General features: G+C 30.9%; 14 protein-coding genes across 23 annotated transcripts; 7 read left to right on the forward strand and 7 right to left on the reverse strand.

Moving 5' to 3' along the window:
• The first annotated feature begins 4,682 nt into the window (after positions 1–4,682).
• On the forward strand, positions 4,683–22,139 carry LOC108322944 (galacturonokinase). The gene is made up of 14 exons (XM_017555257.2): positions 4,683–4,826; positions 5,459–5,572; positions 5,760–5,831; positions 6,050–6,093; positions 6,644–6,779; positions 10,996–11,061; positions 11,608–11,687; positions 12,147–12,246; positions 14,243–14,418; positions 16,443–16,483; positions 16,574–16,602; positions 20,057–20,126; positions 20,233–20,322; positions 21,830–22,139. The coding sequence occupies exons 1-14, from the start codon at positions 4,794–4,796 to the stop codon at positions 22,072–22,074; spliced, it is 1,296 nt and encodes a 431-aa protein (XP_017410746.1). The 5' UTR covers positions 4,683–4,793; the 3' UTR covers positions 22,075–22,139.
• A 2,724-nt stretch (positions 22,140–24,863) lies between these two features.
• Positions 24,864–26,906, forward strand: LOC108322900 (uncharacterized). The gene has a single exon (XM_017555186.2). The coding sequence runs from the start codon at positions 25,070–25,072 to the stop codon at positions 26,543–26,545; it is 1,476 nt and encodes a 491-aa protein (XP_017410675.1). The 5' UTR covers positions 24,864–25,069; the 3' UTR covers positions 26,546–26,906.
• Positions 26,907–33,465: 6,559 nt separating this feature from the next.
• LOC108322925 (cytidine deaminase 1) lies at positions 33,466–34,513 on the reverse strand. The gene has a single exon (XM_017555224.2). It carries the CDS (start codon positions 34,479–34,481, stop codon positions 33,582–33,584), a length of 900 nt encoding a protein of 299 aa, XP_017410713.1. The 5' UTR covers positions 34,482–34,513; the 3' UTR covers positions 33,466–33,581.
• Positions 34,514–38,960: 4,447 nt separating this feature from the next.
• Positions 38,961–41,576, reverse strand: LOC108322897 (tetraspanin-2). Its single transcript, XM_017555184.2, has 2 exons — positions 40,972–41,576; positions 38,961–39,531 (listed from the first exon to the last, which is right to left on the reverse strand). Exons 1-2 carry the CDS (start codon positions 41,467–41,469, stop codon positions 39,220–39,222), a joined length of 810 nt encoding a protein of 269 aa, XP_017410673.1. The 5' UTR covers positions 41,470–41,576; the 3' UTR covers positions 38,961–39,219.
• A 2,109-nt stretch (positions 41,577–43,685) lies between these two features.
• LOC108322886 (1-aminocyclopropane-1-carboxylate oxidase 1) lies at positions 43,686–45,094 on the reverse strand. Its single transcript, XM_052868063.1, has 3 exons — positions 44,853–45,094; positions 44,520–44,743; positions 43,686–44,435 (listed from the first exon to the last, which is right to left on the reverse strand). The coding sequence occupies exons 1-3, from the start codon at positions 44,952–44,954 to the stop codon at positions 43,841–43,843; spliced, it is 921 nt and encodes a 306-aa protein (XP_052724023.1). The 5' UTR covers positions 44,955–45,094; the 3' UTR covers positions 43,686–43,840.
• A 6,258-nt stretch (positions 45,095–51,352) lies between these two features.
• Positions 51,353–60,151, forward strand: LOC108322965 (K(+) efflux antiporter 4). 5 transcript variants are annotated; one of them, XM_017555285.2, is made up of 21 exons: positions 51,808–51,943; positions 52,060–52,190; positions 52,398–52,441; positions 53,207–53,265; positions 53,384–53,462; positions 53,614–53,675; positions 53,787–53,862; positions 53,950–54,024; positions 54,242–54,313; positions 54,466–54,549; positions 54,645–54,713; positions 56,031–56,108; positions 56,282–56,370; positions 57,168–57,264; positions 57,341–57,394; positions 57,756–57,851; positions 58,176–58,364; positions 58,458–58,535; positions 58,766–58,810; positions 59,368–59,457; positions 59,560–60,151. In XM_017555285.2, the coding sequence occupies exons 4-21, from the start codon at positions 53,234–53,236 to the stop codon at positions 59,638–59,640; spliced, it is 1,446 nt and encodes a 481-aa protein (XP_017410774.1). In that variant the 5' UTR covers positions 51,808–51,943; positions 52,060–52,190; positions 52,398–52,441; positions 53,207–53,233; the 3' UTR covers positions 59,641–60,151. The 5 variants fall into 5 exon arrangements, 4 of the variants coding, with proteins under 4 accessions (XP_052727416.1, XP_017410772.1, XP_052727417.1 ...); XM_017555283.2 differs by lacking the exon at positions 52,060–52,190 and having other exon boundaries at positions 51,356–51,943; XM_052871457.1 differs by lacking the exons at positions 51,808–51,943; positions 52,060–52,190 and adding an exon at positions 51,359–51,516.
• Positions 60,152–65,391: 5,240 nt separating this feature from the next.
• LOC108347231 (transcription factor MYBS3) lies at positions 65,392–66,710 on the reverse strand. Of its 2 annotated transcripts, none has more exons than XM_017586394.2 (3): positions 66,286–66,710; positions 65,913–66,109; positions 65,392–65,825 (listed from the first exon to the last, which is right to left on the reverse strand). In XM_017586394.2, the coding sequence occupies exons 1-3, from the start codon at positions 66,557–66,559 to the stop codon at positions 65,592–65,594; spliced, it is 705 nt and encodes a 234-aa protein (XP_017441883.1). In that variant the 5' UTR covers positions 66,560–66,710; the 3' UTR covers positions 65,392–65,591. The 2 variants fall into 2 exon arrangements, with proteins under 2 accessions (XP_017441883.1, XP_017441882.1); XM_017586393.2 differs by having other exon boundaries at positions 65,392–65,828; positions 66,286–66,709.
• Positions 66,711–76,693: 9,983 nt separating this feature from the next.
• Positions 76,694–80,825, reverse strand: LOC108346870 (inactive protein kinase SELMODRAFT_444075). The gene is made up of 9 exons (XM_017585928.2): positions 79,978–80,825; positions 79,500–79,654; positions 79,299–79,393; positions 78,174–79,198; positions 77,857–78,017; positions 77,674–77,750; positions 77,432–77,579; positions 77,120–77,269; positions 76,694–77,025 (listed from the first exon to the last, which is right to left on the reverse strand). Exons 1-9 carry the CDS (start codon positions 80,162–80,164, stop codon positions 76,990–76,992), a joined length of 2,034 nt encoding a protein of 677 aa, XP_017441417.1. The 5' UTR covers positions 80,165–80,825; the 3' UTR covers positions 76,694–76,989.
• A 7,539-nt stretch (positions 80,826–88,364) lies between these two features.
• LOC108347014 (thiamine phosphate phosphatase-like protein) lies at positions 88,365–89,913 on the reverse strand. The gene is made up of 5 exons (XM_017586106.2): positions 89,879–89,913; positions 89,602–89,770; positions 89,386–89,507; positions 89,104–89,305; positions 88,365–88,907 (listed from the first exon to the last, which is right to left on the reverse strand). Exons 1-5 carry the CDS (start codon positions 89,896–89,898, stop codon positions 88,647–88,649), a joined length of 774 nt encoding a protein of 257 aa, XP_017441595.1. The 5' UTR covers positions 89,899–89,913; the 3' UTR covers positions 88,365–88,646.
• A 2,598-nt stretch (positions 89,914–92,511) lies between these two features.
• Positions 92,512–97,034, forward strand: LOC108347548 (uncharacterized). The gene is made up of 3 exons (XM_017586863.2): positions 92,512–92,669; positions 93,725–93,935; positions 96,512–97,034. The coding sequence occupies exons 2-3, from the start codon at positions 93,754–93,756 to the stop codon at positions 96,696–96,698; spliced, it is 369 nt and encodes a 122-aa protein (XP_017442352.1). The 5' UTR covers positions 92,512–92,669; positions 93,725–93,753; the 3' UTR covers positions 96,699–97,034.
• A 5,923-nt stretch (positions 97,035–102,957) lies between these two features.
• LOC108346323 (protein NDL1) lies at positions 102,958–106,553 on the forward strand. Of its 4 annotated transcripts, XM_052871409.1 has the most exons (12): positions 102,958–103,177; positions 104,083–104,129; positions 104,286–104,385; positions 104,563–104,660; positions 104,764–104,852; positions 104,991–105,051; positions 105,183–105,269; positions 105,359–105,467; positions 105,550–105,584; positions 105,680–105,735; positions 105,830–105,965; positions 106,043–106,553. In XM_052871409.1, the coding sequence occupies exons 4-12, from the start codon at positions 104,565–104,567 to the stop codon at positions 106,262–106,264; spliced, it is 891 nt and encodes a 296-aa protein (XP_052727369.1). In that variant the 5' UTR covers positions 102,958–103,177; positions 104,083–104,129; positions 104,286–104,385; positions 104,563–104,564; the 3' UTR covers positions 106,265–106,553. The 4 variants fall into 4 exon arrangements, with proteins under 4 accessions (XP_052727369.1, XP_052727367.1, XP_052727370.1 ...); XM_052871407.1 differs by lacking the exon at positions 104,083–104,129; XM_052871408.1 differs by lacking the exon at positions 104,083–104,129 and having other exon boundaries at positions 102,960–103,177; positions 105,359–105,436; positions 105,528–105,584.
• Positions 106,554–108,755: 2,202 nt separating this feature from the next.
• On the reverse strand, positions 108,756–117,098 carry LOC108347692 (uncharacterized). Its single transcript, XM_017587091.2, has 16 exons — positions 116,878–117,098; positions 116,751–116,800; positions 116,589–116,649; positions 116,196–116,291; positions 115,961–116,110; positions 115,583–115,714; positions 114,941–115,068; positions 114,314–114,356; positions 113,711–113,794; positions 113,398–113,439; positions 112,978–113,048; positions 112,410–112,463; positions 112,205–112,310; positions 112,023–112,091; positions 110,189–110,332; positions 108,756–109,342 (listed from the first exon to the last, which is right to left on the reverse strand). Exons 1-16 carry the CDS (start codon positions 117,007–117,009, stop codon positions 109,208–109,210), a joined length of 1,497 nt encoding a protein of 498 aa, XP_017442580.1. The 5' UTR covers positions 117,010–117,098; the 3' UTR covers positions 108,756–109,207.
• Positions 117,099–128,130: 11,032 nt separating this feature from the next.
• LOC108346573 (1-aminocyclopropane-1-carboxylate synthase 7) lies at positions 128,131–130,035 on the forward strand. Its single transcript, XM_017585643.2, has 3 exons — positions 128,131–128,492; positions 128,585–128,865; positions 128,948–130,035. The coding sequence occupies exons 1-3, from the start codon at positions 128,322–128,324 to the stop codon at positions 129,801–129,803; spliced, it is 1,308 nt and encodes a 435-aa protein (XP_017441132.1). The 5' UTR covers positions 128,131–128,321; the 3' UTR covers positions 129,804–130,035.
• Positions 130,036–138,012: 7,977 nt separating this feature from the next.
• LOC108347681 (uncharacterized) lies at positions 138,013–141,967 on the forward strand. 2 transcript variants are annotated; one of them, XM_017587077.2, is made up of 4 exons: positions 138,013–138,085; positions 138,201–138,271; positions 138,700–138,910; positions 141,507–141,967. In XM_017587077.2, the coding sequence occupies exons 3-4, from the start codon at positions 138,729–138,731 to the stop codon at positions 141,691–141,693; spliced, it is 369 nt and encodes a 122-aa protein (XP_017442566.1). In that variant the 5' UTR covers positions 138,013–138,085; positions 138,201–138,271; positions 138,700–138,728; the 3' UTR covers positions 141,694–141,967. The 2 variants fall into 2 exon arrangements, with proteins under 2 accessions (XP_017442566.1, XP_017442565.1); XM_017587076.2 differs by lacking the exon at positions 138,201–138,271 and having other exon boundaries at positions 138,016–138,085.
• Positions 141,968–144,179: the final 2,212 nt, after the last annotated feature.

Below are 144,179 nucleotides of genomic sequence, written 5' to 3' on the forward strand. Positions count from 1 at the left end.
CTATGGAAGGAGAAAGAAAAAGATAGATCAAGGGAGGGAACATCATTACACACTCGTACTAGTGAAATTAAATGTTTTAAATGTCAAGGTAGAGGTCATATGGCATCACAATGCCCCACTAAAAGGACCATAATCTTGAGGGATGTTGACTCATATAGTAGTGAAGAGGAGGAGGAGAAAGACACAAGTAAGGATGAGAGTGAAGGAGAAGATTCCTACCCATGCGAGGGAGATCTCCTCATGATGAGAAGAGTTTTGAAGAATCAACCTAGTCCCCAAGTCCAAACCCAAAGAGAGAACATCTTTCATACAAGATGTCAAGTTTTAGAAAACACGTGTTCTCTTATTGTGGATAGTGGCTCATGTTGCAATTGTTGTAGCACTAGGTTGGTTGAAAAGTTAGCCTTAACTATATTGCCTCACCCCCAACCTTACAAACTTCAATGGCTTAATGATGGTGAAGACATGATAGTTAATCAACAAGTGAAGGTTAAGTTTTCCATAGGGAATTATGAAGATAGTGTGCTATGTGACATAGTACCTATGGAAGTTTGTCACATCTTGTTAGGAAGGCCTTGGCTTTTTGAAAAGGAAACCATACATCATGGTCGTACCAATGAGATAACCTTCAACCATAAAGATAGAAATTTTGTACTTCATCCTCTCACACCATCTCAAGTTGAAATAGACCAAGTACAAATGAAAAATAAGAGAGAAAAGGAAAGAGATGACATTAACATATACAAAATCAAATGTTCAGAGTGTCAAAGCAATACACACATGTCCAATGAGTGTCCAACAAAAGAGCCTTCATGTTAAGGGCCACAAGCTTGTGTGAAGATTCAAAAGGGGTATTCTTTCCATCTTCCTTTAGTAGATTGGAAAGACAAGACCAAATGAGACTTGGTGGTAAAAAAGGAAGTCACTCCAAATGCATATGCATTCAACACAAGATAAGCCGGGACTTAAAGGGAAAATACATAATTGGGTTGATTATTCTAATAACACTTACTTTATCTCTTGTTTTTTGCAGAAAGTTATTTGACCCCGGAGGGTTTTGTTGATACATAAGTTGATCAATATGAAGAAGAGGGTTTTTGAAGAAACTTAAAGATTTGAGGACAAATCCTTTTTAAGAGGGAGGGTATGATGGCATATGCCCTAGCCATGGTAAAATTGTGTGTATTTTAGACCTTGTATTAAGGGTCAAATAGTATAGTATTTAATTTTAGGCCTTGTATTAAGGGCTAAGTATTGTATGGTTTGTAATCTTATTTTTAAAGAGTGTGTCCCACCATGGGACATGATGGCCACATGGCAAGCTCTTAGTGAAGACACTTCTTAAAAAGGAAGTGGCCATGTGTCACTTTCCAAGTGGAGAAACTCTTCCTAAAGTGGATTGCCACATGTCACTCTAAGAGTGGAAAGCTCTTGCAAAAGTGGATTGTCACATGGCACTTTAAGAGTGGAGGAACTTTGCAAAAGTGGATTACCACATGAGTGGAGAAGACTTTACAAAAGTGGATTGCCACATGGCACTCTAAGAGTGGAGAAACTTTGTAAAAGAGGATTGCCACATGTCTCTTTAAGAGTGGATAGTTTTTAGGGTTTCTTGTCTACTTAGGAGACACCTTTCTCTATAAATAGAAGGGTCTCCTTCCTTGTAAAATCACTTGATGAATTTGAATGTTATTATGCCAAAATGTGTGTAAACATATCTTGTCTCAAGTCAAGGCTAGAGCATCCCATGAGATCCCTCTAACCACCCTTCTCTAGAGTTGGCCTAACCTCTCCGGAGATCCATCAAACACCTCCATCCTACCACAAATACTCACCAAAATTGTGAGCCCACCACCATATCCATCGCTTCCGCACAAATTCCACCTCCATAGCTTCATCTTCGTGCTTTGGCCCAACCTAGCTCGAGGAGGACGCTATCATGTTCTGTAGTAACTGTTGAGTAGCAAGTAAAAGTCCAAATACTATCACTAGTGTTCGGCTTATGATGAGTTTTTATCTAGAATGGACCGTTCGGTCCTGTTCGGTGTATAAGTGGAAGACCACTCGGTCTTGCACTAAGTATTCAGTTGTGTTAGTTTAGAAGGTATTCAAAACGTTCGGTCTTGTCTGTGGGAGAATGTTATTGTTCAGTTTTGATTTCAGATGAGAGCTGTTTGTATTAGTTTGGTTTGATTGTATTATAGAATATAAATGGAATGGTATGGAAATGAAAGAGTATTCCAGGGAGGAATATCTCATGAGTGGTTATTGAATGGTAGAGTATGAATGTGGTTATGCTTAACTGGCGGTTATCCTGATATTCTGTGATTACTCATTCTCAAGTAGAGAGGAGTAAGTCATATGTGAGAATGACAGGAGGTCCTAGTCCATAAGGTGAACTTGGACGGAACGGACGAACCTCGGGTGACAGCTGTTGAGGGCATCCCAGCTATTACATCACCCGAGTGCAAAAACGTCGTAGCTACACAGAATTCATATAGTCCAGACAGTCAAAGTAAAGTGGTCGGTCATTGCATGCTTTGACTTGAAATTTTGATTGGAAGTGCATGATTGGATGTTACATGGTTGTATATTGAATTATGTTAGATTTATGTGAAATATATGTTTTACTGAATTAATTAAATTACATAAGCTTACCCTATTTTTTTTCTGTCTTGTCTGTTTTGTCCGTTTGGTCGTTATTGTTGTTGCAATGATCATCCTATGGATGTGAGCAGAAGGAGAAGAGCTTCTGGAAGAAGCTCTGGAAGAAGTGGAAGTGAAAGCGGAACCTTAGGACCGTTCGGTCGTTAGGTTGGGTTTTATTTTGTAAAACTGTTCGGTATAAGCTTAGTTTTGAAACCGTTCGGTATAAATTGTAGTTTGGTAAAATTTAAATTCTACAGTATTTTCGTAAGGTCGTTCGACCATATCTGTACCTTTGCTTCTCATAACTAAACTGTAATATTATTAATTGTGATTATTCTATATATGGTTTTATACTGAATTTTGGAATGTTACAATAATAATAATAAAATAATTTAAGGTCGATTGATCGGTTTATGTTACTTAATCAATCGGTTTGTTAGGTGTTTTTATTGATGAGATCCGGTCCTAAGTTGACTGATTGTTATATCATACATAAATCGTTCAAGTCCGAACACATCTTGGTGTGTGAAAGGGTTTGCAGTTAGAGGATGGTGGAATTATTATGTGATTGATGGGTTATAAACGAATAATTGTATAGGAAGTTAAGGAACGTGTCAATTAAGGGAAGTTATAACCGATGGAAGTGACTTGTTGGGATTCGCGCATCCCTCTAAACGAAAGGTCTTGAGACCGTGTGATCTTCCTTGTTTTGATGGATAGATCTGTCCGTTGGAGTGCTCATTTCAACTATGAAAAGGGTGGAGCATAATGTAATTTTCACTATTACTCTTTATATTTTCACTATAAAAAGTTTGTTTCTTTTTTATTGGAGATATACATTCCTGGAGCCAATCATTATGATTTTTAGTACGTGACAACTCATTTCGTTTTTTTTACGTGAATTCTATGCGGTTAGCGATTTAAAGGCCCATCAAAAGACTAAATTAAACAAACTTTACAAAAAAAATACTATGTCAAAAAAATTCGAAAATCACTTTTAATAAATAAAAATGACAAATATAAAGATCAAAATCAATATTAAGTATTTTAAATACTTATTTTTTTAATGAAACTTAAATTTATTTAATTAATATAACAATCTTTATACAATAAATAAGAAATTAATGTCGGACTTAAAATAAAATAAAATATAAAATTAATATTTGTGTGACTTGAAAAGATTAAAACTAAAAATAATATAATTTAAAAAACAATTTTTACTATATAATTAAAAGTAAAAATAATTAATAACGTAATATATTAAAAAATCAATTTTAATATAATATTTATACAAATAATAAAGTTGATTTCAATTTAGAGATAATATTATTCTATTTTTAAAAATGTAAGACTAAATTAAATAAAAAACATGTATAAAAATTAAATTATAACATTTAATAATTACGTGAGACTGTATCATATATTACATCACACGAACTGATACGTGGAACATAAAAAGTTTTGAAAAAAAAATGAAAATGAAAATAAAATTAAAGAAAAAAATATAAAAAAAAAACTAAAAATCGATCCGTGATATTGATTTTAATTTACTTTAACTCTGTTTACAGTTTTATTTAGAAGGGGATCTTATTGCCTTAATTATAAAAAAACGTGACTCAACTGAAATAAAAAATTAAAATTAAGACTCAATTGAAAAAGTTTAAGTGCGGATGAATTTGAAAAATTTCAACTAAATTAATAATTAAACCTAAATTATATAAGGGTTTTCACATATTATAATATATTATAACAAACTTTTTTTCAAAATGGTTAGGCCAGAAAATGGGTTGTGAAAATATGATTATTATGAAGGAAAATAGATACTATTATTTTGAGTATTTTAATCATTATAAAAGTTAATTTTTTTATTTATAAAGAAAAGAGAAATTGAAGAGTATGCTAATAAATATAAAAATGTATATAAAGATTTGTTGAGTGTGAAAATAACGTAATTATTATGAAAATGACCTCTCGGACCCATGCCATTAAATTCAACCAATACACGCACCACCTCACGGGAGTATATATTATATAATCGTACATTCATACAGTGCACCACCTCACAGTGCTCATCCAAAGTGCAGTAGTTTGTGTTCGTTTTCTAAATCTCGGTGAATTTCTGAATCTACCCTGCAGTTGCAGAGATGGATGCGCAGGGTTGGCCTTCTTGTACCGAGGTACATTTTCGTTTTTATCTATATCCTGATATGCTCGTCAAATTCGTCGTCATTTTTGCATATCTTAATTTAATTGCTTCGGCGTTTCCTGACGTTGCCGTTTCGATATTATTCGTGGTGCTGTGTTCTACTCTCTAGAGCTCTGTTTTTGGCTGAACTATTGGAAGTTAACAATTGGTTTATTTAGCTGGAAGTTGATATTTGCGTTTTCAAATCAATCAATGAAAGGATACTTGTTTTTTTGCTTAAAAAATCAAGAAATGATCGGTATCTGCAAGTCATTTTTATAATTGCGTTGCTTTAGAAGGCAAAGTGTTTGAATCGGTTATGGATTGTATTCTAATAGTAAAATTGATTGATCGAGGGAGTTTCTGGTGAATCCTCTCCATGGTGGCTCAATCTAGAGGATGGTGTTCAGGATGACTATATTGTGCTAGCAACTTATTTAATTCATAACGAGACCTTCCCGATATTTGTCGTTGTTGAGATTTTTGAGTCATTTGGAAATCGACGAATGGAATGTTACAATGGAAATGGAAAATAACTGAAACATATCAAGAGGACCTTTCGATCAACTATTCCTATTTCCAATAACATTGCATATTTGCGACTGATCTACATGTAATCTGCAGCTAAATGAAATCAGAGAGAGAGTTTCCAAAATGGCGAATGTGAATACAGAGGAGGTTCGAGTTGTGGTATCTCCCTATCGAATATGTCCTTTGGGGGCACACATTGATCATCAGGTATTTAATAATCCTTCTATTATGTTACTGCAAAACACTTGAGTGAGCTATGTTATGTGATTGATCTTGAGCAGCGAGTACTAGAACAGTGGTGCTGGGCAGTTAAATCTCACCTATTCAGTTGCCAGACAATATTTTCTCAAATTGCATTTAAATTTGAGTGAGTTCTCTTTCAATATTTTTGCAGGGTGGGACCGTTTTAGCTATGACAATCAATAGGGGAATACTTCTGGGTTTTGCTCCTTCTGCTAATTACCAGGTACAAATTGATCTTGTTCTCAATCAATAATCTTAAAAATATATGGGAAAGCAACTGGATTTTTTTTGTCCAATTACCATCAGCTTAGCATGTGTATGGTTGTAAACCATAATTAACCTGTTTGACTGTTTTACTTGATATGTGCCCTATGCTCACAGACTTGTTATTCATGGTGCTTTCCTTTGTTTGATGAATGACCCCTGGGACTTTTATTTTAGGTTGTAATTCATTCTGGACAGTTTCAGGGAGAAATTAAGTTCAGGTCTGTGGTCAGTGTATAAAGCTTGCTGTTTATTAAATTTTTCATGAGTTATTTTCCATCTCTGAAAAAGTTATCTACGGTGAATGTATGCTAGATGCATTAAATTAAATATGTTCTATCTCTCACTAAATCATTAAGATTACAAGACATAACAATGGTTGGTGAAGATGAAATATAATTGCTTACTCTTAGTAATTGACAAATGATGTACGGCTTCAGTATCATCAGGTATATGGCTGACTGATGGGTCTTGTATGCCGTAATTGTTATATGATTTCAATTGCCATTCTTTATTCTTCTTTTAGTTAGAAAGGAGGTGCGGGCAACTGGGCAGGGGAGGGGATAGCCATCCTGGTGGACATCAAACCTCCTATATCATCATCACACCCAAATCTTCAAGATTTATGGCCAGTGTTGATTGAGCTATTGCATACATTTCTACTGTCATTCTCTCTCGGGCTATTCTTGTTTGTTATTGCATAGTTTTGTTATCTAGAACATTATATAATCTGCCCAATTTTTGAGATATGAAGTGATCGATATTTGATAGAGTTGATGAGACTCAGCAGCCAAAAGATAATTGTTTGGCCAAAGATTCTTCTGAGCTACATGAACAATGTGACTGGGGGCGTTATGCTAGAGGAGCAGTGTATGCACTACAGAGTAGAGGAAACAATCTCTCTAAGGTCAGATATAGGTTCTCTTTTCTGTTCATCACTTGGCTATGCTATCTTTTGGCTATATCAGATGGATAGCAGTTTCATATGATTTTGTATTTTACCCTGTCAATTTGATAATAAGAATGATGGTTCGGGACAACTTTTAAATTGAATACTTAAAGCTCTGCCGTATAGGTTACTTAGGGCTTACAAGTGGTTAACTAAAAGGCATAATTTCCCCTAAGCTCAATGTTCTGTACATTTTGGGCAAAGGGATCCATCCATTTTGATTCTGTATCAATATTTATTGTAAAATTCCCTACAGGTTCTTTTTTTTTTGGTGAAACACTAAATTAATTAGCAAATCAGATTGAAGCTATTTTTTTCCTGTGCTTATAATTTTAAGAACTCCTTGTTTTTTGTACTTACAATCAATCCAATGAAAAGCGGGATTAATGTCTCCAAGAGATAAAAAGAAAATTAGCATTAAAATTTGAGTACTTTGGTGTCTTCTTAAGTGTAAACATTGTGCAAATGTTCAGCTTAACTATTCATTTGGTTAATTACCTAAAAATCAGCCAACCATCCATTCGCAGAGTCAAGGCTCCCGTGTTTGAGCTTGCAACAGTGGAGGTTAAACCCATTAAAGAAGTAAGTGGTGTGAGAGGCATTCACTGATTTCTACTGAAGTCTAGTCAAGCATTCAGTAAATGGTATGACCACGTTGCTTATAGTGGTTGCAAAGTTTCTTTGCAAGTAATATGGCCAGACTGCTTGTAGGGGAAAAATTAAACCTGTCTCATTTTGTGACTTTCATCTGTTATGGGCAGAATAGCAACAGATAATGTTTGGGACAAAAATTGCAGTCCGATTTAGTAAACTCTCCTTCTCTGAAGCAGTTCTCCAAGACAAATCCAAAGGAGTAGAGTCTGATAAAGTAAATCATGCACTACAAATTCGAGTCAAAGTTTAATAAGAAATTTGTCTTGTTTACTGACTTCATAGACTCGTTGAACATCAAGAAGCCAGTCTTGGGACACATCCGCATGAAAAATAATGGAATGTTCAACCAACAAATTAAGGAACCCAGAACCCTAAATAAAAAGACTTCCTCTATGGTGAGTAGTTATTCCTCTGTTTAGATAAACTTCTAAACCTAATAAAGTAGAGATTAACAGGAGAAAACAATTTAAACTGCAATCATAACACAAATTGAAATCAACTTATGCTCTTTAACTTCTGGAGAAGTTAGATGAGCAAACTTGTATAAATGTGAAAGTGCGTGAGTTGATTTTAACTTAATTCATTTTCCTTATTATTGTCCTGGTTGTAGGCATGCTTTATGGCAATTCCACATATCTTTATTAGTAGAAAAGGGACATAAGGTGTTATTTGTTAATCATTTGAACTTCAATGGAAGTGTGAATCGAAGTTACAATTTAGGCATCCTTGGTCTGCCATCTCTCCAGTGTAGTTTTGTCTGCAACAGTAATTGATGTCCCATCTAGATAGCCCAACGAGCCTTCCTCTTCACAAACATCTTGAAATCAAACTCCAAAACTTCTTAATTTTGTGAGTAAAGTGGGCTCTAGGTTCTGTGTTGCCATAATGATACTACAACAATAAACAAGAAGTAGGGGCCGAAACCATAATACCACAAATAACAAGAACTAAGAATCATCCCAGTTGAGCATGAGACGAGTTGGATCATGAACCACAAACTACAACTAGGAATTGCAAACTGATTATTTTTGTAATTGATACAGCATACAATAGAAACAAGAAAACTAATGGGTTCCTTGACTAACAATAAGATTCTATAATGACTAAATAGGTACACCTAAGAATAAATAGGTACACCTAAGTACAATATCATAAATATATACAACTAAATAGGTACACCTAAGAATGAGGATAAAATATTGAATAATCCAGCTCATACTAAATTATCGAAAAACAATCCTAAATTTGTCAAACCAAGCCTTATTGTTTGTGATGAAGCTTAATTTAAAAAATGAAATATGAATGAAGATAGGGAATAAATAAAAAAAGAAAATGATTGAAGCAAAAGTTAATTGAAATATAAAATAATGTAGGTTGTTGATTTCATTAACCTTTCCCAGAACAACTTTAATGTCCACGTGAGTCCTAATGATCATGACTTGCTCCTTGGAAGACATGTGCCTATTGATAAAGTGACTCCAATTTCCGCTTGAGTAAAAGTTCTTCTTCAATTTATATATTGAATTAAAACTAAAAGAAAAAGAGTAAATTTTTAATAAAAAGAATCCCTATAAAATAAATCAAAAGCTACTAAAAGGTAACCTGAAAGAGTGATAAGTGCCTTAAAAATTGCCACATTAATGATCGAAATATAAATATATCTGACACTCATCAGAACACACTAAACTTAATTATGCTAGTCCCCAAGCAAAAGAAAACCAAACATAAGGAACTGTTCTTTCTGGTGGCGTTGATTGACAGTCTGAGCAGTTTGTCCTTGTTAGTTGTGTATTTTTACAAACTTTCTTCTTCTACCATTGTTGGTTGCAGACTCTGCACCTAGCGTCTTGTTTGAACCAACAAAAGTTTTCAGTATGGTTTTTCCTTTTGCAGCAGGAGAAAGGTGGAAACTTCTTACAACTTTTACCCTTGCTGCTGTGTTCCTCAAGCTTCTTCTCTTTCTTATCACCAACATGTTTTTTCCATTGTTGGGCTATCCCTTTGGTCTGTGCTACTAGGGCACCTTCTATACTCCTTCATCTTGAGAGATCGTCCACGTCTAGTGGCTTGTAGATCATTCACCAACTCTATCACTGTTATTTTTGAGAAATCTTTGTTCTCTTTAGAGAGGAGATTTCTTATTCAAACCTCTCAGGAAGACGGATTACGATTAATCCACCAAGCGTTGATAATTCAGTTCTTCTCCAAGTAACCTTATTGTGTGACCACTTTTAAAAGCCGATCAGTAAACTCTTTGATGGGTTCAGTGTCCTTCATTCTGACAACTTCAAACTCTCTGTTCATATTTAGTGCCTGCACCATTTCTGTTCTATCACTTCCTTGAAACTCCTCCTTCAACTCATCCTAAGCTTCCTTGGCGGTTTCCAAAGTAACGATTTTAATCATGTAAAGCTGCTTATATGATGACAAGTGTTTTTCCTTTCTTTGCTATTTCATCATTGTGACTTTTGAGAGTCGTGCTGCTATCGGATTTTCAGGTAATGGAGTTTGAATACTACCATTTTCCACTATATCCTACAAACTTTGAGCTCTCAAGTAAGTTCTCGTCTTTTCAACCCGCAGATGAAAGTTCTCATAAGAGAAAATGAGAGGTGAAGGTAAGGAAACGCTGGAGGCCATTTTCGTTTGGAGGCTTTTTATGAGTTTTTTTATTGACTTTTCAGCTTCTCTCATTTTCTCTCATAAACCCTCTAAGAACATTCAAGTTCTTGGTACATTGTTAAAGTATTAACAATGGAGAAGATTATTAGAGTAAATGCGGACTAAATTTTTGGAAATACAGGTTAGACAAAAATGGAGAAGAAAATGTTTAGTATATTACCAGAAAATAATGTTTCACAATTACAAAAAGTCCAACTCATACAAAATAAACTGCAAGAGTTGCTTTTGTAGGTAAAAGAAAAAATTGAAAACAAAGAGTTTATATATTCTCATCCGTTTTCAGAAGCAACTTATTTTAATTAAACGAACAGTAAATGATAAAGTAGATGCACCGTCTGATAAAGAATAACCCATCAGATGGTAAGCCCATTAGATTGTAGCTTCATTAGACTGGAGAAGTATTTTCAAATTCTAACAACGAAATTATTGGGAAAAAAAAATTACTGCTTTTTTGTATTTCTGATGTATTTATTTTTCATTTCAACAAAATCCTCCACATTTAGTTGCTTGAAATTAGCCCTCTGGGTTGTCAATAAAACCTTTATTTTCTTATGTTCTTCAATTAAGGCTATTGATGATGAATGGTGACATTCAATTTGCTAGAAATAAAATACAACTTAGCTCTGCCAGCTGAATCCTGTTTAGGACCGGTTCTCAGGTAAATGTTAGATGGGTGCAAGTGCAATGCACCTGTAAATATGTTCTCTTCAGCGTCAGGGCTAGAAAATGAGAAACTTATCGTGTAGCATTTATGCTTTTCTTTCAATGAAGATGCTACTTGCAATTTATTTCTTATTTCCAAATGTATTCCCACCCATCTTTATTACAATGTTTACAGGGTATCACAGGATACATATGTGGTTCTGAAGGTTTCGACAGTTCAGGCTTAAGCTCTTCAGCTGCAGTAAGTTAGTTATCTGTCCCTGTCTATTTTCTCTTCACTTGGTCCTTAAAATTACTAGGATTATGAACGACCTTGTGACGAAGAATGGAATGAAGTTCATCAGAAGAACTAACCAGTTTAGCTTCTTGAGCAAAATTCACTTTTGAGCATGGGTTGGGGACACTTGAATAGAAGAGCTAGGAGAGGAGAGGTTGCCAATGTTATTTGCTCTCCTTTGTGTATCCATCCATGTGCATTTTAATTCCCAGTAGTAAAAAGAATAAATGATCATTGTAGAAATTATCAGTATTTATTTATCTGACTGTAACATTGTTGAAACTTTTTTAATCCTGGAATTACTAATAATACTTTAATTACAAGCAAATCTCAATATATTATTTCACTCTCCAAATAATGTTAATATCTGTTATTCTGATTCTGTGCTCATTTTTTGTTGTTTCTTAATAAGCTGTTCATTTTGTGAAAAGCACCATGATAGATCCCTGTTGGTAACTGCTCATGTATTCTAATATTTGTTGGGGTATTTCAACTTTTGTTGCTTGGCAGGTTGGAGTGGCTTACCTCATGGCTTTGGAATATGCAAATAATTTAGTAATGTCTCCCACAGAAAATATAGAATATGATAGGTAAGTCTATCCATGTCCTTGGAGACAGTCAAAGTGCAATTTTCTTGAACCATGGGCAAATGTATGAATCAGTGCGTCAAAGGCATCACATTGTCTTGTGTAATTGAAAGCATTTGATATAAGGTGTACCCTCGTTAGCAGAACCCCTTGTTAAAACCCTCAACACCTCTCAACTTAAACTAGCCTTATATGTATTGAATTTAATTTGTTAGAAAAACGGCACTATGTTTCTTCAAATCTCTGTTTCTTGCACTCTTGTTACATCTCTTTGTAAGCTGGTTACTCACCATGTTGGTGAGTAAAATGCTTGTAAAAAATGTTACTATCGAACTTGAAAAGTTGCCACCAAAGTTTAAAAGGAATTGAATCCTCATCCATTATAGATATGCTACCTAGTCATATCCTAACTGTATGCTTGTATTAGATCCACTCTTAAATGTTACTTTTTTCTCATTATAGGTTGATTGAGAATGAATATTTGGGTCTGAAAAATGGCATAATGGATCAATCAGCTATATTACTTTCAAGACATGGTTGTTTGATGTGCATGAATTGCAAGGTAATAACTGGATTAATGTGTTGCTGTCGTAAGTTCTGAATGCATTTTTATATTTTGAAGCATATCCAACTGTTAATCAGATTTGGTATATGGAATGTTGATCGTGGTCCATTTTGTCACTGAAGCTTCTTATTGTGATCATAAATATATGCATCTTTTTCACCTTTATGGAGAGAGTGGCAACGAATGGGCATGTGTTTGAAAAGCTAGTCCCTTGACCCTAAAACATTTATTTTTTTGGAAAGTGCAAGACTTGCTTCATAATGGGGCCATTGAATGAATCAACAAAAAACACTATACTCCAATAGTTCCTAACTTGTAGCATAAGTTGTCCTCTTTCAAATATAAGGATTTGCTTGTTCCACAACTTGGATTAATTGCTAGATCCGGTTCATGTAGGCATTTATTTTTTATAGCTGCTTAGCTCAGATACATGAAAATTAGAACATATTTTGGTTTATAGTGCATCATCCCTTGGATAAGGATGAGCTGGATATATTTTATGTTGTAAATACCTGGTTGTTCTGTTGATTTTGTTTACAGTTGTTTAGCATAAAACTTTATAAAAAAATTTCTAAGATATTTAACTTGTCATTTTTAGCTGTTTTAGGAAAATAAGTAAAAATAAAATTTTTCTTTTAAATTTCCTATTGATAGACCATAGTCTTAGTGACCAATGGACTTCCTTCAAATGTATCTTATATTCATGTTATTAGTGTAATCAAAACAATTAATTAGAATGATAGACTAGTAATATATTGTCTACACAATGCAATCTGTTCTATCTTCCTACTTCCCTCCTTTCCTCCTTTAGTCTCAATAAGTCCAAAGTATTAGAAATATGGAATCCACCTCGAGAACAGTTTCTCCTTTCCATTGTGTTGATTTCATGGAATTTGATTTTTGTCAAACCCATACCTTGAGAATGGTGCCTAGGTTTGTATTTGTTGTACATGCTCACAAGTTCCAGCTTCTTTTGGCAGATGGATTCAATTTCATTATGTAAATTTTGCTGATAGATTTTGTTTTCAGTTTACTGCAGACTGTTTCTCTTCTAGCTTCTATTTATGCAATTTGGTTCTGTTTTTAGATGGTCTCTCATCATGTTGGTTATGTTTCAACCAATGATTTCACACATTGGATCCATTCTAACCCGCCTTTTCTCGTATTCCAGTTTGTCATTCCTTAGGTTGGCCTGATCCTAGATGCAGTCTTACTCTGTCTCATATTCCAAATGCAGTCTAGCTTCATCTCAATCCCAGATATAGGGGTCCCCTGTCACAGATCCCAAAGGTTGTTTGCCCTATCTGCCATCTGCCAAATTTAACCATGTGTACTTGAGGTAGGGGGATATGTTAGTGTAATTAATATAATTACATATTAGTATACTTATTAATGAACACCATTATTTGTAATTAATTGTCTTCCTTATTCCTTGTATTTATCTATTATCTTTTATTATTTCCTATGATTTTTTTTCTATGCAATAGTAGGACTATATATAGGCACTATAAATTGTTACCCTCGCCATCACATGTTAGAGACACTGCAAATATCATTCTGAATCTCTATTTGCTCTCTTCCTCTGTCTCTACCTGATTTCCCTTCAATTTCAACAAGTATATTTTTAGCAATTAACATGTTGATCCGAGTGAAATTAAACTCAGATTCCTTAAATAAGGTCTCGGGTTTTAGTCTTGTAGATAGAAAAAATATGGTCGGAAAGAGATACTCCACTAAGGGTGGCCAGCTAGGTTTTCTAGCAGATATTAGTCATTGACAAAGTTGGTGCATGCTTTGCAGCATTAAAAGCCTGATGCAAGGCTTGATTCTTTTCATTCTTTCTTATTTCTTGTATACGCATCTTCATTAGTTGGATCACTTGCTTTAACATCAGATACTGTAAACTTTCCTGTGAAGAAACGCATTTTACTTGCATGTAACACTGTTGTCATTGTTATTTCTCTATTTCATGCTTTAGTTTGTCAATATGCAGACCAAAGATTATAAGCTCGTCTACCAACCAAAGGTTCTAGAATACAAGGAGAATGAGCAACCGAAGGCAACTAGTATATTGTTGGCACTTTCTGGTCTGAAGCAAGCTTTGACGAATAGCCCTGGATATAACAAGCGAGTTGCAGAGTGTCAAGAGGCTGCAAAATTTCTTCTTGAGTAAGTTATTTTTTTTCCTCTTAAAAGTTTATTATTATTTTCAGTGGTTATTTTAACAAATAAGAACTTGTGTTTACTTTATATGCATTTCAAAATATTTAAGACAATTCTAAAATTTAGTGTCTTGAGAATTGTTGCTAAAGGTCAGCTTTACACTTATGAAAGGGTGTCAATAAACTGAACTAGAGGATGGAAGTAGGTAATTGCCGAAGTGGATAAAATATCTTTTTCTCCTGATATCAATTAGATCTGTCATATAAATTTAGATATAGTCAATTTTGCATCAGTTTAGTTTTTTATAAGATGAGGAAGAGCCTTGGCACACTTAGTTGCTGCCCTGTGACCTGAAATTCAAGGGTTCAAATCCTTGAACAGTCTGTTTGTGTTGGCAAAGACTCATGGAGTTATTTGCTGTTACATGGAGTTATTTGCTGTTACATATGAAGGTGAGGTGTGTTGGCAAGAGAGTTGCTCCACATATTGCCACCATTGGAAAGGAACAAATATACATTTATTCAAGTTGTATTTGATCCTGGAGGATGAGAATTTGTTTCAAGTTGTTGAAAAATAAAATCCTTTACAAGGACAGAACAAACTTCTATAGTAGGAGAATAAAGCCTTAAGATTCCGGATGAATCTTCTCGAAGAAGGAGGGTATGATGTGAATCCAACCAATGATTGGGTGTGACCATGAGCAACGGCAAGGATCCACTTGAAAGACTTGGAGAACCCATGACAAGGGTCAGAGCAAGGAAAGCAAAGGAAGCTCTTCAACAAGTGTTCTCCATATTAATTGAATATAAGCCCAAATTTCAAGAAGAAAAGACCAAGAGAGTGAATTGCATTATGGCCCAAATTGATGTGAACTATTTTTCCAAAAAGGCTAATTGAGGATCTTTAGCGTTAGAACCTTGAAAGAAATTTCGAAATTCAGTAAGAGAATGGGGAACAAAATTTTCAAAACATCAATATCTTGAGGTACAGAACTCCGATTGGGATGTTTCCAAAACGGTGTGAAAGATCACGTTTAGAACTACAAAATAGGCTCAAAAAACACTCAATTTGGATGTGTATAACGAAAGTTATGAACAATAGATAAAACAGGACATAAATTGAGATTCTATAAATCAAAAAAAAGAAAGAAGAACAAAGAGACAAAGATAAACAGAAGGAAAGAATCACTCTTCCACAAGAGGCAACACACAAAGGATGGAAAGTCCTTTGATAAAACCAAGGATTCTTGAATCACTTAAGAACTTAGGAGAATCACTTTCACTAAGATAGAAGGGATAAAACCCTAATTTATGTGCATAAAAACCTAACTTGTGCATTTTGATGAAAATATTTAAGCTTATAAGGGCCGATGTCTAAGTTTCCAAATTGGGCCCTTATTACAACTTGAAAATAAAGTCAAACTAAATCCTGCTAATTGATTGACCCAAAGACATAATTTGGTCAGCCAATTTTACAAAGATTGGGCTATTTTAAAAACAAACTAACTTATAAAATAAAACAACATCAAAATGGTGCTTTAGTTCTTGGTCTACCAATGAGAAGTACTCTCCGGGAAGAGGTGGTGTCTGAGGGCGCGTGTGGCGACAGATAGGAGCAGTGAATGAAGCGTGATGGTCGTCGGAGGAAGACGGTCTCAATCGCAGAGGTTACTAGAGGAAAAGGATGCTCAGTGATAGAGAAAAGGAGCAAATAGTGGCCGCAGGTACTGTTCACCCGCAAAGAAAAAAAGAAACCAAGATCAAAATCCTAAACTATTGATACCATATAGAATTGTATAAATATATATCGTGTGTCTAATGTAGATCACACAATATGTATTTATACTATAATACAAAAGCAATTATAATAAAGACACTTAATAATTAGGAATGAATCATCGTAATTTCCTAGATCATGTAACGATTAATTTTCTACAAATTTGTAATAGCTGACTACATTTTAATGTGTGCATTATTTTGGCGAGATAATCATGGCTCATGAAGTTTATATTTGTTATATTCATTCCGCAGAGCATCTGGAGATTACAAAACCGAGCCCATCCTATCCAATGGCCAGTATCTTTCCTTCTCACATCTGAACCTAGTTATATCTTTTATTGAAAAGCTCACTCATTTATTTTTCTGTCTTTTCCACTGTGCAGTTGATCCAGAAGTTTACGAGGCCCATAAGGTATGAAGCATTGGCATGTTAAATCGATAAGTATACACCCTTTTACATATTCTGGTTAATTTGTGATATTATGCACAATTCATATTTATGCTGATGATACAATGTTTAACAAAAATGAAACATATAGCTAACTAAATAAACGGGTTTCTTTGTCTTAGGAATGTGATGTTGAGAATTGTGTAACTGTAGAAAAGTAATAAATAAACTCAAATGTTTTATTTTTATGCAGTATTATATAAAAAAATCAACAATCTGTGTAAAGTTATGCGAAAGAAACTGAAATTCTGGAAAACCTACTCATGTTGGAAATTGAGATGCCCGACATATAAGCATATTGGATGGGCACTCATTACTTTCATTGCAAAAACTTATTCTGGGATTCTGAACTGTCTAACATATAAAGAGTAATTACTAGTTACTAATTAGTAAACTTGTTAGGAGTTGGAAAGTATATGAAAGGAGGAGGAAGAAGAGTACTGAACGGTAAAGGAATGGTGGTCCGAACGCTAGGGAAATAGGAGTAAGGGAGTGGGGTTTGAACAGTAGAGGAAGAGGAATGAAGGAGCCGAACAATATATACACTAATACCGAATGGTGACTGCTAGGGAGGAGGGAGTGAATGGCCGAACGGTATAAGGTTGATAATACCGATCGGTGGATGATGAATAAAAAGAACGGAAAAGTTTGTTAGACTGTTAGGGGGAGAGAGAGTATAAATATACCTTTGATAATCTGTTGAAGAGGTAGCCATTTTCTTTGTAGAAACAGGTCTTGGACCTTGGAGGGGGATTAGGCTCCCGGATTATCTTTGTATTACGTTATTCGTTACAGTAAATACATACAATACATACAAATCATTTGTCATCTCTTGTTTGTGTGCTGTTGTGCGTTTGGGTATTGTGAGAAAGTTAGGTTTCTAACTCAGAAACCTAACAAAACTTCTGACGTTCCATATTATTGGGGTTCGTTGAGATTGAGAATAATATACTTTTAATGAATAATACAGGTCAAGTGTGGTTTTCTGAAATAACATTGGCTTGATTGAATTTATTACTGTTTGATTCACCTGTCATTAGATTTTTAAAATTTGTGTTAATTGGATATGTGAAATTCATCGATCACTGTATTGGAGCTACTTCAGAGTACAACCCACATAGTAACAATCTTATATGGGAAGTCGTCTATGTTTAAAGAGCGTGTCTAAGTTGAGGTATCTCATGCATTCATGCTAAAAACAGCCGTCAGAATGTTGTCCAAGATAGCAATGGCATATTTCATATGCCAAATTGTAACAGATCTTACTGAATTTACAGAAACTAAAATTCCAGTAATGATTGCAAAAAGTACGAAGAGTTGCTTGAGGCATTGATTTACAATCCTATTTAAAAGGATCAGATATAACTAACAACTCTAAAGTAACATATTGAAGTGCCCCTACAGCTGATCTGTAAAATGAGGGATCTAAAAGAAGATCTGAACCTTGTTTGAAGAGCTTTGCACTTAAGAGCAAACTTTAATATATAAAAATGATATAGGGCGTCTAATTACATAGGAGAGAAAACAGAAGTTCAACTTATTGATGATTTTCTGAATTAGCACAAAAGAGCTTCCACTGATAATAATGTTATCAATGTATACCAATGTGTAAACAATAGAGTGGTCTTGTGTATAAATTAATAATGAAGGATAACATTTGTGGTCTTTTAAGGTAAGGTTTGTTTGAGGCACTCAAATACAAGCTCAGGAGCTTGTTTGAGTCCACAAATAGCTTTATGTAGGCGACAACCCATGACTTAATAGAAGATTGAAAACCTTAAAGTTGTGTCCCAATATTCTAGAAGAACATTATTTAGACAAGTTGCACAAACCCAAATAAGACATGAGATTTAAGAATAAGAACAATCCTAATAGGGACTGATTTATAACAGGAGAAAAAGTTTCATTAAAATAAAAACCATGTTGTTGGTTGAAACCTTTTGATACTAATTTAGCCTTGTATTTGTTGATAGAACCATCAAAATTTTCTTAATTCTAAATTCCCATTTACATACAATGGGAGTTCTATTTGTTGGAAGAGGTACAAGAGATCATGTACATTTCTTTGTACTGCTGAAAATTCGTCACTCATTGCAACAAACCACTTAGGTTCTTGTAAAGCAATTTTAACACTCTTAGCTTTCACATGGATGAGTAAAATGAGGGACTAAGACACAATTTGAAAGTATTTCTGGAAATAGTTTGAATAGGATGGGTGTTTATAGTAAAATTAATAGTCAAGAGATAAATGAAACAGAACATTACAAGGTATAAAAAAATTTAGAGCAGCATGATCCCAAATGGAAAGAGGAAGATAGGCTTGACTTAAAAGAGAGTCCAAGTTCAACTGCATGACGATGCTTCAATGTCACCATTTTGATAATGTGTACAAGGCCAAATGACTCTATGCTGTACCCTGATTCTTTTAAAACAGTGGTAAAAGACTGAATTCGTCACCCCAATCAGTTTAAGTGACTTAGTGTTGAGTATTAAATTGTAGGTCAACCATAGTTTAAATTGCTTAAAGAAAACTTAAGATTTGTTTACAAGCAAATAAACCATGCAAATCGAGAATATGCAGACATTAGAGATATAATAAGAGAAATTGTTAGTGGACGAGATAGTAGGAGCTCCCCACAAGTCACTATTTACTAATTCACTTTGAAGAATGATAAGTTGTATTTGGGGGATGAGAAGGTGGTCTTTGAGCTTCACCTGCATTATAAGCTAAACTAAAAGGTAAGTGATCTTCATTTGAAAGAGAAATATAACAGCTTTGTAGCATTATGCACATTGCATGAGCATTAGGATGTGCTAATCTAAGATGTCAAACACAAGCAATGCTAGGTGCTACAGAGTTACAATGATTTGAAATGAAAGTAGTGTTTATGCAGAGAAATTTTTGCTTAAAATTAGCGGTGGGCAAAAGATCCAAATTATAAAATCCAATCTATAATAATCCAAATCCATATTACTTGAAGTCTATTTAAATGAATCTTTCCCAAATCCAAATCCACATTTTTGGATTTTAAATCCAATCCACTTAATTGAATTTGGATCAAAGGTTGAGCTGAGTTGGCTTGGGTTGAAGGTCAAGCCGAGTCAGCCTAGATCGAAGGTAGAGTAAAGTTGGGTCGGGCTGAAGGTCGAGCCAAGTTGGGTTGGGATGAAGGCTCTACAGATCTCATGCTTCGAAGTTTTGGCATTTTTGAATGTTCAAAATGCAGATAAATTTTTGCATGTTATATCAACATTTGTTAGGAAGTATTATACATTTTCTTACTGTGCTAGTTAATTTAACCTGTTAACTTGTTCCAACTTATTTACTGATGTTTAATGCTTCTTTCATATGTTGTATAATTCGAATCCCATATATGATTTTAGCATAATCAAGCAGTCTTACATTTTCTTTGTCCAGCACAAATTAGAACCAAATCTAGCCAAAAGAGCAGAACATTATTTCTCGGAGAATATGCGTGTTATGAAAGGTATATTTAGTTGAATTGCTTTGATAAATTTCATCTTGAGGGGCCAATGTGCCCTTCTCAATTAACCCTTTTTGCTATAATGTATTTTATTTAATTTTTTACACAGGACTCGAGGCTTGGTCGTTGGGCAAGTTAAAAGATTTTGGAATGCTTATTACAGCTTCTGGTCGGAGTTCCATTCAAAATTATGAATGTGGTATAACCTAAATCCCCAAATTCATTTTTGGAATGTTTTGAAATTCCATCTTCTTTCTCTTCTGATATGAAAGTGATAAAATCGGGTGGAAAACATATTTCTTTTGCAATTTTTTCAACTTCCCAATGTTCTTTGAGTATATAGCCCTAAATAATTATGCAAAAATTAAAATTTGAGGCTGGAAACCACTATAATAACTTTTTACACAAAATAGAATTGTTTCCAATACTCTTGTAGTATATGGCCCTAATCTGCTCTACTGTTCGATATTTTCCTGTGAAATATTTCCTTGCTTTCCTAAATCTTTCTTACAAGCCCTTCATACATGATGGAATAATCGTTACTCAGTCCAAATTCTCTGAAACGCACTATTTGTTTTCTGTTCTAGTTCTCCAAATTCAATTTTACCTGACCCCAAATGTTAGATTGTGGTTTTGGTGTCCTATCATTTGCAGTATATCTGGAATTTATTGACAAACAAGAGACCAAAATAAAGCTTAGCTGAATTGTAAGAGGAATATGATAGTCTCATCAAACACGTCACGAATAATTTCTTACCAGCTTTGATTTAAATCAATTGAAAATTTTAATGTAATGTTGGTGTTAGTTAGTGGATATAAAGTGATACGTAAAATGTTTGTAGTTCTAGGGCAGGTTTAGAGGACAATCATATGGTTGATATTGTGTTTTAACTTTGTATTAAACAGAAGTAATACACAAGAAGAGAGAGTTAAGTTGTATATCGAAAAGGATTTACATAAGGTGTTCGTCTGACATCAAAGATTATCGAAAAAGATTTACATAAGGTGTTCGTCTGACATCAAAGATTATGTTCAATTCTTGATCAATACAATCAACTTTCACTAGCAAACTAACATAGCAAGATACAAGTATTATTTAGGCTCAACTACTCTTGGCTAAACATTGAGTATTATTTAGACCAAGCCACTTTTAAATAAATACAAAGTATTGTTTAGAATGCATTCACTCTTAAATAAGAATAAGTATTTTTTGGGTCTAGTCACTTCTGGCGGAAACAATAAATATCTTTGGTCACAACAACTTCTAGTTAAGCATGGGCATTCTTTGGACTCAGTTACTTCTAGTTGAACACTTTGCTAAACAAAGAGGTGTGGCCTAAAAGATTACAAGGTTTGCTAACTAGAAGAGAGTAGCATCTTCAGACAGATACAAGATAACAAATACCTTTTTAGGTTGCTATGAACACAAACACTGTTCTTGCTCACAAACAGAGGCTTAAGGATTGCTAAAGATTATAAGAGCTCAAACGTTCTCATTATAATATTTTTTGTAGTTGTCAAACTTTCTTCTTTATCTTGCGTTTGTCCAGGTTTGAGCAGCAAATGCATTAACTGCTCTTCACACTGCATAAGGCAGTTTCTTTCCAAACTTAATTGAGTGCTTAAAAGTAATATTCCTAATAGTTGGAGATAATTTGATGTTTGAGTAAGTAATGATGATGTTGTTAAATGATGTGTCTGCCAAGGTTGTGAACCACTGATTCAGCTGTATGAGATCCTTTTGAGAGCTCCTGGTGTATTGGGAGCGCGGTTCAGTGGTGCTGGCTTTAGAGGGTGTTGCGTTGCATTTGTGGAGGCTGACCTTGCAACTGAAGCTGCATCATTTGTCAGAAAAGAATATCTCAAGGTTCAGCCAGAGTTAGCAAGCCGAATACAAAACGACAATGCTGTTTTAATATGCGACTCTAGTGAATGTGCACGTGTAATTTAACCTGCATTTTCCCCCTTAATACTTATATTTCATCATTCTTCTATTACCAATCACACCTTGAAATCTCCTTCTTCTTTTCATTTATTTCATGTTCATATAATGGATTAGCTCACGTTACGTTCTATGTATTCCTTTACATTGTCAAATGTAGAGTTATCATTCTTACCTTATAAAATTTATATTAATTTCTTATAGTCTAAAATATACTTTTGTTATGCATTTTTTTTGTAGGATTTTTTTGTCTTTCATCTATTAAAACTTTTAGTTTGATATTTTATTTTTAGATATAACTCAATCTAGCCTTTTCAAAATAGTAATGAATTTTGGAATACTATTGTGAACCATTTTTTTTATGGAATCAGGAAGTTAAATTTGTTTCATTAGATCCATATGCGAAAAAACTATAAGATCTAACTATTAGAAGAAAAAATGTCATAAACATTGGTGAAATTCATGTGAAAATTTGAATTTCAGAAAGAATAAAAAATGAGTTTTATCTAACTTTTATTGGTTGATAAACTAATGAAGTTGAAAGATTCACATAAGCCCTAAAATAAAAATAAAAACTAAATATACCTTCACCATATGATATAAAATTTCTTTATACATTTTTTTATTAATTTTATTCTAATGATATACCTTAATATTCTAATATATATCTTAAGTTTTTTTCTTCTAAAATTTCACAATAATTTTTTTGTAATAAGAAAGAATTTAAAATTATTTTTAAGATTTTGAAAGATTTTATATAAGAATTCAATCTCTAATTTTTATAAGTTTAACTTAAGTAGTTATTTAAGTGCTTTTAAGTAAGATTATTTTTATATTTGCGTTCTAAATTTTGCTGCTTTTGCATTTCTCTTCTCAAATTTTGATGCTATGGTTTTTTATTTTGATCATCATAACTTTTTCTTAAATTGAAATTGCAATTATGAGAAATTAAAAATGAAAAAAATATATTTACATTTGTAACTATAGAAAAATCATGAGTATATATAGTTTTTCTTTTATAATTACTTTTAATATAAGAGTGTCAAATAAGTCGATATGTCTTATGCAAGTTTATTTTTTATGGGTTGAACTAAAAAATGTCATTTCAATCCAATTTTTTTTATTAGAAATTTTGTAATCCAACTTAATTCATTATTAATTAATGGGTTAATAGATTAACTTACCAATGTTTTATTTTTATAATTTATTTTATATATTTATTACGTTATATGATTGCTGATTGACTCAATTTATTATTATTATTATTATTTTATAGCAGTGGAATCAAAATATTAATCAAATTCTTTAAATATTTTACTAAAATAATAGTTAGAAATTAAAATATCAATATATATAACTTAATAAATAAATAATTAAACATTCAAATTGTTCAAACATTATTAAAGAATATTCTACTATTTAAAAAATCATATTATGAATTTATATAATTATAAATAATAAAAAATTATTAAAAAATTAATAAAATATTATTGTTAGTTTGTTATAAATCAATTTACCTTTAGTCTGACTTAAATGCATTTAATTAGTAGGTTAAATAAATTAAGTTCAATTCAATCTACATTCATAAAAGTTAAAATATTTTGAAATCTACCTAACTTAAACCCATAATTAATGAATTGGATTAACTCATTATAACTCATTTTGACTTTTCTATCTCGAACCATTATTTCCTTTCCACTGTTTTACTTTTATGACCACTTAATCAAGCGATTTAGTTTTGTTTAACTCTTATATAGATAAAAAGAATTTCCCTGGTACTTATAAGATGCTACTAAAATTATATTGATATAGACAAAGAGTTGAAATTAAGGGAAAGTACAACCTAATATTTAACGCAAATGTTTAAAATGAAATATAATGAGGCTAATTGAAGCAAGGAAAGGACCACAAGAAAACATCATTGAGAGAATACTTGAATTAATGATGAAGTCAGAGCCATCTCCTCTCCCAAAACTAAAATCATTTTGAAATTTCAATTGAATTTCTGGTGTTGTTAATATGTTGAAATTTTAAAATATATTAATTGACATTAATGTTTTAAAATATATTAAAAAAATTTCTAATATACCATCAATATATTTTAAAATCTCAATAAAAAAATTATTACCAAAAATTTAACAGAAAATTTGGACTCAAAATAAATCATTCCTCCCTCACTCCTCATTTGCTATTTCTCACATAATTAATATCCATTTTCTCTTAAACAACATCATTTATCTTCTTATAAAGCTGGGAGGGACCACTCTATAAAATTACTTCCTCTATTAATCAATAATCTGACTTGAAGTTTTCAGTTCTTGGAATGGACATTAATTAATGCTCTTTGTTGGTATACACACACTCTCTTCTTCTTTTTCTTAGTATTTTTTTTAAATGTAACTTTTAAAAAAAAATTAAACCACCATCCAACTTGTACAAACAAAATCTTAATCAGATTAATTTAATTTTTTTTTTTTTGAAAAAAAAAGAGCATAGACAATGTAAATAAAGAATTTGTGCATTATCATAAAGGGGTTGATATTTTAAACCAATAATACATAAATATTAAATTCTAATTTTTGTGGTTATACCATGATAAAATAATAAAGTTTAATTTAGAATCTCTCATGTTACGTTACCTCATCTCACCCTTTAAACGAACTCTAAATCAGAGTTTGTTGAGTATGTTAATATATATTTTTTAATAATCTATTATAATAATGTAAGATTATTTAAAAAAAAAATATGATTACCCAGACCACGTGGTATTTCCTTAATTTCTCCGCGTCTTCTAAACGAGTGCACCAACCAAGACAACGAACAACCAATCACCTTAGTCTCTGTCCTTGTCTCTTCTACCTGCAAATTCTACTAAACCTTCTTCATCTTTTCTACCCTTAATTGAATCTCACTCAACTCAACCTTCTGTCTCTTTCTCTTCCAAACTTCCATAGCCAAAAGCTCTGAAGAACAACCAAAATTACTTAGAAAAACTACATCGAACATGGGTTCCAATCCCTTGTCTGCATTGACTTCCACAAAGCCTACACCACTCCCAACCCAAGACCAAGACGACCAAGATTCACCTTCATCAAAAGCTCTTCTCTCGTTCAGCACAGATTCTTCCGACTCTTCTTCTCCATCTTCATCTTCCTCTTCCCACAAAGCCCTCTTCATCATTCTCATCTTCATCACTTGCATTGCCTTATCAACATCCTTCGCCTTCGCTTTTCTCTACTTCTCTTCAAAGCCACCAACACCATCAATCTCTTCTCTCCTCGCTCAGCCTCTCTCCAAACTCAACCGCCCCGTTGTCCTTTTAGTTTCCTCAGATGGGTTTCGATTCGGTTACCAATTCAAAGTCCCAACACCCCACATTTCTCGTTTGATCGCTAACGGAACCGAAGCAGAAGCCGGTTTGATTCCGGTTTTTCCGTCTCTCACTTTCCCTAACCATTATTCCATCGCCACCGGCCTCTACCCTGCTTACCATGGCATAATCAATAACCACTTCAGCGATCCAGTTTCTGGGGAGGCGTTTTACATGGGAAGCCATGACCCCAAGTGGTGGCTTGGGGAACCCTTGTGGGAAACTGTGGTCAACAATGGATTAAAGGCTGCCACTTATTTCTGGCCTGGGTCTGAGGTAAAAAAGGGTCTTTGGACTTGCCCTTTCAATTATTGTCGCCAGTATAATGGTTCTGTTCCGTTTGAGGAAAGGGTTGATACGGTTTTGGAGTATTTTGATTTGCCTGATGACCAGATTCCTGATTTCATGACGCTTTATTTTGAGGACCCTGATCATCAGGGTCATAAGGTTGGTGCCGATGATCCTGAGATCACTGAGGCTGTTGCCAGGATTGATACCATGATGGGGAGGTTGATTCGGGGTTTGGAGCAAAGAGGGGTTTTTGATGATGTTAGTATTATTATGGTTGGTGATCATGGAATGGTTGGTACTTGTGATAAGAAGTTGATTTTCCTTGATGATTTGGCTCCTTGGATTGATGTTCAGAAAGATTGGGTTGTGACACATACCCCTGTGCTTGCTATTCGTCCTCCTTCTGGTCATGATGCATCGGATGTTGTTGCTAAAATGAATGAAGGGTTGAGCTCGGGGAAAGTTCAGAATGGCAAGTTTTTGAAGGTGTATTTGAAGGAGAATCTGCCCAGTCGGCTTCATTATGCAGCGAGTGATCGGATTGCTCCGATAATTGGGTTGATTGAGGAAGGTTTCAAGGTTGAGCAGCAGAGAACGAAGCGCCAAGAGTGTGGCGGTTCTCACGGTTATGACAATGCGGTTTTCTCCATGAGGACCATTTTCATCGGGCATGGTCCTCAGTTTGCTAGAGGGAAGAAGATACCATCGTTTGAGAATGTTGAGATTTATAATTTGGTTACTTCTATCCTAAAGATAAAGGGAGCGACAAATAATGGATCCTCCTCATTTTCACAGTCTGTTCTTCTATCTTCTGCATAAGACTAATGGAGTTTTTGTTGGTGAACAGCATTGCAGATGTGGAACAGAGTGAGTAAAATTCTTGATCTTTAAGCAAATGCGCTCTCAAAGAGTGATGCTACTGAAATTATTCTGTTTGTAATAAGGTAGTTCCAGCTATTTTGTTCAAAATTGTTGTGATCAGCACATAAGAGGTAAAGCTTAGCTTTAACAATGTTGTTTTTTTGGGTATGTAAGTAAATATATACTTGAGATAGGGTGAGATCCCCATTTGGATCTCTAATCACAGATTGCATATAAACAAGGATCCATGGATTTCAGCACTAAACTGTTCACATCTTTCACTTGTTTTAATTTCTGACTTCTCATATTTTCTGGTTCATCTTCTTTACTCATTACTTCATTTGCGCATTTAACTTTATTATGGAGTGAGTTCCCATAAATTTCATCTTCTTAAATTTTAGCAATAGGCAGAGCTCTAGTAGCTAAATTCGTTGGAAGTCTCACATTCTAATACCAATTTAGAGTATATAATGGATAAAACGTAAACCTTACCTCGATTTTTGTGAGATTGAGTTAGACTTAAAATTCACTTTTTAACATAATATCATATCTATAGTTAGAATCTATTCTAACGATATTTGTTGTTTGTTGAATATATTATTCTACTCATGTCGAGTCGTTATCGGACCACCCATTAATATATAGTTTTACGTTCGAGATGTATATACATCGGTACGAGGGATGTGTTATCCGAAGATGTCATAAATTTCATCTTTTTCATTTGAAGTATTACAGAACCTACTCTGATTCCATCAGATCTCATCCATGTTGTTTTCCAACACCAAATGTGTTTTCATGCTAGTTTTTGCATCAGAAGATCACCTAGTAGAAAACGAAAGAAGAATTTAATTAGGTAGTATATGGTTTAAGTTTACTCATTATCAAAATCCTTGTTATTGTGCATATGGAGATTTATGATTATATAGTGTTGTGAAGAACACAGAGGATAGGGAAACTCGTAGATCACATTATCTTGACTATTCAAAAGGTGTTAAATGGAAAATGGATGTGCAAATAAGTGTATCAGTCAAAGACTCTAAATATCCTTTTATCTTGACCTATTTTTCTGCTGCTTTCTTTAGAGGAAAATTTACATATTATTAAAGAAAGATGCTTGCTTGCAAGATGTGCCAAATTCTGAAAGAAAATGCAATATTTTTCAAGACATGTCAAATCCTAATAGCAATATAAAGTGAACCACGTGTTTATGAGAGTTCATCTATTATTAGAATCAAAATCAAGGTACAGGTGCTATCTTGTAATCTTTTATCTCTGCCCTTAATTTCTGTCACCTACAATTTATTCATTGCTGATTCCACAATTCGTACACGTATGTTCCAAAGGTACAGCAATGGCAGCTTAGTTAAGAGTTACTATATTCTTATAATTTTTGTATTATATTATGATTTTTATCACTTGTTCTTAGTCATTTACTTTGGAAAAAGTTGTAGAGATTATGAAATTTAAGTGTGAGAAAGTTAAGCAATATATAATAATAAAAATAAGAGAATTTATTATTTTAAGGGTTTTTTAATAATATTAATTTTTTATATGTGAATTGAATTTATATTTTATTGATATTGTGTCTTTTTAATAATTTTTTTTAAAAAAATCATTAATAATATTAGAATTGAAGATTCGTTTTGTAGACCAATTCAGACCAATCCTTGTATCGTATTTATGATTAACTTGAAAACAAAATGAAGAAACTCACATTTAATAAAAGATTATATCTCTAATGTATGGTTTGAAATGTCTCATTGATATTTTTCTCAAGACCCATTATAGAAAAGATATCTTTGTATAATTTTTAACATGAGTTTTGATAAATAAAGTGTTTTTGGTAGAAGAAAGCAAATAAACAAAATATAATAAATGTGTTAGAAACATAAAAAGTTAGAAATAATGTGCTGAAGATCTTCCTCATTCTACAATGAGTGTGATGCCAATGTATATAGAAACACTATATATAATGCAGCTACAGAGCAGAAATGGTGTCCAGTTACATGACAGGTCCAGAGAAAGACATTGCTGATGATTGTCTTGGTCCATGTTGTACTCATAGAGACACCATGGATGAGGTATCTGCTGATAAAGTCTGCAGTATAAATATTTAATACTTGCGAATGATAAATAACGAATATTTTAATTTATACTATTTGATATATGAGTATTCATTTTGTTTTCTTATCCATGAAGCTATCTTATTCTCCATCACAACCTAGCTTATATATTGGACAGTCATACTATGTTTAGTAATTAACTCATAAATTCACTATAAAGTGTCAACCCCACTCATAATAAACAAAATTGTAAGTAGGACATCGCAGGAGAATTTAATACAAAAATAACATAGATCGATTAAAATATTAACGAATTTCAATTACATCCAAAGAATAATTTATTACATTATATACCTTACAAACTTAACACGGTTTTTTTTCCAGTAAATTCTCGTTCAGAATACAACTACTCATACATTTAACTTTTTTTAGAAATTATAAGGTTCTGTTTATAAAACAAAGATCACTGTAATATTTGACACACGTGAAATATGTCTTCACTGTTAATAATACATGTGAATAATATTTCTCATTATAAAACAAACTAGTTACACCAAATAATCTAAAACTCAATAAATATAAAGAGATTAGACAATTTTCAAATAAGTTCATGGTCTAGTTATTATTAGATGAAGATTTTATTAAAAAAATATATATAAAAGATCATATCAAATTTATAATAAACTTATATCGTATACATAGACAAAAACTATGCAATATGAAAAAAAAATTATGATTTCCTTTACAAAAATTATTTCATATTTTGAGAAGAAAAAAAACAAATTCTTAATTATATTAAAAAATATATCATTAGTCTATCTTTTCACATTCAAAAAAAGAATTTTTAGTTTAAATTTTTTTGGCTTTTGAAGAATCAGTATTAACTTTATTTGGTCTACCTTTACCAAATTTCCTTATAGTTTAAACTAGCTCATCATCTTCCTCAGTATTAGAATTTTCTCTCCCATTAAATATATTAGCTCATTTAAAAGTTATTTTCAATTCCTCCGTATAGTCTCCTTAGAAATCAAATAATTAGAAATTATCGCTCAATTACTATGATTTGAACATAATTGTTGTAAATGTTGCAATCTATTCATAATGGAAGTGACATCTTCTACATAAGGCCTATCACACAAATATTATCATCATTAACCACCATTGGTTTAGGCTCTGATTGAGCAACAAGTTGTACTGCAACAGGTTACACCATAAAAGGCTGAATCACAAGCTTAGTCATAGGTTTCATCACAGGCTCTACCACTTGAGCTAAAGATCATGTATAGTCTCATCCTGTGCACCAATCAACTTAGGACGATAATGTCGTTGTATTTTTGCGCCAATTATTTTCTCTTTACTAGAAATAACATTAACATCATGTTGTAATCGTTTATAATTAGATAGATCATGACTAATATTTTAAAATTTGAAAAAAATAAAGACAATTTTTCATACTTCACATCAACAATGAAAGTAAATCCTGATATTTCCACCAAAATTTAATTAGAAAAAATAAATAAAAAATCAACAGAAAACAAGACACATGCAAAGAACTGTGAGATTTATTCTTCATATAATTATCTAAAGATAAATGTGTACAAATTTCAAGTGCTATTGAGAAAAATGCTTTTAGCTGCGAATACTCTAAACAAAACCATAAATATGAACCATAGTACAACCATATATATGTGCAAGCCCAACATACAATCATGAATGAACACTTCATGTAATGCATTATCAACACTTCATATGCAAATCCTGTACCTCTAAGCCACCACCGGCTAGGGTTAATGTTGGTGGAGGCTAGGGTTCTTCTATATTATGCCAGCAAATTCCGTTTCTTGTTCTTTAAGCTTGTTACCAAGAGACTAGACAATTTACTAAGATGATTTACTCTGTTATCACTAGACACTTTAGGTTCCTTTTGTCAAGATTTTTACTTAGTCAAATCTTCACAAATATTATTATTTTTAATTCACACATTTCTACGAAACTGATAGTGAACAATTGACTATACTATTATCTTAAGGGTGGCAAAACAAGAACTTGAGTACCTTGATTGTGATTCCAAGCGTTTTTCAATTTTGAGAACGCCATCATTTTTCCTCATTCAATGAGTTGCATCCTAATGGAAACTCTGTCTTGCCCTTTGTCCACACATTTAAAAGTAGAGTGACATTTTACACATGGTTAAAGAAACACGAGCTTTCATCTATAAAGAAGCAAGCTCAGCATCATATCGCGCTAATTGCAACTTCCAAAAGTAGTTTCTAGTCATAATAATTCAGTCGATTCCAGCTGCCCCACCATTGAAGTTGCATGCAGAGCACCTGGTCCTGTTTGATAAGCTAACAATGTTCTTTACAAAGGAGTTGTGCTTAGAGGAGTAGGATAGAGGAAAGTGTTGCTGTGATGATAACAACCTTAAAGTTTGCTCAGATTTCATTAAATTAAATTGGGTGTTGTTTGATATCCTTCTTTTGTAGTTTTTGGGTGGGCGGCTATAGGAGGAAATTGTCCCTATTAAGAACTAACTCGACTTTTCTGCATTGCTTTTTACCTAAATTGTGCTATATCACGGTAGGCCCATAAAAAAACATTTGATATAGCTTCTGCACTAAGAATGGTTATTGACAAAAAAAAAGAAACATGTCTTTGAAAGGTTCAAATAATTGTACCAAATCACTTACTTGAATACTGATGTGCATGCTTTAGACACAGGATGATCATCTACCATCATCCAATAGTTTCAAAAAGGAAAATGTCTTTTTAATAATTTTTTTTAATAATTCTTTTACAACAATTTATGTGGTGGCTTGTGATTAGTTTGTTTTTAAATATACAGACCAATAAAATAGTGACACATGGTCTTTTGTCAAAAAGTTGTTAAAAAAATTTGTTAAAATATAATTGGTATTTTGAAAAATGCTATCACAATTCATTCTTAGTTTGCTAAACCCTTTGCTTTGATTAATACCTGAAACAATACCCAAGATTTTTTGGATAGCAAATTCTTTTGTTTAAGTGGTTCAAACAATGAACATGCATATCTATCTCGACATAAAATAATTATTATTATAAAATATTTTGTAACATCTTTTGACTTTACTAAATTCTGACTCACTCACAAATTTAAAAACTTTCAATTTAGTTTCTATTCAATTTTTATATTCTATTGAATTCTCAAAAGTTTAAAACTTTTCAACTATTAGATTTTTCTACTAATTAAGTGATGTAGTTATTAACTTGATGATGTGTTTATTATTTTTTCTCGTCAACCTGCTTTATTTTCTTTACATATAATTTTATAATTTCATCATTTTTTAAACTTTCTTACCTATTCTCTATTTTGGGGGTTTTCAGTGAAAAGATTAATGACAAGGTTAAATATATATTAATATTGGATTATAAAATCATGTTATTATAATATTACAAAATTAAATAATTATATGATTATAAATATATATGATTATAAGATTACAATTGCAAGATTATATAATTATAAAATTACATTAATGGTTACATCACTTAATTAACAGAAAAATTTAATAATAGAAAGTTAATTGAAATTTTTAAAATTTTAAAGATTCATAAGAAATGACAACAAGTTAAATGGAATACAGATACTGTTTACTCGTAATCAAATTTTTTTTTTACTCTTTTACAGAATGTCTGCAAGTTTTTTAAAATCAACAAATATCCATAGATATTGTAGATATTTAAAAAGATTATAGATTTTTAAAATGAAATATAAATAAAATTATAAAAAAAAATATAAAATATAATATAAATTAAATTTTAATTTTAATTAAATTTAACATAATAAAATATAAATTAATTTTATTTTTTACCAATAATTGAAATTAATTTTATTTTTTACCAATAATTGATACATGTGTTGATAATGTGATACACTTAACTCGTTTATAAACGAATATTAAATTATCTCTCATTACTCTCGAATATTTATCTACTATCTATAACGAATTATATAGGTAAATAACATAAATATTTTTATACTTGTTAGATAATAAAAATTTAATAAGATTACAAAAAAATTAATAAAAAGAAAATTAAAAGTTCTCAAATGTACCATAGAATTAAAAATTAATTAAGCCAATCCAAAATTATATTAAAATGAATCGTTGATTTATTCTTAATCCGTTCTTTTTGCTAATACTTGTTTTACCTTTCATGTTTTAACTATTTATTTCTTAATCATAAAATAAAATATTTTTCATACATTGCCTCGAGTAGAGAATGTGAAGAGACGCGCTCGGATACTCGTGTTCACGTCTGATTGGTGCTTCTCCACATTTACCAACTCAATTGGGCAGGGAAGACAAAATATTATTAGGAATTAATATAAGAAAAAGGGAGAAAACTATTCGGTAAAGATCGACACCCACCTTTTCTTAAAAGCCATTTTAATAGTAAAATATCATATTGAGATGATAATAATAAATATATAAAACATTTGAAATAAAATAATAATATAAATGGTTGATAATATATAGAATAAAGGGGTGAAAAGTATTTTATTCATAAAGATAAGACATAAATTAAGAACATGTTATATTACTATTACTACATATCAGCACATGCATGGTTCACATGTAGATTCCCACAAAAAGCATGGATGAAGCTATAATCCTGTTGTTAAGTGATGCTAATTTTGATTCCAGACGCACATATTAAAAAGATTAACAAAACACGTGAAACTGATCTATTTTAACATCCGAATTCAACCTAAACGATAAATAAATCGAAGCTTATCAACACACGATCGCTCATCAGCTCCCATGTTGTCCATAAAACATTTAAACTCATCAAACCGTTTCATTAATCATAGTAGCAGCGATTAATAGTTCCAACCATAATATTTAAAGCAACGATGTTTTTACTGTAATCGTTGCTACTGGTTCATGGAATTAGGGTGGTGAAGGTTGGGAGTGGCAAAGGAATGTGCTGAAGTTGCAATCGGGCGAAATGGAGTGAAGCAGCAACCTCGCCGTCTGCTCCTGTTTAACGGCGGCGTCTTCCTTCTCCACCAAAACGGCATTCACAATCTCGTCGAACTCGCCGCCGCCCGCGGCGACGAAGGCGATGAGCGCGGCCTGGACGGGGCCGAGGCTGGGATTAAAGGCGGCGGATTCCAAGTAAGAGCCTTTGTAAAGATTGCCGTGGCGGTCGAGGAGGGCGACGCCAGAGGGGGAGGCAGTGTAGGGTGCATGGGATTTGTTGGCGGCTTCGAGAGCCGCATTCTTGAGCTTGTGGTTGTGGAGGTGGCCGTTGCAGAGGGCGTCGTCGTCGTTGGTGTGGTTTGGGAGAAGAGTTAAGGCGTTGTGGTGGGTTTCCAAGAGAAGGGGAGTGCCAGGGGAGAGGAGGTCGTGGGGGCCAAATTGGTGAGGGAGGAAGTGAGAGAGAGGGGTGAATTGCGGCGTGTCATCGGAGGTAATCAGGATATTCACGTTGGAGGCAGCGCGGAGTTCCTGGAGGAATTGGCGGCAGTGGCCGCAGGGGGCGGCGGAGACGGCGAAGGAGGTCAGGTTGGCCTCCGCATTCAGAGAGAGGTTGCTGACGAGGAACTGCTCCGCGTGGACCGCGTGGTGGAGGGGGAGGCCCGGAAACTCGAGGTTGACACCCACGAAGATGCGGCCGGAGGGGCCCAGGCCCACGGCGGCTACCTGGAAGTTGGAGATGGGTGGGCGAGCGAGGGACTGGGCGGCGGGAACCAGCCTGGGGAGGAGTTCCGGTAGTGTGATGGCGGCGGACTCGGCGAGAGCGAGGGCTTCCGATGCCTGGATTACGAATTTGGGTGGTTGATCCATTGGATTGGGAATTGCAGAAGAGTGTTAGTTATTTATAGAGAGAGTGTGAGAGTGGATTGGATCTGGCGAACAATGATCGTATTTATAGAGATGTGCGATGCCATTCAGATCCTTTTGCTACCGACAAGGGGGTAACCATCACTCTTCTCGCTTCCCTCCACCCATCACACACAACAGGGTTAAATTCGGTATTTACTTATTACTTTACTCTCACCCGTCACCGTTGACCATATTTTTTTTTTTTACATAAAATATTATTTCAATATATAGGCAATTAAAATTAAATATATCAGCCACTCCTTTAAAATTCTACAACATTAGCTGTTTTAAATTGAAAGTTAGAAAGGTGAGACATAAATTAGAGAATGGGGTTTAATAAATTAAATTTAATGGATTTACAATAGTTATTTAAAAAGTTGTGTCCACGTTGAGTGATTAATGCTGTAAAAGGGTACGGTAGATAAAAGTTAAATGCTAATGATCGTAAAATTGGCATTAATATTTGAATTTAGTGTTTATAGGTTATATTAATCGTTTGTCTCATAAATCATTTTAAAAAGTAATTAGGTCATGAACTTGAAGAAGTCAATCAAGCCTTAGAGTAATTTTATGGTAGCTTTGAAATTAGGAAAAATAAAATATTTGCAGTAATCATTAAGATCATATGTTGTGTCTGTGCATAATTAAAAATAGTTCAAGACATAATTGTGTTTGTGTATTAATTAATAACATATTGTAAAGATTTTTTTTTCTCATGTGAGATTATTATGAGTGTAATGTGTTGAAAACATTGTCAATTATTAAAAAAACATGACAGATATAATTTTTAATAGTTAATACATTTATTATGAATGAGCGTTCTTAGGACTGGTTGTTTGTCTAGGTTAGTATTTCTATTTTTAACAATTAAAAATTAACATTAATAAAAACTGATCATTTTTAAAGTAGAAGAAAAGCTAAACTTAGATTAATATTGTAAATTTTCAATAATTATACATAATCTCCCTGACTGAGATAATAGAAATGTTAATAAACTGGGTTGAGGTTAAAATAATGGTTTCAATAATTCTCCAATTTTAGTATTCTTTTCTATTTGTACTTTTTCAGATTGCTTAGTTAAATTTTAGTCACTGTAATACATGGCGTGTTGAATTTTGCTTGTATAGGTTGAAAATGGCAATTTCCAAAGTGTTTGATGATATCATTAGTGACATATTTATCATGATTAAAAATATTAAATTAACACAAATATATTAAAAATTATATTAATATTAAAAATAATTACTTTAAATACTTTTAAAGGAACTATTAAATTAACACAAATATATTAAACATAATATTCAGTAATTATTGATTTTAATGAAACATTATAATTCTTTTTATAAACTTGTGATTATAATATTTTGCTCTTTCTTAAAGACCATCTTTAGAGTATTTATTAGTATTTTTTTTAATTAATTATAAACATATACAGAGGGGACTAGTGCTGAGCTTTCCCGTTGAAATTTTTCTTTGCATGTATAATAATATATAATATAAACAATAATTATATTTTAAAATTAAATTAGGATATTTTATAATAAATTAAAATGTATATTTAATATACTTATCTGAAAGCTATGCCTTCAGAAAATTTATAAAATTTGTTCATACATATTTTTATTTGATAAAATTGGCCATTCCATAAATTTATTTCCCGTTTCATCATGAATATAAAATTTTGTTTTTAGTTTTGATTTTGAAAAAGATATTATCACTTTTTTAGTTAGCTCCACTAATTAATGTTAATTTAAAAAAATATAAATAATATTAATGTTAATTTAAAAAAATATTTAAATTGATTTAATTTAGTAGATATTGGAAGTCAATAAATAAAAAAATAATAAAAATCAATATAATTAATCAAGCTAAATATAAAATCAAAATTAGTTAAATATAAAATTAAGGTTAAATTCTTTTATTGGATTTATTTTTGTAGTGAAATCCTAAATCATTTCTTTTTTATTATTATTTGTCTAATTTTGTCTTTAATTTTAAAAAATTGATGCAATTTAGTTTTTGCTGTTAAATTTGAAGATTTCCTAATTATTTGACCATAGTTCAATAGATTTCCAAAGTTAAAGTTTTGCAAAGATTCAATGATAATATACAAAAAGATGAAAATCGAAAATTTAAAATAAGAGGTAATAATTTTACTAAATGAGCCATAATTTCAGTAATTATTTCTTCAATTTCTAAACTTCCTCAATGAATGCATTCCTAATTTTTTTTATCAAATATTCACTAATTTTTTATTTCTAAAAAATCAAATTTAACATCACATACTTTTTTATTAAACTACATCATTTTAAAACTCCATAATAACATGTCTAGATTTATTTAAAGTTGTTTAGTCAATTTAATAACAAATATTATATTGCATTAAAATTTTCAAATTAAGAACTAAATTAAAACAAAAATTAATAAAGAAACCAATTTGCGATATTGCTATAAAAAACTAAAGAGAGGAATAAAATGATTTAACCTAAAATTAATCTTTACTGCTATTTTTCACTCCATGTTCAACGTAGAAGTTTAAATTATTTTGACAAAACTTCGACAGTTGAAAATATGGTTCACTCTACTTGTCTAGTAATCCTTTTAGACTCGAAGCACAAAAATTACTATTAAAAGAAAGAATTGAGAACTGAGAGACTAGGGACTTTATGTTATATCACTTTATTAAATAAACAATGATAAAAAAACAATTAAGGAACACATTCTGAATTATGTGAACCCGTGAAACTCTACTATATTCATGGATGAAAATGAAAGCAAAAAGACACAAAAAGTTTATAATAAAATAATAACACAACAAATTCTAATAAAATAAGATTGGTTTAGTCAAAACCACCCATTATCAAGAAGGATATATTAAAAATAAAAATAAAGAATAACTTTGGTAAACTATAGAAAAATATCAAAACAGTTTTTTAAAAAATAATAAATTTTAAAAATAAATAATTAGATACTAAAAAATATATTTTATACATTTAAATATAACTTAAAAGTTTTATCCTATATCTTTTCAAAATTATTTCAGTAAACAAGAAAAACCGCATATTCATGCAGTGTTTTTATCTTTACAATATAAGAAGTCTAATGTATTAATTTAAGTAAAAGTATTATTGAAAGGATAGTATGTCACTGCCAAGCCAAGCCTAAGCTATATAGAGATGCATTTACTTGTAATAAAGTGGGAGCTCACATTCAGTTTAATGTGTGTTTTTTTCTGGTTATCTCAATATCTTGTCATGCGAATTAAATGTTTTTTAAATTATTTTTTATTACTCTAAAAAAATATAAATTAGGTTCAATTTTTTAAATTTCTTTGAGGACTCGCCCGATCATTTTACATCAAAGACAGCTTTTTAACATGTAACAGAGACTACTTTTTTTATATGAATATAAAATTACAACAAATTAATGAAAATAATGTCAGTATTACATTAGTCCTTGCAATATTGTGTTTTCTTTTCATTGAATAAGGTTTTAAATTCAAGTCTTAGATAAAATATCATTTTCGACGAGTTCAAACATATTGAAAAAATATTTGCTAAAAAGTTAATTTCATTTTCCACATTAAAAAGATGAACGAAACTATCTTAATTAGTCAAACACAAACATTAAACAACATGAACTGAACAATTAATTTAACTCAAAGACCAATGAATCTCCAAAATCACAGCGTATTTATTATTCATGAATTAAATAACTTAGTTACCCACAGCAGTTGATTTGAGCCCACAGGCCAATAATAATTCTTCACTGTACTAATTAAATAGTCATATTCGTGATTTCACATTATTGGGTTCATACTATACAATCTAAAACTGACAATTCGTGTTTGAGACTTTGACGTAGATTTTGTTTTCACATTAGCACTTGAAGTTTAATGTATATATAAAAATTTGTTGGTGCTAGGAAAACCAAATTTAGTCTTTTTTTTTCTAAATAAATTTTGAATTCAAATCTTCAAATCTTCTAGATAAAAAAAAAAACATAATTAAAGAGAATACTTCTTTTAAAGATAGTCAGACAAAAAATAATAAATTGGTGTATATATACATTACATATAGAAGTCAATTTAGTAGGATTGCAAGTCAAGCTCTAAAGTCCCTACTATATTAGTATGTTACAAAACTTCTCTACTTTGGGCATTTATAATATATTTTAAAACAATTTTTTTTTTGAATTTTTTATATTAATGGTGAAATTTTTTGCATTTCTCCTAAATTGAGTTCCCTTGTCTGGTTTCATGGATTATAGTACCAAGCATCCAAAAAAAACTGGGTCCTACGAAAAAAATACGCAAGCGTCCATTCATAGATCTGAGAGCATCAAATTCAAAAACACTTTTACAATCGGCGGTGCCGGTCTCTTAAATTTTGTACTTATCTAATTAAGTGTTTTAAAAAGTGATTATCAAGATTCTGAACAGCAGCATGAAATACCAAAGTTTATTTAAAACAAAAATGTACAATAACAACTCAATATATATTTCATCTAATCATACACTCAGAGAAAGTATAGGTAGAATATTCTATTCTCTGTTTTCCCTGAGCAACGAGACCCGTGTTACTTCCAATATGTACACTAAAGACAAAGACTTTAACGAAGTTACAGGGACAAGAAAGAACGATAACCAAAAAAACAAAAACTTACGTAAAGAACTTCCAAGTATTGAGAGTAAATAGGATCAAACCCAACCCTGTTTGTAACGGGTGAAGAGGTCTTCTGTTTGTGCATTCCTGAAGGCGCTGCAAGCAATGACATAGACCCATATGAGGACCACCACTGCTACTATGAGAACGATGTTAGCTTTCCTCCATTCTTTTCTGAGGTTACCCAATAGACCAGCCTTGCACGCATTACAATCGTAGCATAGTTGATTTTGATCATTGTTCCACGAGTAGCAATCAGGATCAGCTGTGGGATTCACAGGGTTTGTCCAAAGTATGGGGCTTACAAAGCTGTAACCACAAACTGTAGGAGGTTTGCAACATCCTGACTGTAAAATCAATCAAACCAATTCATTACCACAATTTTAATTATACAATAATTTCTGTTCTGTATTAATATAAATGGTAAGAGCACAATAGAAAATCATGTCAACATGCTGACTGAGCAATATAAGAGTGTCACATTACTATTTATGCTAAATATTAAATGCTAAGTTAAAAAATAGAACTGAAATTACACATCCGAATGTTCAAAATGAAAATACACAGAAGTAGAGTTAAATTTAATAAAAGATGGAACTGGGAGTCTTAGACAGAAAAAGAGAAGAGGGGTGACTAGCTACCAAACCACACCACCAAGCAGCAGGCAACAATAATATAACTTTATCTTCTTGTGCTATAACGACAAAACAATGATCTTGACTTTCTTGGATGATTAATTTAATATGGCCAAATTTTGCATTATTTCTCTACATGTGAATCAATGAGTGACAATTTCAGCTGCATTCAACTTTCCGGGGATCAATTATACCGGAAAGGCCCCACAAAGCACCAATGTGCTGTCACTCACGCTGGTAATAAAAGATGTCTCTAATGTCTTCTAAAGAGGCATTCTCATCTTGCTGATTTTGTGACATCGAAAGTTACGTAAAATGGACATATATGGTGGTTAGATTTATATGAACCCCGTGTTCTGCTGGTGTTAACATCAAATTTTGCAGTAAAACTTAATCCACACCCTACTAGTGGGTCAAGCTAGGAATAAGAAGGAAAATTCATATGATACATGAAGTTTATTACTAAACAAAACTATAACAATTAGTTCCACAATTTAAAACTCAAAGCATGTTAAGATCATAGCTCCAGCAGAGTTTGAACACAATCCATGCTAATTGAGAATCTCCACCGGTTTCATCTAAAAACCGATGGTTACTATCATTTCCCAACCACCGTGATAATCGAGTAACTTCGCAACTAATCCATGGGACACAGTATACGGGTACGAAAGGAAGGTCACGGTGATCTTATCAGAACCGTATAGATGGAAGACTAAGAAAAGCTCATAGATCCAATCCACATCCCTAGAAAGAAGAAAATAGTTCCCAAATTCAGCCATTTGAAAATCTTGTTGAAGACACAACGTGGTGTCATGTGATGTGGGTCCAGCAACAACAATTGAGGAACAAAAAAAATACTTTAAGAAGCAATATTTCTACGCAAGTTAAATCTTGCTTGTTTCCAAGAAATCACTTGTTAAATTTGTACTTTTGAGTGTTTCAATGCCGGGGAGAGTACAAAAGGAAAAGTAAATTCGCAGGTAAAAATGTCTTGAGAAGATTTTATTTTTTGGTTAAATTTAGTTGCTGAATTCTAAGAAAAACTTAGTCGATACTATTTTAGAATCTAAGTACTTGGAAGGAACTCAATGATAAGAGTAAACCGATTAGGTGAAAATTATGGAGGTGTATGTAAAAGCATTAGGAAGGAACCTGCAAGGGGGAGATGTGAGAAGCGAAGAATTGATCGGCGGTGATGTAATTGAGCGTGAGCTTAGTGCAGACATCGGAAGCAGCCAAACAGGGCTTTATCTTGTGCCAGCTGCCGGAGCCGGTGACGCGGTTCCTGAACCAGGAAGAGAAGCCGCTGAGGTTGTACTCCTTGTAGGCTTTTCCGGGAACATCGTAGGCTCCGTCGGGTCTGGTGACGACGAAGGCGAAGACGAGAAGGATGAGGAGGAGGGCGATGAGGAGAGCCATGGAGAAGAGGTAAAGGGCGAGGAGGCCCTGTTTGTTCCAGTAGGCACCGACAAAGCCCGCGAGGGAGACGAGGAGGATGAGAAGGCCCATTATGAGAATGGGCCAGCGGAAGTTGGCGACGCACTCGTTGTCGGGCTTTGAGGCGAGCCAAATGCCGGAGGCTATGATGGGAATTGAGCATATGATGGCCACAAAGTTCAGAACTGCGGTGATGTTGTTGCTCACACCCATTATTCCAATCCTCTCTCACTCTCCTATGCTTCTTCAACTGTATTCAGTGTAGTTAATCACTTATCTGTATTTGTTTTACTTTTTGTTCGCAGGTCATCTCTCACGTAGGGTCCCACTGGGGAAATTATAATGGGATATGAGATTTTCCTTCACACAATCAAAGAGCTCAGTTTAAAGAACTTACTCCCTTTCTCACGCAATCACACTTTATTCTTTGAGAAAAATAATGTTTTGACACCCGTTCCAAATATTACTCTCATTTTAATAATATAATAATATATATTAACATTTTAAGCTAAAAATTAAATAAATATAATTAAAACATTATTATTTTGAGTTGTTAAATGTATACATTTTTTTGTATTAATTACTTAGTTGGTCACCTAGTCCATTTTTTTCAATAGGTTTTCATTTTTATTTTATTTTTTTCAATTTAGTCTATATTTTTTATATATTTTATTTAATTTAATCTTTTCTTGTAACATTATCTAAATTATTAACGAAAGAGTGTATGTAGTGAAAGTATTTGAATGAGCTAAGCGGTTTTTGCTTACGTGGTCTGGGTGAGTTGCAAAATATCATGGTTCACTACCATCGCGAGACAAAAACATATCTATACCAGAATCATAGATCTATCTTTGAATAGCCATGCACCTCTCGTATCTTCTTTATCGCACCACCATAAAATATGAATCCACTTCAAGCATGCAACCAATTTTCGACCTTCATTGTTAACACAAAATCAACAATTCCTCGTGCACACAAAATCTCTAAACCTGCATCCAATTTTTTTTCAACCCCTTCCCCAATCAAATTAATTTTCCAATAATTCACACACAGAAATCATCACTTTTCAATTCCTTTCCATTATCCACGATCATATGCTTCACACATACTTCATTCACCAATTTGTACTTTCGGTTTCCATTCCTTCACTCATTCCATTTTTCATCTTCACAATAAATGCAATCATTTTTCACCATTACAGATTTCATTCTTCTTCTTCTTTCATAATCCATTTTTCACAATAAATTGAAAATCTTTTTGGAGTTGTTGTGCTTATCTCTATAGTTGTCAAGCCGGTGACACTTGTGTCTCTAACAACTATGAGTTCATGAAACTTAAACGTTTATGAATAAGAAGAGGTCATGTCACAACATACACTTTAGATAAAATATTGTCAGGTCATAAAAATTATCCACTTTTTACACTTTTTTGTTAACAATTTAGATGATATCATGAAAAAAAATCAAATTGAATAAAATTTACTAAAATATGAACCAAAACGCATAAAAATAAGTTAGTTTTAAATTCTTTTATTTTTTTCCAATATAAAAATAAGTTAATTAATCCATAATCAAATTTAAATCTTTTTAAGATTAACCGAGAATTATGTTAATTTTAATTCACAATTAGTAATTTTTTATTTTTTTAACCCAATTCCATTTAAACTCATAATAAGAAAAATTAACTTACAAATTATTACCTATTATCATACCTTTAATTTTTTTTGTGTTGAACTACTAATATCTAGGTATAGTTTTTGGTCTATAGGTTTTTTCAATCATGAAAGTATCATTTTAAGATGGCACATATGTAGTCATGATTCTTCACTTTATTTGCGAGGACTACTCCTGATAAAATATATGCTAAGTTCGCATCATGTTTAGCTTAGTTATGCTTTTAATATTATCAAATGTTGATATTTGCTCATTTGATGCTTCATTTTCTTCAAGAAAAATTTTAACAATATATTTTAATACGGGTAGGATACATTTTATCATTGATGGATAAACCAAATTTATTAAAAATTACAAAATGTATATGCATTATTTTTAATTAACTTAAGAGTTTTATTTATGATTTTTTTTTTCACTTGAAATCAGTTTTATAGCTTACCAATATTAAGCATTGGAGCACACGGTTGGCTTGTTTAGACCAATAACGCAGTTAACCGTTGATACAAAGAGGAATGATACGTATGATATATTTATTTGATTTGACACACGTTATAAAAATAAAATAATCATGAATTTTTGTGTTTTTTTAAAAATAAAATAAAAAGTAAAAAAAATTATTAAATGTAAAAAATTTACATACGTAAAAATATATTTTTTTTTTCATGAAAAGACAAGTTGAGAAAAGAAAAAGTAAAACTAAGAAAAGACACCACGATATTAAAAGCTTTTTCTTTATATGGAATCAAAGGTCACGTTTACAGGTATCTATTTGATACTTATAGAGGCGAAAGCCATACACCAAACAGGAAAGAAAAGAAATATTTGTATGACAAAAGTAAGTGTCTTATATAGTAGTAATTTTAGCAACCCCAGAGGGTTAAACACTGAGAGGGTCTTAAAAGTTTCAACTTTCAAGCCAGAATATTTCCATTGATCGTGTTCTTCATGGTTTCAAATCGAGGACCCTTTTCACCAAACTTGGTGCTGCCGTAGAGCTTGAGATAGTCACCATAAAGGAAGTTGGTTGGGTACAAGAGCTTAGGAGCAGGTGAAATAATGGCTTCTCGAATGGGGTTGTAAAAGGTGGCAATGGAGATTCTGCTTCCATTCTTGTCAGGCATGACTCTATGCACCACACTTTTGTATATGCCATTGCTCAACACTTCCACTTGATCACCCGTGTTGACAAAAATGGCATTGTTCTTGGAGGGTGGAATCTTCACCCATTTGCCATCTTTGAAGAATTCTAGACCCGGCACTCTGTCATCTTGGAGCAGTAGAATGATGCCACCAGCATCTGTGTGTTCTCTGAGTCCCCTCACAAGTTCTGGACGTGGACATTTAGGGTACTTTGCCACTTTTGTTCCCATAGCAGGACCATCACCATCACTTCCAGAGAATGCTTTCTTCATGTAATCCTTCTGCAGACCAAGATTTTCACTCATCACCTCAGATAGCTTCTCTCCCACCTTCACCAGTTGTTCAACGTACTCATCCATTGCGTGCCTGCGTTTAAGAAACAGTACGTGGAATGTAAAACTTTTTCTCATGATACTGGGATGGTAGAAAGAGTGTTAAAGAATGTGTTACCAAAGTTCCTGAGAGATGTTAGGAATTTCATTGATGCTGGAAGTGGGTCGATGCCAAACGAAGAAGGAACTTTCCCAATCTATATCAGAAGCATTCTCTTGTTTCTCCAACCTCTTTGCTATCTCAGATTGGTAGAAGCTTTCCTTCAGGTTTTCCTCATAGTATGTGTTGATCAACTGCTTCACCTTCTCCATCAATTGTGTGTCAATTTCATGGTTCTCAACCTGCATATATATATATATATATATATATATATATCCAATAATTGGAGGAATGAAGAAGAAGAAGAAAACAAAAGGGACTAATTATTAACATCTTTTTCATTTTCTATACCATAAAGAAGCCCCATTGCTCACAAGCTTTGTGCAATAGCGTCATTGTGTCACCCCTCTTGTCTCCATTGAGCTCACTGAAATCTATCACAGGGATCTCCATTACTAGATACTCAATGTTTCTGTGTTGAAGGTATATGTTACAGAAATGGGGTATTTATAGGGTATTTTAAATATATTCTAAGGGAAAGGATGTGATCATGTACATCTTTTACTCTTATGCCAATGGTCAACAGATTTTCCCTTGTAAACAAAGTTTTTCGTTCTTTTCTTCTCAAACGAAAACTTCACCTTACGTTAAGTCGTCGTTTTGATTTACACAAAAATATCTTAACTGACGTTTACTTTCAACTAGAAGCTTTTTCTCATGTAAATCAACAACTCATCAAGTGAATAAAAAGTTATGTATATTAAACCAAACACTTGCTACATGTTCAAAAGGAATGTGGGTGGATCGAATCAAAGCAGTGGGCGGTTTTGGCTGAATGCTGCAACATGATATTACTGATTACGATGAAGATCACACACTCTCCAGTGTTTATTTTATTGCATCTTTTCGATTCTAGGTGATTTAGCTATGCATCATGCATGACATAATGATCAAATTATTACAGTATTCCAAGACTTTTTTGGTTTTTTCTGGGTTATAAGACAAACATGTTCATTTTAAAGAGTTTAGGTCGCACACATAGAAAATGAAGCTAATTTATACAACAATTAAGAGACAGGTTTCATAAGTTTCTAGCTCAATCTCCACAGTAACAGCGAATATAATCTGACGATATATTAAGAATCTTGGCTGCTTGCTTGGTCATTGTTTGCCCACTTTGGATCCTATTTTTGCTTTATATATGTATACTAAAAAAAATTATCATTTTACATCACCTTTTTCTATTACTATTACTTTACCATTCATTTTAATTATAAAATGTTACATTTCGCTGATAAAAGTAAATATAAATAAAATAATAATATTTATGATTGTTAAATAGTAGTGTAGAAAAATATAGCCTGAAATTTGTTAGAATTTTAATCATATTAATTCATTGTTTCAATATTTTGGACATAATACTATCAATCTTGCGGGTTCAATTTTCACTGTGTCTCACTGATAATAACAATATAAAAAAAAGGTTTCAAAACTTTTTGTTTCCACTTTTTGAGAGCAAATAAAGTAGGTGTTCTTATAAATTGTTTAAAAAATATTAAAAATCAATTCTTTCTGTAAAGAAAACTTCTTCAAGACCCTTTTATTTTTTAACTTTCTACCCGTTCACTTCTTTCATTCACATTAACTAATTATATATTATGTATTCAATGAATTTTATTCACAATATTCCTTTTTTATAATAATATGTATTACTATTTAAAAAAAATTGAGAAAATCATATTTTAGATTGTCAAGTGATTTTTTTTGTAGATAAAGATATCACCGATTACCTCCTATATTTTTTTTACTAGAGCTTCAAGATATTACTTCATTATCGCATAGTAGATAAATATTTTTTTTATAATTTTAGAAAATTTTATTGTGAATGGTAATTCATCTATCTTAAAAGAGTCTCGAAGTATTATCGCAGATAAAGAAACACATATAAAAAGAAGAAACGTATCTTTACAATTCGTATAGAAAAATTGATAGGGATAAAATGGTGATAAAAAGAAAGAGTGAGTGGTAGTGAAAGATAATATAAGAATAAAAAAAATTGGATGTCAAAATACCTTTATCCTTTACTTTATTATAATATAGGAATAGGAAACAAAAGCTTATAACTATACTATAACAAGCATTATAACTTCAACAAAATCATCCAAAGTAATTTGGAATGTAAAAAATCGTCAAGAACAATTATAATATATGCTTAAAAGAACGCTATGTAAATTTAAAATATACGAAAATATAATTATTTATTTATTTTTTATGGTTATTTTGTTACAAAAATAATTACTATAATTTTTTAATTATACAAATAATATTTTATAATAATTATTGAATAGTATAAATAAATTAATAAACAAATCTTGAAAATATGTAAATCAATATCTTAAACATGACCCAAACCGGTGTTGGACCTTGTCCAAAGGTGGTCATTTGTAAAAATATCTTTAAGAAAAATTTATATATTTGTATAAGGACTTTTAGATCTTTTATAAATGAGTTTTTAGCATTTGAACTTTTTTAAGTTGTTATTTGTGTTTTTAATCTTGAAATGGATATTCCATAATAGATTTAAATTATTCTTTTAATACGACAAAAATGCTAATAAAAACTTAAAATTATAAAAGACACACAACTAAACTTTAATATATTAATAAAATATATGTATATAAACTTGAATGTGAAATTATATTATAACATAATAGGAGATAACAATAAAGTTAAAACCATTATTAATAAACCAAATTATAAAAATTAAATAATATTACTTTTATGCACTCAATAATTTCACATTTAAATGTTACAGACGATGTAATTACAATTTTTCTTTTTTCAACCTTTTGACACGTTTTTAAATATAATTCGTGTTAATATCATATTTGTTTAAAAATTTAAATTGAAAAATAGAATTAGAATATGTGTAAAAAATTTCCATAATAATTTTTATGACAAGTAAATAAATAAATTTATTTACCTAAAATTAACTACAGAAGTTTAAATTTGAAAAATAATAATAATTATAAAGTAGGAACTCGTTTAATTTTTCTTTCTTATGGGTACTATAAACAAGTTTTTAATAAATATTACTAAGATATTGAAGTTTAAAGAGTTTAGTTTATTGCCAACTTATTTAGATAATTTCCACATATTTTTTACATTAAAAATATTTTAAAAAGCGCTAATAAAATATAGTAATACTCCATATGATTATATTTATTGGATGACTAACATAGAACTTAAAAACCCTTAAGAATAAATAATAAAAATTTGGAATACATTTTCACCAAAGTATTTTTAAAATCATAATCAAGAAGATTTGTAATTTGAACAATATTTTCTGTAAATACAGAAAAACTGTTATTGTTATAAATGTCTTCCTTAATCATAACATTAAAACGTCTTATAAATTCCCTAACACATATATGCAAATGCAACCATGGTATTAATTTTGTCAACAAAACCTTGGAAAACGGCGTCAGAATATAAAAGTCAATGTTAAGGACACATAGGATAAAAACAGTGAATCTATTTTAAGTAACTTCAACCTCTATTTAACTTGTATATGTCTATGAACTTGGTCATTTATGTTTAGTGCCTTCGCAAGTAATGTGTTTCTTTATCAATAGTCAAACTTTGAATGAGGAGAACTTGACGATAATTTACCCAAATGACCAAATACACTTCATCACCTATTTGACCATATAAGAAGATAAATAACACTTATCTCGTAAATCAATCTTATTTCTAATTTTGGTCGGTAAATTACTTTGTCCATTATTAAAAATATAGATGGAAAGTTATTAATAACTTTTGTAAAAATTAAAATAATTATTTTTTAGTTTCTTTTTAACCTTTATTATTGTATTATATCTTATATCTTAGGCTTAATAACATTTTTACCAATGATTTAATATTTTATTTATTTATTTTTACTCAATCATATATTTTGAAAGAAAAACCTTAATATGTATCTTTTCCTAAAATTATTTTCATCAAGACACCTAAATAATTAATTAATTTATGTTATTGATGTAGTTCAAAGTTATGATAACTTTAAATCATGTAGTTCAAGTGTCTATAATTTAATACAGGAAAGCCGTTTTATGTTAGCTAAAAAATATTTTCTATATCTACTTGAGAACTAGCATAAAAAGTCAAACATTATATATCAGTTTTAAACTCAACATAGACAGACCACAAAAAAAAAATTATAATATTAAAAGTTATTTTATATTGCAGTTAAGGCACCATTGACATAGGAAATGATTTTTTTAATAACAAAATTGTTTCTTTCTCTACTACTCACGTAACAAATATATATATATATATATATATATATATATATATATATATATATATATATATATATATATATATATATTATTCAAAGTCCTAATAATATAATAGAATCCCAATCTAATATGGTTATACATATAATATTTACATGTACATTTTGAAAACATAAAATAATACCTTTTTGAAATAATTACTCAAAAGAAAGAATATCAACTACACACAAACTTATTTAAAGACAAACTTTTTTTAAGATTTTTTATTCTATTGGATATCTACACAATCAACAATGCGTGACTCAACAATCTTTTAATAAACAATGTTTAATATTTTAATTATAAATTTTACATATATTATCATATCTCACAAGTTAATCGTGTTTGCATATATGATTTCATGTGTTTCATATATAACATTCACACTCGTATTTCTTCACTTGACATGAGTACTATAAGTTAAATTCATAAAATATTATATATTTGATAATTATATTTCAATAGTACAAAGATTAACTATTTTTGGAGACGATTTGATGTCCCAAAATTTCAAATGAGCATCAATCGTTTAGTAAAACTTAATGTATATTCAAATTATATTAGGTATGAAACTTAAATTATATAACAAAAAAAAATAAATTACAAATAAATTAACAAAAAACTTACATTTCTAGTGTATTTTTAATTGTCAAATGGTTAGACTTGTGGTGTAATACACACAAGAGAATCCAAGATACTATTGAAGAATAGTTATTAACAACGGTTAAATAACCAGAACAAAAGAAATCTTACCATATTTAAAACTATGTCACTACATTGCTTATTTATACTAGGTGGAATATAATTAACATAATAAACCGTTATAAAATATTATTTTTATTGTGTATTTTATTTCATATAGGCAATATAATTACTTATTAAGGAACAATCACATCTCCTTAGATATATTAAGATAGAGAGCACTAGAAAAAACAAAATTTATCTTTTTGTAATCAATTCTTAGTTTTTAGAAATTGTTATGTAAATGATATCTTCAATATTATAAAAAATATGTCTAAATTATAATTTATCTTATTATGATGAATTAATTTGAAGCCCACTTAAAGTGTTTAAGATTATTGTAAAGACCTAGAAATAAGATTTTAGAAGTGGTAATTGTTTAAATATAATGAGACTCGACTATTTTAATATTAAATTATTTTAATACAAATAGTTTTGTTATGAATGAGTTTCATAATTTTAAAACACACAATCTCTATAAATCATTTTATAGAATTCTTTGACTTTTTTCTAGGAGTTCTCATTTTCTATTCGTTTGATTGAATAACCAAGACCATAGTCATGACAATGAACTCTTTGATATGGACAAATCAATTTATCCGTTTGAATAAGTTGAGTTTTCAATCCTTTTTCATTGGTCTTTTCTTGTATCTATTGCATGTGGGTTCTACTCAGATTGTATGTGTCTTTTGAGTCATCAATTTGAGTCATTGCTTATTAGTAGTTCTAATAGTGTATCCTAATTGTACTTATATTTATTTGTAGAAGCATATAAAACTTATTGTGTGTTTAAAACTGTTTTAGGTTTTGTAGAGCAATTTTATCATTTGTCAGATAAGGGAAACTAAATACCTTATTTTTATGTTTTAGATGTTTTGAGAATATGAAATTACTGCTTTGTCTAAAATACCAAGTTTTACATTTATACAAAGAGCCAAACATTTTGTTTATCATCTGATTAAAGATCTATATTTTGACTATCAAAAGTTTTACACCAAAGTCATATTTCACTAAAGATATAGAAACTTTTTCTTCAAATAGACTCCATATACCATAGATAACTCCCATAAAATTTGCATATATATATATATATATATATATATATATATTCAAACTCTATAAAGTAGGTAAAACTATCAATATATTTTCTTTTACTACATTTAAAAATATTACCACGGTTAAACTTGGATAGTCTTTTTTTTACACTATAATCAATATTTAATTTGATCCAATATACTTTCAAAAAAGTTCATATCATTAAAATTAACCGAGAAGAAATATAAGATCCAGTGGAAATACCAAAAAATTTTAGCATTTAAAATCAGATATATTATCAAATATAGATTTAGAAAAAGAACCAATTATCCTTACAAATATATAATTTAATATTTATAAACAGTAAAATATTAATACATAAAACATATGTTAGTTTATTGTCTGTTTTTAAATTAATAATTAAATATTCATTAAAGATAAAATATTAAAAAATAATATTGTGACCTATATTAGTTTCTCTTATTTCTATATTATAATATAAATAATATAAAAAAATTAAAATAAAATAAAAATACTATAACAAAATTAAAATAAAATAATATTCTTATAATTATAAAATGGAAGTAGGAAAAAAATGTTAACATGTCACAGTCAAAAATATTATCGTTCAAAATGAAGAAATATATGATAAATGGGAAAATTTGAATATCAAAAAGTGAGGTGAGCAAAAGTTCAATCCCTTACTTATTGGCCGTGTCCATAGATTGTTGGCAACGTTCCTTGTTGCATGAGTCACTCAGAAGTAAAGTAAGCAAGCATATCAGCTCTGCAGTGACAAACACGCGCCTCGTTGGTGCATAGCAAGTGCCAAGTGTTCACTCTCGCGTTCGAATTCGAACTTCCGTTTTCAATTTCTACAACATCGAGTCGAGGACCTTTCGGTACTTTCCCTCTCGCACTCTACCTGTCCCTCTAACCCACTCAACTTCTCTGTCACATCTTTCTGCGCGTAAGAGATAAACAATTCGCGCGCCAAACACGACGGTGCTGCTAACTGCCAGCGGTGTCGTTTCGTTTCAGAGCTTTTCCATTGCTCTCTCTCTCTCTCTCTCCGAGTCTGGGAGATGAGGTTAACATCACCTGCCATTCTCAACCTTCTCTTTCTATGTGATCTCCTTCTTTGTCTTCCCACATTTTCTTTCTCTCTCCTCGTCGCTGACGCCAAGTCGGAGCCGCAGCTTCTCCTCGCCGGGAAAAACGCAACCTCCGTCGTCAATGCCTCGCTTGGGAGATCCGGCGATGATAGCTTCGCGAACATGATTGATCGGGCTCTCGAAAGAGAGTTCCCCGAGAATGAGCAGAATGAAGGTTCGCAGATCTAGCTTGTCGCACTTTAATTTTTTAATGCTCAAGCGTTTCTAAACATTTTCGTGTAAATGATTTCCGACAACTCGTTGGATCGTGGTTGCCGTATGCCTTTGCAGTGTGAATTATTGAAAATGCCGCTCCATTCGAGTTTCGTTTCACTTCTTCGTATGCGCTTTTCTGCAATTTCCTGATTAGCATTGTGCTGCTGGATTTAACTTGCATTCTCTGTAAAACCTCCCGCAGTAACGTGAGTGCTGCGATTAGAATCCTGTAATTTGCTATATTCTTTTATTGGCTTTTATGACGAAAAACCAATGAGACGCTGTTAACTTTCAAATGTTTCACATGGATACGTTGTAACGAATGCGTTGAATCATTCACGACATGTGAGTAGTGTAGTGGAAAGTTTAATTCAAACGAATGCTTTCAGTGAACTTCGCCGAGTCTTTTGCAGGTACCGATCCTGGTGGTTTCAACAACAGTGTTGCTGAACAGCAGGTGTGCAGTAAATTGCTTTACATAATATATTTAATTGCCTCTAAATTTTTGCAAGCCTGGGGAGCAATTGAATGTAGCACTCTAGGGACCTAATTCAGGTAGTTTAGGTGTCTTGTTTTAGGCTAGACTTCAATCTGGTCAGGACTTAACAGTGTAGTAGGGAAACAGTTCATTCTATACAAACTGGCGTTCTTGTGTGTTTGGATTTTGGCCAGAAAGGCTCAAACTATCACATGCTTTTACGTTGAGCTGCAATTGACACGTGTGCAAAATATAAATCAAACACCCACTTAATACTCATGCTTCTATGTTTTCTCCTTTGGAAAATGTGAAAGTCTGTTTTGGAGGCTCCAAACGAGAATTCAAACACTTCATAATATGTTTGTATACATGTTATATCCATGTTGCACTCGTTCCAAAGCACTGTTATGCGAGAAGCATCGATTTCTAGCTGAGTATTAATGAGTCCCAAACTGAAAAACTAACGTAATAAGTCAGTGGATGATAATTCATTAGAAAAGCATTAAACTGATTCAATCTCAGAAGTTACAATAGATAATAACTTGTTCATAATTTACTTATGACTTGTCAAATTTTGTTTTAGATTTTCTGGGATAATGAATTTTAGGGTGGGAACCTCTGTCTAGGTCACTCCTTTTTTGATAAATATCACTTGTGATACGGGATTTTATGTATGTGGCATATTATTTTCACTTGAAAAGATCGTGATCTAAGGTCCTTCTCATAATTTTTTTAATGTATCAGGCTGTCTTGGAAACTGTTGCCAGAGTTATGCCCAAGAAAAATGAAAGCAAAGAAGAAAAGTATGCACCTCTTTCTTGTAAAAGTCAAATATTTTTTCTGAAAAAGGGTACCGAGTTTTAAAAATTTAATGCAAAGGCCTTTACTATGAACCATGACATTTGTTAAGTTTTTTATCAGGCCATTTCAGTTCCACGATGTTTTCAACTTAGACAATGAGAATAGAGCAGACGATATGCCAACTTTAATTGATCGGAAGGTATGTCTATTCAAGCGGTTGAAGTTTTTCAAACATTGAAATAATTTCTGTAACAGCCACATCATTACAATATGCATGAAAAACTCAATTCTACCAATCTTGTCAGAAGTTGATTTAATTTTTTGTAATTTTCCAATTGTTTCAACTACAGGACAATGTCTTTATCATATCCAATCCTAAGTCAAAGTATCCAGTTCTCCAATTAGACTTGAGGTTTAATTACTGTTCGTATTTTTTCTCTCTTTTTCTAATAACATTATATATACGAGTGCTTGCAACTACTAACTAGTTAGGTTGCTTATCCTTTTTATGCCATATTTTCAGATTGATATCAGATCTTGTGGTTGTCATTGTGTCTGCAACCTGTGGCGGCATTGCCTTTGCTTCTGCTGGACAACCAGTTTGATTACAAACCTTGCTTTATGGTTTTCAGTACATATTTCTATGACATATCTCCAAAAAGTAATCCATACATACAAATTTGCAGGTGATGACTGGATATCTGCTAGCAGGATCAATCATTGGACCAGGAGGTTTGAGTTTTGTTAGTGAAATGGTCCAAGTATGTATCCTTTATAGTTCTTTTGTCATGTACACTAATATCCCCCTCCCTTCTTTTAGCTAGCCACATTTTTTACAAAAATAAAATCATTGATTGAATGCAATCACGATGTGTGATGGATACTCTCTTTCTACAAGACATATTGAAATGAAGTGATGATCGAATGTCATCTATTTTTTCTGCTAGTGATCTTGCATATTGCTTCCACTCCTTGCAGGTTGAGACAGTTGCTCAATTTGGTGTCATCTTTTTGCTCTTTGCATTGGGCTTAGAGTTTTCAGCAACGAAGGTTGGCTTGTACACTCATTATTTCTTTTAGCTTGAACTTGTAAACTTTTATCTCAGCCATACTTACCATACATACATATATATATATATATATATATATATATATATATATTTTTTTTTTTTTTTTTTATTTTTTTTTTTTCATGTTTGCAGCTTCGAGTTGTTCGAGCGGTGGCTATCCTTGGAGGCCTACTCCAAATTTTCTTATTTATGTGCTTGTGTGGAATAACAGCTTCAGTATGCATTTTACTTTTAGAAATATTAATTACAAAAAACATTTCCACTTTGATGTAAATAAATTCCTCATAAATGCACCTAAATCCTGCCTGCAGTTATGTGGTGGTAAATCATCTGAAGGAATATTTGTAGGTGCATTTCTATCCATGTCTTCAACAGCTGTGGTAATTTCCTAACCTCACTGTAACGTGATTTTTGGTATCCCTTTTCAATATTATACCATCTCAAGTATGATTGCAACTTTGTTGGACAATAAACTTGTTATGTTGTTTAATATTTAACCATAGGCGTATAGTGTTTAAGTAACCTAAGGCTGTACTTCTATAATTGCAACAAACTATTGCAATCATTTCTTGGTTGCTATTTGGTTAGATTTGATGGTGTTCATATTTCTATATTCTACACAGCTGTCAGTTTTTCAGCTAAGTGTTAATTATTGGTGGACAATAGAAAATATGAGGAATAAAGGCTTTCTTTTTGGAAGATGGTGGTCCTTAGGGGAAAAAGTGTTACAATAGCTTCAGTATCAGATTAAATCCAGCAAAAACTTTAAGGACAAAATAGTTGCCTTTAGTGGAGCAGAATAGATTATTTGATCATATGATAGTCATATCTCATAGACAGTGCCATAAGAGCTAGAGAAAAATTAATTAATGAATTGATAAAAGCTTTTTAATTGTTTGGTGAATTTGGGATGTATATGTTCATTGGGATTGTTAAGTTGGAGGGGATTGCTTGCATTTCCAATTGTCCTTTTACCCTTATGTGTGGTATGCTATCATGTTTGGGGCTTCTATATCATGCTTTTTTTTATTAATGATATGAATAGATTAATTGTTGCATCGTCTCTGTGGCTCTTTTTTTCCTTTGTATTATGAGAATCTCTTGGTTGTATTGTCTTTCTTTCGCCTATAGTAGGATTTATTGCATCAAGAAAAGAATGAAGATCATTGGTAGAATGTTATGAAGGAAACAGTTCTATCTAGTGTTTGATTGAGGGAAAATTCTTATTTGAGGGTAAATTCTTATTTGAGGGGAAATTCTTATGCAATACTCTAGTTGTTGTATTGAGTAGTTGAGCGGATTTTTCTTGATGAAAAAACTAAAAGGCTAAGCTCTTGCTATGATCACTTCTTTTCTAGATGTTAGCAAACTTCTTTGGTGTCACATCTATACAAAGCATTAACTTCAAATATATTATTTCCTCAGCTGAGAACAAGGAAGATTCGTATGTACTGCTTGAGTGTTTCAAAAAACACCGAGCAGAATATCATATATCCACAATCTGTTGTTATTTACACTGATATAGGGAAAAAAAGTACAACCTAAGGTTACCGATTTAGGATTATACGTACTAATGCTGGTAGAAGTAGTAGGTAACAGAAAAAGCTTTTCTGGCATATGGAAAGCAGATTTTCTAACATTGTTATTTGTTATTTACTTTAAATTTGTTTTTTTTTTTTTCCTTCTTTGATCCCCAGGTCTTGAAATTCTTAATGGAAAGGAATAGCGTCAATGCCCTTCATGGTCAGGTTACAATTGGAACTCTGATACTGCAGGTATGTACTGTTATTTTTGTGTTAATGAATGCACATGAATGACTGAAACATTGCTACTGCTACTTGTGCAAAAAGAGTGGAGAAGCTATGAATGACCCTGATATTCCTTGTTAAGATTTTTCTTCTCACATTTGTCTTCTTGTGAAATGTTTGAAATTGTTGGTTCTTTTCAGGATTGTGCCGTTGGTTTGCTCTTTGCACTGCTTCCTGTTTTGGGTGGAACATCAGGTGTTCTTCAAGGAGTAGTATCCATGGCTAAGTCGTAAGTTAATTGTAGGATGAATTGTTCCTCATTTATCTTCTCTCTCCATAGTTTATGAAATCTATGATAAATGATATTAAACCCCAAGGTTCTCCAAGCAGCAACATATATTTTGTGATCCATTAAGGATATTCTGCTCATAGTTTTGATTCTTTTCTTGTTACGAGAGTTAAAGATGAAGATGCAAGTGTATTAAGAAATTTTGGTGTGCGAGACCAGTCGGCCACTTCTTACCAGTATTGATCATGATACGTTAACATAAAGTTCTACTACACTTATTGAATGTCTCAACATGTAAAATTTATAAAGAGAAACACGATGGTGCATAAATTTTAATCTCACTATTGTCTACTATGATAAAGTTATTTTAAAAATCTTTTGTAAAAAAAATAATTATAATTATAATAAGAGGCTACAAGAAAGGAGTTCATATAAAATAGTACACAAAATTCTACCCTACCAAAGGCAAAACAACAAAATAGAAAGAAGAAAACAAACTCATGAATAGAATAAAGCTTTTTGTTCATCTTGCATTCTTGAGATGAAGACTTCTTTGGTGATACCATGAGATGAGGACCAGATGAATGTCATAAAAAATCTTATTTCTATTCCATAAACAATCTAAATTAAAATAAAAGACTTATAAGTACAAGTATTATTGTTGCATAATTATATAACATATACTCCATTTCCTTGTTGAATTTCATAAGACAGTTAACTTCACTTGATGTGCTGATGATATTAACTTTTTTTTTCAGTCATTTATTCCTACTGGTTTACTAATTCTGTTATTTCAGATTGGTGACCTTAATTGCATTTTTGGCCATTTTGACAATGTTATCTCGTACTTGTGTACCATGGTTCCTTAAGTTAATGATAAGTTTATCCTCTCAGGTGAAGATAGATCTTTTTCTCTGTTTTAAATGTTTGTTTGTGCATTAGACTTTAACTATTTTTTTTTTCTGTGCAGACGAATGAACTTTATCAATTGGCATCAGTGGCTTTCTGCCTACTTGTTGCTTGGGTGTGTCTTCTATCAAATCTCAATCTTTCATTACTTGCCAAACCTTGTCATCTTAGTTGTCTGTTTTATCTTCTATAATGTATAATGCCCTTAATCTTGGATGAGTCTGTGGTTGTTTTCTATTGACGAGTAATATTCACCAAACTTTATTTTCCTAAATCCAAGGGGTTGCTTAAATGCATGTATGCCTACCAAGTATCTCAGTTGGCAGAGTTGTTGTAAACTCCCTAGTACCTATGTTCACTTCCTTTGAATAAAGACAATGTATTCATGTCTGACTTATTTATACATAACATTTACAATGCCCGAACAACATGTGTGCCTTCAACAAAATGTTTTAATATTTGTTGTTTCATTTCAGTGTAGTGATAAGCTGGGTTTAAGTCTTGAACTAGGTTCCTTTGCTGCGGGAGTGATGATATCGACAACAGATCTTGGTCAGCATACACTTGAACAAGTAAGAAATAATTCTAGGGTCTGTTCTTTGTAGTGACTAGTTTTACTATGTTCTTGGATGTAAACTTGTGTTTTGAGGAGTATCATTTGCTCAGTATTTATTATGTTCTTTTTTTTTTCTTGGGTACATGTTAAGCGTGTTTAGTGGAATGAGGATGCTTTTATATTATGCTTGATACAACTTTGTATTTTCATCATGGATTCATGTAAGGTGGTGGCACCCAAATGAATTTTAGGAAACCTTCTTGAAGCACTAGCATATATATTTTGAGATGACTCATGTTTTGCTATAGTTTTGAGCTTACTCAAGGTTGTTGATATATAGGTTGAGCCAATTCGCAATTTTTTTGCTGCTCTGTTCTTGGCCAGCATTGGGATGCTTATACATGTCCATTTCCTTTGGAATCATGTTGACATGTTACTGGCAGCTGTTATATTGGTGATCATTATAAAAACAATTGTAGCTGCATCTGTTGTTAAGGGGTTTGGATACAGCAACAAGACTTCACTTCTTGTAAGTGTCATCAATTAATACAATTACGTCTGTCTGTTGATTACATCATACATTTCATTGACGGAAGAGCCTTAGTTTATTCCACATGCGTAGGTTGGGATGTCCCTGGCACAAATTGGGGAATTTGCCTTTGTTCTTCTCAGCCGTGCTTCAAATCTTCATTTAGTTGAGGTATGTACTTCATTTCAAGACAATCATTTCAGCTACTTTGTTTCTATGAAGACTGCAATTTATCTTTCTGCATTGTAGGAAGCAATTTATAAATAAAGGAAATATGTTTTATTTTAAAAAAAAAAATCAGTTTTCTGGCAGTGCTTATTATCATTTGAAATGTGAATGTAATTGCATTGTTTCTGCAGTTAATTTAAATATATGGACTGAATGTCTGATTCCTACTGCAGGGAAAGTTGTATCTATTGCTCCTGGGAACAACAGCTCTTAGTTTGGTACGCATGCACTATTTTATAGAATAACAATGTTGCTCCCACTGGTCCTTTTTATATCTAGTAAACTAGTAATTATCGATCACACAACAATGTTGAAATACTGGTCTTTTAACAATCTTGGTGTGGTTACTTTATGGATTCGAACAAGCATTTACTAAACATCACTAGAGTTTTGTTTTATCATATGATAAATTCATGGTCTTAATACACACAGGACAGGGATTAGGTATCTATATCCATTATGATTCGGTTGCAAGTTGCTCCTACTTTGGCAAAGTATTGTTTCAAGGCCCCCACCCGTAAACCGCGTTGTTTTTTTGGTAGATAAATTCTGTTTGTTGATCATCTTTATTTTAACTAAGCAAGGGATTACTAGTAAATGTGATTGAAGTTTAAGAAGTTATCACTAGTAAAAACATTGGACCTTCCTACGCAAAATTATTGTGCCAGTTTTGAATGCTATAGCCAGTTTTATGTGTAATCCTTGTATGTTTTTAGTATTATGTTCACAACTATTTGAGGAGATTTTGAAGCTTACACAAACAGAAATAGTGCAGGTGACTACACCTTTACTCTTCAAGCTAATTCCTGCAGTTGTGCATCTTGGGGCATTGTTACGGTGGTTCCCTCCTGATAGTTCAACTGAGGTATCTTATAGCTTTAATAATTGACAAATGATATAAAAATTTATAAGTTTTTGTTGCTTCAATTTCTAAAAGATTCTGACTTTTGAATGATTTTACTCTCAGATTGCATTTAAAGGGGACAGCTTTCGTGTAGACAGTGCTAAGCGTATTACTTTGATGGTTCAAGGCTCTCATGATTCATGATATTCACATTTACTACGAAGCAGAAATGAAATTTGCGGGCTTTAATTGACGGCTTCTCAATACTACGGGAGGACAAGTGCTAAAAACAAAACAAATAAGGTTTACTAAATGAAAGAGTTTTCCATTGCAAAATACTTTATATACTCTCTGCTTTCAAAACACGCACTGGAATAGTAAGAGTAAATGGCGAAAGTATGCCAAGGGAGCCAGGAGTTTCAACCGGATACAGCAACTAACCTAGTAACTGGGGCCATGTTATTAACTTGAATGGCCTGTTGTGTATAAAGTAATATGTAGTTGCAGTTAGTGTATTTCATGTTAGATACAATCCTCTTGAATTTTTTTCCCTTACTTTTTCCCTTTATTTTATTCAAATTTTTTTGGGTTGATTAAGTTTGGAATGTGTAATTTTCCCTGTACAAGTTTTAGACTTAAGGCAGTCATCAAAGTCAAATGTACCATGTTCATAACTTTTGAAATTATAATGGAAGATAATTTGATTTGCCATTCATTTCTTGTAATTCTTTACTAAATACGTGAAATCTGTCGTTTGTGGCAAACAAGCTTCACCGGTTACTGAGTAACCTGAAATATCTGTCCGTCATCACCGCCCAAGAAACCGCTGGTTTTCTTGAGTCAACGTATATAAACTAGCAACTGTTTGAAGTTTCCAATTGCAAACGGTCGTTGGATGGTGTTTGTCTATACTATCTAGAAAAAAGCCCAATTTAAAAAAAAAAAAAGAAAATATAACAGAAGAGGGGATTAGTGATTGTATAAAAAATTAGGAGTGTATATAAGTATTACTTTTCCGCACTTAAATTTTAGTAAGTGGCTTTTGGTTTCGTAGACTGAAGCTAGCATATCTTATGCTCGCATTTTTATTTTGGCAATTATTAATGTCTCTGTTACTTGATTGTTTTAGAAGCTATTTCTATTGAGTAATTATTTTGTTATCGATGAATAATTTTTATAAGGAAATTGGTTAAGAATTTCTCTTTGTACCGAAGTTTAGAATTTTTCTTTAAAGTTCTATGCAATGTTAATTAAAAAGTTTTCCTTCATTCATGATATACAGTATTACTTTGAAAATAGTCGCTGGAAAAAAATATGAAATACATAATGGTTTTTAATTATAAAAATTCCTTACACCCTCAGTAATGTATGTATATTTTCTCTTATTTTTAATCCGGCTCAATAAGACACAAGTAAATATGATAAAATAAGTGGATATGTGGTGTATATAGGACTAGATGTTTGGGTTCTGTGTCTATAGAAATGCATTTATCTCCAGTACGTGGTGATAAACCCACAGAGGGACAATCATAGCATGGGTAACCAACCAGCCATTCATTATATGTACCTGATTCAAATTTTACAGACATGACAAAACGCATTGCAGGAACTTTAACAAAGCCAGAAGGGGTTTGGTTTGATGTTTTTGGCATCTGATGCATTTGATTTAAATCGCTTGTTCATCATTTAAGCACAAGCATGTGCTGTCATATCATCGGTCTAAGAATGAATGGTGGCAAGCCCAGTGACGTTGGTCTCTTCCAAATCCAATCACTATTCAGCAGGTTACTTCTTCCACATTTTTGTTCATTCACATTTCAACATCAACCAAAAGGGAATCGTCAGTGGTCCCCTTCATTTATTTCCATATTTTAACAAAATCATGAACCAGAAGATCCCTCCCATTGGCCCAAAATATTCTACCTTCTTTCACTATAACAAATCCTTACAATGCATTTTCTTTTTAATATCTTCATATTTCAACTAGATACCCACGTTTAATTCTTACACAGATCATCAATTTTACTTCATAAATTCAAATAATTTCTCGTTTATGAGCTGTGATTAACCCAGTTTTTATTTGCATTTTACTTTTTATGCTATAGGTGATATTTTGTGACGTTCGTGGAATCTAACTTAATGGTATGTGGTAACTAGCTAGGCCATGAGTGACATGATTGCATATTTAAAATGACATTGACAGAAGGAGGAACAAGGTAGGCGTCTATGGAGAACACGGCAGCATTTATTTTTCCCCAAGGAAAAAGGTGGTCCTTCAATGATATTCCTTTATCCATGTCATGCTTATGAATGTTGAACATAATTCCACTACCATGTTTTTCTTACGGAGCTTATCTTACTTTTCCTTTGTACCCATTACCATAATTTTATTAATTTAAACACTGATTTTACATTTTAGTAAGTTTGTTTTCTTTTGTTACTATCAATATGTACAAATTTAAAAATGCATATTGAAAATCTCATACAAACTTATGACTTTTTTTGGTAGGGTCATCCTTTTCATGATAAACTTCATATAATGCAACAATTTCACCCAAATACTTATCTACCTACTTAAAGAAACATTATTGATTAAATAATTTATTGTATTTTCTTTACAATTGCATTATTTTGTAAAGTTAGTTAGTTATGTTGTGGAGTTAGTTAAACTAGTTATAGATTTGTTTATTTTCTACTTTCTATTCTCACGTTACTGAAAGTTCATTTTCTTCCTATTAATTTTACATTTTCTTTTCTTTTCCTTTGATAATTTTCTAGGTACAGCCATAAACAACAACACTTTCCTTATTTGTGTCACTTGATCCTTATGTTTTAGAATAATTAATCTTCATCACATACACTGTAAACATATCATTACCATTAAATTTAAGTGAAATAACTTTAATGACATGTATTATATTATGATTAAAAAAAAGGTTAAAGGTGTTTTTAGTCTTTTAATTTAAACGAAAAAAATATAATTCATCCATATTTTAAATTTTAATATATTTATATTTTTTCGGACAATTTAAATATAAGATGCATTTTGAAACAAATAAATAATTTTTATTTAAAATTTTAATATACAAAATTATCAGAATAATTTTATAAAATTTAATAATTCGCTTGGTTAAAATCCATTCCACACACACAATTAATTACTAAAGTAAATGCTAAGCATCCTATCTATGTAATGGCTAAGAAAATCAAAGTAAAAAACAAAAAAGCATTTATTAAAAAACATTTGCTGTTTAAAAAATTATATAGGCGCAGACCTAAAAGTTCAAGAATTCAAGATTCAAGAAGCGCGTTAACAACTCCAATAACACTTTCATACGAACTTCACCACAATTACGCCATTCAACATGAAGCCTTCTCTCACTTAACCTCTATAATCAAATTATTCATGACGCCAGTTTCTCAATTTTTTTTCTACTGATATTCTCGTTATTTATCAATATATATATTATTGAATTGTATTATACTCTAAGTCAATTAGATAATTTTGTGTCACAATATTTCCTTTGTTATAATTTATAAATAAATTTAGAGTACAGACAGATGAAACCTAGGTTGTATTAATATTCTTGGTAAGTAGTTTTACTTTCAAAGTTCAAGCTAATAATACTATCTGAGAAATTGAAGGGAAAAAGTGCTTCCACAGAATTTAATGTTAAGAAACACGATGGCATCTAATGAATTCTTTGACGCAACACCTCGTGAATGGATCTTACAAAAAAAGCAGAAATTAATATCAGCTTTGAGGACAGAAAGAAAGTCCCAGAAGGGTTTGTTTGGCATATATTATCTGCAGAATCTTGTGGACGCGCTTTTATTTCCCTTATTTCCTTATCCTCACATCTATAATCAACACGAGTATACATATGATGATATTCTTCAGTTTCTACACACGGAATAATATACATTCTATCATCAAGGATATTAAGATTAAAAAGTTAATTAAACAAACAGTCCAACATCTAATCTTTGATTGTTTACACTTTCCTATCAAAGTATAAAACGAAGAAAAAACATATCTGGTTGACAATAACATCAAAACGAGAAAGTCGTCATATATATATCAGATAAGCGAGTGAAAAAACATGAAATCAAGAATCTGTAAAAAGTAATGGAAATAAAAGGAGATGGAGAATTTGGCTGATTTAGGAGTGTTGTTGATTTGTTTTGGTTAATTTATGGTGGAGAAGGGTGGTAGCAGTGAAGACAAAAATGTCTGTGTTGATGTGGGGGGCCATATGGTTTGTTCTGAAAAGCATGAGTCTTTTTCTGCACATCGACATCATTTTGAATGTGAATTGTGATGTGAGAGGAAGCATATGGTATATGGTGCCAATGCTGGTATCTTGGGGTATATATAGATAATGTGCATGAAAGGGATTGCCCTTCTGCTCACTTCCAAACATGTTAATTGCTCATCACATCACAAAAGAAAGTTGTTACTCATTAATTGTACTCAGAATGATACACACGAAGTTGCTAGAAGAAAAACTTTATGAATACGTACGAATTCTTCATCAGATCTTAAGCACTTTTTGCTACTGATTTTGTTATATTATGAAAAATTAAGATGATCTGACTGGAGTCACCGAAATTTCTCTTGCAATGTGCAGCAGTGAAAGACTCTAAAACTTTGACAGTGTAGAAGAAATCTGAAATATTTACAGAATGGGTGTGATCTGTTGTCAAATGTCAAACACTGAAAACTACTGATTAACAACTTAGTCTTCAACTTGCAGTGCAATGCACGTTCTACTTTTCTTCTGTTTATGGACAAAAAAATGGTTAAGTTCTCTGACATTACTAAAGCCAATAGTAATAACTATTGAATTTCCAATCATTTCTTCTTCCAGAAACCAAATTTGCCTTATCAAAACCTTTGCATATGCATAATTTGTATATGCACTTTTATATATAAATATGATATTTATGCACATTGTCTGACGAGATAAGCAATTGATAAATAATATCACGATAACTTTGTTTAGATCCGATTTCAATAAAAGTGTAAAAAAAGTTGAATCAAATTCTTCGGGGGATAATTAGTTTGGTTTCATCAAAAAAATTAATTGATCCGTGTGAATTTGACTGAAAAGCTGTTTTAAGGATATCTTGTAAAAACACCGATGCTATATTTAAAAAAAAAAAAAACAAATCCGTATTTTTTTATCTAAATTTTGAATTTTCTGTATGTTCAAGATAAAATATGAATTACACGTCAAATGTCATTAATGAGCAAAAGAGAATATTTATTTAAGAATAAGAATATCTTGTTTGCCGTTCTTTATCTGATGTTAACATGAGTGAAGATGATGAGTTTTTTTTCTTTATAAGAATTAGAAAAACTGTAATATGCCGTACTTATTCTTTTTAGGTCAACCTTTTTCTATCTTAATAACAATTATGGTATTTTTTTTTCTGGAATTTTTACCTAATGATATTTCTTTTTCCATTTCGCACATCACTTTATTTACAAGGAAAAAGTTGTGTCATGTGTCATCTCTTTTGTCTGATCTATATCAGGATATAATCTGCAATATTGAGTTTTGAGCTGTTCCTTTTAATTCCATTGATGTTCTTGAATTTCTAGCTTCTCTTTATTTATCTCTTCTAATTTACTTATACAAGACTTATACTCAAAAACGAGGTTGATGAGTACTCCTTGCTCATAAAGCAATGATCCAAAAGTGTTTGATATTTGGGCTTCCTGTGGTTAGTTATTCTTTCTTTCACTGAGTTCTTTACTTAACAAACATTAGGGATATTCTTGATAATGGTTTTGATTAAGCAAAAAGGCAGAAGAAAAACTTACTTATTGAAGTCTAAACACTATTTAATCAAACTCATTAATCACTTGGTCGAATTTGGATTCCACAGAGATTTTATTTGCATATAAATATGTGGTATAATTTTAGTCAACTATTATATATATATATATATCTTGAAGGGATCTGATTATTCCATAGATAATAGGGAGTAATAACGACTATCACTACAATTGCTGCAAAGAACAATGTGTTTCTTTGACCATATGATCTTCTTCCACATGAGTTTATCACAGTTGAGAACAGATAAAAGGGTACATTAATTCCTGAGAGAATTTTTATATGTATTTATATAACACATGACTGATGAAGTCACACTAATTGTCCCAAGCAGGAACGAAGAGTAAGCTCCAGATTAGGAACTTGATGAGGGCAATTTTCAAGCTTTTCTTGCTTCTTATAATCCGATTTGCTTTCTTGTTGAAAGTAGGTTATGCGCCCTAGCAACGACAAAGTCGCATCACTATTCTTAACTTCACATTTCGAATCATCTTTTTTATGATAACCCGAAACTGAATTACAACCTCCTACGTTGTTGCTACCGACCTGCTAAAGTAGAAGGAAAAGAGAAAAAGTAAATAGCTTTTCAGTGTAAAGAGAAACATAAACATGGTTAATTTTTTGCATATGTACCACGTCAAAGAGACTAGAACGTCGCTTCTTCTTATCTATAGTTGCCAATCTAAGAAAGTACTTCTGAGCATGGCTTGCCACTTGTGTTGGAGTTCTTGTGGTCACAAAGTTTCTGGAGATTCCCCTCCAATCACCCTTTCCCAGCTTCTCCAGTCCGACAAGGAATATTCTGTGTTCCTCTTCTGTCCATGGCACTCCTGATAGATATGCATAACACCAATGTTAGATATTATTCGATGAAATGGTAGATACTATGTAGCTAAGAATCGAGGAAAAGTAGTCTAAAAGATTTTCCCGGAAGGTTGGAAAGATGAAAAACAACAAAAAAACATAAGAAAGAAGATTGAAAGAAGAAAGAAACATAACGATATACCTTTCTTCCTCTCTTGAACACGACCTATGAGACCATCTGATAGATACCCAAAAGAGGTTCGGTCAGAGTTTTCATCGATGGTTATTCTTGAAGAAGAAAATGAGGAAGATGATGAAGAGGGTAAGGAGTCCATGCTGAAGCTTTTCTTGATGGTAACACAAGTGTCTAATTGCACGCCAAAGAGACGAAGTCCAACGAAAGAAGAGCCTCTCAAAGATGTGCAGGTCCTTGAATTATGCCCTATAACTCCACAATGCGAGCACTTCCTCCCCATTTTCTCTTCACCAGATTCAGATTTTCTGAAACCCCCTCAAATCAAAAACCAAACTTTATGATGTATATGCATGTAATTAGTGTGTGTATGTTAGAGAGAAAGAAAGAGAGAAAGAGAGAGAGAGCAGAAAAATGGTTTGGTTTGAAGGTATATATGATGATGATGGAGTAATGTGTGGGGTTAATGAAAATGTAGTGACACCCACGAAATTTTATTGGATGGATATTTTTACAACTTTTTCCTTGTTATAAAAATAAAAATAAAAAAATCATAAAGATAGGGATACCTTATCTTATTTGGAGCATTTATGTCCTCTGGGACTACACAGGATCCCTCTATCCAACCTTCAACTTATTTTATGATTAATGGATATAATGATATTGTAGCAGAGTAATTTATAGAACTCTCTTTCTTCTATATGGTCTAATTAACTTTACCATAAAAACATATATATATATATATATATATATATATATATATATATATATATATATATATATATTCTTCTCTTGGTAGACTTAATTAAGGTGCCACGTAATTAACTACTTGTTTTTCTTTTAATTTGTTCCATGCATATTCTTGTTCAACACATGAATATTGAATTAGAGTGTAAAAGCAAGACTATCAGGAATTTCTCTTCATTCAATCAAGGTTGGTCTTTGTATGACTCAAGAAATTATATATATATATATATATATATATATATATATATATATATATATATATATATATATATATATATATATATATATATATATATATATATATATATATATATATATATATATATATATATATGTATATGTATGTATGTATGGAGAGGAAGACTTTGAAAGTTGTCTCCGTCAACCAAAATTTCATTATTCGAAGGGACTTGCAAAACGCATATCAAATTCACACTGTTATTTAAAAACGTGAAGTGAACGTGATGAAATCATAAAACTATTCTGACTTTCCAGATAAATTTATACACAAACCATAATTTACTTCTTCTGAAAACTTATTGTTTATTTATATAATGAAAATATAATATTTTTTAATAATTTAATTAATTAACTAATTAAATTGGATCGATAATTAGGTTCACTTTAACTCTTTTTCTGTTATCCCAACTCATAGATTACGACAAACTTTAAGGTATTTAGGCAGTATATTCTTGGTAATACTGTTCAAAGTCAAAACACTAAACCATTTTGTGGGTTGGTCTGTTTATTCAAAGATTTGATAGTAGATTAATTTCATTGCAAGAGGGTCATATTTTCTTACTTGTTTCATAGTCATAGTTGCAATTGTTATTGTAATGGTTTTGTTTATGTATTTTCGTACAATCAAGCAATTAAAAAAATAAATACATACATAAGTTGCAAGAGAAGAAAAACATCAAGAAAGAATAGTATTTCTAGTGAGATACCAAGTAAAGTCGCTTATTAATTAACTATAAAGAGTAAGGTAGCTTATTAACTCTTTATTTAATAGTGTTATTTTGTTGATAAGTCACTTTTTTTTACAAATTAAATTTTAAAAAAGTTATTAAATGCATCTCGTTAATTGTCCTATATTTACTTTTTTATTTTCTGTGTTGGATGATTATTGGTATTATCATATAACACCAATTGTTTAAGTTTGTCAATAAGCTCTAACGTCAGAGCATACAGTTACCTAAATTCAAAAGCAGATTAAATAAAATCCATGTTAGTTTTTCTCTAAACTATTAAACACATCACATCAAGAATTGCAAATATAAAAACTACAAAAAAAATAACACATTAAGAGAAAAACATATGCATATGGTTACAATTTACAAATAATTAAGCAATGAACATATCGCTCAAATCAGGGTTTTCTGCCGTTTGAAAAATAACTATCGAGAATTCTCACCTTGAATTGTTTAACTCGAACATAGAATAATAAATTCATTCTATGTTATAAATATAACTTACTAACGACTTTTTATTAATTCCTTTTCTTATTGAGTCACATATATGCTGTTGTCTCATTTATTTTTTTCTTTACATTTCTAGTTATTTTCACATATATTAAATTCGGCTAATCTAAACTTAAATTTGAGCTGGACTTTTAAATTTTGGAGTTTGCATTATCATAATGAATAATTGGTATTTTCTACTTTCTATGTTTAGTTCACAAATATAAAATAAGTAAATTTTGAGTTTTTTTTTTCTTTCAAATCATTTTTCATTCTTATCAAATAAGTAAATTTTGGTTTTATTAATAGTTACCGTAAGCTTGTCTCTTACTAGTTTAATTATATTTGAGGTAACTTATGTATATGTAATCATGAATTAGACTCTTCAGGAATAATAAACGTGAGTCTTACATTAAACAGAATTAAATATCATATAAGAAAAAAAAACTCCTAAATATAATGTTTAAGATTTTAGATTAATAGTAATGTGAATGTGTCTTGTTAGATTCAAGTCATATTTATATATTCACACTCTAATAATCATTATCCAAAAAAAAAAATACAAAACTCATCAATTAGAAAATAAACTAAGACTATGCTTGCTATATATTATTATTAGTAGGTGTGCATTATATACCCAAAAAAAACGTAGAAAAGTTCTCATACTTTTACTTAGAATTTGATTAATTACTTTTCTCATCATTTATAATTTCTATATATACTCATTATTTTAAGTATTGTAAGGAAAAGAAAAACTTATAAATTTAATATTTTAAGGTTTTGAGTTAGAATAATATTAATATTTTATGTATAAACTAAACTCGTGTCTTAATGATATATATTATTGGACTATATTATGTTTTTTAGTGATTTTTTTCGAAAGATAAATCGAAATCTATATTTTATTTAAAGAAATGTGGTAAAAGAAAATATATATATATATATATATATATATATATATATATGTGATAAATACTGTGATAAGAGCATAGGGAGACAGAAAAAGAAAGTGAAAAGGAATGATAGAAGCATCATGCAAAATCTGTTCTTGCCATGGATATAAGACATTAATTTCTCCATTATTTAGAATGACTAAATAAAGAAGTGATTCTTGATGAGGACATTCCTAATATATGAATAAAGTTGGGAAATGAAAGCAGAAAAAATAGATAATTAATTATTTACCTTGATGAAGCTAGGTTTTTCCTACTAACCTAGCTAGCCATTTTAATATCATTATTGTATATCGAGGCTTAAGAAATTGAGTCGAGAAGAGTGAGCATTAGTAGAACTTGAGTTAAAAGCAAGTTGTAGCTTTCTTTAAGCTTTCAATTCATGAGAAAGACGACACATCCATATATGCTCTCATCTAACTCAGACTCATTTGGCATTATCACACAAAGGAATCTTCTTCAATGTTCTTACCAACCTTAATTATTTTTTACAATTTCAACTTCTTCATAACCATCACAAAATATTATAATTTATCTCCAATCACCCTCTAAATATTACTTAATATAGTACCTTTTCATGTGTACTAAATACTACTTTACGTATTTTTAATGCTAACGATCTATATCTTGTTAGATCAATCAATCTCTAAAAGACGAGTTCCTTAATTGAGTGGCTAATTAATTATAGATATTATAGATATTATTTATTTCCACTCACACTCAAACGCCAAAAGTCATGCATATGCATATAAGAGTGCGCCACTAGAAAGTTGCATCCAATAAGAAAGTGTTTGATGAAAATTTAATTCATGGTTTCTTGAAGTAGAAAGATCAGTTTTTTCATTATGATTTTGGATGAGTATAATTACTATAGTATATAATTTTAGTGAAAGTACGATTTGCATATAAATAGCTTGTGTTAAAATATTATAAAATTATCCAATTCTGAGAAGGCATGGATACACTATTTGCTCCTCTTTTTACCAAATTGGACCATCCACTTGATCATATATATTGGATTTGGAAAAGGACAACGGCTAAAGAACGGGGTAGGTTACTTCACAGGTCAGAATCAATCAAGGATATTCAGAATATATATACGTGAAAATATTTATCAAAAATAATTTCAAATATATATATATATATATATATATATAATATTCTCAATCATTTAACAATCTTTCTAAGTGTGTTCCTTACTCATCAGAATCGGTTATTAAGAGGAATTTTCATTTTTTATATCATTAAGTTATTTTTTAGGAGATTCACTGATAAAAGATAATATTAATAATATTAATGAGATATATATATATATATATATATATAATATTAATAATATTAATACATATATAAAAAAATTGATAATATTAATGGGATATGAATCAAATTAGAAAAAAAAAATATTAACTTTAACCCCTTAAAATATAGGTCTTATTTCTTATATGTTTTTTAACTCTCTTTTTTTCAGTTTTATATAATATAAGATTTAACAAGTGTTTACTTTGATTAGTGACACTCACAAAAGTTCTTTTATTAATTCGTATAAAAGAAATCTTAAAACATTAAATTTATAGGTTTTATTCTTTTATATGTTTTTAAACTTTTTCATTTTTGTACAAGATGATATTTAATGTTTATTTTGATTAGTGTCAAAATGGAAAATTCTTCAATTAATTAACATAAGAGAATTTTGTTTTTACAATTACCTTTTGAAGGAAGAAACTAGGACAAAACAAATTTATATAAAAATAAAAAAATACTTAATTCAAAGTTTTAAAAATAAATTTATTGGTGTACTAATTATATATTATTCATCTTATTCATTTTTATTCAATATTCACTATCAACTCATCTTGAATATTTCTACATGTAATTTGTTTTTATTTCTGTTATATTTATCACCAAGTTAAATCCTCTAGTATAGGAATGTATGGATGAATTTTGATCCTCTCATCCTAAACCAAACAAATCCTTTTCAAATGTTCTTTACTTTCCCCTCCCATAGTCACATTATCTTAAAGAAGTTGTTAGCTTTCATGAAAACTTTTTATAACTAAAATCGCAATTATTTACTTACTTTTTTCGATCATGACCAACCTTACTATATCTCAGAAAAATATTATAGCAGAACTGTGCCACTTTAGCTGAAAAGATAGATTGCATCACTAAAATATTACACTACTAGAATGAAGTTTTCAACTTAATAATATCCAATGCTAAAGCACTTTTAGTTATTTTCCAAATATAAATGTAAATCTAAATTTCACAAATCGAAGGAAGTATCTTATATAAATTGGATTTAGGGTTTATTGTTATTAACTTGCAATTTTGTTGTATTTTTTTCATTTATCCATCAAAACAAAAAAACAACATTGAATTTCCTAGAGCTATAGTTGCATAAGATAGATTAGTACTGGTAGGAGTAGCCCTACCTACAACTTTTAAGCAAATGGTGGCACCACTTGGCGGAGGCGAAGGATCACTGTATGCATACTTTATGTTTGTTATAATGACAATCATTCAATTTTCTAATACATGATTCCTCCAAGTGCCTTTCTAATTTTCAAAGAGGTACTCTTCCTAGTAATCGCTTTCTGTAAAGTCAAAAGCAACATGGAAAATTTCCCAACAATCATTGTGCAAATCAGGAAACTGGGTCTTCTGCATTTCATACAAATATAATCAAATATCAAATTTCCTTCTTATTGCAATCATTTCAATAGTTTATAGCTGGTCACTTCATCGTATCGGTTAATCAGTATCACTGTTGGATCTATCGAGAAGGAGGTTCCCTGTGGATTACAGGGGCACCAATAACATCTGAGCCAACTATAAAAGAGATCAACATCACTTTTTACCCAAAATCTTAAGATAATGAGTTAACGGTTTTTCACCTTTATCCAGTCTTCTACTTTCTCGTTTCTTTTCAATTTGGATTCCCAACACAACTATATACCTTAATCACGTTCAATAATCATATACTTTAAGTGTGTAATTATCACTGAGATACTGCTAATGAATACATGAAATGCACAGTGAGATTCATATCTCTCTCTCTCTCCTTGCATGGTGTAACACAACTCACTCATCTTTGAAAAAAATTAACACAAAAGAATTGATGAATTTTATATCATGACTGACACACATTGAGAAACATAAAAGAAGGTTAGAAACAGTAATTGTGTCTACTTTTATCTAGGATAAACAATAAAAAAAAGTGACAACTAAAAGAAGACAAGTTAAAGGTCGTGAGATAAAATAGACCACTGCAATGACAGATTGAAGAACAGTGTAGATAATTAACAGGTCCCCGCGTTCCGTATCATATATATATATATATCTAACTTTCTACTAATTACAGCTCATTAATTCTAAATAGAAAATTTGTCTGTGATAGATATTGATTAGTCCAAAAAGAAACATGGAAACAAGTCTGCATTATTGAGTGGTGAAGTTAACACAGAAATATAGAATGCATATACGTTTACATCTGTTTATTGTTTCCCAAAGATTCCACACATGTTTCAAGGATTTAATATCAGAAACAGTTCTTTTCTTAAACTATTATTTTGTCACTCTCTTCTAAATAATCAATTATTTGTGCCTGGTTCAATGATAAACAAGTAATTTTTGCTTAAAAGATGTTACTATTTCCCACAACTTACTTGTACAGAAATTGAAAATGTGTGTTTCCTTTTATCAGACGTATAAAATCTTTCACACTTTGTATAAGAATAAAAGAATCTAACTAGAAAAGAAATTCATGAGAGCCAGCTGTTATGAACTGGTTCTAGAGCTTCGTTTCATATACGTTGTGATTGTCGCATAAAACTAATCAGTGGATCGACCCAGTGATGCACTGTACGGACGTTTTTAACACAAAACATCATTTTCTGGCACCAACTTTGCTGTTTGAGTGTGGAAGAGCTGCTGAATTATCTTCTTTTAATTTGTTTTTCATTTTCATTCTTATTCTTATTCTTTACAGAAATACCTATCACAATGAGTTAGGTTTCTTGTGTGATTATCAACTATATGCTATCTTTGTCATTAGACAGTCTAATCTCGTTTTAAGCAATATACAAAAACTTTGTTTTCGTGTTGAAAGTTTCCTATCAATTTCGAGAATATATGTAGATAAAAATCTCTTTATAAACTAATTTTATAAAAATAAAATAAATTTAAAATTCTCTTCTTAACATATTATTAAAGTTTTAACTATAACTTTTTATACAAAATTATATGTTAAGAAAAAAAGATTGCATATTTTCTTTGGTTTTGATTATGAGATAAAAAATTAAGCAATTATTCGTCTTGGATTTCAGAGTTGTACTTCAATAAGAGAATAATTTTATATGCAGATAAGTTTAAGTAATTGATAGCTTTTTGTTCAGAAGTTAATCTTGGTGATGGATAAAAACACAGCATATTGTAAAAGATAATAGAAAGAAATGAGACAAAAATAAAGTAAAAGTGAAATGTTATAATTAGAATGGTATATTATAAAGTGGTTAAGAATTTATTCACAATCGTTTAATTTTTTTTATGCGCGTTGTATACAGGATGACATATAAATTGGTATTTGCAAATTTATCTACTTAGTTTTAATGTTTACAAGAAATATTTTAAGTTATTGGAAATAAATGTGAATGAGGATAAAAGAAAGTATATAAATGATTTTTTTATTTAAATTATTTTATACTCTAATTTATTTGATACTTTAGTTTACAATTGATATGTTATAATTTCTTTATTATTGTTAAGTGGAGGGAAAAATGTATGTACTTTTAAGATGTTTATAATATGATTTTTTTTATTTGATTTTTATTTTAATAAAAAATTATTTAATAAATATTTGAATAGTTACTCATCTAAATGTAGATATATCCGTTATTCTATGATAATAAATTATTATGTGATAAAAATTATTACAACATGATTATAAGTTTTTACTTTAATTGGTATATGGAGGGTTTTGTATAAGTTTCAATAGAAAAGTTTCAACCACAATTATTAATAATTTATTAAGTTATACAAATTGATATATAAATTCTGACAAGTTTTTAGTCTAATAACAACTGATGATTGTTTATTGGAAGGAAAAAAATTGTGATTTTACAAACTCAATGGATAAAATCTACAATAAATATAAAATAAATAATTTTTAGCAAATATAGTATTTGTATTTTAATTGTCTTTGTATTAATCAGAAAAATATAGGTAAGTATATGATAATGCCCACAAAGCTGGAAATTTTGTTTATACATGTTTTTAAATTAACTAACTAAAACATTTATTTTAAAAAAATAAAAAATTAAGAAAAGTTCAAAATTTAATTTTATATACACTTATACTTTTTATTTAAAATTAAATTATTTTAAAAAAAATGTATTTACTTATGCTTTGCGGTATAATTATTTGAATTTAATTTTTAAGAATATTAGCTTATTTTATCCTAATATTGTATCATAAAATTTTATTTCAATTACACTTTAAATCGATATTAAAAAATATTTATTTTCAAATACAATTCTCCGCTTTATCAAATACACTAAATATTTATCTTCAAATTTTTAAGATATATATATATATATATATATATATATATATATATATATATATATATATATATATATGTGTGTGTGTGTGTGTTTTTTTGGAAAACATTTTCAAAACCACTCTCAAAAATTGAGTCTTTAGTTGTCAAATATTAAAAGAGAAAATGAATGAAAATAACGTGAAGTATTCTAAGCCATCAAGTCCAGCGAGCTCAAAGTTTCAAGCCGCATCCTTCTACTTGGCCCAACTTCAAATGGAGTTGATCCGAGTTAAGTTGGGCCAGAATTTGTTGATTGAGAAAGAAAATGGATGTTGGGCTGGAATGTTGAACTAATATTTATTTTATTTTCTTCCTCGGTTATGTATCATTATTTTTATGTTAAAATTTTAAAATTGATAGTAGGATTTTTGAATAAAATAGAACCATCAAAATTCTTTAAAGTTATTATTTATTTTTTAAATAAAATAATTTATTTCATTATAATGTGTATATATTGGTTAAACAAGTTTTACAATCATGTTAGATGACTTTATTCTTACAATGATTACACGAATCTAGCAACATATATTAGATGGATCTATTCATATACATATTATATGAGTTTATTAATACGCATTAAACAATTTTATTTATTTTATGATTAGATGAGTCTTGCAAAATAGATTAATTGAATTTATTTATATATTGATTACACGAGTTTAGCAATACACATTAGAAGAATGTTCATACGTTGATTAGACAAATCTAACAATATATATTAGACGAATTTGTCAATGATCAGCGAGTGTGACAATAGATATTAGACCAGTTTATTCATATATTGATTTATATTTTTAGTAATTTTATTTTACATCTTTTTACCTGTCATTTATATTTTTAAAAGTTCTACTATATGTTTTTATATATATTTTATCCTTGTATTTTTAGAAAGTCTATTATATATATTTTTACAAATATATTATTTTTTAAACCTATAAATCATTTTCACTTTTGATTTTATTTTAAACTTAATTATAAACTTAAAAATATTTATTTATTTTCTAAACTTCCATATCTCTTTTAATAAACACACAAACAAACACCATTTAATAGACACGGATCTAAAACTAGTTAATTAATAAATAAAAATAACCATTCATATTCTAACATAAACAAGATTTATTATGCATATATAATATTAACAATTGATTTTCCCTTATAACATTCAAGTGTTGATTATTTACGAATGGGCCTTGTCCTCATCGGAGCCCAATTGGACCCATATAAGGATGTCATTCCTTTCCCTCCTCCAACATATTTTTTTACACACCTTTACTATTAACTGCATATTTTTTTATTTATTTCAATCGCTTTTTTAATTTAGTCCTTTCTAGTTTTCCACGCTGAGTGGCGAATCAATTTCCAAAGTTTTTGTCAAAATACTTAATATATTTTGGAACTAAATTTTCAAAATACTGTTTAAAAATGCATAGGTAGTTTAGTACCGAAATAAACATCAACATATTCATTTTGTTTAGATAAGGGATACTTTGAAATATTAATTAAAAATGAAGTATAGTACAACTATCAGAAAGAGTGGTGCAAAAAGTAACCATTGTCTTACTCATATCCATGAGCCCAACTATCAGGACCAAATGTTGAGCCCAAGCCCACTAAGTGAGAACTCTTATCGAACCAGCAGCAACAAGAGTAAATAATTGAAAAACGGAAGAAAGATTTAACGAAAACTGAAATGTTATGTACAATGAAATAAATAATTAACACCACTTCCAATTACGCTCCTCTCCACAAAATCGAAGATAATATTTACAGCATCGCTAAAAAATCTAACAGAAAAAACTAAGCTTTTTACAACGTAAATTCAGCTTCAAACTTCTGCATCCTCCTGAAATTTCTCACAAGACAATAATGTTGTCATTCTGATTATCCTTGTTCATGTTCGTGTTCTAGTTCTACGCTAATGTTCCTGGGAAATGGAAAATTGGATATGCAATCACAGTAGAATGTCACCTTCCAGCATCCTCAGCACCTACATATAACAAAAGATAAAACGGTGAGAATGAAAAAATGTTAAGAGAGAAATGTAATGATTCAACCATGAAGATGTTAATCGCTTTTCCAACCTGTGACATTCGAGGCCTTAAATGAGGATCCCGTCCAATGCATAAAGAGGAACATTGCAGCATGCGATGTACCTCTTGATCAACATAGCAGTTTCTTAAACTCGGATCTACTAATTTATAAATAGCTTGTTTTTCAAGCAATGGCCGTGCCTGTGCATCAGATTTAAAAAGATAGAATTGATTAAAGTAGATAACAACGATAACTTTAAACCTAACTCAACCCCTTTTAAAAAATTTACATTCAGTTATATATTTTAAATTCGTCTTATTGAATTTATCTTACTCGATTTGGGACTTAAAAATAAATGTTACCCATTCACTGAGACATTGTTGGCCTTTGGGGCGGTTTATATCCACTGCTTTTCTTCCTGTGATGAGTTCCAGCAGTACTATACCAAACGAGTACACATCAGCTTTTTCAGTAATTTGACCACTCTGAGCGTATTCTGGCGCCAAATACCTTTAAAGAAGAAAATTTTTCATCATCATAACCTTTTTTACAACTAATCAAAGGAAAAAGGGAGAAAAAGAAATTGAGTTTCATTTCCCACTACCCAAATGTTCCTATCACTCTGGTTTCCACACCCATGTCTCCATCTGGTTGCCACCTAGCAAGTCCAAAATCTCCCACCTAACATCAATCACACCAGTTACTTCACACATTGCATATAATAAAACATACCTAATACCATAATAACACTGCTTAGTACATTTCAAAATTGAAGAAAAAAACGTACCAAAGCTTCAAAATCATGAGTGAGGAGGATATTATTGGGCCTCATGTCACGGTGCACAATACAACCCACTCTACATTCTTCATGAAGGTATCTCAAACCACGTGCTGCTCCAACTGCAATCTTTTGTCTTGCAGACCATTCCAGAACATTCTGCTTTCGTCCTGCAAATCCAAATCATCCCTTAAAATTTCATTTTCTCTCATTGCTTAGGAAGATTTTCATGGAAAAATGTTCACACTGTGAAGGCCAACTACTGAAAAAACTATCTTAGATGTCATTGTTATCATAAGAAGTCAAGAAAATGCAGAGGAATTTACTGTAGAGATGAGAATCCAGAGAGCCATTGCAGATGTATTCGTAAACCAGCAATCTTCTTCCGTTCTCCACACAGAACCCAATTAGCATCACAACATTGCGATGTTGTGCACAGCTTAAGACCTCAACTTCTGAGCAAAACTCTTTATCTCCTTGAGTGCTGGCTAATTTATACTGTTTCACAGCAATGACTTGTCCGTCATGCAGAACTCCACGGTGTACGGAACCAAAACCACCTTCTGCCAAGAAGTTTGCTTGTGAAAAACCACCCGTGGCAAGCTGCAATTCAGCAAATGTAAACCACCTTGGTGGATTTCCAAACACCGGTGCCTTGTGCTGACAAATGGAGCACAGTGGAGGAGGGCCAGGAGGTGAACCTTTAGCTAGTGAAATTGCTTCTCTAACACTTTTGCTCAAGTTCACATCAATTTTACAGTTAAGCATTCCCAGTATAGGATCTTCATCCAACTTTGAGAATTTCTGAAGCAAAGCTTCATATGCAGTTGCCAAAGTCTTGTCGCTGGATCTTTGCACGTTGTCTTCATGCTTTGAGAAATCACCATCCATGCAAATCACATTCGCAATCCATGGCTGAAAATATGAACTCTTGGACGACATGCTAAGCTTTTCGCTCTCGGAGTCAGACTCAATATCCTCTAGGTTTGTCAGTCCCTCGTGAACGAAGGTGAAACCTCTCCTTTGTCTCTCATAGTTGTCAGAGTGAAAAAATGGGGAAGTAGCAGGATCTGAGCTTGATATTGATGATGTTCCAACATCAGTTGCAGTCAATGGTGGTGACCCTTGTTCAGGACTGCTAGCAGGAGTAACAGCTGGACCTCTGATTATACCTCCATGTCCAGTGTTCTCTTTCAAGTTTCTTCTGAGTTTCAATGGACAACCCATGTTCAGTTCCATCTTAGGTGAACTGTTCAAATTCAAGCGCAGAATCTTTGGCCTAGACCGCTTCATCATTACAATATTGCAATGCAGCTGCTCCATGCAGTATTTCTTTTCATGCTTCAACTTTCTGCAAATAGACAATCATCTTCGGTGTATGAGTAATTGGGAAAACTTCACAGATGTATCAAGCAACAACGCAGCCTTTAACAAAGAAAGTTAAAAATTACTTGTCCAATATAACCCAGCTTGACTCAACTCTCTTGGCCTCAGCGGCCACACCTCCACATGAAGAACCAGAAAGAATCTTCACTCTGATCTTTATCTGTGTAAATTGTTTGACAGTTTAGGAAAACCGAACACTAGACATAAAGAAAGAAAGAAAGAATATGCATATATGGAAGCTATTACAATGTTATGTATGTCCCAACCTTCTCTGGATCGTAAAAATCATGGAGTTGAAGCACTAACTGAGAACAGGATTTTGTTATAACTTCTTTCTGATCTGAAGCAGTTCCTAAACTGGATCTCCAATTACTGGAGGCACAGTCAGTGGTAAATCTTGAAAATCCCCATACCCTCTTGCCTGCAAATGCAGAAATTGTAGTCAGTTATGAACCTCGATACAAGAATGAGTAGAACAGGTTTCTGGATTGTTCAGATCTCTAGCAACGCCGAGGTCCTAAAGCCTTACATATTTGAAGGTTCAAAACAGAATTGCGTAGAATGTGCCAACCAGTGCCTCATTCTCTGTATTCATCTTCTAGTTTACTTTTTCTTTAACTCAGTTTTATAAAGCCATTAATGTGAAACTAAACTGAGTAATGTAACTAAGAAAGAGCCAAACCAATCAGATATAAATTAAAAGGAAAAAAAGAGAGAGAGGGAATGAAGAAAAGTAAGCAATACTTGAAGAAAGAGCCGGAATGACCACCAACAGCTTAATGCAATCCCCTGGTTGAACAACATGAGTCAAAGCCCACACCAGAGCAGTCCTTGAGATATCTCTGGAAGCTTTAACTGCAACCACAACCACTTTCCCGGTGGTTTCTGAGGTGCCCATCTCTTCTTCATGACGACCCTTTTGGCTGCTCATCTCAAATTCTCAACTTGGTAGGAGAATCAACCACCAAAAGCCATCTGAAACGCTGAATCAGCCAAAATATTGCAACTTTGCAGCGATGAACAGTGACAACAAACACCCTCGGAAACCAAGGTCTTTTTCTTTTGTGTTACCCAGAAACGAAAAAGTAGAAGGCCACACACTTCAAGGCACTTTAGTTAAACAACCTTCCAGTTAAAGCACAAGTGAAAATCCACGCTTAACAGTGACTCCACTGCTACAGAAGAAAGGACAGATTTTGTTACATTACATGACATAAAATTACAAACCAGGGATGCCCAATTCACGTTGAGTGCGTGAGACCATGGGAACAGAATCCATTACCCCATCCATCTCTTATTATTACCATTTTCTTCTGACATATTATGTATTATGATTGAGACAACAAGCGCCTTTGAAAATTGAAATTAAAAAAAGGGATCATTTCCAATCAAATAAGGACAGGAAGAAATGGACAGTTTTTAGGTGAGAGTGTAGAGACAAATTCTGTTCACTAATCCCAAAAATGAATGAAAAAGGCCCATGTCATGTTAATCATGTAAACCACCGAAGTTAGTTCCCTTCTTAGAAACCCAAAAAAGTTCAAGCCATTTCCGGTTACCGAAAATTATGAGATGAAAAAGGTAGTACATGAATGAGAGCAGTGTAAAATATGTCGCTTGAACCGAGGGAAATGGATATTAAAAGTACTAGTAGTATTATACTATGAGCAAATGATCACAAAGGTTTTGCTTAGAAATCACTCTCTATAGTTGTCAAATAGAGTGACATTGATGACACGACATGTGGATTTTTTTTTTAACTAAGTGGGGAGGTGCATCTTGTGCAAGTTACAAGGCATTGAACTAACTGAAGTCTTTGAAAATTCCAATTACAAAGATTATTTAATTTAGCAGTATTGAGCTCAAAATTACAGCTCAGTTGAAGTGAATTCCCACTCAACATTTGGCAGAAGAAGGTGCAATAAATACCAAAACATAGAAAGAGCTGAAATGAGAAATATTTAGTAGGGTGTTGCTTTCATGGTGGCAATTGGTACTATTAAAGGGAGAAAAGTTTTCCTTTGTGAAAGGATGGCCTAAGGCCACCATTGACTCCATTATGCCCACTTTGCTTGGTACACATTTGGTGGGGTCAAGAAGCATTCATGGTTGAAGTGAAAGAGTGATGTCATTACAGAGCACTCCATAGTGCATATGCATATTCAATGGACTATGTCTGCACTGCAGATTTATAACAATCAAGATATACTTGGCTGAAACTCTGTTTCAAATGGGTTATGATCTCTCTGTCTCTCTCTCTCTCTCATATATATAGCCAAGATGGCATAGACTGATAAGACACTAGTTTCGTGAATTCAACTACACATCTATCTTAGCAACAATAAGGAACTTATGTCTTAATATAGGATCAAAGTTTAACAGGATATCTAATATGTCTATTATATAATAAACACGTGTATGTAAGTTAGGAATGATTTACATCAAATATTAAACTTAGATAAACTATACTTTTAATCATTTTTTAAATAATTCAAATTTAATGAACCTAATTCTTGAATCTATGTTCTTATTAGTTAGATGATGATGCAAAATTATTTCAGAGTTGATCATGTTATTTTAAGTTTCAATTCATTCTTTATTAATTTTTTTGTTTATTTAATATTCAAAATTCTATATTTTTCAATTAAACTTACTTTTTTTATTTATTTTAGTTTTTGTGATCCAATCATAAAAAATCACATGATATATTCAACAAAACTAAACCCAAAATAACATGTGAAGACAATTAAGTAATTAAGATAATGAGAAGGGATAATTATCATCTCACTTAGTTAAAAAATATTAATTAATAAAAACTTAATTAAAAAGTATAACTTCTTTAGTACTATAAAAATTTAATAGAAACTGAATTAAAAATATCTAAATTTATTAAAAGTTAAAATTTAATTAAGCCTTCAATATATATATATATATATATATATATATATATATATATATATATAATATTAATAATTAAATAACATATTTATACAAATTTATATTATGTAAAATTTGACTGAGATTATCATTAAAAAAAATTGTGAGTTCACTCGTAGATCCTCACTGTTTATTATTCACCATCCTAACAAAAATACAACAGTACAGTGTTTTCTTTTTCTTTTAGTCAAAGACTTGCAAAGACTTTCAAAAGATACCAAAAATTAAATAAAGATATCGTGATTTAATTGTAATACACACGCTGATAGGTAATAATATTATAGTAAGGTAGTAAAGTATATTTATACTCATCCTTATGAGAGATAGATTCCAGCCCATGTGCTGTTAAATAACAACTTTTATTGTCAATTTTCATGCTTGTACTCATATGTATGCTTAAAAACTTATTACACATATATTTCAATGTACTATTTTATCAAAATAATAAAATAGAATCATCATTTTGATATTAAGTTAATTAAGAAAAATAGAAAAATAAATTAAGTGTGCGATATATTAATTAAAAACCACTTAAAGATATTTCAGAATTAGGTTATGAAAGATACACGTATTAGTTCATTGTATCTTTTTTTAATTAATTTGTATTTATTGCTAATATAACACTTAATTACATTAATATTCAAAAGGAATTTATCATTTCATTATATCATCCTTTTCAATAGCATGAAGTGATATTCGTAGTAGATTAAAAGAGTGAAAAGATATATTTCTTATAAATTGGATTGAAATGTATGAGCTCATTTGAAAGAAAGTCAAAATAATGATAAATAGTTATGTTTCTCAAATGTTGGACTCTCAAAATAAGGGTATGATGCCCTTAAAACATGATAAAATTCATAATTACACTAAATTTTTTTATTGCTTTCTTATTTTCTACTCTCTCTTTTTTCCTGCATTTATATATTTTGATACAGGAGAGAGTTGTGAAAACGGGGTAAATTTTAAAATATGTGTTTCAAAATAAATTAAAAAATTAATAGATTTGTTGAACTATATAAGTTTAAATATTAAATATTCTCTATGTGTAATTTACTCTAATTTTATTCGGGGTTAGGTGTAACTAATTGGATAGTAAGAAATGGCCAAAATTCATGTGGTTTTATTTTATTTTTGCGGTTGGAAAACATTGAGCAATATTGTATTGCATATGCCATTGCGTGCATGTTAGACATGGTAACGTGGCACAGCTGTTTGAGGTTGTCAGATTTTCTTACAGGTTATAACAATTCATTATAGGAAGAAGTAGGACTTCAGATCTTTCAAGGGAAACTTTCTTTTTATAGAGAAAACAACTTTCAAATTTTGATTCTAGAAAATGTTAAGCAATGTCTTAAGGGTAATCGTTTTAAAATTAAGGTTTACATATTCATTTGTTATTTATAATTATACAATTTTTTATTTTAATATTTTTGTATTCAATCTATATACAAACGATCTTGGTTTTGTCTTATTTTTCTAATTAAAAATAATTTGGTGACATCTTTTTAATGTTGACGTGGGTTGAAGTATGATTAAGATTCTATATTTGGCTTTTAATTTTAATTTTGATATATGTTTAACGTTACCTTTCAGTTTATACACAAAAACACTTTTGTTTTAATTTCCACATTAGTACTCCAAATTTTGTTCTGATTAATATTATTGTTGTTAAAAATAGACGTAGTTTATAACTCATGAAGTTATGATGGTTGAGAAAGGACAAGTATATTTTTATTAATTTATTTTAAAATATTCTTATCTAAAATAAATAGTTCTGTTTTTAAATGTTATTATATTTAACAAATTTTAATTTAATTGGTTAATTCGTGCTATACGTAACATATGTTTTATAAAATCAGTTTGAATTTAGTGGAACTTATGATGTACAAATATGATATGTATTCGATATGTTTTGTTTTGAAAATAATATAAGATATGATAAATTATATATGCATATTGAAAAGCGTATAATAATTTTTAAAAACACAATATATATGATTGTTATTTTGTAAATCTAAATTAAAATTATATGTATTAAAATTGTCAATATAAAAAATTAAAATTAGTGTGTATTACTGCTTTATAAATTAAATACTTCATTAATAAATATTGATAAAATATTACAAAATATTGGACAAAGATACGTGTAAGATATAAATATGTTACCCAAATTAAAATATTAGTGTATAATAAAGTGTAACAATATAAGACTTGTTAAGTTAAGATTGTTCCTACTTTAATATTTGGTAAAAATTATTTTCACTTATATATTTATCGTTTGGTTATATCTATTGTTACATTAAGATTTCGATCTTTTCAATATATCCACTAACGTCTATCATGTATGGTGTTTGACCTTTTTCATAAATTTAGAATACAAATTAAAATATAAGTTCACGTCTAATTTAAATTTAAAAAATTAATTTATTAAGTACAATTTATATTTATTTACATATATTATATTTTAATTACATGTCTAGATTATACAAACCAACAAAATTAATTTATAAAGTACAATTTTCTCTATTTACATATTTAATTTTAATTACATCTCTAGATTACATAGAATCTCTAACCACTTGAAGATGCTAAATCGAAATCTACCTTTTTTTTATATAAAATATGGAATTCTAGCAACATTTATGTTTATTGGTCAAGCATAAGGGAAATAGTTGAACATGAAAAAAATGATGGTATAGTTGTATCACTAAGGTGTGTTCTTTTGGGTGTATTTGGGGGAGATGATTTGAATGGATTTGAGGGTAATTTTTTAGTTGTTTTTTTGAGTGGATTTGTGGTTAATTGAGAGTGAATTTGGAAGTAAAGTTTGTGAGAATTAGTGTATGATTTGATTAATGTGATAGATTTTAGAAATTAGTTTAATTGGTAGAAAATAAATATTACCAAAATGCCCCTATGTATAAAAGTATTATAAAATGTTATTTTGTAATGTTATATTTAATTGTAAAAATGTTTATGAAGAGAAAAAAAATTATGAATATTTTATAAAATTAATGGTGAAAAATTATAAAAGTTATAATGTAGTAAAAAAAATTATTTTAAAATATAGTATTTGCTTGTAATATAATTTAGTACGAAGTGATATCAATTTATTTGTTATGGAAGTGCGAATGATTAACATTAATTAGTAGAAATGAAAGATTACCAAAATGTCCCTAGCTATATATTAATATAAAATGTTATTTTTTAATGTAAAAAAGTTTATAAAGTGACCAAAACTATTAATAATTATTAAAAATAATTTTTAAATATTATAAAAATTATAATGTGATAAAATGAATTTATTTTTAAATAGGGAGTGTGAAAATGAAACAGGAGCTACAAAGAGGTAATCAAAAAGAGAAAAAAAAAAGAAAACAAGAAAAAAAACAAAAATGGCTCCTGACCCAGGCCCAAACCCTTTTTTTTTGCTTCCAATTCAGAAAACTCTAGGGTTAAGTTATAGCCTCTCCATTTCGCCCAAAGAGGTTACGAGACCCAGGGTCTCTTCTCTAATTTGAAGAGCCTTAGGAAGATCACACACATCACCGCCTCTGCCACTCACGCCGCCATGACAGACATCTCCCTGTTGTCCTTCCTCCCTTCCTCCACTGCACGTGTCTATGCTGCCATTCTCCTCAACCCAAACCCACCATTGCTTCCATGGGGGATCTACGTTTGACAGTGAGGCGAGGAAGATGATGACCACATCACCCATGCACTAAGGTTAAGACAGTTCTGGTAACCCATTTTTGTTGCGACGGAGCAAGGAATCAAGGTATGGCGTCCCTGCAACCGGAAAAAAGACACACCAGCCATCCAAAGAAAGCAAATACGTGTGGTGGATCCGGATACAAGAAGCCTGTTACGCTGTTTACTAGAATCGGATACAGCAACATGTCTTCTGCTTTAATATTAACGTTAATATTATGATTTTTTAATATTATAAAGGGTTGCAGATGGAGTCGAAGTTTTGAACAATCGTACAGGGTATGTAAGTCTTTTACTTATAAATCAGTGCAAATCCTTCCATTTTGCAACCCTTTATAATATTAAAAAATCATAATATTAACGTTAATATTAAAGCAGAAGACATGTTGCTGTATCTGATTCCAGTAAACAGCGTATCCGGATACATGTTTTTCATTTTTTTCGAAGGAACCGTATCCAGATACATGCTTCTTGTATCCGGATCCACCACACGTATTTGCTTTCTTTGGATGGCCGGTGTGTCTTTTTTCCGGTTGCAGGGACGCCATACCTTGATTCCTTGCTCCGTCGCAACAAAAATGGGTTACCAGAATTGTCTTAACCTTAGTGCATGGGTGATGTGGTCATCATCTTCCTCGCCTCACTGTCAAACGTAGATCCCCCATGGAAGCAATGGTAGGTTCGAGTTGAGGAGAATGGCAGCATAGACACGTGTAGTGAAGGAAGGGAGGAGGGACAACAGGGAGATGTCTGTCATGGAGAAGTGAGTGGCGGAGTGGGGTGTGAGTGGCAGAGGCGGTGATGTGTGTGATCTTCCTAAGGCTCTTCAGATTAGAGAAGAGACCCTGGGTCTCGTAGCCTCTTTGGGCGAAATGGAGGGGATGTAACTTAACCCTAGGGTTTTCTGAATTGGAAGCAAAAAAAAGGGTTTGGGCCTGGGTCAGGGGCCATTTTTGTTTTTTTATTTGTTTTCTTTTTTTTTCTCTTTTTGATTACCTCCTTGCAGCTCCTGTTTCATTTTCACACTCCCATTTAAAAATAAATTCATTTTATCACATTACAATTTTTATAATATTTAAAAATTAATTTTAATAATTATTAATAGTTTTGGTCTCTTTATAAACTTTTTTACATTAAAAAATAACATTTTATATTAATATATAGCTAGCGACATTTTGGTAATCTTTCATTTCTACTAATTAAACTAATTAATATTAATCATTCGCACTTCCGTAACAAATAAATTGATATCACTTCGTACTAAATTATATTACAAGCAAATACTACATTTTAAAATAATTTTTTTTACTACATTATAACTTTTATAATTTTTCACCATTAATTTTATAAAATATTCATAATTTTTTTCTCTTCATAAACATTTTCACAATTAAATATAACATTACAAAATAACATTTTATAATACTTTTATACCTAGAAGCATTTTGGTAATCTTTATTTTCTACCAATTAAACTAATTTCTAAAATCTATCACATCAATCAAATCATACACTAATTTTCACAAACTTTACTTCCAAATCCACTCTCAATTAACCACAAATCCACTCAAAAAAACAACTAAAAAATTACCCTTAAATCCACTCAAATCCATTCAAATCATCTCTCCCAAATCATCTCCCCCAAATACATCCAAAAGAACACACCCTAAATATGCTTATATATAAAATAGTATCAAATAGTAACTCTGAACCACAAATTTGTAAGATTCGTACAATGCATAGTGTCCTTTCATTAAGAGTGTTAATACTTTGACATCTCTCTTGATAAAAATCTAATCAATTTACAACGACTTATGTATTATGAGATACAATTACAAAAATATCATTCACTGGTTATATCTGTTCTTAATAAAATACCAGTCAAAATATCTTTTGCATTACTCATTTGATTAATCGTGAATGAATGATAAAAGTCATAGATGTCTTTACTGTACTATTGTACACAGAGTATTAGCATTCATTTCCATCAATCTCGCATTTCATTTTTTGATGATTATGTATCTGTGATGCTAGGAACTAGTATTGCTAGATATCCAATTAGGTATAGGATAAAGTGTTGGGAAGTGCAAGGCTATACAACCCTGTAATCTATGACTAGAGTGATGTATCAAACCAAACATTAATCATATTTTGAGTGCTATGATATGAAATATTAACATTGAGTCAAACTTGAGGTTAGAAGGTCAGAATAATGTTTCTTTTTATGGTTCATTAAAAAAATCTTTTATGGATTTTGGTTGGGTTCTGTAATAGTTCTCGTTAGTTTTCAGATGAGCTGTTTTTCTAAAAAATAATTAATGAACAAGCACCAAATTGGTTCCAGTTAAACTGGTCAAACCAACAGTTTTGGTTTTTAAAAGAATATCTTTCAGCCATTAGAAAAATGCTGCAATGGTAGGAGAGAGAGAGAGAGAGAGGAAACAATGTTCCATAACTGTAACGTATTTAGCAGAAGACAAAAAATCTTAAAAGCTTCTGAACTTATTGCCTTAAGTTGTTCAGTGATCAGATCAATCAGTTAAATATGGGGAACAGTGCGTGCACTAACAATAATTATTCCTATAGTTTTCCTATCTGCTGGAATACATGAAGAGAAATTGTGTAAGTTAGGTGGAGTACAAAACCCCTTCAAAGAATCACTTCACTCGAGTTTCATGGAGTTATACCCTTATTGAATCTCTAAGGTGCCAAAGGCTGGAGCATTGGTAACCTACAGGGGAAGGGTGTGAGTATCTATCCTAGCAACTAGTGGGGGGTTATTTTGTTTATAAGGTTGAGTAGAATGCTCTCCAACTCCTCCCCATTGCTCCAATCATGAACTTCTGCAGAAACTAATTTTGGGTCACTTTGAATCCGATTCCAGAGCGGATAATTTTTCCTTGGCATCACAAAATCATCTCCGTTCAGCCTCAAAGTTGGGCAATAATCACCCGTTCCATCTCCAAGGTAGATGATTTTTCTTTCATTTCCAGGAAAAGAACCTCGAATTTGGGCTATCACTAAACCCTAAGATAGAAAAAAGAAAACAACCAAAGTACATACTTAAAAAACAAAGTTCATTTTTTAAACTAAATTAAATCTTAAAACATATATCTAATCTGAAATAATTACTATCAAATTATCCATCCTCAATATGGTAACTGCTATTAGTACAATTTAATTAAAGTTAATGTAAGTTTTCATGCAACAAGTTAATGCTGACCTTGCACATGTTGGGAGGGCAGAGGGAACAAGCATGAGGAGACAAGGCTGAATCATGAAAGGGAGTGACACGAAGACGTCCTTCATTATCTACAAAACCAGGGTTTGTATTAATCTGTGAAAAGCAACCTAATAAACCATGGTGTTCCAGAATGGTCCGAATGGAAAACATATTTGCGTCACTGATTATCCTCAAGTCGCACCTGCAAATTCAAATATCACAGCGTTATATTAAAGCAAAGCCAAAATTAACGATGAAAAACAGAGAAAAGGATTAAATTACCCAAGAGCGTGTGCAGATTTGATGGCTGAAACAATGTTGGGATGCAAGGGGGTTCTTTTAAGGCACTCTGCAATGTGATCGACAGTGATTCCGTTCGAGTGGAGCTCCTCCATGATCCTATCCTGAATCAATTTTCAAACGCGAAAATGAGCATGGAGGGTTTCAATTGCAGGATTCATGCACGAGTATCAGAGAAAAATGGTACTGTTACTGTACCATGAGAGAGGTCCAAGGCATGGTTTGCCTAAGTTGGTTGAATAGGTGGGTGAGACCCAACTCCGTGATGATCCATCTGTCACTGTCATCGTCGATTATGGTTCGATCAAAGTCGAAAACCACCGTCGCCGCCACGCTTCCGCCCATTTTAGCCCTTCTCAATCTACCACTGATTGAAAAAATTGAAGGTGTAATGATGATAAAATACCCTAAGAAAAGGGTGTGAATTTTTTTCTCAAAAAACAAAATACAATTTAAAAAAAATTAAAAAAAGTACCAAAACCAACCCAACTTCATTTTGTTTATACAACATCTTTTTGCAGCCAATACACGGAAAAATCGATTGGAACTTTAATTTGTTAGGACTGGATTTTGACCTAATTTCTATGTTTTAAAAATATTTCATAAAATTAAACTTAGTTTTAAATTATTATATTAATATTAATATATTGAATGTAACTTAAAATCAATTTATATCAATAATTTAAGATATTAAATAAATAAGAAATAATAGTAACAATGTTAATGTAATAATAATTTAACAATTAGGAGGTACTGTAATTATTAAAGCAATTTAAATTTAAAAGTAATATATTCATTAAAATCAATTATTAAAATAAGTTGGTAAATTTATTATTAATGTGAACTTGTGTTCATTAATAATTTTAGTTTATTATCATTAACCATAAATGTTTAAATTTATTAATAGGTTGAAAATTAATAATAAATTAAATGAAAATCAATGTTAGAAATAAAACTATTGTTTAAATGATAAGAGAGCTAATTATTTAATATTGTTAATAGAAATATGTGTTTTACTTTTATATACAATTATATTATTTTTTTCTTTAACCAACAAGTGAAAAAATGAATAAATGATAATTTATTATTATGAATGTAATTGTGACATTTTTATAATAAAAGTATTAATTATTATATCGAGTGAAAAAAAACTTGATATAATAAATGAAAAAGATAAATTTATTATGGATCTATCACAGTTATTGAAACGCATTAGTACAGATATAATTATAATGAAGAGTTATTAAGTTTGTTATTAAAAGATTTGTCATAGTAAAATTTTACTATGTTTCACACCCGACATGTTTGTTAGTTCCACATTTTTTTTAATCAACAAAGTATAAATATTTATAAATATAATAGAATATTTGGAGGTACTCCAACCTGTATACACAAATTAAAAAAAAAAAAATTGTACATATTCCCTGCCACCTATGTTATGGTTAAGACTTGTACATTTGATGTAAAAAAGCCCTACCATCGAACCATCCAATTTGGTCTTAACTCAAAAAATTCAAACAAGCATATATTAATATGTATTTGCAAGGAAAACATATTTAATAAAACATACATAAATACAATTACTTTAATCCTTGTAATACTCTCCAACCTTAATAACTATGTTTACACGGTTCAAATGAAGGTTGTTGTCGAGATGGAGATAGTTGATGTTATGATTTTCCTCACTATTTCATATTGTGTCCTTCACATATGTTACTATGTTGTTGGAGTTCCTTTCTCTTACCATACGTACTTTCCTTTACTTTCGTCTTTTTGATTGTTTAGCTACTTGCATTTGTCCACTTTATAACCTATAAAATTTTTAAAAAACCATACATGCTTTCCAAAGTAAAGTGAATTTTTAGTTCAATCCACACAATTTAACAACTCCTCCATTATTTCTAAAGGATGTTTATGATTTTACAACCCTTATCATTAAGTACAATTTTTACCTTAATTTTAAGTTCTGCACCATGTTTAGATACCAATCAGTGTATGACAGTATTACATTTACGTTTAACTATGCATTCAATCGAGTCATACAAAGTACTTATTCTACATCTACCTTCCTATTCCTAAAAATCAGCTTGTTTTTTTGAATCTAAATGATCCAAATAATTGTTATATACATTCCTTTTCATATTGTATTTTATTTTTTGTACTATATGAAGTATACCGATCGGAATTGATTGTTATTAAGCAGGTACTAATAGGTCAGATTGTCTTACGCTCTATAAATATATTACATTAATGATTAATTATTGGGTTTGATTACCTAAAATATATTGCACTAATGTTTAATCAATGGACGTGACTGTCAGAAGCTTTATAAGTAGACAACTGATGTCCAGGTACAATCATCTTCTTCTATCATGATAAAATATAGACCTCTTTATCATCTTCTTCTATCATGATAAAATATAGACCTCTTTATGAAACATATTTGACTTGAGCGTTGAAATATCTTCTGTAGGTCAACCACCAATCGAGAAGAATTATTGAAGAGTTAGCCGATCGGAGCATAGCAAGAAATGACGACCGACTCTCGGACAAATGTTAGTGAAACAATTTCCATTTAATTCCATTAGATAAAAGTGTTGAAAACAAACTTAAACTTAGTTATGATTTAGTAAAGTTAATGTTAATGGGATCAAAGATCATAAATAGAAAAATACAATTTTTTTTTTTCAAAAACTGTCATAAGCATATATATATATATGTATATATATATATATACATATATATATATATATATATATATATATATATATGTATGTATATATATATATATATATGTATGCATGTGTGTGTCGGAAGATTTCAACCGATGAAATTATCACTGAAATCATGGTCATCATTTATCTATTAACAAGTTCATGTGAAATGGTACAAGGATCCAAAGCAAGGGAGTACTAAAATGTGTATAATTTCTTATCTGTAAATAGTGTCTTTTATAAGTGTTTGAATGATTCCTTACAGAGACATGTTTTCATAGTTTCGAGGACTTTAAATAGCAATACAGGGGTGCCAATAGTGGGATCCATATGGACTGTGCTCGAAGCTCAAACGGCCCAAAATTAAACCATGAAATTGAAGATTGGAAAGCACCAAATGAACAGAAAAGAAGGCACAGCACAACTTAAGGTTAAGAGTGAAAGCATAGAGTCAAACAGAGCATCCTTAGTGCTTGCTGGGTCGCAACGTACCGGCGGCGACGGAGAGCTATCTCAGCGATTTCCGATCACTGCACCGTTGATCTTCACAAGGCAACGCTCTTCCCCTCTTGTCTTCTTCTTCCACCTCTGATATCTGCACTTGACATACTTTTCCTCGTTCCTTTGCTTTTGTATTTCCTCTTCAGATCTCCTTTTCTCCTCTACCCGATCCTCTTCTCTCTTACTATCATGTCTTTCATTTTCTTCCCTAAATTCAACCACGTTCCATCTATACATGTATAGTCCAACTTTATTTTGTTTTATTTATTTGGTCGTAATGTGAAATGTTGACAATTTAGGGTTTTAACTTGGTGGCTATATATTTTTTTTCTTGAAGTATCCTGGATTAGTGAAATTAACCCTTTTAAGAGACTGGAATGAAACTGTCATTGCTTGAGTTTTTTTTTATGTACATGGTGTAATAATACTTTGATTTGTAGAACATTTTTTCTTTGTGAGACCGGTGTATTACTTTGTTGGGATGAGGGACGTTAAACTACTAAACCTTTACGTTTTATGGGATTGGGCTCTTTCTTCCTCTTTTATGTTTATTTAATATAATTAATGTAATATAATTGAAGTTCTACTCATTTGAAATCAGTGATTAGCTCCATCCTAAGCCTTTTTTAGTTATTTGTAAAACATCGTCTGCAGGGTCAATCCCCCCTAATTTAGGAATAGAAATGGACGAGGCAGCAACATTTAGTGTCAATGGTCATGTCGTGTTCTAGGTATTACCTGAAGATTATGCTTTTAGCTGTTCATTTCGTTTTATTCTTACTACTATAGTGTTGGTAGAAGAATTTATGGTATGCAGGGTCTGTTTAAATGAACATCTATGTAACTCATGTCTGAGAAGGAAATAAAAGTTGTAAGCTAAAATTGGCTCATGGACGAGATAAAAGTTGTTGTGTAGAGAAGTTAATGTGAGAGAATTTCTACAGATTAGTTTATGCATAAGCTAGTTTTAGCCTATGAAGAAATTCATTTCATTTTTTCTTTCTTATTTCTAGAAATGGTTTTGAAGAAGTTTATTCAAATAAGTCCTTGAAGTATATCTCTGCCCTTATGCCTTATTCTGACATGGCCTTTTCCCTTTGGTCTAGGGTTTTGTTATACTTAACTTGAAGACTTTATGGCATCAAAGTTGCACCAGCTGCAGTCCAAAGCATGTCAAGCATCTCAATTTGTAGCCAAACACGGAAGTAACTACTACAGGCAATTGTTGGAGCAGAACAAGCAATATATTCAGGAGCCTCCTACAGTAGAGAAATGCAACCTGCTTTCAAAACAATTGTTTTACACCCGTCTTGCTAGGTTATATTTTCTCCAACTACCTCTTTTCCTCCAAATAACGTGTATGTCTAGATTCACTGTATGAAATTCTTTAATTTTATATGATTGCTGGCCATCTTTTATTGACTCAAATACTTTTTGACACAGTTAAATACACAGGGATGTTTCTCGTCATGTCTTGTCTAATGGCTTCTTCCTTCTCCTTTATAGACTAGGGAAAACGTCACGAGTGATTTGGTTGCAAGGTTCTAACCTACTTTATACTGCTGTATCATGTTGGTTTTGCCCTCTTTTGACGGAGTTTCTAAAATATGGACTATGAGATATAAGCTCTCAGTCATCAATATCCTAAATTACAACAAATTTGTAGTTAGTGATCAATTTGTTGGATATTTTCCAGTTTTATGTTGAATGTGGAGGGCTTATTATATCTGGATTGGCTGTGAGGCCATACTTGGAGTTAATGTCTTACGAGTAGTACATGGGGAAAAATCTGCCTTTTCTTCGGAGTTTGTATACAAAAGAAACTCTTTTGACGGAGTTTCTAAAATATGGACTGAGATATAAGCTCTCGGTCATCAATATCCTAAATTACAACAAATTTGTTGTTAGTGGTCAATTTTTTTGGATATTTACCAGTTTTATGTTTAATGTGGAGGGTCTGGATTGGCTGTGAGGCCATACTTGGAGTTAATGTCTTACGAGTAGTACATGGGGAAAAATCTGCATTTTCTTCTGAGTTTGTATTCTAAGGAAATGGGGTAAGAGGGACTCTCTGCCATTTTTATTATAAAATTCTATTTGACGTGGTTCCTATGATCTCCTGGGTTCAGTCAAGCTATAATTCGAAGCTAATGGGGGCTTATATTGATCATGTGGTATAGAATATGGATTATGTTTGGGAAAAAATTGCTTATTTATTGTAAGATTTGTCCTAAAGATGGAAAAATAATCCGTTATTCTTCCAAAATAGGCTGAGCAAAACAAGCACCAAGTCAGTCAACCCATTACCTGGGACTTAGGTTGGATAAGTTCACGCCACGTAGGCATGGAAGGTTGATTGTTTGAGTCAATTAGGGTCGGGGAAGCTGACTCTTGAAAAAGGAAATGGACAGTGTATGAAACAATTTTCTTTTTGCAAGGTTAGGGGTTGGTAGATACTAGAAATGTCCTGGTGATCATGTACTTAAAATCATTCCTTTCTTAGTACTGAATTTGATTCAGCCCAGAAATCTGTTTAGACCATAGACACTAAAGTTAGTATTGGATCTTAAGGGAAATATGGGGATAGGATGTGTAGGTATTGGAAGATAAGGGGTTTGTGTAGAAGAGTCCACCTCGGATAGTCTTGTGTTGGGAAGAAACACCAGAAATATATTCGGTATATAATTTAGTGAATATTGTTGTAAATGCATTAGATGTACAAACTACAAGCCTGTAGATTTCGAGAATCAACTGGACTCTTTGAGTTTTAAGGTATGAAGTTATTGACTTTCGACTGACTTTTGGACTGACCATAATTAATGGAATCTCTACATACAAAGTATACCAAACTACGCATCCCTTTAGCAGCTCTATACATTTGCAATAAACAATGAGCATTTAGTAAAGTAAATATCTATTACAGTTTAATAATTATTTATCTACATCACATTTTTGGAAACGAAGTCTCATTGCTTCAAAAATTTTCTATATGGTGGTCATGCTGATTGGCACCTGGTGCTTGTTATTGGTGCGATTTTTACTTGTTTAGGCTTAATTTAGTAACCTGATTTGAATTGACACCAAACCAGCCCACAATTGAATGTACAGCAAAGTTTTATGTGCATTTTTATGACAGACAATAACTGCTTCCAATGGTTTCCAAACCCTTCACTGGGACTTGACTGTTACGTGCTTAAGTAAACTAATGCCAAATACAGATCGCTGTTCTTTACATTCTTGTGACATCTGTACTGAGTTTGTATTGTTGACATTTTGTCTACTAAGTGCTTCTGGAAGTGTGTAAATTTAGTCCTGATCTTAAATAACTTTTTTACGTGGATTTTATATAAAATTGAAATATTGTTAATGGGAAACTTTTTTATTGGAATTATCTGATTGTCAGTATATGATTTTAAGTGCTTGGTTTATAACTGTATTACTTGAATTTAGCACCTCAAAATGTGCTTGCCATTGTAAGCACCTATAGTTTTTTAACTCTATAACTTATTGTTAGTTGTGTGTAATTACATTAACAATTCTGAGCTCTTCTATTTCTGCCCGCATCAATGGTTCAACAACTTGTTGCTTGTAGTTTTTATGTTCAAGCCCACTTCTGTCGGGTACTCAGCCAATGCTGCCTCTCGAGCTATGCCATCTATTTGTGAATGTCAATGCTTATGTGGCTGACTTTTATATGTTTTTCAAATCTGGCATGTGTTTCTAATTATGCTAGTTTTAACCACGATCTTTAGTGAATTAGCAAAACAATGATATAATGAACTCTGAAAACCTGTTATGGATGCTGTATTGTCTCTATGTAGTAAAGTCTGTTGTATGCCAATTTAATTTTGGGTGCCCTCGCTTCTACATATAACTCTTCAAATCTTTTGCAGTATTCCGGGTCGTACAGAGTCATTCTGGAAGGAACTTGATTATGCCAAGAATTTATGGAAGAACAGGAAAGACCTAAAGGTAGAAGATGCAGGTATTGCTGCTTTGTTTGGCCTGGAATGCTTTGCATGGTTTTGCGGTGGTGAGATTGTTGGAAGGGGATTTACTTTCACCGGTTATTATGTCTGACAAAAACCACTTGCAAGTGTAGATTTTATCAGTGCTTATATACTCCTAAAGCCAGCGGCTCTGGACATAAACTGGATTATAGCATTCTACAAGGCAATTTTTGTTATTCTGAGTTTTTTTTCATTTGGGGAGAAAGGTTTAAACCCTAGTGGTTAGCTTTCATAAGTCACAATAACCCCTTGTAGTTGAAAGCGGGATGAACCTTGCGTTGTTCTATTGTGATGTCGGAGAGCTGGTAATGTTATATCACAAGAATGGATTGATGATGTACTCCCGCAATTGTTTTGAAAATTTATATTGCTGTTTATTCCAATCAACTATTAAACCAAAATAAAACTTTATCCCAGAGAATTGATAGTGCCATGCGCAAAAGTGATGACGTATTTTGAACTTGAAGTGTTATTTGTTATTCCTTAGAAATGTTTCGATCCCTCTTAGACACTTATTTTATTTGTTAAAAATTTATTAAAATCACAATCTCTTTGGAATTTACATACTATTAATTGAACTTACTCATACTGTTATGGTTTTTAATGTCTAGAATTGAGTGTATTATATAGTGTGTTATTATCAATTTTCTTGTTGCAGTTGATTGGACTTGATGATGAGATGCAAAGGATCATTATAAGAGCGTAGATGTTCTGTTACCAATTTACCATGCCCAGGGCACAAGAAATCATTCCTTTAAATATTTTTCGCTTAAAACCTTCTGTAAAGCTACAAATTGTTTGACCATTTTTTAGAAGACATTCTTTGAATTAGAGATAATTTGTCAAACATTTTCTCATTTTATTTTTTAAATTTTAAATAGAGGTGCAAAAATATAATCTTATTGTAGTGTAACTTTTATTTTAAAATATTTATATATATGGTAATATTTTACATTAATTATTTCTTATGAGTTTCAAATGTAAAAATAATATGGTATACATTGGTTGTTAATGTAATAATAAAATATGTTATTATGACATCAAATAAACCTTTAATACAGTATTCTTAAACTGTATTTTATTTTATGATTTTAATAATAATAATTATTTTGACAGACTATTGTTATTATTACTGTCGTCTAACAAATGGAAATATTTTATTCAATAAATCATTTTATTAATGTCCTATTTGAATGGAAATAATTACTGTTTTATAATGGAAACTTTTAGCACTATATTAAATAAGCAATAAAGTAAAGGTTTAACTTCTCATTGAAAAGGTTTCACTTAGGTCTTAATTTTTGAAAAAGTGTTTATAAGTTTTAAATTTTCAATTAATGTTATTAATGATTTTGTTAAAAAAAAGATTGAAACATTTTTTTTAAAATTATGATATAATTAAAATCTTTAAAAAAACAAAAATAAACTTTTTGACCAAAGTAAAAATCAAACGAATAATTAAACTTAAAATAAAATAAGTTATCATGAGAATGAAGGCAATACACATGCAAGATCATGACACGGGACAAAAAGTTAAGAGGTCGTGGATTTTATTATTATTTATTGAGAAAATAAAAATATAAAATATCAAAAAAAAATTCTTAAATAGTTTTAATTTTGTATGTGACCTTTAATAACTTTTTATAATAATATAAATTGTAATTGTATTAGAAATTAATGATTAAATAGTTGTTAGGTTTAGAGTACTGTTGATGAGAATGATTATGAGAATAATGAATAGAGAACCCATTAACGTAAAGTCCGATAATAATAAATAGTATCACTGTAATAAAAGTATTGCAAATTTTAAAATTTAATGCCTGCAACATAATTTTATCCTAAAGGAACATCGATTTAATGTGTTAAATATACAAAAAGTCGTTTTAATGTAAACAAACTTATTTTTAGTATTAAAATACTTTATTTTTTAAAATTTGAGGAAACAAAATCGAAAATTATTCTAAATTTCAAAAACTAAAAATATAACGGAATCTTTCTTCTTTTTCATATTTTTAACGAAACGGGAATAATATAAAGTTCTTTAAATAATATTGTCTAAGAAATCACAATTAAAATTATAAAATTAGTGATACTTTTAGTCAATTAATATATGTGTGTATAAAATGTAGATATAAGATTGGCTTGGACTGTAAGGAAAATAAAGTAGATTGTAAATTTGATTATCTCAATTAAAAAAAGTTACCATAATATGTGTCGGAAAAAAAAATCGTAATCAAATATTAAAAAAAATTAATAAAATGCGTGAAAATATAATCTTTAGACCATACGTTAATGTGTTGTGAGACTCTTAATTTTGTAACAAATATATCAGAAGTTTTGATATAAAATAATTTATAATTTAATGTCTATATAATTTTTATACTTGTAATATTTAAAAACGAAACTGTATCCTTTCATAAATACAAATAATGTTCTGTTTTAAAACTTAGGAAAAAACGAGAGCATAACGCATGTCTTATGCAATGTTATGTTACATCGGTGGTCGCTCTCAGTAACTTTAATGTAAAAGGTGGAAAAGGTTTGTCGCTTAAAGGAGTGATAATAATTTTACCAATAAAAGTGAAGAGAATATTAAAAATTGAGTGGTGTGACTAGGAAAGTGTCTATGGGTAAAGAGGAAAATAGTATCACTCATATCATATCCACCTATTAAAGCAATTGACCATTTCATTCATTAGTCACATTGATTGACAAAAACCATGAAACTCAAAAATATTAAAATTAAATTCTTAATTTAAATGCTGTTATCTATGGTTAAAAAAACTACAATTTGTACATTCAAAGATAAATTATTGTTGAGTGCGAGATTTGTACTTTATATTTTATGTAAAAGATAACAAAACATACTATTATTTGTTTATTTATTTCTATATCAATATTTTTAAATAAGTTCATATTACTTATCACTAAACTTTCATTTATGTTGATATTTCAATATCTAACAATAATTATCACATAAAAAATTATTTAAACAAATAAAAATAAAAATAAATGATAAGAAAACTTTCAAAAAGAAAAAAAAAACAAAACATAAGGAGATTACAACAAATTTACAGTAAAAATTTACCCATCATAACATATAAGCTAATAAAACATGAAAAATGTTTTAAATAGATAGGTTTTATATGAACACAACTGATTAATTACTGTTCTCAAGTGGATATTCAATAAAGCTTTACGTTAAGTGATATAAAAAAAAGAGAGCAACAGGAAAGTATTATAAAAAAAAAAGTTAGTAATTTTTGGAGTTCTTTTGGATGGGTAAGAAACTTAAGTAGTTGTGTATCATTGAAAAGTTTGCAATTTTGTTTAAAAAAATTACACTAGAAGATTTGTATTTTTATCGAGAAAAAATTGTACGAAGGTTTGTAATTTTTATCAAAAAAAAGTTACATGAGTAATAATACTTTTTTTTAATATTAGGAAATATAAGCTTGAGGTGCAAAATAAGTTAAATTTTTTGTATAATATTATTTATATGTTTTTTCTTATTTGTGAACATGTTTTTACTTTGAAGAAATTATTTTCCTATCACGTGATTCCAAACACAAAATTATCCGTATAGTGATTTCTTTCACGAAAACGACAATATTTAATTTAACACCATCACCATAACAATAAATGAATTAAATTGATCAATAATATCAAATATGCGAAATTTCTACCTAGAAATCACATTATAATAGAATTCACTATTGCTTATTATAAGTTCTTGTTTTGAAATATTTAATATTAATTTTATGGCTTAAATACTACTCTAAACTCTATTTTTGTCTAATTTGTTCAATGTGATTTTCTTTTTTACATATTAAATAGGTCATAATTTTCGTCAATTTTGATCAATTTGATTTTTTTGGTAATAATATTTAAATCGTTAACAAAACATTGTACAAAGTAACACTATTTCCATGTGTCTTCTGTTTCATTAGTGTGAAAATCATTTTTATGATTTCTAATGACAAGTATCATTTGTGCTAATTGGGATTGTCAAATTTGGAGAAGATTGAAGTAGTGAGTGTTGTATGGTGGATTTTGGGAATTCTCTTTCGAAATTCGAAGGGATTGATAATGGACAAACTCTATTACAAACTACGCTATAGACTCCATCACGAGTTACATCACCAATTTTATAACAGTGAGACTTTATCAATATTTTGTTTGATTTGTATAATTGTTTTTACATATTTTTAATGAAAAAGGTAATATTTTTTTATTATGATATTTGAAAGTTTTATATTTTTTGTCACATTAGTATATTTCATTAAGGAAGTTTATTAAACACATTTTAATTTTATAATCTAATGATGGCCATGTAGCAAAGATGCTCTCTATTGGAATATTTTAAAAAATTATGTATGATTTAACTAAAAATGTTTAACTAAAAGGAATAACACATTTTCTAAGGAGAATTTTATAAATAAATACGAGTGTGAAATGAGAGGTACATGAGATGGAATATGACACTTGGAAGCTAGCATGTAAAGCTAAGTGGAAAGATGATTTGATAGAGAATTAATTAGTAGTAGGGTTTGGTGAAGATGAGAAAGAATATTGATAAATGAATAAAGATGAGATGGAAAAGGCCAAAGCAATGTGTTTGAAGATCATTAATCATTGGAGTCAAATGAAAGCCAAGCAACCTTCCATTTTTTAACTTCTAAGCTCCCTCTTCATAAACACAACTAAATTCACACTGATTAATTACAAAAGGATAAAAAAATAATTATAATCTTTTTTCAACGAGAGACATATATATCAATAAATAACATGAGATCGTTTTTAACTTGAAATCTTTAAATTAAAACATTATATTTATGATTTCTTTACAAATATATTATTTATTTTGTCATTTTTAATAATATGTTTTTATTTAAAGTTTTAAATCTTAAATTTTTAATAAGAATAAAAAGTTAAATAAAAAAATGTAAGAAAAAGTTGAGACTTTAAATGAAACGTGGCAGTGACAGGTGTGCACGCACAATAGGTTTGAAGGGAAAGACAGAGGAACTGTTGGGGTCAGAGAGACACACGCATCCCGCAAATTACGACTTTTTAAGATTTTGTTTGGTGTTCATCATAACTCAAAGCAGCTAGAAAAAAAAAACCCTAATTTACTAAGTTTTTTTTTTTTTTAATTTTTCTTTCTCATCTATTTCTTATGAGGCTATGCAAAATAATGTAAAATGGTATTTTGTTTTTCTTATAAAGTAATGCAAAATTCATGGAAAATAGTTGTATAGATTTGCATTAGTTATAGGCTGGCTTAGATAGGTTAATACTATGTTAAATTGTTTATTTGATCTATTTAATACCCAATGTTGTAGTTTTCAAATATGCTTTTACACTATATTTTTTTTTATTAGACAAGAAAAAAACATAGCCAAGGCGTCTCTTAAATTTATTAATTTTTACTTCAGAATACAAAATAAAGGATTGAAGTAAAAAATAAATAAAAGATTTGATTAAGATGAGAAAGTTATAGTATGATGCATTTGTTGTGATGTAAGATAAAGTTAAGAGTGGAGACCAATTCAGAGAAGAAAAAAAGAATTTTAATTGCTTACAAATTTAGAGAGTGAAAAAAACAGTCTTTTATAGTAAAATATCAATATGAATTGTGAATTCAAAATTACAAACCAAATTTATAGGCTAAAATCACAAGATTAAATTTAAAAAATAAAATAATATTTCTTTATTTTCAAATTATTGGAATAAATAAGGAAGTAATAAAAATAGGGAAGGTGTAATTTCAAATTATTGGAATACAAATTGAATAAATCAAAATTAAAGAGAAAAAGAAAGGCATAAAAGAAATCATGTTTGTTAAATGAACTCGTATCTTGAATTTAAATTTAAAAAAGTGCTCAACGAAATTTAAAATTATTGACCAATTTCATTTTAAATGGAAGTAAATTAATTTATCCCTAAACTCCACGTGAAATTAATATCCCAATCACAAATATTGAATGTAGTCAACTCCTAGACTTCGCATCTTAATACTAAAATATTTAAATATGATTTCATCCATAGGTAACATAAACGCACTTACCCACCGATTTATCTTTCTTAATCAAATAAAACCTAATAAGTCAAGTTGTAAAAAATTGCATGAGCAGAACGACGTCGGTTCAGGCGGAGAAAACGACGTCGTTGAGTGTGCAGGCGCAGTAAGAAGATAAAAGACACAGCGTCGGTGGTTGTAAACCGCAGGTTAAAAACATTTGCAAGAGAGAGAGAAAAAGACAAGACAAAACAAAAGAACAATCCAACTGCTTCGTATATAAGCCATTAAAGGCACGAGAGAGACCCTTGTATTCTATTTCTTTCTTCAACCTCAAATCTAAAAGCTTTAACATAACCATAATACAAAAAATATAAAAGGAGCAAGAGAGAGAAACACCCACAAAGGGGAATTGGTGGGTGGAGGCTTTTCGTCATTAGGGAGAGGCTTCCATGTTCACCACAGCCATGCCAGAATCCATTGATTCCGTTTCATTCGACATGGAGAAGATCTACCTCGGTGGAAAGGTCCCACCCATTTAATCTCTTCTCTTATTTACGTTTTCAAGTTTTAATCTTTTTTGCTTTCTTTCCGAAGGGTGGATCCAGTTCCAGTTTTTCTCACTCGGGCGTTATAACTTTTGTCGTCTTTTTTGGTTTTTGCTGCCATCCAGAACATGGCATTCATTATGCGGCATTTTTCGTTCTTGGATTCAGCTGATACTGAATGGAGATGCGTGTCCAAATTATATGCCAATGGCAATTTTTTCGTTTTGGGTGTCTATTTTTCTTGGTCTGGTGGTTTTTCTTAGGATCTTTGTTGGAAAATTTACAGAAATGAACCAGAAGCCCTTTTTTTCTTCATTTGTTTTGACCATTCAAAATTCTTGGGGTTGTATTCCCTTTGTTTACCCTTGTTTACTTTCTTTGTGTTCTTTCTTCGAGCTTTATGTTTATCATATCTTCTGAAGATTTGATGAGGGAAATAAATAGCGGATCTGCTGTGCATTCCTTAATGTCGGTTGCCATGTATTCTTTTACTCTTCCATATCCCCCGTTTATGAAGTTAGTGGTTTTTCTGAATATTTGATCGCCTTGTTGTTCTCCTCGATATTCATTTGGGGAGGAAAATTAGCTTTATGGTGTTTGATATGATTTGGGTGATGTAGGAAGTTTTATTTATTTTCCCTTTTGTTTTTAGTTTTTTCTGGTTTTTAGGAATACATATACTAGCTATTGAACAAGTTTCAGTCATTCTTTTCCTTTTAAAAGCCAAAGATACTCTCCACTTTTTCTCTGTCTCCCTTATTATTACTATTATTTTCCTGAGCATAATATGATTGGAATCTGGAATTACTTATTCCACTTTTCGGTTAGATAGTGATATTAATGTGTTGTTATTGCTTGATGGTTTGGGTTGCCCAAAAAAGCAGCAAGAGCACATGGGGAACCATGTTAGCGGCCGAATAGCTTGAAAAAGGTTCACGATTGAATTTTAACATTACTCAAATGGAGTGTATACTAAATAAAGGATATCCCTTGCTCTTGGGGAAGGTTCTTTTCATTCTAAAAGTTCCGACTTCAATTTTGGTACCCTTTTCTCATTCTACCGTTCGTTTTTGGATTGCCCTTTCAGGAGCATCATATTCGAACTGGCTGTGGTTCTGTGTCTGTCATAGTCTATGGGGATCCTGACAAACCAGCTCTGATCACCTATCCGGATTTGGCTCTAAACTGTGAGCACTGCCACTTTATTTTCTTTTACATACTTCCACTTGTTTCAGGATCACCTATTCTTCTTACCACCCGTTTTTGAATTTGTCTGAGTTCCTTTTTAGGTTACATAAATGATTCCATTGTTTATGTGTATCTGGAAATATTATTCAATATTTGACTTCTGTGTATTGGGGCAGATATGTCATGTTTCCAAGGATTATTTTTCTGTCCAGAGGCAGCTTCTTTACTGCTTCACAACTTCTGCATATATCATATCAGTCCTCCCGGACATGAGGTTTGTAAGTTGATAAATTTGAATGAGTTCTTTATTGCATTTAGAACTGAATATTGTTATTCACATAGATTTTCCTCTGGAACTTCCACAAGAGTTCTTGCAGTTGGGAGCAGCTGCAATTTGTTGCGAGGATCCTGTTCCTTCTGCTGAAGACTTAGCAGATCAAATAATCGAGATCCTCAACTATTTTGGGTAAGTAATATATAATTAAAGTGTAGCTTTCGTTTTTGAGAGCTCTTTCCTTTGAAACTCAATATGTAAGTTGGTCTTTTGCCATGCTTCTCTTCTTTTTCTATATTTACTAATGGCATGAACTATTTTCTTGTCTAGGCTTGGTGCAGTGATGTGTATGGGAGTGACAGCTGGTGCTTATATCCTTACTCTTTTTGCTGTACGTACCCTCATCAACTTTGAAAGGAAAAACTGTGCTGTACATATAGTTGATGCTTTTCAAGCATGGACTGATCAACTTATTAAGTCAGTTCTTTTTATTGATTCACTTTTTTTTGGCACCTTTTACAGATAAAATATAGGGAGCGTGTTCTTGGTTTAATACTAGTTTCTCCCTTATGCAAAGCACCGTCTTGGACTGAATGGTTTTATAACAAGGTTTCTTTCAAAATTCTTGCAGATTTTTTCCTTTTACGAATCCTCTGATATGATAGCATGCTAATTTGTTATCAAATGTCAAATTTTAGGTGATGTCAAACTTGTTATATTTCTACGGTATGTGTGGCTTGCTGAAAGAGTGTTTACTTCAGCGATACTTCAGCAAGGTATTGTGGTGGAACTATGCAAATCCCTTAGGTTTGCTGCATTCCCTCTTTTATTTCAAATGTTTTGAGTTTTCTTGGACAATTTTAATAGGAAGTTCGCGGTAACGTTGCAGTTGCAGAATCAGAGATAGTTCAAGCCTGCAGAAAAGTCAGTGCTAACTTCTAAAAGCTAATTTTAGGTGGAATGTCATTGTTATTCCTTTTCTCACTGTTTCCTTGTCCCTTTACCTTGTTCTTTTCCAGCTGCTGGATGAGAGAAAGAGAACAAACGTTTTGCGGTTTCTTCAAGCAATTAATCAGTAAAATCTGCTACATATTTGCATCCCAATTTTACATATATAGTATGTAAAATGGAAAACTTACGTGCTGCCACTTTGTTTTGCCATATTGCAGGAGGCCTGATATTTCAGATGGATTGAAAAGACTAAAATGCCGAACACTTATTTTTGTTGGAGACAGTTCTCCTTTCCATTCAGAGGCTCTATACATGACTTCAAAACTTGATAGGAGATACAGTGCCTTGGTTGAGGTATGTGCAAAATCTAATTTTTAAGTGTGGTTTGAGTGATTGAACATGTGAATTGAAAAGGGTTTTTCATTTTGCAGGTGCAGGCTTGTGGATCGATGGTTACAGAAGAACAGCCACATGCAATGCTGATACCAATGGAGTACTTTTTCATGGGGTATGGGCTTTATAGACCAACCCATTTCAGTGAAAGCCCAAGAAGCCCACTGAGCCCATCGTGCATCTCTCCTGAGCTCCTTTCACCGGAAAGCATGGGACTGAAGCTGAAGCCCATAAAGACTCGTGTTTCACTGAAGGTTTGAACATAATGATGATGATGATGATGATGATGATAAAACCTTTGACTTTTGTAATTGGAAGCAGTTTATCTTGAAATTTTTTCATTGTTAAGAGAGGGGAGGGATGGACAAAGGTTGTGTAGATAGAAGTGAAGGGCATGGAAAGAATACGGCCGTGAAATACATATAAAACCTGAAAATAGATAAGAGAAGTCGCATGTTGATTCATTTGTAGGTTTGTCTTCAATAAGGGAATCGTTGAGCTGTATCTGTAAATTCCAGATGGACTATTAATTTATTTATCATTTGTTAAGACGCGTGTTTCCCATTTATCATTTTTTAAAGTGGAAAATTGCATAATACATTATTTAATAATATATTATTGCCATATGATGCTTTAAAGGAAAGAATTGGTCGGGTTGGGGCCCGCCATACTGAGCTTCTCTCAGCTAATGATGCTAGGTTTATTTCAGCGTGCGCAAGCATTGAATTTAGTCTCCGTTCATACTAAAATTCTTAGTTGGTATTAAGGTAATGCTTTAATGATGAAAAGTGGAACGGTGCTGTTTTTGACATTTTCGGATTAGAGAAAGGACCGGAAGACAGTGATGTTTGAATTCACTGGTCTTGTTTAGTCAGGGAAAACGATTTTCTTAAACAATTAATTACAAAGGGATTGCGTGCTTGAAGGTTTTCAGAAAGATATGAATGTTTTCCAATATATATAAAGGATCTTCCAGAATTTTGAAGATAAACACAAAGGGTTGTCCTTCATTGGCATCCCTATAAATCGCCTCTTATGACATCTTGAGACTGCGTGATTTAGATTATCACTATAATTAAAAGATAAAAAATTAACAACTTCAAAAGTAGCAATGTTGTGCGAGTTTTTGGTTCTTACATAAACAACTTGAGACACTAGCTGAGTTGATATTTGCACTTCTGAGTTGTGCAGCGCTCGATGGAAGAGAGAAAAGGTTGAGCGAGATCATGTAGTGTAAGTGAATCAGAAAGACATTGCTCAACGATAACCTACTTGATGGGATAATGAATTCTTTAGATTTGTATGAATAAAAGTATAAGCATTCAAAAAGTCTCATCGAATGATCAACTACTTCAAATTTTTAGGATAGTTTAGATCAACTTTGATTTAATTATTGCTTGTAGTCGTATTTTGGAACTTGTATTGAATATTGTTGGTCTCCCAAGATATGGTTTGAAATAGATCTCATGCTACCTCAGTATGGTATCTTTCTCTTTTGTTTAGTTGTACGTATGCATCATTGTCATAATTGAACTGATGTAACTGAACATAATGTCTACGAACTGTTATGCATATGACCCTGCTTTTTTTTTATGGGATTGAAGTGAATATGGATTGTGATGAAGGAGCTTGTTAATGGGATTGACTGAAATGTTGAACTGAATGCTGGTTGATTATGATGACTGTGTCGAGTGTGAACACGATGTGATTATATATATATATATATATATATATATATATATATATATATATATATATATATATATATATATATATATATATATATATATATATATATATACGTGCATACATTTATAAAAATGGGTAGTAATGTTTTTGTTAACTTGAGATTCTTTGATTTCATTTTATTGCCTTTTTTTCACAATGTTATATTTCTACCCATTTCTTCTCTCTCTCCATTTCCATTTACTAGAAACAATTATTGTCAACATAAGGTACACATTCCACGATGGATCGGATCAGCGTCAAGGAATTTTCCAAACCCCCCACATTGACAATTCCAGATTCAGGCAATGAAGTGAACTGTGAAAGGTTAGGTAGTGATCTATCCTTTTACTAAATAGTTCAATGTGATGCCTTGGTCCAAATCTTTACAACAGTTAGAGAACAATCCACTCCAATTAGAATCTGTAATTTTAATTATTTTAAATAAATAGCTGAGTCCACTAGTTTTCGTATCAGTTAACAAAAAAATGCGTTTGAACCAAAAAGATCTCAATTGTATTATGTTATTCACTGATAGTCAAAATGCTTTGGCATAAAAGCATTCTATTATTTCAGATACGAATCCACTTGATTTTTAAGTATTTCATTTTTTAACGACTTATTACAATCAGTGTGAACAAGCAATGCTCGAGATTGTGGTCTTACTAGTTAGGTGTGATCAATCCTTTTACTAACGAGTCACATGGGATACCTAATATAATATCTCTTAAAGGGTTCCACATGAATATGTCCTAAAATCTATAATCTTAGTTGCTTTAAATAATGAACAGAGTTCTAATTTGCATGTATAGTTCAGTTGATACCGGTAAAATAAAAGTTGTTATGAATCAAAAGGTCTCGATTGTATTATTATAATAACTGATAGACAGTTCGGCATCCAAGTGTTTTGTTTCAGAAATGAATTGACAGGAGCATTAAAGATCTTGAATTTTTCACCGACTTACTACAATCAGTGGAAGAAGCAATGCTTGAGATTGCTCTACCGTAGATATATTGTCGTTGTAAATTGTCAATTGATCTACTTAATTATTCTTCAAATTTAATGTAAGTACATGTATTTTCCAATTTTTTGGGGCTATTAACACCTTCCTTCTTGTCAGGCACCAACAAGTACTCTTCTTTTAAAACACTAAAGGCAATGGATGATTAACATTGATTGGGAGAAATCTCACGATTTAAGCACTTCTAATTTCACTCTCAGAACCCGCTCTTCTATAACATCTCAACTCAACATTTGTCATAGGAAACGTAAGTACTACTGAGTTTGATATTGAAATGCTTATATCGAGGATCTTTTATTTGGGAAAGGGAAGGAGGGATTCAGAGTGCAAAGAAGATCATTTTAGACACGAGACAGGTAAACTGCAACTTGCACTCTGTTATTCATTAAAAAGAAAAAAGAAAAAAAACTAAAGATGACGCAGACCTGTTCACCTTAAGGAAGATTGAAATCAAGCTTAGATTTCTAATCCATTTCTGTCATGAGTAGAGATGTTCTTCGCTGGCCATGGTGCCCCGGCCATCACCCCCTCAATCTCGCCTATTTCCCTGGGACACTTTGTCATATTGTAGCAACCAGCGGCAGTGACAAGCTGAGCACATCATAAAGAAATAAACAAAGTAATTATCGAATAAGCTCATCTACAAGAATGACAATTCATTTTAAGAATGAAACAAGACTTGTTTGGAAGAAAATTTTCCAAAAGTCCCTTTAGGAAAAAAATAAATATTATGAAATTAGCCTCTATATAATCTCAAATGAATTTATGTATTAACTAATTTTACTTTATGGTGAAACTAGTTTTAATGTTTATTTTCTACAAAAAAACTTATGGAAAAGCTTGTCTAATGTTCATAGTGTTTGATAAACAATGAAGAGTTTAAAATTAATGACCCTAAATGAGAAAGTTTCTTTTATCATATGAACAGTCAATTAAAACACAAATTTCAGATCACTTTACAAGTATTTTTAATCAAGAGAGTGTGTGTATATCCCCCTTGTTACAGAGAGAAAAAATATGACAACTCTTAGCAGTTGTGATTTATGAGAATATTTTACCACAACCTTTTTCTTTGTCCTGTTAGGAGTATTTTCAAGTTCACTAGATCATATTTAATCACAAATTTCCCGTGATCTTTTATTAAACAATAAGAAAATCACGTGAAATTTATAATTTAGTATGGAATTTAATCTAATTTTTTTAAAAGGAGCACACTAGACAAGTTACACCTTTAGAAGTATTTTATCAAATTCGTTGTTGTATATCGCTAACACAGTCCCAAAAATGAAGTAGGTGAAACTTTAGCAGCTCCCTCATAAAATATAGGATTGAATATATGTATGTTGTTACTTGATTGAGAAATGATAAAATGATAGTATAGAAATGATAAGCTAAAAACTAGGTTATGCATAGGTTCAGTAGTAAACGGAGGAATACCACATCACTCTCGATTCGAACTCCACCAAAATCTTTATATCTATTAATGGCTTCCTGGTTCAAGAACTTGGTAGTCATTGGATTATCCATGGCAGGAAGTAACAAGGCGTCAATAAAGTAGCATCCAGGCTCCACAGTGATAACCTACACGTGTATAAATGATAGGTGTCAGGGGATCAGGGATAAGAAATGAGGAAAATCCGAATAGTATTAAGTGTATAAAAATAATAGACTTGGACCAACTGATAACAGCCTATAATCCTGTTTACAAGCATTAAAATGAAAGGAAAGCAAATCTGAGCAGTTTGTGAGCGCTCAATCCCTCCCAGAACAAGAGTCCGCTTGCCTTCCTCTGTTAAAAGTTTGGTTTCATTTTATATAAACACTTTCATATGAAGCGGTGTTGTTCACTACTTTTATTTGATTAAAATCACTTAAAATTTCATCAACTGCAAGTGTCAACTTTTATTTGATTAAAATCACGTAAAGTGCATACTTTAGTGATTTTTAAACCATTAAAAACGCGTTTTAATGGATTAAAATGTTGCATGAAGGCACAAGGCCATGTTTTTTAATCCATTAAAACTACCAAATATAAGTATATGTTATCTCATTGAATCCTTATGCAAATTGATATGAACAAGTTCCAAAACTTTTATAAAACTTTGAGATGACCTTTACTTATGTAAAAATACTTCCTGGGGCTACATTACTACAAAAATGACATCAACATCATAGATTGAGCAAACCATATTAAAGATCACCATTTCTTTTATTCTAAATTAGTCAAAACTCGTCCAAGTGATTTGTTCCTTAATTTTTTTTTCAGTAGTGGTTCAGATCTTAACAAGGGTTTTCAAGGCATGTTGCTTGTGATAGGATTTCACAACTGCTGTACAAGATCTTATAAGATTCAAAATTTGTGTTGTATTTATTTTTTTCCATCTAGTGATGGTTGTAAAACTTGAAAATAGTTTATTGGCTTAATCAAGATAATTAAGCAACTGGATGTAACTCTCTCGTGACAATAAACCCATACAAATTCTAGTATTTTTCTTTTTCCCACATCTCCAACATATTATATATGAAATTATTATTTTTTGTGTGAAATTAGAATTTCTTGGAGTTGGAACTTAAATTTCTATTGTGAAAATCTGTTAAAAAAAATTAAAAGTTCTATTCAATCCTTTTCTTTTTAATTCGGACCTTAATTTTAACAAGTAAGTCTACAAGATACAAACCATCATTCCAAAGAAAACTTTGGGAAACAACTTTAGTCCATGAGATTGTAAGTACCAATCACTTTAATTTACAACTTAAAAAGAAACCCCAATTTAGTTCCTAACTTAAGATATATATGTTTGAACAAGCTTCTCCAAAAGGACTTTTAGGAGAAACGAGAAAAAAAAAAGAATTTAACTACTTCGTAAGTTAAAGTTAGTTTATGTATAAACTAACTCATAGAAGCTCTCTCATATTACTTGTCAATTTTATTTTTTTTAGTTTTATTTGTGAATAACCTAATTTTAGCTTATGGAGAAGTCAATTTCATTTCTTCCTTATATTTTTCTCCTATAAGTCCTTATGGAGAATCTTATTCAAACGAAGCTCATAAAACATTATTTACTTTAGCATGTAACGACAACTAGATGGCTTATTACCAGAAAAATTTAACTCTCAAACATAAATGAGTAAGTTTTCGGGGCCCTCATTATGCCAATTTGAATCTAGTATAACCCAAAGCAAAACATTAACAACTATCATGCTTCTAATCAGTTGCTGCTTGCTACTAAAAAAATTTCTTATTACTGAAAGAAGCAGTAAGTGTACTGACCATTCCTTCTCGGAGATCCCTGATTGTCCGTAAAGATTTTAATCCAGGTTCCTTTCTTCTTTCCAGGCCCTGCAAATTGGTATGAAAAAGTTGTTGATACAAGATTAACTACACATGACATTAATTAAGGAATGGGAAAGGATAAGTTTAAAATGTAACTGCAGATGAAATTTACAAAATACCTGTAAGTAGCCTCCAGGATCATGTGTATCAATACCAAGGAAATGCCCGAGACCATGTGGCATAAAAACTGCACCCAAGCGTGCAGCCATCATGTCCTCAACATCACTACACCAAATTCACAAATATGAAGCTTCATAAAAGATCCTAGAGATTGTATCAAGATGAAATTTAGCCATCAGATATAGAATAACACAAAAACATTACCCCAAAAGAACGTTTCCCCTCTTCAGTGACTCGAGAATAACTTTTTCAGCCAATCTGCAATTTTAGAAAGGGTATGAGCATAAACAAGGAATAGTAGCATGATAGTGGTGTATATTAGTAGTTTGAATTTTCTACTTTTTTTACAAAAATAGAAGGCTCATGGATATTGGGTCAACTTATTTAGATTTCTTATTATCTCTGTATAAAGCCATTGTTTTCAACAAAAAAGCAGTGTCACAAAACGCACACTTGTTTGTTTCACAAAGAATTCTAGTGATCGCTATCAACTAGATTTTTCTCTTAGGTTCCCCATTCAAGATAATGACAGTAATTTCTCAATCAAGCTGCAGACGTCAAACTAAATGCTTGGGACTGCATGTGCACAGATTACCTCCGTTACAATTCTGTAATATACTTATAATCCAATTCACATATTTAGTTAAATAGTCAACAAACCTTCCTCGCAAGAGAAACACTAATAACAACCCAGCTATTAGCACTTGAAAATAGAAACCAAGCAAGGCAGACATTTAGTTGCTAAAAAAGTTATTAGTGTAGTTGATCATACATGTGCATATCAACCCAGTTTACTCCAGGTTTCATTGAAGATATAACAGCATTGTGAGCATCTAGCACAGCCTGCAGAACATGAAGAGCACCAACAAATAAATGCTATAAAAATCCATAGAGGTACACGGAAGTTGAAATTTACATTGGCTGGCCATACCAACATTCACATGAATGTCTAAAATTAGGCAAGCCCTTACAGAAAAGTAATACATGTGTTTGAAAGAAATGCTATAGCTGGGCCATACAAACATGCACATGAATGTCTGAAGTTAGGCAAGCCCTTACAGAAAAATAATACATGTGTTTGTTTGGGATTTGCTCTGCAAATGCTTGTACTGGCTCAGTTTTTTAGATATTAAGTAAACAAACATAAAATACTTTCCCTTTGACAAAAACGGTTTTATGAGGGAGCACTTACATTATATATAAGAGATTGATCGCTTGTAAACTTCCCATTTATCTGCACCACAAATTTAAAGTTGAGTAAAAACTAATTATATTTAATAGATGCTAAGATAACATTTGACCCAGCTTTTTTGGCTTCTATCCCCAAAAGTAGAAACTCCTCCAGCTAGCTTTCATGGAAGCTCTATATTTTTACTTTTCCTTCATCAAAAAAGTCTATTTTCATTTTGTAGAGCTTATTCAAAATTGCACTTCACCTTTTTGAGAAGAAAAGCCAAAAAATTTGGTCAAACACTAACTAATGTATTATTAACGGAAAGACTCACAGGGAAAGAACAGGTTATGTCAGACCCATAGAAATTGTACTCAGCTCCCATGTCAAACAGTGCCATGTCCCCATCTTCCAATGTCTGCAGAAGAGTCATGCTTTAAGAAAAATTTAAAGACTTAAACATCTCTAAAAATAAACAATCATTGTTAATCCAACTCATACTATAATAACTTCACCTCATCTTGTTTCTTAAGGAATGAAGTTTTCAATATTTAATATGTCAATTAGCCAAATCCAAAGTCACCCACATACCAGAGAGTTTAATTTTTCGTGTTTTCAAAGAGTTTCTCATCATTTGCATTTTTTGTTTTCTGTATTCCCATTTTTACATATTTCTGAACCAAGTACTTTTCAGACTAGCTAGTGAAAGAGAAAACCCAGATAAGTACGCATGGTGCTGCTTAATTTCACGTTTCAACCAAACACATAATGGAAATAATAAATAGTATACAGAAAACACAGGAATTATGCTCAATTCAAGGCAGAATGCACGAAAGATCTTAGGAAAGTCATATAACCAATGTTTAAAGATGATTCAATACAGCAACATTATGCTGGCCAATGATAATGACTTTAAAGGGGTACTTTTATGCCATACCTTGTCATTAGGAGCTGCCGCATGGCCGTAATGAAGAACAGCACTGCATTAATACACATATCATAGCCAGCCCACCTATTTTATGATAAAGGTAGCTACTACTTAAAACACAGTAAACAACTACCTCTGTTCCTAAATATAAAACTCTTTTATCCAAGCCACACCCTTTGAGAAAATTAGTTAATTTTGTTACACAAATTAAATTGTCAATGGTTACACCAACCAATCACCTTTACCCACTTAATTAATTTCACCTAACTAACTAATTTTGGAAAAAGAAAATGGTAGCTGTGATCTCTGTCCAATTTTAACTTTGCCAATGCTGGAGGAGAGAGAAAGAGAGATTTCCCAATATTTATTATTTATGAATTTAAGAATTGTAAATTAGTTAAAGGTATTTTTCAAAACATATTTAATACAAGTGACAGCCAAAAAAAATAGTCTTAAAGAAATGGACAACTAGGAAAAAAAGTCTTATAATTAGGAATAAAGGTAGTATTTTTTTCCTTTTGCAAATCCATTTTAATTACGAATGAGCACCAAGTAAGTATTGTTAAACAAACGTATTTGAGAATCACATTTATTGAGACAAATATGGTTACAATATCAGAATTCAGAAATGTATACCTATTTTCACCAGTAGCACAAATACATGTATAGGAACAATGCCGACATCCACCATACATGTAGGTATGATGAAGAAAAATGCTTTCAAGCTGATACTCCTTCATTCCAACCTTAGTTTTTCTCATGACCTGTTTAGTTGGAATGTATCTTGCAACTATTACGAAAGCATTCTCACAAAGCATATGTATTAAGTCATTCATACTTCATCATAGACACTGTAGATTCTTCTACTAATCAATAATGTAACCATGCAACGCCCGCCCTATGATATTCCTATTTCAACAAAAAAAAAATTGCCAAAAGTTTTGGTGAAAAGTGGGTACATAGCCAGGTATAGGAAAATAGTACATTTTCTGCCTTTTTTGATCTGTACTTAAGCTATTTTACTTCGTCAGTTAGTCTTGAGGAAAAGACATCACAGAAAAGTTAAAAGATACCTCCCAGTTCCCAAAATCACTTTCTTTTCACAACTACAACAGACAGTCTCCCACGGAAGAAACTAAACATTAAACTGTCACAATTACAATACTAAAACCTATTTCCTCCTATAGATCTCCCATAAACCTCATATTACACTTCGCATGAATGTTAAAATATGTACTCAACATACCAACATAACTTTGGCAGTTTAACATTAGTTACCTCAACATGAGCTTCGGAGCTTATATCATTGGCATACTGAATAAGCGCAATTTCGAGCTTTGACTTTATGACACGGCACTCCGTCAATATAGGATGCAAAGTAGTCAAATCCTTATCAAACTTATCAATGCCCTAAATCAAAGTTAAAAATATACAATACCAAGAATCAGTTTTTCAAGAAAGATATGCTAGCTGGTACAAGTATTATCATATCATCACAAAAGGACCGAATAGCATTGGTACATGACAGGGCTTATTCGACGACAATTTAGGGGTGAGAAATAATATGTACCCAACAGTTCACCCACTGTCCTGATGAAAACAATTAATAAATGATCGCAGCAAAGGGTAAGAAAAGGAATGGTTAGAGTTGAGAACCTGAAACTCTGCCGGTTTAGAGAAATTATTGCTATCTGTATTAAGTCCATGCAATAGAAACAGTAAAGGTTTTCCCGCACCCTGGTAATGTTGTTGCAAAACACTTGCAATCTCATCTGAAAAGAATGTTGTGCTAACCATGTAGTGTTCCTACAAAGGAGAATGCATAGATATGAACCACTAAACAATAACAAGGCACGCAAATCCATTAAACATTTATTATTGGAAGAGTTACCTTAAAATAGGAGAGTTGCTTAATCTTCCCCAACCAAACAGCATACTCAGAAGGTAACCTGGGAGCAAACAAGAGAGAGTCCCCAGTCGCAATGTCCTTCAAAAACCAATAACATGTACAAATCAAAACTACTATTTTCTACAACTTAACGTGATCATATTATATTTGTAAGCATTGCAAAAATTAAAAAGAGTTTAGCAGTAAAGACTGTTACACCGCCAACTAACTAATTAGATGTCACCTTAGATACAACTTACAAAGTAACCATCACAGAAGGCAATATTCTTACCATACCTGCTAATTCCTAACTAGCTTTAAATTTTCCGAGCATTTAAATAAAATTTAAAAAAAAAAAAACATAATAAGATTGTAACAGAGCAAAACAGAACGAACAATAGCTCCATAGAATCCAGGCTCTGTCACTCCAAACAAGTAAGCGAAGAAACTCTCCTGCCTGCGAAGCGCGAAGCAAAGGAATAATGGATCGAAAGGCAACCATTGTAACGGTGATCATTCAAAAAGTGAAAAGATGCGGAGGATTTAGGGTTACGATACCTGAAGAGCTCCAAGTGATCGGTGTCGTAACGCGTTTGCTCTTCGCCACCCTGCGCGAACGAAATTGGATAGAGATTGTTAAGAAAAATGAGAGATGGAAGGAAGATGAATGCAGACAGAGATAGACCTGAAGAAGAACGAAGCCGTGGAGAGGACGAGAAGAATCGGAAAGGTGTTGACGAAGAGATGCGAGAAGCTTCTCTCGGTTATTGACGTGAAGCTCCATCGACACCTTCGGAGGCCACTGAGACGAACCCATGCTGATTCTGTTCTCTTCTCTCTATCTTCTTTTCAAATCATTTGCATTCATCATATTACAAAGAGTGAAAATTACATTAATCATATTAAACATCTCATAGAATTTTCAATTTTTTTCCTGTTTATCTACACAATCAAATTTCACAACCTTTCCTGTTAGATTTGAATTAAGAACCTACACAATACTCCATATTTTATATTTTAACTGTTATTTTTGGTTGCTAATAAATTATTTTTCCAGTGTAAAAAATATTTTTTTACTTCTTTTTTTTAAAAAAAACACAGGCATAACCAGGATGCTGTGTTAACAATCAAATCAAGAGGAGTACATTAATTATAGGACAAAATTCCGATCACTGACTGATGTAAGGAATTGATTTGAGTTAAAAATAAATAGATGAGGTAAATTAAAAAATGATAAAAAAATTTAAAGTATATTTAATTTTTAATTTAAGATATGGAGATGATATATGTATGTTAGTTTAAGCTGAAGAGTAACAAGTCAGCAGTTTTATGGTGGTGTAAATAGCAAATACTTTGAGCTATTGCTTTGTAAGATGAAAATAAATAGAAGGAGGTGAGCTTAGTAATTGTGGGGTGCAAGTCTCGATTAGTAATTGTGGGGTGCACGTATCTTTTAGATTTGGCACAATCAATTCTTCCTTTCATTCTCCTCTTATTTTCTTTGTATATTTCAGTTCAAAGAAAAACCTTAACCTTTTTCCTTATGATTTTCAAACTAAAATCTAACTTAGAGATAATTTAGAACATCTATATAAAACTTTTGTCTTAAGTAATTTCATTTTGACTTAATGAGTTATTTAGTTCTTATATTTAACCATTTAATATTATATTTGATTTTTAATCAATTAAGTATATATTTTAAAAAAAACTTAATGTGACTCATTCTATTAAATTGATGTTAAAAGTGTCATTTGTCAAATTTTCGATTTGTTGGCTGTCAAAAATTGAATTATTTTTCTATCTCTTTAATTTGACACATGACATCTTAAAAAGTATAATCCAAAATTTGACATAGTTTTAAACAATTAAGTGTTTTTTTCTAAAGAAACACTAACTAATCAAAAATCTAAATATACTAATAAAGCTATTCATTTTTCATTATCTTTTCTTTAATTTCATCTTTTCCTACTTTATATCATGCATGTCTAGAATTAGTGAATAAAAGAGAGCTTAGGGTGCACATTTAACTTTTATTTTGATGGCTAAGATTTGAGATTTGGAGGTAACAAAAGAGTTTTATATTATTTTACTTTATTAGTTTTCTTCTGCTTTATTCTTCTTCTCGTGTAAGGAAAATCAAAGTAAAAGAAGTTAATTTTACTAAAAATTCTAATTAAGATTGCAATTGATCACTTCGATCTGTGTTGGTTTGATAATGTAAAGATTCGAAGATGAAAAGTGACATTTTGTAATATTGGTTAATTTCTCGGAGTAATATTTACATGTTATCAAGAAATAAGTGTATATTTACATTTTAAATAGCATGCATAATGAAGGAAACGAAAAGATAATTTTGCATTTCAAATCATCATATGTAAATAAAAAAACATTTTAGGGTTCAATTTGTATAATTTATTTTGATGGTGGAATAAAATTTATAATTAAAATAAAATATAATTGTTAAAATATAATTGTTTGCTTTAAAGTCTTTGTTGGGCCATATTGCATTTTAATAAATGGCACCGATGCTAGAATGGTACAAATAAGACGAGAAAATTGACCCAAGAAAAATAAAGACAAGAGAAACTAGGTATGCTTGCTGAGGAGACAAAGTACATTAGAGATACTACGACAAAGTACATGCAAATTCTCAACTTATTAATGCTCATGGTCAAGTAAGAAGGAAAATGCATTTCAACAACATAGAAATCAGATAAATAATACGTGTGGGGTATAAAAATATGTTCAAAGAAAATTAGAAATAAAGTTTTTAATTCAAATAAAAAAGTATAAAAGAAATTGACAAAGATAAATAACAAATGAAAAAAAAAAACTAATAAAATTCGTTTACATTTTAATTCTTTTATTTTTTTATTACATGGTAGCGAACAAATCCAGTTTCTTTTACAGCAAACATTTAATTTCAACCACAGTAAAAACGAGATAAATAAAATATATTGAACAAGTATAAAAAAACGTGAAAATAAAATAAACAAAGATAAATAAATTTATGTAAGAAATAAAAAAAATACTAATAATATTCGCTTGCTTTTTAACTCTCTTACTTTGATTTATATTGCAGCAAACAAATCCAAATTTATCCATCTTATTCATTTCCACTCTTTCCTCCAACCAAATATAAAACAAACAATAGTTATCTATTCAGTAATTTTTAGATTAAATTTTTTTATATTTTAATATATATAAAATTAAATGAATTAAAAAATTGTTTTTTTTCTTAACCAATGTTTGTAAAATATTACTTAGCATTTATCATTCTAAAGTAAAATAAATAAATATTGCAACATGAGCATTTATAAAACTAGTATATTTTTTTTCTAAATTATTAATTTCGTAAAAAAATCACTCCATTGTAAGTTGTGAGATTAAATTTATTATAAATTGAATTTCCATAAAAAATATTATTTTTGTTCATAATAAATTATAGAATTTAGCAGTGGATACATAATTTTTGTTTCAGAACTTTTCATACGATGAGAATTTTATGTTCGATTTTTGCTTTCGCGTAAAACTTCACTAGGGTGACTGTGAACCAAATTAAAATATGCCAAACCAATTTAAATTACGACTTTATAAGTGGATAAATAGATTAATATGATATTAATTTAAATTTAATGTTTTTGAAGTACCTCTTTTTTATAATATTTGGTGTTTGAATATTTATAGTATAAACCAACTGTTTATTAATAACTGGTTGTACTAACATTTTTACTCAAACTCTTTATAATTAATTTAAATACATTTCAATTATTTTAAAAATAGTTTTATTTCGGTTCATTGTTTTACGTTTGATAAGATAAATATATTTAATGGTTTTTGAAAATTTAGAAGCACAGAAATTATTTTGCTTGTAAATTTTAATAACTAAGATGAAAACAAAATTAGACAGATAGCGCGTAGTATTTTCAATCTCTTTAAAATCAGAAAAGTTTGCTGACTCTATCAAAATCTTGTATTGCGTCACAATCCGTGTTCTAAAGCACATCATCTCAAAATCATTGGAGTTTTTTTATTCATAGAGTAATGATAGTTTAGGTTCTTTTTCGTTAAGAAATAATAGATAAGATTCAATGAAAAATTAGATCTAGAAAATTAATGAAAAACCGATATTTCAGTTCTTTGTTGAAAAGGTTAAAAAATAATAATTCATTTTATGTATATATTTTTAAATTGATTAAATATTAAGAACAATCACTAATATTATAATAGAAATATATTTTAGTGAGATTAAGCGTGAAAATACAATTACCCATTACTTTTTATTTGGTTTCAAATTTGACTGATTAAAAACTGATCGAGATTAATTGATCCACCCAACCAATACTTATGAATTAACAGGTTTTGTCTACTTCACATCTATTAAGTTAGCTCCACATATCAATTTGCATAAATTGAAAAAACATATTAATATTTTATGAAATTTTAATCTCAAATTTAATTATTTTATAGAAGCAAAGAATTTACTCTAAATATAACAATTAAAAGTAATTTAAAGATCATTTGTTCATATACATTATTTCAAATAAGATAAAATATTAACTAAATGTAATTATAACAAAAATATAGATTTATTTTTATTTCTATCGTACTCAATAAATATATTAAATAGCATGACCTAATAAAATCTTTTAAATCTATTTATCATGGAGAAATCCAAACATACGTGTATTTAGACTATTTAAACCATATTCACTTATTAAAATTAAAACTAAATATAAATCGTTTAATATGATTAGTATTTATCATTTTATTATTATTTATTATCAACTTGATATCAAAAAGTTCTTTTTCGGATAAATCTCTTTCTTTAACGACAAAGAGTCCCTTCCTTATAAAATTTTTACTTAGTAATAAATGTAAACTTTACACTAAACATACAAATAATAATGCACAATAAGAAATTGAAAATATTTATGCGAGAAAAAGCAAATTAATCCATATATTAATTGCTAAACAAACCTGTACTGACCGATGAACTTAAAACTTAAATGTCCAATCCTCGAATTATAGACAGTTTATATGACTCGTCACATTTTTGTCCCAAAATAATTTAATTTGATAAAGTAATAATAGAACTTCTTGAAGATATTTTTAATATTTGATAAATTATTTATATTGAGGACAGAAAATATATTACAATTATAAATTAATAAAAAAGTATTAAATATTTCTCCCTTCCCCACAATTTCAATCATTATTTAATGTACACAAACAATCTCTTCCAAAAACTGAAAACATGAGAGATTTGCATCTTCCCCGAAGATCCAAATATTTGAGAATGGGTCCAGATTTGACTGAACAGACAGAGATAACCGGAGAAGAAGTTCTGGCACCGACACAGTTACCACATTCCGATTGACAAATGCCACGTGTATTCTTCTATATATTATTTTTACAGATACTTTGTTTTATTTAAAATAAAATTGTGCAAACGAGTATTTAGTTGCTCTAGATGTACAATTCAAATACACTTTGATATGTTGATTTCTGCAATAGTTTATACATATTTCATACCACTTTTATTCTTGTCATATCCATGACAAAAGATCCAAAATTTGTGCCTTTGTATGATTTTTAAAAATAAAATAAGATTATGAGAATTAAATAATATTCGGTGGTTCACATTTATAAAAATAAAATAATAAGAAAGAAAAAACGATTTAAAAGTAGTTATTATAGAAATCAAACTAAAGACAGGAGGTTATGGTGTGTTTGTCCAAGTCTTGAGTTTATTTTTTTCTTAACAAGTGAGGCAACTTATTTTCAGTGAACAAAATTTATAAAAAAATAGTTTTTAATTTAGAAGGAATACAACTTATTCATGTAGTTTTTTTTGCAAATCTCAACCCAATAAAACTGGTTTCCAAATCTGAAATTTTGAATTATTTTCAACCAAGCAACTATAATAACGTCTTTACAGGTTGAGAAATTAAGGGATAAAAATAATTGTTTAGGGAGAAAATATAAAGTTTAAAATAATTAAAAATGTCGTGAATTATACTTTATCATTATTATTTATTTTTATTAATATATTTATCCCACTTTTCATTTTTTTCCTTTATTCGTCTATACAAAATTGTTTAATTTTTTACTTTATTTTTTATATATTTCAATTTCCATCCATTATACGTTATTTTTATTCAGTAGGAGGTCATTATTTCAGTCTATTCCAAGATGTTTTTATTTACTCTATCCCACTCGCAAAAATAAGTGAAAATTGTTGAAACAATAGAATTTTATTTATTTATTTATATAAATCGAGTATAATGAACGAACTTAAAATAACTTAGCGTGATATTAGGTTACCTTGGTTTTGTATGTATCATTTTAAGTTGTTTGCAAAAATTTTGGTTTTATTTTTATTCACATGTAATAATGGATTCATATGCAACCATATCAATAATCATTTGAGGCAATCTCGAATGTTTTTAATAAGGGATTTGGAGATTTCAGAATGATAATATTGGTAAGAAAATAACATTCATGACGGAAAGCAACAAACATAATTATTGAATTATTGAACTCTCACATGAAAATACTTCTTGCTACAAGGTCAATGTCATACATATACCTCCATTTGATTGATGTATACACAATTAACAGTTCTTTTTTTCCTATATTTATGAGATCATATATCCTATAGATCTATAACTTTTTATTGCCTAGATGATTATTTCAAGTAAGAATGAATCATTCTCCCAATAAAAAATATCATATAAATAGTATTATTCAAAAAATTAAATATTAGATATAGAGATAAATCAGTAATTTATCAAATAATTTTTATGAATTCACCACTTTCTCCTCATCCTCATGGGTACGTAGTTGAGAAATAAACATGCAGAAAGAGAAAGTGACATTGAGAGACAAATTAAATGGTCTGCGTGTCCGTGCAGATTGGAAGGCCATACTTCATACTTAGACTTTTCTTTATTAATTTATATTTATTTATTTAAACTTAAAATAGAAATTTTATATTCTCGAAAACGTGTGTACGAACACGGTAGGAATCTGCACTGCATGTAAAATAAACATATGCAAATGGATATGATCTACTAGAAGAAGTGCGAGTACTGATTCAAACTTCAAACTTTTAAAGCTTGTAAGAATTATAATTAAAAAAAGTGAGGATAGGAAAAAACAGAAAGTTTAATATTAATATGAGAAGTGAGAGTGTATTTAACGTTCGACCTACTCGATATTCTGTACTTATCTCTGTCTTAGACACAGTATCCTATCATGATTAGAACAAAGATTCCTTCGAGGCGTGTCACCATTCAAGCTACATCTTCCTTGAAGATTCATGCCCTATATTTAATTCATAGTCACACATACCATGTCAAATGTTTTCTATACTGCAACCCTGCATTGTTTTTTCTCCCACCATACTTACCACTGTTTCTTCCGAAATCTATGAAACTCTTGTTATTTTCTGTCATGCCTCGTACAGTGTTATCACTGCTTTCATGTTCTTCGACTGAACAATATGATCATGCATGTGTTACTATTAATCGAACTACCAAACCCAGAAACTAATTAAGGATTTTTCTTTTGATCAATACATCTTACGTCTTGTTTTTTCCTTAATCGGTTACTTCTCTTGTAGGTTCAATTGTCAGTCGTGAAATTGATCAACTCAAACATTAAAATACTATATTGTATATACATAAATTAGTTCAAAATCACAAGATTGTGACAAAACATAATAAAATATATTTTACATGTGATATTGTCAACAATTGGTAGTGATGAAAGGACAATTAGCATTTAGACGTTAGTGTAAATAATAATAATAATTTATTATTTTAATGCAAGAAAAATTGATAGTGATGTTAAGTGATGAAAATAATATCTTTAGTAATAAATTTATAATAATAATAATAATGAATAACAAAAATATAAAAAAAATAAAAACTTAATAGTCATATCAATAACGATAATATAACAATGATCTAATAATGTTATAATATAAATGTGAGGTTATAATTTGCGATTCAAATGTTACGGATAAGGAATGGATAAATATTAATTTTTGAATATTAGAATATTTTAGAATTGTAATCTAAATTCAAAACGTTAATCATAACAGTTAATTTTAATTTTTAAGTCTTGTTTAAGACTCTGAGAGTCTTATTTTTTATGTTATATTAACATATTTCAATGGAAAAATCGTATAAGATGCACGATCCAATTTCATTATAATTCCTTGTTCTAAGCACATAGTTACTTAAATAACAAAAAAAAAAAAAATTGAACCACTTATAGTAGGCTACGTGCTCCTTTTCATGCCAAATTTCCTTTATCAGTTTTAGAATTGATTTGGATGAATGACCATCAATAAAATTAAGAAGAATTAGCATAATTTCATGAAGATGGAGAGACTTTTAGGACCCTCGTTGAATTTTGCAGCCTAAATTTTGTCCCTTTAAATTGGAAATTTTTATGAGAAAATGACATAAGTTTATGGTAGGAGTTCTTTCTCTTTCTCGATTAAATAACTTCAGGAGCAATTTTTTATTTATTTATTTTCGGTTATTATTTAAACTCTGGATTTTCAAACCCTAAAAGCAAAAATGATAGTAATGAGTGAGGATATTTTTTTGTATGAGGTTATATTTTAAAAATATATATTTAAATTTGTATATATTATATATTTGGTACGGAGCATTTGGGTTTTGTACGTACTAATTAATTAGGCTAGCAGTGTACAGCAAATTAAACAGCTTGCACGATGTTTTTCGTTTATTATTTAAAATTGTGAAATATAGAAATTTGAGAGTAGTTGTTATTAGTTGAAGTGAATAACGATCACATCAAGTGACATGATCTTGAGTTGACAGTCTTAGCTGTTAACAATTAAGAAAAGATCCCCTATCTCACGTACTCCTGGATTTTCTAGACTTTTGGAAAAGTACTTGGTGTCGGAGAGACCCCAATTGAAGAACTAGTCTTGTAAACTTCCTCCATAAACAATACAACATCACTCGTCCTTTTCACATACACTTCAATTTTCAAACCATACACACTAATATAATATACTATTTATCACCCAAATTAAGATAACTTTCAATGCTTTCCAGCCATTCATGTTGTATTCAATACACTAATTAATTATACTTATCTTCGGTTAGCTAAAAAAACATGGATGGGTATGTACTTTGGTACAACTACAAACTACTACAGTTACCACATACGAAAATAAATAACGAATTTCCTTATATTGTTTTATACTTGTCTGTCTCTACCCTACACTTGTCATATGATGCTTCCCCTTTCATGCATTAACATTTACCATAATTCACACATTTGATTTTGAAATTCCCTCCTTACAAATAATATCAATGTCAATTTATAATATATAAAATAATTTTATAAAGTTCATTTAAAATTGAAATCAACCTTTCTAATATTTGATTTTTTTTCTCACATGGATAATCATCATGTTTTTATTTTATTTCACCACTACAAAAAATATTAATTTTAACGAACATTGATTATGAGTAACAATATATAATTAACCTCCAACAGTAAATACACACAAGAAAAAAAATAATATAATCATTTCTACAAATATCTTTGTATAGTATGATCATCTTACTCATTTATCTAGGATCTGGTGGTCTATATAGTCACAAATATCAACAAAACCCTCCAGTAATAAATGATTATATAATACAAATCGAACAGTTATCTTTATAAACAATTATTAGACTTAATAACGATAATTTACAACAAAACATGAATAATATCAATTAAATCATGATTAAGTCGTAAATAATTAAAAGTTTATAACAAAATTTATACATATAGAGTAAAGTAAAAAGATAAGTAATACACATTAATAACTCAATTTACTAAATTTTTATTAATTTTAACATTATGAACTCAATACTTAATAATCAAACAACATGAATCTTGTAAGTGAAACCATTTTTTTTCCTAACTCTCAAACCCTCTTCTGCATCTGCATGCATGCTAAATATTACTGATTATCATACAACCATGAATAATATTTAATGTGGGAGCAAAGATAATGGACACTGTTTATTTAGAGAGCGTGCTCACACATCCACCACATCTAACCATTTTATTTAAGTCAAATCATGCTTAAGTAGTTAATCTTAGATGCAGAAGACAATTATTCACTTAACGTTTCCACCATTTCAATTATTAGCATTGGTTTTAGAGCTTAACTACAGTGTGATTGGACGATAAGTAAGATACTGTTAGTAATTATTATATAAAATTTGTTTTGGGATATTATCTGTTGATTTATACATTTTGAGAGAATCCAACCATAGATCACCTTCTAAGTATCTTTCGTGAATTATTGGCGTCAAATCAGTTCTTGATGATGATAATGATGAGTTATATGGTTGTGCTATTTATCAAGAATATATGTCTGTGTTGAGATTGAACTTCATTAATTTAGATGAATTATAAGCTGCGGACAAGGTTCTTGCAGATTTTTTAATTTGATTTGATGCAAATTATATCGACTATAAGACCTTGTTTTTTTGAGTGGATTTGAGGGAATTTGGAAGGATTTGAAGATAATTTTTTTTGTCGTTTTTTTAAACAAATTTGAAAGTAAATAAGAATAAATTTAAAAACAATTTTTTTTAATTTGTTACGTTAATATTAAGTGATGAGAATCGAGTTTTTCATTGATCCTTTAAGAGATGAATAATGATTAGAAGTAAATTAATTAATGAAAGCATGCATGTAGCAGTAGGTGAACGAACATGGTCGCATTATTCAGTGTTCATTTGAGTGATTTCAAATCTAATATAGTAGTCATGTGACCACAAACTGAAAAGAGAACCTCAGAAAATGAATGAATGATTACAGAGAAGAGTTATAATTATGCAGACATAGCAATCTGAAGGTGTTGAATGAAAGTGAAACGATGAGGAAGAATGTAAAAATTGAGATGCAGTGGTTAAACTGTGTCGTTTATGATTGGCTCCTTCTGTAATGAGCACTGAGTCAAATGTGTACGGCTCTGGTTGTAGGGTCAGAAGATCTCGGAAGAACTTCTCTTTTATCCACTTTAGCTGCTTGCACATCAAAATCTTGTTCAATCTTTTCAGTTACTTGATCTATCTTTGTCAATTGTCAGCTCATTAAAACTTAACTAGTAGAAAATCATCAAATACACAACCTATTCAGATCTTAATCAAATTATTAATTTGGTTTCATTACAAAAGGAGTTTTTGGCCTTTTTTCTGCAGAGTCATATTTATGACACTACTTTTAGAAAATTTTCAGATTTTTTTTTGCAGTACGTTAACTATTATATAAACATCCCTAGTTAATTAGCATATTTTTGTTATATTTTAATAGAATAACCCAAAACTTTCTTTGAATTTTTAATTTTTAAGATATAATTTAATTTTAAACTACAAGGAATTTTTTTCTTATTTTTATTACATTTAAAAAAAATAGAGAAGTTGATTTAAACATACCTAGTATATATCACAATTGTGAGTAGAAAATTAATTTTTGAGAGCTCAACAACTTTTAATTTAATAAAGAACAAAGCCGTGGATAAAATATAGTGCCATTAAGAAATAATATTAACACACTTCTGTATTAAACCGACACATGAAGTGGAAGAGGGGACTATATTGGAAAAAAAATTCCAACCTCAAACAACAACCATATATTTTCGTATGATCTGGCATCATGCACAGTTGTCACGTCAGATAAATCTCTAGTAAAACATTCAAGGTAAAGCTCCGAATTGTTATCAATATTTAATGTTTTTTTTATAGTTTTTTCGATGTTTTGTTCATTTCTTCAAACCTATAAATTCAGAAAGAGGATTCAGACTTTCCATCAACGGATTCCTTTTCAGGACTCAGCAGTTCATTCTCTCTTATATTCTTCTTTCTTTCTCCTTTAGTCTCTCTCTCTCTCTCTCTCTCTCTCTCTCTCTCTCTCTCTCTCTCTCACACACACACTTCTAAAAGCTTTTTGCATTCAACAAAGGCCTCTCTACAATTTTTGTTTTTGCTTTTGCACCAAGCTTAAACTTATTTTTGTCTCTTTCGGTTACCCTCTAATTTTTCTCAGCCCCTTTTTCTTCGAAAGTTTTAAGTAGTTATGGGGAAAATGATTGAGCAACCACGTGTGGAGCTTTCCAAAGTTGCAGTTTCTGAAACTCATGGGGAAAATTCTCCCTATTTTGCTGGGTGGAAAGCTTATGATGAGAACCCTTATGATGAACTAACAAACTCCTCCGGAGTTATACAAATGGGATTGGCTGAAAATCAAGTGAGTTTATAGCGTCTATATAGCAGAAGATTAGAGAAACTATTTACTTAGGCAATCTAATCTAATCAATCTTTTCATGCTGTACCCTTCAGGTTTCATTTGATTTGCTGGAAAAGTACTTGGAGGAGCACCCAGAAGCCTCAACCTTGGGATCTGGTTTCAGAGAGAATGCTTTGTTCCAAGACTATCATGGACTCAAATCATTCAGAACAGCAATGGCAAGCTTCATGGAACAGATAAGAGGAGGGAGAGCAAAATTTGACCCGGATAGAGTGGTCCTCACAGCAGGAGCAACTGCAGCCAATGAACTCTTAACCTTCATTCTTGCAAACCCAGGAGATGCTCTCCTTGTTCCAACCCCTTACTATCCAGGGTAAGAATCAAGCTCCATAGATACTAATTACACACACGAAAATATGATTCTTGAGTCTAAAAGTTTTGTTCTTTGTTGACAGATTTGATAGAGATTTAAGGTGGAGAACTGGGGTGAACATATTTCCAATCCACTGTGACAGCTCAAACAACTTCCAAATCACTCCTCAAGCTTTGGAGGCTGCATATAACGAAGCAGAAGCGAACAACACGAAAGTGAGAGGAGTATTGATCACGAACCCTTCAAACCCCTTGGGTGCAACCGTTCAACGCTCGATATTGGAGTATCTTCTTGACTTCGTGACTGAGAAGAATATCCACCTTGTCTCAGATGAAATATACTCAGGATCGGTGTTCTCCTCCTCGGAGTTCGTGAGTGTAGCAGAAATCCTTGAAGCACGGCAATACAAGGAGGCGGAAAGAGTTCACATTGTTTATAGTCTCTCCAAAGACCTTGGTCTTCCCGGTTTCAGAGTTGGCACTATTTATTCATACAATGATAACGTTGTGACGACAGCAAGAAGGATGTCGAGTTTCACCTTAATATCCTCTCAGACACAGCACCTTTTGGCTTGTATGTTGTCTGATAAGAAGTTCACAGAGAACTACATTGGCACCAACAGGGAGAGGCTGAGAAAGAGGTACCAAATGATCATCGAAGGTTTGAGAAGTGTTGGCATAGAATGCTTGAAAGGGAATGCAGGGCTGTTTTGCTGGATGAATCTGAGTCCACTGTTGGAGAAACCAAACAGGGAAGGAGAATTGGAGCTTTGGAATGCCTTTTTGCATGAAGTGAAACTCAACATCTCTCCTGGGTCTTCTTGCCGTTGTTCTGAACCGGGTTGGTTCAGGGTCTGCTTCGCAAATATGAGCGAGAACACACTGGAAGTGGCATTGGAGAGAATACGTAACTTCATGGAACGAATAAACAAAGAGTAACGGTACTTTCATAAGGTCTATGATGTCGTTGTTATACTATATATTTGTTTTTTTATTTTTTTAAAGTGGTTCTTGCCATTTTGATAAATTCTTTGTTTTTGGGTTACATCAAAATCCAAAACTGGTGTAAAAGGACATGTATACACTGTAGGACGGATTCACTGCTGAGGAAGTGGTGAATTAGTGTCTTAGTTCTTGTTTGCTTGCTTTACTTAGCAAGTTGTTACTCAGAAATTCAACTCCTTCTGTATCATTAAGTTGATATTGTTGATTAATGTATAATGTTTTCCTTTGTATTACTTCTATTGTTCTTTTTCTAAACTCATTCAGATCTTTCACCCCAAAACTAACTGCAACAAAAGAACTTAGATTTTCCTTAATGTCATGGAATTCTGTAATTTTAAGGATGTTTTTTGACACTCTAATTGACTATAGTAATCATAATCCATGGTACTACAGTGACTAATGTTTCTTCGACACATGCTTATTTGTTTGCACCTTTGTTTTAACACAGAATGTATTTTTATCTCTAAATTTCTCATCTCTGATATAGAGTATATATTTAATATTAAAAAGCATAGAGTTTATTATAAATTTTTATTGAACAGTATTGGATAACACTTCTGTTATATAAATTAATTAGATAGGTGCCGAATTATTACACACGTGTGGGCGCAACAGCTAGCAAAACCAGTCTTATACACATAGCTGTTATCTTCTTTTCAATGATTGAAGCATTTAAAACCTCTATTCAACTCTTGTGTCAAAGTCTAAGTGTTATTGTCCTGTTTATTTATAAATGGAATTATGGATAATCTGACTTGGTTAACGATAGTTAACTCGAAAAGCATATAGTAATTAATTAATGGTGTGCGCGTGATGTTCAAAAGAATTAGTTAATTAAAGGTCGACTGCTTTATATATGCGTAAACTTGGTTATATTAATAATCTCACCACCAAACATTGAGCTGACTAATCAGTTCCTTATTGTATACGATATGACAATTGACAAGAAAGGATTACCTCTTCAATTTTCGTATTATATTACATTCGATTTTATATACTTTTATTGAAGTTTTTTAAGCCTCGAATTAAAAGGTATGCTTTTATTGTCACTTTTACATACTCGAGAGCCGAAATTTGACAACAACGAGTTTAGCATGAGTCACGTTATTAATTATCAGGACCAAACGTATGTTTTACTATTAAAAAAGAAAATCACAGTCAATAATTGTATGTTTTCTACATATTTTCGTTAATTAATTTCATATTTACTTTAATAGAAGTGTTTGATATATAAATGACGACATAAGTGACGTGGATTCTTTTTGGATAAAAAGGTGAAGATGTTCAATCATAAATGATTAATTACATGTCAGTTCCCATAAAGTCTGAGAAAAACACTATTGGATTGCATGCTGAAGCTGTAATAATGCTATGATATCCTACGAACAGAATAACCCGTACGTTTTGCTCGTGAAGGTGAGCAAGAAGCTGTCTTTCGACCACGCATGAAAATACGCATCTCTGCTCTCCGATTCCAATTTTTCAAACTGAATTTTCAGTAGTTACGTCAAATTATAGTACTTTCTACGTTGAATCATTAAAATTTATAAATGAAATTACTTAAAAATCTCACATTTATTACATAAATTTAGAGGAATATTTTATAGAATTTAGATATACTTAAAATTATGTTATTTTAGAATTATATTTAGAGTTTATGTTCAGATTTGTGTTTGTTGGATAAATTATTTTATCGGATATTAAACTGTTATTTAAATGAGTTTTTAGATGAGATAAAATAAACAATTCCTTTGTCCGAAAATTTGCCCAAGTTTAGAAGCATTTGGTTCTAGAATTTAAAGAATAATACCTTTTTGACCATGACTTTTGAATCTATCAGGCATCAATTGAGGCTATGGTGAATAATGGTACTTTCATAGGTTCCATCATCATCGTACACGAACTTTTCAAAATTCCACAATTTTTTCTTGTTGCAGTTTGATAGATGATTGCAAGAGTGATCTATCCCTATCATAATCAATGCTTCATCAAATTCTTTCTTCATAAACATTTTCTCAAATACTTTATGGCCAATGCTAAAATAGCACAATAAAAGGGTTCCTTCCTTTTTGAACACCACAATTTCCTTTCATTAATTCATTTAGCTACCATGGACAAAATTAAAATGAACATTTAATAAACATATAAATAAATAAAACAAACAGATTAAAAATAAATAAAGACCGTCATTTTGGAACTAAATAAATAAAGTATTCCTTTGAAATTGAGGGAATTATTTTTTACACGCAACACAAACTTTATAGATATTTTTTTAGTAAACCTTGAGTTGAATTTCTCTGAGTTTTCTTGTGTTGTCGTTGAAGACTGAGAATGTGACCTACTTCGTACCCTTTGAGGAAAAAACATTCTCAAGACACTTTAATCAACCCACTTTACGTAAGCCGTTGTAATTAATCTCGTTCACACGTGTGATCGAATGTCACTGGTTTCTTAGCTTACTAAAAGGCAAACAATTTAACACTCAGCAGAAAAATTAGAATATGCTGACATTGAGAGTTCAAAGCAAAGAATAACACATTATTTCCTTTAAGTTTTAATTTTAAAAAAGTATACAAATTTGAATGTTTTTAATTAAATTTGATTAGTTTATTCAATATTTCAATTTTTTTATATTTTTTATTTTAGTTTATTTTCAGTTACGACAATCAGTAAACTATTTCCATCAGCATTATAAATATAAGTATTCATATTTTAACAAAAATAATAAAAGTTATCTATTATTTAACACTTACTATAATGTTATTTTATATTAATTACAAAATCTCTTTCTTTAATCCATAAAGATAGATAAAAAATATGACCGAACGACATAACATTAATGTTATTGAATTGGTAAAATATATAAATCACAAAAACTTAATTGAAAAAATATAAAAAATGTTAATTATTAAACAGGCTAAAAAAATAGTATAAACTCAATTAACATTATTCAAATTTATAAAAAACATATACTTAAATATTAGTTAAATCAAGAAAATAGAAAGAGTGTACTGAATGAGAAATTATGAGATTGATGAATAAAAGGGTGACCCATTTGAGATATGATCGAAGATAGCTATTTATTTATTTAGAAGCATGCAAAACTTTGCAGTCTAAAGCTAAAGATGCAATGAAAAAGTGTTGAATTTTTCATAGATGGAAATACAAAAAATTAAAAAATTAATTAAATGCCGTTTTTCTTTGTTCTTGGATCAACATCAATGGAAAAGTCGGTGGTCGATGATGATATGGTAGTGGAAATGAGATAAGGTGAAAGTGCAATGCACGAGAAAAGGTGATTTGTTCCGAAGACGCCGAATAGGGAAAGCCACATATTATTATTATCATTATTATATTAATTTATATTTTATTTATGTTACTAATTCATTCAATTAAATTATTATAGATATTAAGATTCATGATTCTCACATTTATACACATAAATCATAATAATATGTTCTTTGATATATATCTGTTCTTCAACTTTTTTTTTAATCTATTTTTTTTCTAACACTTTTTTTTTATAAAAGAATTTTATGAGTCAAGACAGAATTATATTTCATTTTATAAACTAACGTTTATAAATTAATTTCCACTTTATCTTTGTTTTATTTTATTATAACTTCTTGTAATAATCAATCAAACGTTACATTTTATTAAATCACATAGTAATATTTTAAATAAGTTACATGATAGAATTAATTTGTGAATTAATTCTACATATTATTATTGACATTACGTACATTGTTAGATCTTTGTTTACATATTGACATTTTGTTTCTTATAAAACTATTTTTTTTATTTGCTCTATCAAAAGTGTAAATATATTATATTAATATTAATTACGATGTATTATTTTTTACATTGTTTAGTGTCTCGAAATTGCATGTGTTATGTTTTGCCCATACAGTTGTATCTTATCCACAAATTTTACTAAGGATATATGGGTTTGAGTTTGTTTCAAACATGTATTAGAATATAACAACTAACAAAAAACGAACTCATGACTTTACATGAAAAAAATATATTTTTCTATGCTTTTCTTTGATTTATGGTACGGTTTATCCAAGTTATTTGAATATTGTGCATAAAGTTCATTTCTATGCAGATACTAGGGAGCTATGGCTATATACTATGTTGGAAGTGATGATGAAACACTCAACTTTAATAAAGTTGTTGAAGGAATATCATGATAGAAGCTTGATTACTTTATTTCTTTAAAAAAAATGCTTTCAATAATTGTGATTCTTAATGTTAATTATGACGTCGAATTTTTTATATAATAGTATTTCAAATTACTCTCAACAAAAAATCTTAAAATTATAAATTTTTATTATTATATTATATTAATTTGTTTTACTAAAATTCATTTTTTGATTTTCAATACATTGACATAATTGCTTCCCATTAATCCTACCATTTGATACATTCCATAATATTTATGGTTTTGTCTTATGGATTAATGTTTTTTTTCTTCTTATTTTTACTTAATTTAGTTTGAAACTCATTCATGTTTTGATTTACAACAGATTATATCATCTTGAATAATTATATTTTATTGTATTTGATATGTGGTTTAGTTTTGGTTACGAATGGTTTTATAGTAAAATTTCACGTGATATGTTAAAAAAATTCTTTACAGAGAATTTCATATTATATTATGTCGCTATCGTAACACGCATTCTTAGACTGCATGATTAAAAAAGCACAGTGTAAGTGTATGATATCATTGACTTACAAAAAGTTTTTTTTTTCATTACGAAGTACAATCAATTATGTCGATAATTACTTGATTAAATTGGTTGTGATTTAAATTTAATATAACCTTTGTTTAGATTTTTTATCCTTCTTTGAATGAAAAAAGTTAGATGAAAATGAATATCGAAATTTATAATATTAGGAGAAAGGTCTATTTCAAAAGCATAAATCAAATTATTGTAACTTATCCTCTTTTCTTTTGCTACCAAATCATCACTTTCGTATTCCACAAAATATAAATATCAAATAATGACAAACATATTAGCTTAAAGAATTTACATAATGAATTTCTAATGTTTCAGAAAGTGCTTAAATAAATCATTGTTTGAAGAACCACTTATAATGAAATATAATAAGTAGGAAAGGACAAATAATAATTTATTTTATATATATTCGTTATTAATATTAATGAAAACACATGTTAAGCACTTGCGTGTTCACTTATAATAATAAAATAAAAATATTATTATTACTACTATACATTGTTATAATTATACAATTAAATATAAATTATTTTTATAATTTTATTGTAAATATTTTTAATTTATTTTGTAGATAGTTTAATGATAAAAAAATGGTTAAGTTTAAAAAACAGTGAAATTAAAAAAAAAACGGTTAAATTTAAAAAGATTTTATTTAAAGAGTAAAATTGGTAACAAATTGTGAACCTAAAAATGAGAATTCGTTTATATATATATATATATATATATATATGTATATGGTTCAGGATTAATGATCAAATTCATTCACTAATATTCATCTATTGTTCCTGAGATCAAAATTAATCACCAAATTTTTATTATTAAATATTTCTTAAATTACCACGTTAAAAATAATTATTTTATTAATTTTTTCTTAAAATTTAAATAATTTTTTCCATTTAACCTTTTTTAAACTCAACCATTAGAAAATTATTACATAATAAATAAACTCAACCTTTTTTTGATTTAATTACAAAACTACTAAATAATAAATAAAAGGGTTAAATATGTTTTTAGTTCCTAAACTATCCAACGAATTTAAGATGGCTAACGGTGATACCACCTCATTTTCTTTTTTCTGACATGAATCAACTTTTCCCAGCTTTTTTCCCTTTCTCTCCCTCCCTCTTCCTCAATCTTCTACTTAAACTCCTTCTCAAAAATCGTCACATCCTTCAACCTTTTCACCGCCATCATCGACCTTGCCTTAAGCACCGCCTTCCTCCACGTCGTCACGAAGAACCCTCCACAAGGAGAGAATGGAGAAGGGGTCACTAGAGAAAGATAACAAGAGAGAAAGACTAACTGTAGCGAGAGAACAAGGTCGATCTCCAGTTTTCTCACCTCATGAACCCTAATGAAATCCACAGCCTCGTTCAGCAGGTTCGTTCCTCAACTCAAAATACGATCTCCAGTTTTTATTGAATTTTTTTTTCTCTTATAAGTCCTCATGATTCTTAACGAATAATTGATCGGTTAATAGTGCGGTTATTGAATTTGCAGGTTATGTATTGTTATGCTGTGAATGGAAGGTGCGCTTCTCCTGCGCATCTTTGGCTCACTAGCTGCGACGGGGAAATGGATAATGCTTAGTTCCTGAAAGCTTTGTTCTGTGAATCTCTACAAATTAGTCTTTGGGGATAAGATTAATCTCTACAAATTGGTCCCCCTGTTTCGAACTCCCTCATGGCCGCCATAAAGCTCTCACAGGCGAACCGGCATTGCCACTTGGATAACTTCCACCTTATGCAGATGATGCAGCAACATTAGCATCAGACGTCGTTGCTGAAAGTCGAACTCAAACACTTCATTCTGTTTATTCTCGACGACCCTATCGTGAGTTGCGTCTTCGGCAAAGCTGGTTTCAGAAGCTACAACATCAAGCTCGCACTTCTTCAACCACTTCCACTTTCAAGAATCTTCTCACGGTTGACCCCTACGGTTTTCCTCTGCAACCTTAAACCGGTTTAGAAGACCAATTCTTGGCTGGACGAGAATTGCCGCAGAATCGTGGAGGTGGTGACGAGGAAGAGCAAAAGGAATCTTCTTTTGATGGGGGTGTACGTGAAAAGTGCTCTGAAGAGCTTCATCGAATGTGTGGAAGCTCATAAAGGTTGGGTATTGTCCTGTGAGCTGAATGGGTTGAGGAAGGGCTGACGGCTATGACGTCCGATTTGGAGGATATGCTCGGGGCTTCGGTGGAGGTTTTGGGGAAAGGGACTTTTGGGATGGCGTGGAGGAAGGCAGTGCTTGAGGCAGAGCCGGTGGTGACAGTGAAAAGGTTGAAGGATGTGACGATTTCTGAGAAGAATTTTAAGGAGAAGATTGTGGGAGTGGGAGGGAGAGGGAGGGAGAGGAGGAAGAGGAAGGGAAAAAAGCTTGGAAAAGTTGATTCCTGTAAAAAAAAAAAAGAAAATGACGTGGTACCACCGTTAGCCACTTCAGTGGATTTTTGACGCCGTTGGTTTTGAAAGACAAAAAAATTATAGTTACTTTAAGGAGAAGGATCAAAGTATATCTTACTTTGAAAGAGAGACTAAAAACAATTTCGCTTCATAATTTAGGGACTAAAAACATATTTAACCCTAAATAAAAACTATCTGTAATAAAATTATAAGAATGATTTATATTTAATTGTTGTATAATAATAATAATATTTTTTATTATTGTTTATTATCTAAAGTAAACATGCGCATATGTTTTTACTGGTTATTATTATTATAAATATTACTTTTAAAAAATATATTAAATATTAGAAAGCTATTAAGTAACTAATATTTTGTGTTTTTTATATTCTGATCATCATATATTATTTTATATTATTATTCAAAGAGAATTATCTCGGTGTATAAATTTTGTTTCCAATTTTTTTCTTTAAACTTTTTTAAATCAAAATAATTATTTGACCAATTTTACTCTTTAACTAATTACTTTTACTTTTTTTAATTATTTCTTATTTGACTTTTATTTTTAAAAAATTAACTATCCTTTTAAACTAAAATGATTTTTATAATAAAAATTATCTAAAAATGTACATATTACTTACAATAAAACTGTAAAATTTATTTAAATTTATTTTTATAATTATGAAAATAATAATTTTATTACTTTTTATTGTCAGAAGAAATAAACACACATATACCTATTAAAATGTTTTAAACTTAATTTTATAATTATAAAAATAATAATTTATTATTTTATTGTTATAAAAAAACAGCACATGCATGTAATTTACTAATATTCATAGATAAATTACATATTTATGAAAGTGTAAGAACCAACAACCCAAATGGGCCACTGTAAGAAGCAACAACCCAAATATTTGTGGGCTATAGTTGTATCTCTCGTGGCCCAAAAAAAAGCCCAGACGAAAGTGAAGATTGTAAGGGACAAAAAAGAAAGAAGGCACAGCACAACACAAGGTTAAGAGTGAAGAGACAAAGTGAAAGAGATCACTGCATTGCTTCTGCTCACAAGGTAACACTCTTAGCCTCTTCTCTCTTATTCTTCTTCTTATTCTCATTTCTGATTTCTGTATTCACCTCAGATACTATGATTCATCCACCCTTTGTCTTTTTCATTTTCCCTGCAGATCTCGTTCTCTCCTCTTCCCGATCTTCTTCTCTCACACTATCATCTCTTTCATTTTCAATAGTTACTTCAGTTGCGTTTTGTTTTTGCTTATATTGCCTAATTTTATTTATTTTTTATTTATTTATGTGGTTGTAGTGTGAAATGGTTGATAATTTTGGTTCTGACATGACACCTAGAACCCTATTTTATTTATTTAATTGAAGTTCTTTTCATTTGATATCAATGCATAACTCCATCTTAATCCCTTTTTAGTTACTCATAAAACATCACCTGCTAAGCCAATGTAGAAATGAAATGGATGAGGTAGCAACTGTTAGTGTCGAAGGCCGAGATGTGTTCTAGATGTTGCTTTAAGAATATGCCTTTAGCTGTTAATTTTCTTTTTGTTCTGACTATTGTCAATGTGAGCTGAAGAAATTATGATAGTTTGATAAACTTCTGCTTAAACACTTTTTGACTCTGTCTTATTCTAATATGATCTTTCCCCTTTGGTCTAGGGTTTTGTTGTACCTAGTTTGCAGACTTGATGGCGTCAAAGTTGCACCAGTTGCAGTCCAAAGCATGTCAAGCATCTCAATTTGTAGCCAAACATGGATCTAACTACTACAGGCAATTGTTGGAACAGAATAAGCAATACATTCAGGAGCCTCCGACTGTAGAAAAATGCAACCTGCTATCGAAACAATTGTTCTACACCCGCCTTGCAAGGTTATATGTTCTCCAACTCCCCCTTTCCCCTCAAATAATGTGTATGGATGGATTTATTGTGTGAAAATTTCTAATTGTCTTTTTTTGATTGCAAATTGTCTTTTGGAAACTTTAAAACAAATGGATGCTTCTAGTCTTTTCTATTGGCCATAGACCAGAGAAGTCTGTATGAATGATGTGGATGCAAGGCTTTAACATACTTTGTACTGCTGTATTATGTTGGCTTGTCCCTCTTTCGCCAGAGTTTCTTATTGACTGAGATATAAACTTTCAGTCATCAATCCCCTAAATTACATCAAATATCCATGTTGGGATATCCATGTTTGGGATATCGACTATTTTTATGATGGCTAACACTATTTCTGCTTTACCTGGATTTGGAACTGGCTGTGAGACCAAAGTTCTAGTTAATGTCTCAAAGTTGTATATGGGAAAGTCTTCTATTCTCTTCTGATTTATAAAGTAAGTAAATGGGTCCTCCTTCATGTCCTTGATCGTGGGAGATGTTATGGAATGGGAGATTGTTTTCATTTTGATGGTAAAGGGATAAAACAGATTCTTGTTCATATTTGTTACAAACAACAGTCTGATGTGGTTCCTATGCAATGATGTCAAACTCAAGGATCCCAAGAGGATTTGAGGGAGTATTGTAACTCAACTCATAAGAGTTTCAAGTCTATGAAAAACTATATTCATATATCCATGCATGCATTAAAAAGAATATAGGCAATATAACAACACATAATAAGTCTTAAGTATTAAGATTCAATACATAACAACTATAAATAGGTTCACAATTCATAAAATTACACTATTGCAAGAGCAAAGGAAAGTATTAAGGAAACAATACAAAGCAGACTGCCAAGGACGAAGGCAGCATTGGTGACAATGGTTGTGAGTGCTGTGATGGCCATCAATGGTGAAGCTAGCATCAATTGGAAGGTACAGTGCTTCAATTGTTATTGATGACAGTTGTTTGACAACAATGTCAGTCTCAAAGTGCGCACACTGTTGAGAGTAGTTTATTTCTCTTCTGATTTGTGAATGGGTGGGAACCCTAGCAGAACAAAAGGGCCATGCGAATTGGACTTCTATTTTTGGTTGGGTCGAGTCTTTCAGCCAACAAATGGGCCATTTTAACTCTCAAACCTCATCTGCTCAAACAAATTGGACCAATGTGATGCACCTCATGATTTCATGAGCAACTGAGTGATCCGGCTACAGTCCACACCTCTTCTGATCCTCGTGTGCATCAGCTTGCTGCATCCCCCAAACTTGTAGGATCACACGAGTATCCAAGTATACTTGTGATTTTAACAATGTTGCCACTGTAGACTTATTAAGGGTTCAGGCTATAATTTAGCAATTCTTCTTCTAAAATATGCTGAGCCAAACACACTAAATACGTTAGCCCATCCATTAATTGGCCTTATATTGGGAAAGTTCACCTGGTATGTGGCATGAAAGGTTGATTGTAACCAGGGACATGAGTCAGGGGAGAAGGGCAAAATTGGCACTTGAAAAATGAAGTGGACTCTATAAACGAACAGGTGATCATGTAATTAACATTAATCCTTTCTTGGAACTGAAGTTTAGTTTGATTCAGCCCACGAATCTGTTCATACCATAGACTCTAGAATTAGTATTGGACGTATTGGAGACAAGTGTTTGCGTGGAAGAGTCCATGGACAGAATTTAGTGTAATCAAAGTTCTGATCTGGTGTTGGAAAGAAATGCCAGAAATATATTCTGTGTATGCTTTAGTGAATATTGTTATGGATGCTTTAGAAGTACAAACTAAAATCCTGTAGGACTCTAGAACCAACCGGACTCTTAAGTCTTTAGATACCATGTTATTTACTTTTGACTAACTTTTGGACTTCCTATAATAACCTGAATCCCTAATTTCTGACTTTCATGGGCTTCATTTGCTTGCCAGATATACCAAACTATAGCTCTTTGCATCACTATGCGTGTACAATTAGCATTGAACATAATACATTAATTATTTATTACACTTTAAAAATTATTTATCCACATCCAAGTAGCAAGACATGCATATATTTGAAATTAAGTCTCGTTGCATCAAATAATTAATTTAATTTTTCCTGTAATCCATCATAGCATGGTTCAACTGTATGCATTGAATTTAGCAGCTCATAATGTGCTTTTCATTATGAGAACCTATAGTTTTAAGTCTAGAATTTCTTGTTAATTGGTGTAGTCATCGTGTTTACAATTCTGATATAAAATAACCTTAGCTCTTCAATTTCTTCCCACATCTGTTTGTAGTTTTTGTGCTGAAGCCCACTTCTGCTAGGTACTACTGAGCCAGTGCTGCCTCTCTATCTCTGTCATCTATTTGTGAATGCCAATGCTTATGTGGCTCACTTCAATATTGGTTTCAAATCTGTCGTGTGTTTCTAATTATGCTAGTTTTCATCACGATCTTCGGTGAATTAGCAAAACAATGATATAATGAACTCCGGAAACCTGTTCTGCATACTGTATTGTCTCTATGTAGTAAAGTCTGTTGTATGCCAATTTAATTTTGGGTGCCCTCGCTGCTACATATAACTCTTCAAATCTTTTGCAGTATTCCGGGTCGTACAGAGTCATTCTGGAAGGAACTTGATTATGCCAAGAATTTGTGGAAGAACAGGAAGGACCTAAAGGTGGAAGATGCAGGTATTGCTGCTTTGTTTGGCCTGGAATGCTTTGCATGGTTTTGCGCTGGTGAGATTGTTGGAAGGGGATTTACTTTCACCGGTTACTATGTCTGACAAAAACCACTTGAAAGTGTAGGTTTTATCAGTGCTTATATACTCTTAAAGCCAATTTCTCTGATCATTCATACATTGTGTGGATTATTCTACAAGGCAATTTTTGTTATTCTGAATTATTTTGTTTTGGGAGAAAGGTTGAAAAACTAGGGTTTAGTTTTCATAAGCCTCAATAACCCCTTGTAGTTGAAAGCGGGGGGACGAAACATGCGTTGTTCTCTTGTACTGTTGGAAAGCTAGTGATGGTATTCCACAATGATGAATTGATGATATACTCCTGCAAGTCTTTTAATTATTTTTGTCATGCTTTTTTATTTAAAAAAAAAGATTTAATTAAGCTGGAAGTCTGATAAATTTTGAAACTTTTAATTGAGTTATTAATAAATTTTTATGGTTCCGAACAAATTTTTATGATGCTATTTAATAAATTTATATTTTTTTCATTTGAATTCTTGTTACTGTTTAATTTTTTATTAACTGGTATTAAGTGGTTGACGCGATTATGATCTTATCTTGTTAAGTTGTCGTAGTATATTATTTTAAAATTTTATTAAAGATTTTGTTGAAAATTTCTAAATTTATTATGAATTTTGAAACTTAATTAAGTTATATAAAAATTAAGTAGTTGTTTATTCCAATCAAATAAACGAGAGTGAAAGTTTATGTCCTATAATTGATATCTTTTGTCTTTCGTTTTTTTTATTTGTTGAAATGTATTAAAAGTAAAAAAATTATTTTTTTGTTTATTGGTATTCGGAATTTTATAGTTTTTAGCAGATTATAATTAATAGAAAGACTTTGGTCGGAGAATGTTAGAAAGCTCAACGTTACTTCAATGGCAACTTTTTTCATTGTTTTTCTTTTGTAATATAAGCTTGATCCATATCAAAATGAACTGTTGACGGGACAGAAAAGATATTGCTGCAAATTTACACAATTAAATATAGTTATTTATTATTTTAATATTAATTTACTGTAATAAAATATAATTATATAATATTATATCTTTACAAATATCATAAATATTAATAAAATATTATGATGTACTTTTACATCTTTTGTAGAGAAAGTTAAACGTATGAATTATCTTATTTTATTTTTCATATTATTAATTTTTTATTTCTCTTTTTTCGTGTGTTTTTATGTTTATTTTGTCCTTATTTTATATCACTTTTCTCCACTTCCGAAACAGCCAAGTGTAAAAGTCAATTCAGTATAGAAAAAAAATATTTTAACACATTATTTCTCACCTTCTCTTTAAAATAAAAACATGTTAAATAAATATAAATGTTTCAACTTACCATCCTAAAGTATATTCTATTTCAGAAGTATAGATAGCAGAGGGTAATGATGACCTTGGCTTCAATAAAGTCATAATAATTAGCAATGTTTTTTAACATTTTAAATACATTCATTATTGGTTAAAATTTTGAATAAGATTTATTAAATAGGACGACAGACTTTCATTTTTTTTTTTATAACTTGTAATGAATATTAGTTAATATAAAATAATGCATAAGGAGATGTGTTAAAAATAATTCTTTTGATAATTATATCTTAAACATTCATTATATTCTTTTCTTAAAAAAAACATCTTTAGCATATCCAATAGAAAATTTACTGTGACAAGGCTACTTTTTCATGGTGTTTGAATGTCATGAGAACTGTCCAGAGAAGATGAACTCGGAATATTTAGTCTTAATGGTAAAATGATTCCTTGACTGAAACTGTGAGAGGTTAATATATGAAATTTGGGAGTGAAAATGAGGTAATAAACAAAGTCTTTTTTTTTGTAACTCAAGCAACAACACTAACAATACAATATTCATAATTGACTGTTGTAGCTCTCTTCGACTGTCATAAGGTATAATGCTACTTCAATCTAATGCTCACAATTGTCAAACCAAGCTTTATATGCAATTAAATAAGAATAACTTCTTACAGCAATTGGTTTACATATAAGGTCTTATTCTCTGATTATTTTACAATAACCCCTCTAAGTTTCCTACCATTATATATTTACGCAAAGGTCCATTAAAACAGTGAAATAAAATTTACTTGGTACAAACAAACAGCAACAGTGTCGTAGAAGCTATGTTTACGCATTTCAAGTCGAAAAAATGGTAGAAAACTTATGATGTTTGTGCAGTGTTTGATTATAGAAGAAGATTATGGTGATTTGAGTTTGATTTGTGATGATGCAGCAAAACCGCATTGAAGCTTGCGGTTTCACGGTTGAATCTTTTGAAGAACAAGAGCGAATTGCATGTGTGGAATCTCCGGAAAGAATTGGCTGACTTTCTTCGCTCTGGCCACAACCATGCTGCCAGAGTCAAGGTAATTAATCACTATCATCTTCTCTGTTTATTTTTAATTTCAATTTCAGTTTCTAAATTTTCATGTCAAAAACTTTTAATTTTATAAATAAATGTTAAATAATTTATTATATGATGACAGAGATGAAATCAGTACAAAGATTATGACCA

This window comes from Vigna angularis, chromosome 1 (assembly GCF_016808095.1).
Source record: "Vigna angularis cultivar LongXiaoDou No.4 chromosome 1, ASM1680809v1, whole genome shotgun sequence".
NCBI lineage: Eukaryota > Viridiplantae > Streptophyta > Magnoliopsida > Fabales > Fabaceae > Vigna > Vigna angularis.

Bases quoted from the DNA above. Each gene is read 5' to 3' on its own strand.
- LOC108322965 (XM_017555283.2), top strand. From the start codon at position 51,700: ATGAGGTTAACATCACCTGCCATTCTCAACCTTCTCTTTCTATGTGAT. The intron at 52,442-53,206 runs GTGTGCAGTAAA...TTAATGTATCAG, and splicing joins ACAGTGTTGCTGAACAGCAG to GCTGTCTTGGAAACTGTTGC. The intron at 58,811-59,367 runs GTACGCATGCAC...GAAATAGTGCAG, and splicing joins GAACAACAGCTCTTAGTTTG to GTGACTACACCTTTACTCTT.
- LOC108322897 (XM_017555184.2), bottom strand. From the start codon at position 41,469: ATGGGTGTGAGCAACAACATCACCGCAGTTCTGAACTTTGTGGCCATC. The intron at 39,532-40,971 runs GTTCCTTCCTAA...TTGATTTTACAG, and splicing joins CTCACATCTCCCCCTTGCAG to TCAGGATGTTGCAAACCTCC.
- LOC108322944 (XM_017555257.2), top strand. From the start codon at position 4,794: ATGGATGCGCAGGGTTGGCCTTCTTGTACCGAG. The intron at 6,780-10,995 runs GTCAGATATAGG...CAATGTTTACAG, and splicing joins GAGGAAACAATCTCTCTAAG to GGTATCACAGGATACATATG. The intron at 16,603-20,056 runs GTATGAAGCATT...TTCTTTGTCCAG, and splicing joins AAGTTTACGAGGCCCATAAG to CACAAATTAGAACCAAATCT.
- LOC108347014 (XM_017586106.2), bottom strand. From the start codon at position 89,898: ATGAAGTTGGGTTGGTTTTG. The intron at 89,771-89,878 runs GTACTTTTTTTA...TTTTTCAATCAG, and splicing joins ATGAAGTTGGGTTGGTTTTG to TGGTAGATTGAGAAGGGCTA. The intron at 89,508-89,601 runs GTACAGTAACAG...AAATTGATTCAG, and splicing joins TGCCTTGGACCTCTCTCATG to GATAGGATCATGGAGGAGCT.
- LOC108347692 (XM_017587091.2), bottom strand. From the start codon at position 117,009: ATGGGTTCGTCTCAGTGGCCTCCGAAGGTGTCGATGGAGCTTCACGTC. The intron at 113,795-114,313 runs GTATGGCATAAA...ACTCTTCTGCAG, and splicing joins CGGCAGCTCCTAATGACAAG to ACATTGGAAGATGGGGACAT. The intron at 112,311-112,409 runs GTAATGTTTTTG...AATTTGGTGTAG, and splicing joins AGGGGAAACGTTCTTTTGGG to TGATGTTGAGGACATGATGG.
- LOC108346573 (XM_017585643.2), top strand. From the start codon at position 128,322: ATGGGGAAAATGATTGAGCAACCACGTGTGGAGCTTTCCAAAGTTGCA. The intron at 128,493-128,584 runs GTGAGTTTATAG...TGTACCCTTCAG, and splicing joins TGGGATTGGCTGAAAATCAA to GTTTCATTTGATTTGCTGGA. The intron at 128,866-128,947 runs GTAAGAATCAAG...CTTTGTTGACAG, and splicing joins CCAACCCCTTACTATCCAGG to ATTTGATAGAGATTTAAGGT.
- LOC108322900 (XM_017555186.2), top strand. From the start codon at position 25,070: ATGGGTTCCAATCCCTTGTCTGCATTGACTTCCACAAAGCCTACACCA.
- LOC108322925 (XM_017555224.2), bottom strand. From the start codon at position 34,481: ATGGATCAACCACCCAAATTCGTAATCCAGGCATCGGAAGCCCTCGCT.
- LOC108346323 (XM_052871407.1), top strand. From the start codon at position 103,103: ATGTTCACCACAGCCATGCCAGAATCCATTGATTCCGTTTCATTCGAC. The intron at 105,052-105,182 runs GTACGTACCCTC...CACCTTTTACAG, and splicing joins ATATCCTTACTCTTTTTGCT to ATAAAATATAGGGAGCGTGT. The intron at 105,468-105,549 runs GTTTGCTGCATT...GTAACGTTGCAG, and splicing joins GAACTATGCAAATCCCTTAG to TTGCAGAATCAGAGATAGTT.
- LOC108347548 (XM_017586863.2), top strand. From the start codon at position 93,754: ATGGCATCAAAGTTGCACCAGCTGCAGTCCAAAGCATGTCAAGCATCT. The intron at 93,936-96,511 runs GTTATATTTTCT...AATCTTTTGCAG, and splicing joins TTTTACACCCGTCTTGCTAG to TATTCCGGGTCGTACAGAGT.
- LOC108322886 (XM_052868063.1), bottom strand. From the start codon at position 44,954: ATGGAGATCCCTGTGATAGATTTCAGTGAGCTCAATGGAGACAAGAGG. The intron at 44,744-44,852 runs GTATAGAAAATG...ATATATATGCAG, and splicing joins AGCAATGGGGCTTCTTTATG to GTTGAGAACCATGAAATTGA. The intron at 44,436-44,519 runs GTAACACATTCT...TCTTAAACGCAG, and splicing joins AACATCTCTCAGGAACTTTG to GCACGCAATGGATGAGTACG.
- LOC108347681 (XM_017587077.2), top strand. From the start codon at position 138,729: ATGGCGTCAAAGTTGCACCAGTTGCAGTCCAAAGCATGTCAAGCATCT. The intron at 138,911-141,506 runs GTTATATGTTCT...AATCTTTTGCAG, and splicing joins TTCTACACCCGCCTTGCAAG to TATTCCGGGTCGTACAGAGT.
- LOC108347231 (XM_017586393.2), bottom strand. From the start codon at position 66,559: ATGGGGAGGAAGTGCTCGCATTGTGGAGTTATAGGGCATAATTCAAGG. The intron at 66,110-66,285 runs GTATATCGTTAT...CATATCTATCAG, and splicing joins TGTTCAAGAGAGGAAGAAAG to GAGTGCCATGGACAGAAGAG. The intron at 65,829-65,912 runs GTACATATGCAA...CTTCTACTTTAG, and splicing joins GTTCTAGTCTCTTTGACGTG to CAGGTCGGTAGCAACAACGT.
- LOC108346870 (XM_017585928.2), bottom strand. From the start codon at position 80,164: ATGAGCAGCCAAAAGGGTCGTCATGAAGAAGAGATGGGCACCTCAGAA. The intron at 79,655-79,977 runs GTATTGCTTACT...CTGCATTTGCAG, and splicing joins CATTCCGGCTCTTTCTTCAA to GCAAGAGGGTATGGGGATTT. The intron at 78,018-78,173 runs GTAAATTCCTCT...TTGGATTTGCAG, and splicing joins TCTGGATTCTCATCTCTACA to GACGAAAGCAGAATGTTCTG.